General features: G+C 43.6%; 3 protein-coding genes across 8 annotated transcripts; 2 read left to right on the forward strand and 1 right to left on the reverse strand.

The window, feature by feature from the left end:
• The first annotated feature begins 5,715 nt into the window (after positions 1 to 5,715).
• Positions 5,716 to 29,482, forward strand: LOC129710718 (leukocyte elastase inhibitor-like). 2 transcript variants are annotated; one of them, XM_055657909.1, is made up of 8 exons: positions 5,716 to 5,779; positions 14,690 to 14,757; positions 15,550 to 15,728; positions 19,004 to 19,141; positions 22,363 to 22,480; positions 24,927 to 25,069; positions 26,740 to 26,895; positions 27,866 to 29,482. In XM_055657909.1, the coding sequence occupies exons 2-8, from the start codon at positions 14,709 to 14,711 to the stop codon at positions 28,271 to 28,273; spliced, it is 1,191 nt and encodes a 396-aa protein (XP_055513884.1). In that variant the 5' UTR covers positions 5,716 to 5,779; positions 14,690 to 14,708; the 3' UTR covers positions 28,274 to 29,482. The 2 variants fall into 2 exon arrangements, with proteins under 2 accessions (XP_055513884.1, XP_055513891.1); XM_055657916.1 differs by lacking the exon at positions 5,716 to 5,779 and adding an exon at positions 5,825 to 5,894.
• A 7,914-nt stretch (positions 29,483 to 37,396) lies between these two features.
• On the reverse strand, positions 37,397 to 70,652 carry LOC129710733 (leukocyte elastase inhibitor-like). Of its 5 annotated transcripts, none has more exons than XM_055657956.1 (7): positions 70,513 to 70,652; positions 47,510 to 47,688; positions 45,192 to 45,329; positions 43,222 to 43,339; positions 41,927 to 42,069; positions 39,807 to 39,971; positions 37,397 to 38,569 (listed from the first exon to the last, which is right to left on the reverse strand). In XM_055657956.1, the coding sequence occupies exons 2-7, from the start codon at positions 47,675 to 47,677 to the stop codon at positions 38,165 to 38,167; spliced, it is 1,137 nt and encodes a 378-aa protein (XP_055513931.1). In that variant the 5' UTR covers positions 47,678 to 47,688; positions 70,513 to 70,652; the 3' UTR covers positions 37,397 to 38,164. The 5 variants fall into 5 exon arrangements, with proteins under 5 accessions (XP_055513931.1, XP_055513937.1, XP_055513946.1 ...); XM_055657962.1 differs by lacking the exon at positions 70,513 to 70,652 and adding an exon at positions 52,988 to 53,143; XM_055657971.1 differs by lacking the exon at positions 70,513 to 70,652 and adding an exon at positions 52,800 to 52,949.
• Positions 70,430 to 110,796, forward strand: LOC129710755 (MARVEL domain-containing protein 3-like). The gene is made up of 4 exons (XM_055657985.1): positions 70,430 to 70,570; positions 79,482 to 79,701; positions 87,962 to 88,122; positions 108,732 to 110,796. The coding sequence occupies exons 2-4, from the start codon at positions 79,520 to 79,522 to the stop codon at positions 109,412 to 109,414; spliced, it is 1,026 nt and encodes a 341-aa protein (XP_055513960.1). The 5' UTR covers positions 70,430 to 70,570; positions 79,482 to 79,519; the 3' UTR covers positions 109,415 to 110,796.
• The last annotated feature ends 16,268 nt before the right edge of the window (positions 110,797 to 127,064 follow it).

The raw sequence follows: 127,064 nt of genomic DNA on the forward strand, positions 1-127,064 counted from the left end.
AAACATCACCCATTCCTTCTTTCCAGAGATGCAACCTGTTTCGCTGAGTTGCTCCAGCATTTTGTGTCTTCCTTTTAATGGTTTTTGTTTCTCAATAACCCTGGCGAGATTGCATCTTTAAAAGATGTTGCTCATGTATAAATCAGCATAGAGCCCATGACTACAGGCCTGTCGCACTGACCTCTGTAATCATGAAAACCCTTGAAAGACTTGTGCTGGTCCACCTGAACAATATCACTGCTGGACCTATAGTTGCCAACTGTCCATTATTAGCCGGGACATCCCGTACATTGGGCTCAATTCGTTTATCCCATATGGGACAGCCCTTGTCCCATATTTGAATGCTGCTACTCCAGTCGAGGGGACTGTCATGGTGCAGCCCAAGGAGTGCAGCAGCAGCACCTCGCCCGTGGCCCCGTCGGACGGCAGCCCGGCCAGCTTTCCGACCTTCGGCCCATCGCTTACCGCCGACACCATCACACTTCCTTCTTATGGCCGATCATCGGTTCATGCGTTGGATGTGGTGCCGGACTTTGCACACGATGTCGTGCGCGAAGTCCGGCGTCCTCAGCTGGCCTGCTGGCTGGGCCTTGTGTGCAGTCCAGCACCCGGGCCAACTCATCATTCACCCAGCCACGGCCGAGTCAGTCAACGAATTGCCGTCGAGAATTTGATCCTTATTTTGACCTTTTATCCCTTATTTGTGCAACCCTAGCTGGACCCCCTGCAGTTTGCATACCGGGCCAATAGATCAGTGGATGACGCAGTCAACCGAGGCCTGCACTTCGTCCTCCAGCACCTAGACCGCCAAGGGACCTATGCAAGGATTTTGGTGGTGGATTTTAGCTCTGCATTCAACACCATTGTGCCGGAGCTACTACACTCCAAACGTTCCCAGTTGACTGTGCCTGAACCTGTGTCAGTGGATCATCAACTTCCTGACAGACAGGAAGTAGCATGTGAGGCTGGGAAAGCACATCTTGAACCTGCTGACCCTCAGCATAGGAGCACCGCAAGGTTGCGTACTCTCCCCTCTCCTTTACTCTCTCTACACCAACGACTGCACCTCCACAGACACCTCTGTCAAGCTTCTCAAGTAACAACCTGGATCTGATATGATATGCCATTTATTGCCACTATACATGTACAGTGAAACTGAAAGCTGCTCGTACTCAGTGCATACATACAATTTAGCACAAAAAACAAGAAACAGAAAAAACAAAAAACAGAAGGGAGATGGGGGGGGGGGGGGGGTGGAATAGGTGCACAAATTCTGTGGCGCTACATACATATATACATATATACAGATGGAAGTCCGTGTTGGGCGGTGTAGTCAGTGCATGTGTGAATTTGAATTTATAGTAGTTATAATTCTCGGAAAGCAACTATTCCTGAGTCTGTTTGTCCTGGATTTGATGCACCTATAGCGCCTTCCAGAGGGCAGCAGGTCGAACAGTCCAAACGCAGGATGGGAGCTGTCTTTGATGATCTTCTTTGCCCTGCTAAGGCAGCGGGAGGTGTAGATGTCCATCAGGGAGGGGAGAGGGCAGCCAATGATCCTCTGCGCTGTCCTGGTTACCCTCTGAAGCCTCTCCCTGTCTGCCATGGTGCAGCTGCCATACCATGCTGTAATGCAGTATGTCAGCAGGCTCTCGATGGACGAGCGGTAGAAGGTCAGCAGCAGGTTAGAGTCCAGGTTGTGCTTCCTGAGGACCCTCAGGAAGTGCAGCCGCTGCTGAGCATTCTTGATGACCGCTGTCGTGTTGTCCGTCCAGGAGATGTCAGCAGCGATATGGACGCCGAGAAACCGGAAGGTGTTGACCCTCTCGACACACTCGCCGTTGATGTGTAGGGGGGCTAAGTCGGTGCTGTGCCTCCTGAAGTCGACAATGAGCTCTTTTGTTTTCCTGGTGTTCAGAGCCAGATTGTTTTCTGAGCACCAGGTTGTCAACTTCAGGACTTCCTCTCTGTAGGCTGCCTCGTCTCCCTTTGAAATAAGTCCGACCACAGTAGTGTCGTCAGCAAATTTGACGATGCGGTTGTTGTTGTGGGCCGGACTACAGTCGTAGGTGTAGAGACAGTATAAGAGGGGGCTTAGCACACAGCCCTGTGGGGAACCGGTACTCAACCTGCGCGTGGAGGAGAGGTGGGGGCCGAGTCTCACAGTCTGGGGCCGTTTGGTGAGGAAATCCTTTATCCAGGCACATGTGACAGTGGGGAGGCCGAGAGTGACCAGATCAATCTCAATGCTCTTAAGACGGTGGCATTGATTGTAGACTTTACGAGAGTTCCCCCTCCCCTCCCCCCACCCCCCACTCACCATCAACAACACAGTCATATCTGTGGAGTAATTTAAGTTCCTTGGAACCATCATCTCCAGGGGCCTAAAATGGGAGGCCACCATCGACTACAAGTCAAAAAGGCACAACAGAGGATGTACTTCCAGCGGCAGCTGAGAAAACATAATCTACCACTGGCAATGATGGTCCAGTTTTATATTGCCATTATTCCCCATCATGGTCTGGTTTGGCTCAGCCACCAAGTATGATATCCAGAGGCTGCAGCGAATCGTCCGATCAGCTGAGAAGGTTGTTGGCTGCCACCTTCCCCCCATTGACGAACTGTACACTGCAAGGGCCAGGAAGCGAGTGGGGCAAGATCATCTCTGACCCCTCTCACCCTGGCCACAATCTCTTTGAGGCACTTCCTTCTGAGAGGTGACTGGACTGTCAAAGCCGCCACAGCCAGACATAAAAACTGATGTTCTCCACGACCAGGAGCTGTACTCAAAAACCAAAAATCTGTAGCCTCCTTTAGCTCTGGTATTTTATTTTATTCTTCACATGTTTAAGTTATAATGTTTTATTTTTAATTGTCTATTGTATATCGTGTTGTTCTCCTTGCGAGACAATAGACAATAGGTGCAGGAGTAGGCCATTCGGCCCTTCGAACCAGCACCGCCATTCAATGTGATCATGGCTGATCATCCCCAATCAGTACCCCGTTCCTGCCTTTTCCCCATATCCCCTGACTCTGCTAACTTTAAGAGCCCTATCTTGAAAGTATCCAGAGAGCCGGCCTCCCCCCCCCCTCTGAGGCAGAGAATTCCACAGACTCACAACACTCTGTGAGAAAAAGTGTTTCCTCGTCTCCGTTCTAAATGGCTTACCCCTTATTCTTAAACTGTGGCCACTGGTTCTGGACTCCCCCAACATCGGGAACATGTTTCCTCCCCTAGAGTGTCCAAACCCTTAATAATCTTATGTGTTTCAATAAGATGCCCTCTCATCCTTCTAAACTCCAGAGTATACAAGCCCAGCTACTCCATTCTCTCAGCGTATGACAATCCCACCATCCCTGGAATTAGCCTTGTAATGAGCAAAGCACCAAGGCAAATTCCTTGTATGTATACATACTTGGCTAATAAAATGTATTCAATTCAATTTAATCAGTTCAATGCCATTCATATGGATAACTAACATTGACATTTTTGTTAGCTTGGATGCATCAACAGGAACATGTCCAAGCTGGCCTCATTTATGTAGACATACAGCATGCATCCGGGAGGCGCTACAGGTCTCTCCTGTACTGGAACAGCAGGTTCAGGAACAGCTTCTTCCCTGCGGCTGTCACACTACTTAACTCTGAACCTGGGTGATTGCCAGTCAACCCTCCGGACACTCCTTCCCCCAGAAAAATTGCACTACTACAACTGTTGTACATATATATATATTACTGCTCATTATTCTATGTTTGCTCTTCTGGGTGAGATGCTAACCATTTAGTTCTCTCTGTACTGTACACTGCACAATGACAATAAAGATTGAATCTGAATCTGAATCTGAATGGAAACTGGCCCTTTGGCCAAACATGATTATGTCAACCAAGATGCCCTGTCTAAACTAGTCTCATTTGCCGTGTTTGGCCCTTATCCCTCTAACTTTTCTCCTATTCATATATCTGTCCAAGTGTCTTTTAAATGTTGTTGTTGTACCTGTCTCAACTACTCTCGCCACTGTGTTTAAGTAACTCAGCAGGTCAGGCGGAATCTCTGGAGAACATGATTAAGAGACACCGGGTTGTGTTCCCTTGTCAGTCTGAAGGTGGGGAGATGTCAAAACAACTGGTAGGGAGGTGGGGTCATAAGGTCATAAGTGATAGGAGCATAATTAGGCCATTCGGCCCATCAAGTCTGCCATTCAATCATGGCTGATCTATCTTTCCCTCCCAACCCCATTCTCCTGCCTTCTCCCCATAACTCCTGACACCTGTACAAATCAAGACATTATCTATACAAAGCCATACAAATATCCACAGACTTGGTCATCACAGCCTTCAGTGGTAAAGAATTCCACAGTTACCACCCGCTAACTAAAGAAATTCCTCCTCAGCTCCTTCCTAAAGGAGCATCCTTTCATTTTGAGACTATGCCCTCTTGTTCTAGACTCTCCCACTAGTGGAAACATCCTCTCCACATCCACTCTATCCAAGCCTTTCACTATACAGTAAGTTTCAATGAGGCCCCCTCCCCCCTCATACTTCTGATCTCCGAGTACAGGCCCAGTGCCGTCAAACGGGCATGACAAAACCTAGCGAGTGGTAGGTGGAGGAAGGAACTGTGGATTCTGGTTTAAACTAAATATAGACGCAAAATGCTGGAGTAACTGAGCGGGACAGGCAGCAACACTGGATAGAAGGAATTTGTGACATTTCGGATCGAGATATTTCTTCTGAAGAAGGGTCTCGACTCGAAATGTCAACCATTCCTTCCATCCAGGGATGTTGCTGTCCCGCTCAGTTACTCCAGCATTTTGTGTCTATCTTGAGTGATAGGTGGATGTGGGTGACGGTGGGTTTTGATGTTCAGATGAAAGGCCAGAGGTGGAAATAGAAAAGGTCTGTGAAAAGGTTACAAGTGGTGTGAATTATCAGAAGAATGCAAATATGTAAGTGGGTGGGAGAGGGGAGGGCTGAGGGACAGGGAGGGTCTGCCAAATCCTGCTGTATATCCCAGTTGCTGCACAGATTAACACTCTTCCCATTCCCATATTGATCTTTCTGTCATAGGCCTTCTTTGTTACCAGAGTGTGGCCACATGTAACCTGCACCCACCTACCCACCCCCGTGGCTTTTCACCCACTTCCATCCAGGGAACCCACCAGGCCTTCCAAGAGATCTGGAAAGGCACCTTTTCAAACCTCGTCTCCTGCACGCTGTGTTCCTGGTGCACCCCCTTTACATTGGCGAGACCAAGCGTAGTCAAGGCATGAGAGGCCTAGATAACATGCATGCTCATTCTTTTCCCCAGGGCAGTGGATTCTACAACTAGAGGGCATTGGCTTAAGATGAGAACAGAAGGATCCTACGGGCAGGTTTTCCACACAGAGGGTAGTCCATATCTGGAATGAGCTCCCAGAAAATGCTATGGAAGCAGATTACAATTGTGTCTTTAAAGGATATTTGGATATTTGCGTTTAAAAGGCTATGTGCCAAACGTAGGCAAATGGGTCTAGCCCAGTATGCCAACTTGATCTGTATAGACAAGATGTGCTGAATGGTCTATTTCCGCGCTGTGTATGTCCATGCTCGCCCACAGTCTGGTTTGAACAAACAAGTGCTGAATTCACTTTTTTTTTCACGTTACATGTCCTCAGAGATACTGTGTTTCGTTCAGCATTCCCCCAGGTTATCAGGTGGTACAACAGTGGTCAGATGACTTTTTCCTATAAAGGGGAGTGGACAGTTGCAGGCTGCATCTGATGCTTTCTGCCGCTTGAGGGTGAGTAGCCTTGTTTCGCTTGAAGTTCCGCCGTTATTTCTTCGCCGCTGTGCCCATTGCAACTGCAGCAGCGTCTGCTGAGCGAGGAGTCCCGGGACGTGGTTTCGACACTTTAGTAGGAATATTCCGTACTTTTACAGAGGGGTCGATGAGTGTTGAGATACGAGCTGTTTGTTCCAGACGTTTTAGCATCATGTTGGTCCGTTCAATCTCCAGACCATCTGAATCAAGTTTCTTTAATGTTTTATCTAATATTCTCGCCACGTAACCGGACGGCCTGATGTAAACTATTAATATATGTCTGTGCATTTCGAACATTTGAGAAATGTATTCACAGCCCAAAGCAAATGAGCACGAGTTTATTGGCAGTAGTCCACAGAGCTCAGACACTTGGACTGACTTCTCTTTCTCTCTGCGAGCAAATAATTCCTGATCTTCGTTTTTCTTGTTGCTCTTGTTTTATCTGCACTTTCTCTGGAGCGGTAAAATAATCTGCTCTTTGATTATTTTCTATTTTGCTCTACCTGATGTAATCATGTATGTTGTGATCTGCCTGGGTAGTTCTTTCTTACACATTTCGTCCGCCCCACAGCAAAATCTCCTCCAATAATTCAATGCCGACACCAGTACACAGGGAGAAACAAAGAACTACAGATACTAATAATCCAAAGTTAGACACGTATTGCCAAATCATCACTTATCCCCTTTTCTCCAGAGTTGCTGCCTGACCCACAGAGTTACTCGGGAGAGTTTGTGTCTATCCCCAGTATACAGGTCCCTGCTGGGCGTGGTTCATTATGGGTCACTGTCAGTTCTTGTTCGGTTGGTTCAGGGACACTTTCTGGAGATTAGAGCAGCGAAATGTAGACTGGGATTCCACTGCACAACTTAATGGCTCACATCAGTGGACTCGGGAGGAGATTTTTTATTTGGATGAAGCGTTGAGGCCCTGTCTTCAGTCTGGATGAAAGAAATCCCACAGTTGTGCTTCAAAATATAAAAACTGCAAAATTATTCCCAGATTCCGGGCAAATCTTTATCATGTGATCAGATTATTTTAGTCATGGTTTTACTTTAAGAGCGGAAACAGGCCCTTGGGGCCACTGAGACCGCGCCGATCAGCGATCCCCACACACACACACACACACACACACACCAGGAAGTATTTCACATTCATACCAAGTGTAACAATGGGTACACTTAAAAAGGATTTCGTTTTCTTTAAACCACTCTGATATATTCTGTAAAATACTATAAATGTAAGCTTTTTATAAATGGTTTTATGAAATTCTTGACTTTGTGTTAGAGTAAATGTGCCAAGTAGAATTTTAAATTCTAGTTTATACTAGACTAAGTTGGACCCATTTGGCCCCAGCTTCACACTGGAGGGCTGGCCCCCCAATGTAATATTCCACCTCTCCACCAATTCCAATATATATATACACACACACACACACACACACACTCATTCAGGAACAGCGTCTTCCTGACAGCGATCAGGCTATTAAACATAGCAAATAAGCTCTGACCTACAAAAGACTATTATTTGTACTATTTGTTATTTATTGAACACACTCACACACACACACCCTCCACCTCACAGAGACACAGACACACGCACCATCCACACTGAGACGCACCATCCATGCAGACTGACTCGCACGCAGGCAGACTCGCACGCAGGCGCAATTGCTCTCACTTGCTCTCGCACTCACTCTCTCAGTCATGAAATGAGCGGGACTTTTAAACTAAACACACTCTGATTTAATAAATAAAACATTGCCATTTCAAATACAGGCAGGGCAGCAGGCCAAACAACTCGTTTCATTTTCATCAAGGGCTAACAAATAATTTTATTCAAGTACATTGCACACTCACAGCTGAGTTGAGTTGATCCACAGCAGAATGAGAGTCGTGGCCTCTCCTGCGTGATTTTGCAGCGGAGGAGGACTCTGAGTAAGATGGCCAAAAATCACAGCCGAACGTGGTAGCGTTATTTTCTAAAATCAAACAACAACGCAAACAGAAAGTGGTCAAGATGAGACTTTTAATTATATAGATGTAGAAAAATTGACCAGAAGTGAGATTATTTATGCCCATCAGTCTGAAGAAGAGTATCGACCTGAAACGTCACCCATTCCTTCTCTCCAGAGATTCTGCCTGTCCTGCTGAGTTACACCAGCTTTTTGTGTCTATCTTTACATAATGAATCTGTGGAACATTGAAGATGGACACCAAAAGCTGGACTAACTCAGTGGTTCAGGCAGCATCTCTGGAGAAAAGGAATAGGTGATGTTTTTGGTCGAGATCCTTATTCAGACTGCAGAAGGATCTGAAGGGTCTTGACCAAAATGTCACCCATTCTTTTTCTCCAGAGATGCTCCCTGACCCACTGAGTTACTCCAACTTTTTGTGGCATCTTTAGTGTAAACCAGCGTCTGCAGTTCCTTTCTACATTGGAGCTAGCTGCCAGGTACATGGACAGGAAAGGTTTAGAGGGATATGGGTCAAGCCTGGGCAGGTAAGACTAGTGTAGATGGGGCATTTTGGTTGGCATGGGCAGGTTGGGCCAAATATCCTGTTCCCATACTGTATGATCCTGAGAGGTTGACATCAAATCCTGAATGACTTCAGAGTTCAAGATTAACTGACAGGACTAACAGTTACACAAGAAAAAAAACAAGCAGATATGAGAGCAGGGAGCCTTTTTAATTGGGGAGGACAGTGGATGTTGTATGCATGGATTTTAAAAGTCTTTTGATAAAGTCCCTCGTGGTAGGCTGATTAAGATGCACAGGATTCACAGTGACTTGCTTATATGAATTTATTTATGGGAGTGGTTGTAGTGGAAGTTGTGGTGGAAGGAAGATATTCTGTGACCAGTAAAATTCTGCGGGATTTGTGCTGGGACCTCTGCTGTTTGTGATGTATATAAATGACTTGGTCATAAATGTAAATGGGTTTTGGTGAGCAAGTTTGCTGATGACACCAAAATTAGAGGAGTTGCAGACCGTGAGGAAGGCTGTCAGTAGATATAGTGGGATACAGTGCATTCAGAAAGTATTCAGATCCCTTCACTTTTCCACATTTTGTTATGTTATAGCCTTATTTTGAAATTGATTAAGTTCACTTTTTTTAACTCATCAATCTACACACAATACCCCAGAACGAAGAAGTGAAAACAGGTGCTTAGCTTAGAAATTTTTGCAAATTAAAAATAAATAACTGAAATATCACATTTACATAAGTATTCAGACCCTTTGCTGTGACACTCAAAATTGAGCATAGGTTCATCCTGTTTCCATTGATTATCCTTGAGATGTTTCTACAACTTGATTGCAGTCCACCAGTGGTAAATTAAATTGATTGGACATGAATTTGGAAAGGCACACACCTGTCTATATAAGGTCCCACATTTGACAGTGCATGTCAGAGCATAAACCAAGCTATGAAGATGAGGGAATTGGCCGTAGACCTCCGAGACTGAATTGTGTCGCGACACAGATCTGGGGAAGAGTATAAAACAATTTCTGCAGCATTGCAGGTCCTGAAGGGCACAGCGGCATCTGTCATTCTTAAATGGAAGGACTTTGGAACCACCAGGACTCTTTATAGAGCTGGCCGTCTGGCCCAACTGAGCAATCGGGGAGAAGGGTCTTGGTCAGGGAGGTGACCAAGAACCCGATGGTCACACTGACAGAGATCCAGAGTTCATCTGTGGGGATTGGAGAACCTTCCAGAAGGACAGCTGTATCTGCAGCACTACACGAATCAGGCCTTTATGGTAGAGTGGCCAGACTGAAGCCATTCCTCAGTAAAAGGTACATGACAGCCTGCTTGGAGTTTGCCAAAAGGCATGATAAACCAAGATTTAATTCTTTGGCCTGAATGCCCAGAGTCACGAGTGGTTCAGATTCAGATTCAGATTCAGATTCAAGTTTAATTGTCATTGTCGGTGTACAGTACAGAGACAACGAAATGCATTTAGCATCTCCCTTGAAGAGCGACATAGCAAACGATTTGAATTAAAAAAAAATAATAAGTGTCCGGGGGGGGGGGGGTGATTGTCAGTCACCGAGGTACGTTGTTTAGTAGAGTGACAGCCGCCGGAAAGAAGCTGTTCCTCGACCTGCTGGTTCGGCAACGGAGAGACCTGTAGCGCCTCCCGGATGGTAGGAGGGTAAACAGTCCATGGTTGGGGTGAGAGCAGTCCTTGGCGATGCTGAGCGCCCTCCGCAGACAGCGCTTGCTTTGGACAGACTCAATGGAGGGGAGCGTGGAACCGGTGATGCGTTGGGCAATTTTCACCACCCTCTGCAATGCCTTCCGGTCGGAGACAGAGCAGTTGCCATACCATACTGTGATGCAGTTGGTAAGGATGCTCTCGATGGTGCAGCGGTAGAAGTTCACCAGGATCTGAGGAGACAGATGGACCTTCTTCAGTCTCCTCAGGAAGAAGAGACGCTGATGAGCCTTCTTGATCAGAGTAGAGGTATTGTGGGTCCAAGAGAGGTCATCCGAGATGTTGACTCCCAGGAACCTGAAGCTAGAAACACGTTCCACCTCCGTCCCGTTAAAGTGGATGGGGGTGTGCGTGCCGCCTCTGGACTTCCTGAAGTCTACAATGAGCTCCTTGGTCTTCTTGGAGTTAAGGGCCAGGTTGTTGTCAGCGCACCATGCTGCTAAGTGCTGGACCTCCTCCCTGTAGGCCAGCTCATCGTTGTTGCTGATGAGGCCAATCACCGTTGTATCATCTGCATACTTGATGATGGTGTTAGTACCATGTACAGGTGTGCAGTCATAGGTGAAGAGGGAGTAGAGGAGGGGGCTCAGCACACAGCCCTGAGGAACGCCGGTGTTCAGGGTGAGGGTTGAAGAGGTGTGCTTGTCTAACCTCACAGACTGGGGTCTGTTGGTTAGAAAGTCCAGTATCCAGTTGCAGAGGGAGGGGTCGATGCCCAGGTTACCGAGTTTGGTGATCAGTTTTGATGGAATAATGGTGTTTGAATGCTGAGCTGTAATCGATGAACAGCATTCTTACATAAGTGTCTCTGTTGTCAAGGTGGGAGAGGGCGGAGTGAAGTGCCGTTGAGATGGCATCCTCCGTACTCCTGTTCTTGCGGTAGGCAAACTGATAGGGATCCAGTGTGGGGGGTAGGCAGCTTTTGAGGTGTGCCAGGACCAGCCTCTCGAAGCACTTGGTGATGATGGGGGTAAGTGCAACTGGGCGGAAGTCGTTGAGGCTTGCCGCAGTGGAGTGTTTTGGCACTGGCACGATGGAGGTGGCTTTAAGGCAAGTGGGGACAACTGCTTGGGCAAGTGACAGGTTGAAGATGTCAGTCCAGACGTCTGTCAGCTGCGCAGCACAGGCACTGAGCACGCGCCCGGGGATGCCGTCAGGGCCAGCAGCCTTACGTGCATTAGTCCTACTCAGTGCCACGTACACGTCGTAGGGGGTGAGTGTGAGGGGTTGGTGATCGGCAGGTAGCACAGCCTTGATGGCTGTCTCTAGATTGTCCCTGTCGAAGCGGCCATAGAAGTGATTAAGCTCCTCAAGGAAGGAGGCGTCGCTGGATGTGGGGGTGATGTTGGAGGGTCTGTAGTCCGTGATGGCCTGGATGCCTTGCCACATGCGTCGGGGGTCGGAGTTGTTGTTGAAGTGCTCCTCAATCCTGAGCTTATGGCAGTGCTTGGCCTTCCTGATGCCCCTCTTCAGGTTAGCCCTGGATGAACTGTAGGCTCGAGCATCGCCTGACCTGAAAGCGGTGTCCCGTGCTTTCAGCAGTAGCCTGACCTCGCTGTTCATCCATGGCTTCTGATTCGGGTATATGGTCACCTGTTTGAGGGAGGTGACACTATTGATGGTGGAGTTTATAAAGTCCAGAACAGAGGATGTATAGGAATCAATGTCCGTGTGAGAGTCAAGGGTGGCCTGGGCTGCAAACGCCTTCCAGTCAGTGTTTCCAAAACACTGCTGAAGTGTGAAGTCCGCTTCCTCTGACCAGACTTTAACTGTCCTTACAGTTGGTTTAACCCGTCTGATGAGTGGGTAGTACTTAGGTAGCAGGAACAATGAGACGTGATCAGACTGACCAAGGTGGGGGAGGGGGATGGCTTTGTAAGCGTCAGCCATATTGGTGTAGACTTTGTCCAGTGTCTTGTCTACTCTAGTGGGGAAGGATACATGTTGGTGGAATTTGGGCAGTACAGTCTTCAGGTTGGAGTGATTGAAGTCACCCGCAACAATGAAGGCTGCCTCGGGGTTGTGCGTCTGTTGTTTGCTAATGGCAGTATGCAGCTCTTTCATTGCAAGCTTGGCATTAGCATCAGGAGGGATGTTGAGTGGTGGAAACCAGGCACCACTCAACAGCTGGACAATACCATACCTGAGTGAGACAGGCCCATAAGAAATTGAAGCATAGCAGTTGTGGTATTTTAGATCATATACACATTACCAAAGAGGAGGTATGGCGATTTTGAAGATCATGAAGGTAGATAAATCACAACGGCCTGACCATGTGTATGCTCAGGACTTTGTGGGAAGCTAGAGAGATTATTGCGGAGGCCCTTTCAGAAATATCTGCATCGCCTTCAGAAGTTTGGAAGCCTGGAGGGTGGATAATGTTACACTGTTGTTTAAGATGGATAGCGAAGATAAACCAGGACACTACGGGCTACTGAGCCTGAAGTCAGTGGTGGAAACGTTATTGGTGGGGATTCTTGGGGACAGGATCTACCAGGATTTTGATAAGCATGGGCTGATTAGTGATGGTCAGCATAGTTATGTGGAGGCCATGAAGTGATGAGGGCAGAGCAGTGGACATTGTATACATTTTAGCAAAGATTTCCACAAAGTCTTGCATGGTAGTTAATTTGTATCGTTAGACAAGTGAGTTTATTGTCATGTGTCCCTGATAGGATCATGAAATTCTTGCTTTGCTTCAGCACACAGAACATAGTAGGCATTTACTACAAAACAGATCAGAGTGTCCATATACCATAATATAAATATATACACACATGAATAAATAAACTGATGAAGTACAAATAACAGATAGTGGGTTATTAATAATCAGAGTTTTGGCCGAGCCAGGTTTAATAGCCTGATGGCTGTGGGGAGTCGAAGTCAAATTTATTCGTCACATGCACCAACGAAGGCACAGTGAAATGAATTTGCCATGCAGTGATACACTTAACTAAAGAACACACAATAAAGTTCAACACAAACATTCACTGCACCGTTCCTCACTGTGGTGGAAGGCAATAAAGTTACAGCCAGTCCCCCTCCCCTGTTCATCCATGGTCGGGGCCATAAGCCCTCCGTAGTCACCACTATGGTTGGCCGAATGTACAGGCACCTCTCGTCGAGATGATCAAAACTCCGACGTCGGGACAGTCGAACACACTCCGCGGCTTGGAGCGCCCGAATCGGCCACTTTCCTACTGGAGGCAGCGGCTTCAGGATGTTATAGGCCGCAGGCCATCGGTCGGAGCTCTTCTCCGGCGATCCCCGGTAAGAGATCCTGGACTCCGGATGATAAGTCCACGCAATGCCCGTGGGCTAGAAGCACTGCAGACCACGTTCCCATGATGCCAAAGTCACCAGGCAAGCGATCCGTGCACTTCTTTCTGGTGATCCCCGACAAGGGTTCACTCCGCTCCGCGATGGAAAAGTCCACACTGCGCCCGTTGCTGAAGCTCTAGGCCCAACTCTGGGAAAGGCCCCACCAATCCAAGCTGTTATGCCCGTGAGGGAGGCGGAGAGGCGACATGAAAAAAGTAGCCTCTCCGTTGAGGAAGTGACTGAAGAACGGTTTCCTTTCCTTCCCCCCCCCCCCCCCCCCCGCCCCCCTCAAGATAGAGGACTCTAAAAGTAGAGGGTACAGGCTCAAGTTGAGAGAGAGATTTAAGAAGGACCTTAGGGTCACCATTTTTGCTTGAAGCAAAAGGTATCTGGAATGCGCAGCCACAGAGCTTCCAAGTAGTACGTATTTTTTGCATTTTGTACAGAAATGCAATAAGAATACGGATGTACGGATTTGCTTTGTAAATTACGGATTTTTTTAAAATCGGCCTGACTTCCTGTTTCATCTTGCTGCTCAAAAAATACAAGGATATAACAAGTTATACTGTAACTAAAAATTATAGCAGATTAAATCTATTAATATTTTAAATTTCAAGATCTGGATGGTTATTTTTGTCTGCTTTGATCTGCCTGTTCCGCTACAGGTTTAAAGCGCTGCAGTTTAACACGTGGGAATTTAAACGAACAGCGCTGTGGGTTCTCAAAATAGCGCTACCAGCTGGAGCGCTATTGCCTTTACACATAGCGTTATGGATCACAGACTGTTCGGGGAGGGAGAGGGAGTGAGAGGCAGGGAGGGAATAAGAGAGGAAGGGAGGGAAAGAGAGGAGGGAGAGAGGCTGTGGGAGGGAGAGGGAGGCTTCCAAAATGGCTTCTACATCATCATCATCTGGTGCTAAAAGCAGGAAGCAGCCGTTCAAACAGAAGTATACAAAGAGATGACAATGAGTGCACTGTCAAGTAAGGTGCGTAGAAGACGTGTCAATTTGTAGCAAAGTTGTGCATTCTTGTACTCTTACATGGGTATGACCACACATTAAAAAAACACAGTAAAAATACTGAATTTCTCAGCAAAATACTGATTTTCAGGTACTAGAATACTGAAATGCTCTGACAAAACTTGGCAGCTCTGCTGCCAGGTGAATACAATTACAACTTTTAGATACATTTTGACAGATAAAAACATTTGGTAAGAAGAGTTTGCTAGTTTTGGGGCCAAATGCAGGAAATGGGATAAGGCGGGCCCGAGGGCCTGTTTCCATGCTGTATAACTGTAGTCTACTGGGATTCTACTTCTCCAATACTATTTTGCTGTTCTTTCCCAGGGTCAACCAACCATCCACCATGGCAACTAAGCAGTCTCAACAATCTGGAACGGACCAATTGGCTGACAGTAAGTGCCAGGAAGCAATATCTATCCAAAGTTTATCTATTTAAAACATTTTTTTATGAACACTGTAGGTACACTCATTGGACCATATTAGTGGACTTGCTGCTAGTGAGAAACGGGTCCTTGTAGATTGGGCTGGGAGAATGTTTCAGTCCCCACTGATCACACTGTGCCACTGTAACACACAAGTTAAGCAGGCAGGACACGTACTCAGTAGATATGAGCCTTGCTGGAAGGATGTTTCACATTCATGCCTCTGTGGCCCACAGCTGCTCCCCAAATGCACCTACTTTCACTATTGCCATCACCACCATGAGCTCCCCAGTTACCCAGTGTCAAGGTCAATGACTTTTCCTCAGAGCTGCTTTGTCTGGACAAACCACATGGAAGGGTGAGCTGTGCAGTGGAGTCATCAAGCTTGATGTTGCACAAAGATTAATGGGAGTTTGAGCTCAACATGAGGCACTGTGTATATCTACTTGGCCAGGAGGCCACTGGGAGAAGAGTTGACCAGGCCCTCTGACACTGTTGCTTCAGGGAAATGTCTGTCAGAGACAATCATTGTCCTGCAGACATTCAGTGCAGAGCCAGTATTGGATCTTAGTAAGGAACGTATTGGATCTCAGGATTGTTCCTGATTGCAGAATAATTGATACCACCGTTTCCTTGCCACTGTCAAAGATTCAAACACAGTTTCTGATAAACTAGGTATGGAACGTCAAAAAGTGTTTTCCTGAAGAGGTGAACAGGTGAGCAAACTCCATGCATAATGAGTTTTTTCCTCTTCTATTCTAGATCTAATCCGTTTGGATCCTTTGGTTACTGCAAATATACAGTTTGCTCTTGATCTGTTCAAGCACTTGGATGAACAGAACAGTGATGGCAACATCTTTGTGTCTCCCTTTAGTATATCAATGGCACTGGCCTTGGTATATCTGGGTGCGAAAGAGAAGACAGCCACTCAGATGGCTCAGGTAGGTGTGGCCTTATGTTAGCTTCAGAAGGTGTGTCCTGTTTTTGAACAAACTGGAGTATGTTTGGTCATGTAAAGCTTTAGGGTGGGGACAATCGACGTGGTTTGGTTTGTTGGATTGGAGCTGGAATAGTTTGTTATTTGCATGTTTGCATTCCTCACAATAATCAGTCATGCCACTTTAACCACATGTGGCTATTGACATGAATAAGCCTTCTATTGACACTGCAACGATATTTTATTAAGCAATGTAAAATGCAGTCTTTAGAGTCTGTAGCCCCGAGCTCCATTTCCACCATTGACACTATTGCCTATGTGGTATTGTCTTTATGGAGTTATATTTTCCATGATGCAAGGTTTCTTAGGAATGTATCTATTGCTTTAAAGTAGAACTGAGTGCATACAGATTTAATGAAATAAAATAGAGAAAATGCTGGAAACATTCAGCATATCTATGGAAATGTATGGCTGCATCTATGGAAATGTTTCAGATTGAAGATCCTTTTTCAGACTTGGAAATTGAGAAATGGTTTGAAATAGCAGAGATTCTGGCAGGAATGTGTCAGCACAACGGAATTCTCTCTGACAGGGATGGGCCAAAGTTATCAATGGGATAAACTGTAGATGGTGACCTCATCTGCAGCTTATTCCCATGGCAATTGTGGCATCAGAATACACATTATCCACAATTCTTATTATCCTCATTATTCACAAGACCAGATAAAAGCACAGGGAAATAGAAGTGGGAGGAGGCCAATAGGCCCTTCAGGCCTATCCCACCATTCAATGTAATCATGGCTATTCTACACTGCCCCAAACTCCTCTTTTGGCCAGTTCCAATAACCCTCAAATTACACCACTGTTGTAAATGACATTGGTGAAGCCACAGTTCAGTTTTAGTTACCGTATTCCTCGACAATGAAGATGCTATTTTTTACCCTAAAATAAGGCCCGAAAATGTATCTGCGTCTTGGAGTCCGAAGGTTAGATTGTTAGCGAAGAAAGATAGACTTGCCTATCCCTCAGTACAGCGTCTGTAAAAGGACATCACCGCGGGGCGGTAGAGTTCCTTCCACAGCGTGTGGGGAGTCTGGCCCGAATCAGCACAGTTAGGCTGCCGGGGGTAAAGTTGCAGGAAGGGCAGGAACGTTGAGGAGAAAGGGGGCTGGGATCATGCCAGCAACTCACTCAGTAGCTCAGGTGGCTGCGAGCGGCCGCCAGGACCGGACAGTGTAACTGCAGATAGACTCTGGGCGCGCAGGTGACCTGGGGACTGCAGCTAGACCCAGGGCTCGCAGCCGACCTGGGCACTACAGCCTGTCCTGGGGCAGGTGACCTGCGAACTACAGCTAGACCCAGGGCTCGCAGGCGACCTGGGCACTACAGCTGGTTCCAGGGACAGGAGGGATCTGGGAACTGCAGCCTGTCCCGAGGCACGCAGGTGACCTGGAAATTACAGAACACTAATTGGAAAAATACGTGCCCCTATGCAATAAATGTTGCCAATCCCTGGACTAAACCAAAGCCTTGATCCTGTCCTGCCAGCCTTTTCTCAAAACTTAGCAACTCAAAATGGGATGGGGTCTTTGACGCAGGTGCGTCTTCATTGCCGGGAAAAACAGTACCCTGTTAGAGGAAAGATTTAATTAAACTGGAAAGAGTGCAGAGAAGATTTACGAGGATATTGCCAGGGCATGAGGGGCTGAGCTATGTGGAGAGGTTTAGTCGGCCAAGACTTAGCTCATTGGAGTACTGGAGGTGTGTAAAATCATGAACGGAATAGATAGGGTGAATGCACAGCCTTTAACCCAGGATAGGAGAAGCAAAAACAAAGGACGTATGTTTAAAGTGAGAGAAGTAAGAGGGGCAACTTTTTTTAATTAGTAAATTAAATCAACTGCCAGAGGAGGTAGTTAAGGCAGGTACTACAACAGGATTTAAAATACACTTGTGCAGATTTATGGATAAGAAAGGTTTACTAGTGGGCCAAATGTTGTGGCAAATTGCACCAGCTTAGAAGGAGCACCTTGGTTGGCAGGGACGAATTGGGCCGTAGGGCCTGTTTTAATGTGGAATAACTATATGGCTCTAAAGTCTGGTGGACCATCTCTATCTATCTATCTATCTATCTATGTCTGTGGCTGCCACCTGCCGTCCGGCTGCCTTTCTGCCTTTTGATTAGTTCCATCGTGTGATGTCACAATGCCCAATGCTCGCAGATGTCCAATCACAATGCCCAATGCTCACAGATGTCCAATCTGAATGAATCCATTTACATGGACGGCTGCCGGCCGCATTTCTTTCTTTGATTTCCTGCAACTCCGAAACCAGACGCAGAATCGCCGACATCTTTTCCATTTCGGTAGAGATTTCACTTTTCTTTCTAAGTATCCGCTCCTCATTACATTTCGTCGTGTTTAAGTACACGTTTTTAATCAATTCCTTCTCATCTCTCTCCCCCCTCAATATTTCAAAAATAAACTGGCTTCTCACCCATAGAAGCAGCACCAGCCCCGGCCCCTGGTGAACGTTCCATTGTGTGATGTCACAATGCCCAATGCTCAAAGACATTCTTGCCATAGAGGGAGTACAGAGAAGGTTCACCAGACTGATTCCTGGGATGTCAGGACTTTCATATGAAGAAAGAAGATAGACTCGGCTTGTATTCGCTAGATTTTAGAAGATTGAGGGGGGATCTTATAGAAACTTACAAAATTCTTAAAGGGTTGGACAGGCTAGATGCAGGAAGATTGTTCCAGATGTTGTGGAAGTCCAGAACAAGGGGTCACAGTTTAAGGATAAGGGGGAAATCCTTTAGGACCGAGATGAGAAAAACATTTTTCACACAGAGAGTGGTGAATCTCTGGAATTCTGTGCCACAGAAGGTAGTACCCCTACCCCACTCTACTTTCCCTCCCACATCTCTCCAGTTTCCTCCTCCTCCTCTCCCCTCCCTCCCTCCCCCCTTCTCACCCTCCCCTCTCCCAACCCCGTCTCCCTCTCCCCCACTTCCCCCACCTGTGTGTTTCGGGGTGGTTAGTGTGAGTGTAATGCCGCAGCTCCCCCCCCCCCCCCCCCCCCCCGCTGGTTGGGGAAACAAACCCAACGGGTCTGCACCTGGTCTAGTATTCTCATAAAACTAATGAAAAAGTAATAATAGTGAATTTGCAGTTTTTAACGATAAATTGACTATGTTCAATTCTGAAAAGCACAGTATAGAACTGGAATACTAAATACACTTCACTTCTTTTGATGAATGTTAACATTTTCTCTTAGATGCTTGGTTTTGATGAAGTCAAAGACGTCCACTCGGAATTTCACAAACTGCAAACTGAATTAATCAACCCGAAAGCAAAGTATTCCTTGAAGTTAGCCAATCGCCTCTACGGGGAGAAGACCTACGAGTTCCTTCCAGTTAGGTTTGGGTTTGGAGGCTAAACTGCTCAATGTGTGTTTGTTAATCTGGTCAAAAACATTGGTGTTAACACAAGCTCGATCCTCTTGAGTTTTGGAAGGAATGTTCCTGCTTGGTTCAATGTGGAGGTGTCTTGAGAATGGTGTTTGATACTAATTGGAATATCTACCCCTAAACAGTCTCTAATTGTTTAATAGCCTATTGCATCTAAGAATATAGTCCTTGTAATAAGATTTTATCAGTTTTATCCTTATTTTCAACATAGATGAAGGTCATTCAGCCCATTAGATTCATCCCAGCACCCAGCATCGTGGTCATTCCCATTTCCTTCATATCTTTGTTTACTTCTGCAATTTATTATTTTTTGATAATTTTTTGCACTCGATTCTTTTTTACACTCGACTACATCAAAGAATCACTTACAGTAGCCAAATAACCTAGCAACGGTGTGTGTGTGGGAGGGGGGAGGAGTGTGTGGTATTGGGGGTGTCGTAGGGGAGAGAGGAAGGGCGGTGAGTGGGAGGGAGCTGGTAGGAGCAGTTAGCAGCGGAGGAGAATGGTGAGTAAAAGGGGCTGTACTCTTTCAATTTTTTTCCTATGGTGACCTTTTTTTTCGACTACCCTCGATTAACTCGCGTGCAATTTTTAAAAGGCCAGCAACCTAGCTGGGGTCTCGAGTACGTGGGGACTACTCTCGAGCATGAAGAAGAGTTACAAAGACCTCCTTGGACCTCAAATCGGCCATGCTGCGAGTATGAGTCGAGGGCAAACCCGCCAGAACTTGTGGATTAGGTCGCCGCAGTGGGACAGCCCCTTAACGTGGCGAAAAATCATAGCTATATAGGGTAGCGTTTTTGCAAAAATGTATTTACAACGTAGGCCCGAAGTGGTCAAGATGAGAGTTTTAGTCCAAAGACTGCTTGATTTGTAAAGGTTTGATCTTAGATCATATTTTACTGATAATTGGATAGATCCACAAATCATGAATGGACCTATTTTGACATTTCTGAAAATAAGCCATAATGTTTTAAATTGGAATTTTAAGGAAGTTACCAAAACATCTGGATGAGTTATTAAATGCCATTGATGATATCCATAGATCTCAAATACAATAACCACCTTTGCGTACCTTGGAATTTTTGTGGAAACAATCAAATCACTTTGGTGGCAAAAACAGGAAAGTAGACTATTATCTGAATGGTGGCCGATTAAGAAAAGGGGAGATGCAACGACACCTGGGTGTCATGGTACACCAGTCATTGAAAGTAGGCATGCAGGTACAGCGGGCAGTGAAGAAAGCGAATGGTATGTTAGCATTCGTAGCAAAAGGATTTGAGTATAGGAGCAGGGAGGTTTTACTGCAGTTGTACAGGGTCTTGGTGAGACCACACCTGGAGTATTTTGTACAGTTTTGGTCTCCTAATCTGAGGAAAGACATTCTTGCCATAGAGGGAGTACAGAGAAGGTTCACCAGACTGATTCCTGGGTTGTCAGGACTTTCATATGAAGAAAGACTGGATAGACTCGGCTTGTACTCACTAGAATTTAGAAGATTGAGGGGGGATCTTATAGAAACTTACAAAATTCTTAAGGGTTTGGACAGGCTAGATGCAGGAAGATTGTTCCCGATGTTGGGGAAGTCTAGAACAAGGGGTCACAGTTTAAGGATAAGGGGGAAATCTTTCAGGACCGAGATGAGAAAAACTTTTATCACACGGTGGTGAATCTCTGGAATTCTCTGCCACAGAAGGTAGTTGAGGCCAGTTCATTGGCTATATTTAAGAGGGAGTTAGATGTGGCCCCTGTGGCTAAAGGTATCAGGGGGTATGGAGCGAAGGCAGGTACAGGATACTGAGTGGATGATCAGCCATGACCATATTGAATGGCAGTGCAGGCTCGAAGGGTTGAATGGCCTACTCCTGCACCTATTTTCTATGTTTATAATCATGTATCCCTACTGGAGAGGGAGATAGATGCAGTGTCTCAGAGTTCAGCATGGATTTCATGTTGGAAGCAGAGTAAAGCGTGCAACAAGGACAGCAAGCTTATTAGGTGGACTTCCTGAGATGGGATCTGCTCAACTAAATGGGATGGACTTTTTGTGTGTTCTAGAGAAAATTAGTTTGATGTCATGCTGACTGTTATTGTTTTATCCCCGAGGGGAAAGATCATCTGCAAAGGGAACGTCCAATAAAACTGCAATTCAAGTGACTTTCCTTTACTTCCTGAGGAGGTTCAAGCTCACCTGTCCCCCCAGATCCTGACCAACTTTTACCGCTGTACCATCGAAAGCATCCTGACCACCTGCTTCACGGTATGGTACAGCAGTTGCACTGTAGCGGACAGGTAGTCACTACAACGAGTGGTGAAAACCGCTCAGTACATCATCGGTGCCCCGCTCCCTGCCATGGATGCCCTCCACCGCAAACGATGTCTGAGACGGGCCGGGAAGATCATCAAAGACCCCTCCCACCCCAACCATGGACTGTTTGCCCTTCTCCCATCAGGGAGGCGGTACAGGAGCCTCAGGTCTCGTACTAGTAGGATGAGGAACAGCTTCCACAACAACACTATCACATTGCTGAACTCGGAGTCCCGCCGATAGATTTCTCCAGTCTCTCCGTCCACATTGTTTGCTTATTCTGTATTTTTATTTCTATATTGCACTATTACTACGGACTGACGCTAAACTGCATTTCGTTGTACCCATACTTGTATCTGTGCAATGACATTGAAGTTGAATTGAATTGAAGTTTTAACTTGCTTGCAATTGACTTTCTATGAGAAGGAGGAATGGGTACTAGAATTCATTAATGTTGCCTGGCAAACTCATACTAAACCTAAATAAGGTCTATTTATTTCAGAATTATCCCCAGACGACACACCCAGAATATTTTAATAGATTTTCTATCAGCAAATGAGCTGAATGCAATGCAACTGTTAAGTAAATTTCAAGAATCAAGGATAGTGAGGAAATCAAAAAATTTAAGCAAAGAATTTTAATTCAGGAACTGGAGGTTATTTAAACATGATTATTTTGTAGTAATTCAATCTCCTCCCACCGCTGGACATTATGTCAAATGAGTGGTTATCAAATTATCCTCGTCTTGTCTTGGAGTAACATCATGAATAACGTAGCCATTTTTTAAACCAATCTGATTATTTTAATCTCTTCCCACAGATTAAAAAAAAAAAAAATCTGTTTTCTGTAATCCTTCAGGATTTTCTTGCCGCTTCTCTGGAATATTATCAAGCAGGGCTGGGAGCTGTTAACTTTCTTAAAGCAGCAGAGACGGCTCGACAAGAGATCAACAGTTGGACTGAAGAACAGACTGCAGGTGAGTAGTGCAGAACAATTCTTTCCAGGGTTCACACAGAAAACTTTCAGCTCTACGTATTCAACTTTCTGAATGAGGGACATTTCCCAAAAGTGATAGGCACGCCAAGAGCATTAAGTGTGATACTGATTAGTCATTCGTCCATTCTGAAGTATCCTTGACTTGTAGAGTCATAGAGCTCTAGAGCATAGAAACAAACTCTTCAGGCCACTGTGTCCATGATGTTTACGTTGGCATACTGGGCTGGTCCTATTTGCCCGCATTTGGTCGATATCCCTCTAAATCCTTCCAACCCATGTAACTGACCGGATGTCATTTAAAAGTTGTAATTGTATTCATTTCTGTAGATTCCTTGGCAAATCATTCCAGATATGGACTACCCTCGGAGTGAAAACAATGTCCCTGAGATCTCTCATGCATCTCTCCTACCTTAAGCCTATGCTCTCTAGTTTTTAAATCCTCTACCCTGGTGAAAACTACTGTGAGTATTCACTTTATCTGGTACCGGAATAAGGTCACTGCTCGGCCTTCTTTATATGCTGAGCCTATCCAAACATTTCCCTATAATTTAAGTCAGCAAGCGCTCCAAGAAATAAAGTCCTAGCCTGCTCAACCTTTCCCTTTAGCTCAGGCCCAGCCCTGGCAACTGTAAATCTTCTCGCCACTCTTTCCATCTTGACAATATCTTTCCTATAACATGATGCCCAAAACTGAGTCTCAATGTGGCTTCACTGATGTCTTGCACAACTGATGTGACCTCACAACTTCTACACTCAGTTTGTTGCCATGCGGTGAGAACGGAGAGGTTGAGAAGGAGTTTCTTCCAAGAGGCAAATCGGACTGTAAACGCCTATCTCACCAGGGACTAACTCTACAGAATGTTTTTCCTTCCATTATTTATTATGTAAAAGAATATGTGTTTTATGATTGTGTTTATAATTTGTTTTGTTGTTTGTCTTTTGCACAAAAGTCCGCGAGCATTGCCACTTTCATTTCACTGCACATCTCGTATGTGTATGTGACAAATAAACTTGACTTGACTTGTGTCCTGTTTCGTGTCTAGTATTGTATTGACAATATAGGTGCACAACCTTTTATCCGAAAGCCTTGGGACCAGACACTTGTCGGATTTCGGACATTTTCGGATTTCAGAATGGAAGATTTTTAGCGTAGATTAGGTAGGTAGCGCGGGCGGCTTGAAAAGTCTGGAGCAGCTGCCTCCTCCCCGGAGACCGGGAGAATCATTGCATAAATGTTAGTCAGTTAGTTTGGAGGGATTTTATGTGGTGGTGGTGGTGTAGGGGTGAAGGGGGAAACTTTAATTCTTAGTCCCCTACCTACCTGGTCGGCGACTCCCAACCTCGCAGAGCTGGGGGCTCCGTCCGGCCGCGGGCGGCGCCGGTTGTAGCTCCGACCCCGGCAACTCTACCCCTGGCTGCGAGGCGCTCCAAATCCAGCGCGGCCCGCGGCCGGACGCCCCAGCTCCGCGAATGTCGGGAGTCGGTGGCGTCGCAGCGCTGGGATACCAGCGGGGAGCGGGCAATGCCTTACCGGGTCGCCGTGCGGCAAGCTCCAGAGCGCTGTGGCCGCCTTCTTCCAACATTCGCGGAGCGTCGCTGGATTTGGAGCCGCGGAGTTGGGGGCTCCTCCGTCCGGCCGCGGGCGGCGCCGGTTGGAGCTCCAACCCCGGCAACTCTACCCCTGGCTGCGCGGCTCCAAATCCAGCGACGCTCCGCGATGTTGTGTGTCGGCGGCCACAGCGCTCCGGAGCTTGCCGCACGGCGACCCGGTAAGGCATTGCCCGCTCCCCGCTGGTTTCCCAGCGCTGCGACGCTGCCGACTCCCGACATTTGCGGAGCTGGGGCGTCCGGCCGGCCGCGGGCCGCGCTGGATTTGTGGCGCCTCGCAGCCAGGGGTAGAGCTGCCGGGGTCGAGCTACACCCGGCGCCGCCCGGCCCCACCGGCCACAGCGCTGCGGAGCTTACTGCACAGCGACCCGGTAAGGCATTGACCGCTCCCCGCCTCTCCGACCAGGTAGGGGACTAAGAATTAAAGTTTACCCCTTCACCCCCCTTCACATAAAAGCCCTCCAAACTAACTGACTAACATTTAAGCAATGATTTACAGATGTTTAAGCGTCTCCCGTTCTCCAGGGAGGAGGCAGCCGCTACAGTAGTACAGACCTGGGTTGACCATGGGTCGTTTTGGGTCAGGTTTGGCGCCAAACGCGAGCTTTGGTGCGCAGACGACATCTGGAAAAAATGGCCGGTTTTCGGAGCTTTTCGGTTTCTGGAACACCGGATAAAAGGTTGTGCACCTGTATATAGATTTCTTGTGTATCTGTTAAACCTCTGACTCGTGATTTTGTTGTGGCTGTTGCCATTCATTGGCTATTTCATTTTTTATTGAATCCATGGTCTATATGTGAGCATGCCTTTTTTTTCAGGACAAATCCAAAATTTATTGGAGAAAGATACTGTTGGCTCTGACACAAGTCTTGTCCTTGTGAATGCCATTTATTTTAAGGCGAAATGGGAACATACATTTAAGAAAGAAAATTCGTTCACTGGACAATTCAAGCTAAAGAAGGTAAAGAAGGCGGCGTTAAAAATATCAAAAATTATGTATAATAATAATATCAATAGCTTGATTCACAATTTCATCAAGACAGACTTGAAAGTGCAACAGAATGGCACTCTCCTTACAAATACATGGTATAAATTCCTGCCTTTTGGAATTATTCCTACTCTGTGTGGAAAAATATTGCCCCCTCGGGTTCCTATTAAATCTTTCCCCTCTCATCTTAAACCCATGTCCTCTGGTTCTTGATTCCCTTACTCTGGATAAACGACTGTGCATTTATCCGATCTCTTCCCCTCATCCTTCTGCACTTCAAAGGAATAAAGTCTTACCTTGCTCATTTTTGTACTAAACTGAACACAATACTCCAAATACGGCCTCACCAACTTGTACAACTGTTCAACATTAAGAAGTGTAAATTATGAAATATTTGATCTCTCTGGTCTTTTCTCTCAATTCAAGTGAATGGGGTTGTTATACTAAATGTGACAACTAGGATTTTTGGACAGATGCAGGACTAGGCCATTCGGCCCTTCTAGACATCAGTGCCATTCAATATGATCGTGGCTGATCATCGAAAATCAGTACCTTTGAAAAGTATTTTCTCGAAAACCAGATGCAAATACATTGAGATTTTTACATATTTTGGTAGCGAATCGACTCCTCTCTAAATTTGATTAATCATTTCCCCAGATTTTTAATAAAGTTGTTCACAAAACGGACTGTTTTTAAAAAAATGAAACTGCTGCGGACGTCACAATGCCCTTGCTCGCGGCATTGCCCCTCCCCCGCTCTCCATTAAAGCAGATGCACTGAACGCGCAGGCGCACTTTTCACCACCCTTTTCCCGCCCCACTCAGTCATTTTTTCACCTCCTGCTGTGCTGCGGACCAAAGATCCAGAGCGAGTAATGGCCGCCAGGGCCACCTTCTCATCGCGTGCCCCTCGCGACAATAACGGCTTCTGCCGCACGGCCCTCCTCCACTTTCTCCCCCCCCTCAAGATTGTTGGGCAGGTTTCCCAGATTCCTGCTCTCACTGTATTTAGCATAGAGTCGGCAGGTCAAACATAGAAACATAGAAAATAGGTGCAGGAGTAGACCGTTCGGCCCTTCGAGCCTGCACCGCCATTCAATATGATCATGGCTGATCATCCGACTCAGTATCCTGTATCTGCCTTCTCTCCATACCCCCTGATCCCTTTAGCCACAAGGGCCACATCTAACTCCCTCTTAAATATAGCCAATGAACTGGCCTCAACTACTTTCCGTGAGGAATCTGTTGCATCCAGGTTCAGGAACAGCTGCTTTCCCACAGCCATCGGGCTATTAAACTCGCCAACAAACAGACTCTGATCTACAGCCTATTACATTTTATCTGCTTATTTATTTGTATATTGAACTGACTGTTCTGTATTTTTGCTCACAATACTCTTGTGCTGCAGCAAGCAAGAATTTCATTGGCCTATCTGTGACGCGTGACAATAGACTTTCTTGACTCTTGACATGACTTTTGAAACGTAGATCATCAGCAATTCTGCAACTCCCGTTCATATGTTCACACGTGCAGAAGGCCCACTGGTTCCTGATATGTGTGTGGGGAAAATGTGTTCTATATTACTTGTTTACCTGGCTGCTGGTGCTCCACAAATGTCCTAATAGTGTGTAACTTTATTTGTAGAGTATAACCAAAGATTTGGAAATAATGCAGCGAACTGGATTTTTACTTTACTTTCACAATCGTGAATTTGCGTTCAAGATCATTGAACTCCCATATGTTCAGGATGAACTCAGTATGGTCATCTTACTGCCAGATGACGACAATGGACTTGAAACTGTAAGTGGGATGTTATAACGTTTCAGGGTAAATGTTTTTTTAAAAAAAATTAATTCAACATTCTTCCAAAAATAAATTCATAGAATCACGCAAGTTCGGTATTCTGAAAAACGCAAGGAATCATGGGATTTGTCAAAGGTCGAACGCTATAAATAAATATCAATTGTCTTTTTTCAATGGGAGACCCGGGGGGTGGGCGTGGGCGTGGGCGAAGGGGGACCGGGGGTAGAGGAGACCGGGGGCAGCTGCACGCTTCATCCGCAGCCAGGATCGAACCAGTGTTCCCGGCACCACAAGCGTTGCTGAACCGCCACTGGCCCATCCCCAGTTCCAACCCCCACTCTAGTGTCCCATCCCCACCTGGAGGGGGGGGGGACGTCCAGACCGACGGGACACCAGCCCCCAGGCCCGCCGCCAGCGCGTAGAAGCCCCAACCCCAGCTCACCTCCGCCTCTCCCTCCGGGGCAACCGACAACCCCGTCCGACAACACCAGCGGCTCCAGGCCCACAGCCAGTTCGGAAAACGCACAGACCCACAGCCAGTGCCAACTCCAACACCATGTGAGTCTTGGTCAACCTATTTTCCTTCTTAAATCAGGTTGCCTTGTCATTGCTATCTTAGGTGCACGTTCTGGTGACATTCTGAGTACCTGTCATGCAAATGTCATCATGTGTACCTCTATGTCCTGGCTGATATATAGACAAGCAAATTATCCATATACGTCAGGGAACTAATTGGACGTAAACTGCAGCATTCAGTTTATTAATGTCTATTAATTTTTAGATATTTTTGCTTTTTCTGTTGCTTTGTGGTGGTATTTTAAGTTAAATATATCATAAAGTATCAGGTAATTTATAACAGATACATAGAATACCTGATTCTGTATCATTTGATGTTGCCTTGATTTACATTTTCTGAAGAAAGTTTGGTGGCTAAATTATTTAATGTTTTGCTTTTTCTTATGTTTAGCTTCAGAAGAGTTTCACTCTTAATCGTCTGAGAAATTGGACCAACCCAAAGAACATGTCCATGACATCTGTTCGAGTCACTCTCCCCAAATTCAAGCTGGAAGAGAAATATGATCTTTCATCAATCCTCCCCAACTTGGGGATGGTGGATGCTTTCGATAGGAAGAAAGCCAACTTCTCTGGAATGAGTGAGGGAAAAGATCTGTCAGTGTCAAAAGTCATTCATCAGTCCTTTGTTGCAGTTGATGAGGAAGGCACTGAAGCAGCTGCTGCAACAGCAGCCGTCATAGTACTGCAATGTCTAATTATTTCCCGTGAAGAATTTAAGGCTGATCATCCATTCCTGTTTTTCATCCGCCACGCAAAGACACAGAGCATTTTATTTTATGGAAGGCTAACCTCTCCTTAAATGCAGTGCCTTGTCAGTCAATTACTTTCATAGTAATTTTGTCAATGTCTACAATTGTAAGTTTGAGAGTATGGTCATTGGAACTTTTTAATAATCTAAATCATTGCCAAGGAATTTGCTTGGAAATTAAAATGTTCATGGTGGTTGAGAGGTGGGGTAGAATTTAGTCAAATTTACGTATTGAGTTTTATCATATTAACAATTATTATAATTTTATCATTGAGCTCTTAACTGGTGAGGGAATGTAAATTATATTACATAGTCATTTTGTAAAATGAGGGGCCTATTGTAAAGAGAGGAGCTTGTCTCATGCTAAAAATGTGTAATCCATTAGTCTAGGCATGAAAGTTACACATTTGTTATCACCAACGTGCGATAGAAGTGGACAATGGGCTGAAGAACTTTGGACACCATCCCACCTCATTTATCAGTACTCTTGCCAAAACATCTTAATTTGTCCACTTGGAGACACAGACCTCTCCACTACCCCCATTAAATAATTTTGTTGTCTTGGTGAAATTTTCATTTGTGAATCTGAAGGATTTTGTCTCAGAATTTAAACTGGTAAATAACTTGTTGATTTCAATCTGATTTTTTAAAAAACATTAAAAAAAACAAAACAGTTTAGATCCATATACCTCATCGTGGTAATCTTAAGTGGTCTAAGTTGATATTTAGTTCTTTTATCTATCTGGCCGGCTTTTGGGACACTTTGTTTCCAAGTTAAAATAAAATCATTAAAGCATGTGAAGTGTGGTAACAAATAAATAAATTCTTGGAATGGGCATTGGGAGTAGTGGATTTAGCTGAGGAGACAACTTTAATGCTAAAGCTTTTGATAAATAATAATAATATAATAATAAGTTTATTTATATAGCACATTTATAGTCAATTTTCATTGACCCCAAAGTGCTTTACATAATTTAAAAATCAGTTCCATACAAAGCATAAAGATGGGTTAACAAAATAATAAAATGCATAAACAGGACACAACATGTAACATAAACATCCACCACAGCATTCATCACTGTGGTGGAAGGCAAAAAAAAAAGTTTGGCCGTCCTCCTCCATTCCTACAATGACCTTGATACTGAAGTAATTGTTCTCAAGTTTGTCATAATTGCCTTTCCAACAATTGTCAAAACAATGCTTTCAGCCGCCTTTATGGCGTGTTTGCTGCAAAAATAAAAGTTCTGAGCAATTTGTTTATTCACTGTGGATGTTGTAAACTTCTTTCAAACCAGGTGAGTGCATTGGTTGCTTTTTCAACCAAAAGGCTCTCCTATCACAATCGAGAGAGGACATAAAACCACAAACTTAAGACAACAAAAACTTTTGATGAGGAACTTGGATATGTTAGAGCTACTTTACAATACCAGTAGAATGCCTTTACAATGTTTTGTGGAAGAGTAGGAGAGATGAGACGCCAATGAACATTACATTGGAACAAGAATGTGACTGGGAGATTGGATACCTATATGATTCAGCTTTTCTAGAGATCTTCAGCAGAAGTGGAGTGACTTTGAAAATAGGGAAAGTGCATGTAAAATTGGAATTCAAACCAAGGGCCAAGGAAACAAGAGATCAGGTGCAGAGAAAGGTCAATATGGTTGTGGAAGCTAAACCTACAGGGGAACACGTGCAAACTGCTTCCAAATTTCATCAAAGTTCCATTGATGACATGGAGATAATTTTTTTGAAGCAGAGAACCAAGTACCAATGCTTTTAATGCTAATGCTAGTACTAACTCTAATGCTAGTACTAACACCATCTAGAATTAATTTATTTTAGGCAGCTGTTAATGGTGGGATCAAATTAGCATTTTGACCACATCTTGGACAGGTGGAGGCAGGATTGATTTCAGAGCTGTATATGTATTACTGTAAATTATCTATAGCATGCCCATGTAACACAAAGCCACACAACAAGAATTTATCATCTTTATTGCATTCATATTTGATTGACTAAAAGTTCCACATCTGAATTAATTTTACAAATTGCTCCATCCCCTTTTTTTGACTCTCCTGTGCCCTTTATTCCATCTGTCCATCTCCACTCATGACTTCCTTCCTTTACTTGAAACTTCTTAAACCAAAAATAATCTGATATATAACAGCCATTTATTAATGGTAAATGCAGATTTTCTGAAGCCTTCACAACATTATCACTTGTCTGTCTTCTTGGAAATTCAGCATTTGGCACAACAAAAGCTTTTCACTTTACCTTGTACAAGCATTATGGACTCTCGGCTTGTACTTTTAAAATGTACTTGCTTGGTACATTTCTGTCTGATTAATTTCCCCTCAAGGTTTAAAAACACACACCAAATGTCCTTAACATGTAGCAACCTCTGCTGTGATGGTGCAGATTGATGCTATTAGTTTGCGAGGGACGATGAGTTGCTTTAGGTAAATGCAATGTAGAGGACGAGGATGACAGCCAGATCACTTCGGACCTCTCTATTTTGTCCATGTTTGAGGATTCCTTTCTCTTCCCTACTGTGAGTATTAAATCTGCCAGATTTTGAACCTGTGGTCATTCTGGAGAAAGCTCATTTGCAAACCTAACCTTTCACTGCAGGCTCACAAAGCTCCAAAAACCATCTTCCTTCCCCCGCTGTGTGCTACCTGGACTCGCATCCACTTCCACCCTTCACCCCTCCCCATCCAACTGTATTTGAGTAGAGGAGCAGGGAGGTTCTACTGCAGTTGTACAGGGTCTCGGTGAGACCACACCTGGAGTATAGTGTACAGTTTTGGTCTCCAAATCTGAGGAAAGACATTCTTGCCATAGAGGGAGTACAGGAGGTTTACCAGACTGATTCCTGGGATGTCCGGACTTTCATATGAAGAAAGACTGGATAGGCTCAGCTTGTACTCGCTAGAATTTAGAAGATTGAGGGGGGATCTTATAGAAAATTACAAAATTCTTAAGGGGTTGGACAGGCTAGATGCAGGAAGACTGTTCCCGATGTTGGGGAAGTCCAGGACAAGGGGTCACAGTTTAAGGATAAAGGGGAAATCCTTTAGGACCGAGATGAGAAAAATATTTTTCACACAGAGAGTGGTGAATCTCTGGAACTCTCTGCCACAGAAGGTAGTTGAGGCCAGTTCATTGGCTATATTTAAGAAGGAGTTAGATGTGGCCCTTGTGGCTAAAGGGATCAGGGGGTATGGAGAAAAGGCAGATACAGGATACTGAGTTGGATGATCAGCCATGTCATATTGAATGGCGGTGCAGGCTCGAAGGACTGAATGGCCTACTCCTGCACCTATTTTCCATGTATTCCTTCAAGCCTCACATTTTGCACCACCTTTATCCTTTTCTCATACTTTTGTCTCCATCTGTCCTTTATCCAACCATCTGCCTATCAAGCTCACCTCTCCCTCACCTGTATCCACTATCACTCATCATGATTTGTTCTGCTCTCCTCTCTTCGAGCTTTCTCTCCTCCACCTCCACCCCCGCCACAAACAGGCAATCCATTCGCTGTAAGGCAGCAACTCTACTGCTGTGCCACCGTGGCGGCCTTATAGCTTCAGAGACTCGGGTTCGATCCCGAGTACGGAGTTTTCGTTCTCCCCATGACTTCGTGGGTTCCAAAGCTTCCACATCCTGTAATGGGGCGACCGGAACTGCACGTTAAATATTCCAAATATGGCCTTCAGAGAGCCGACAGAGCTGCATCATGACTTTCCTGGCTCTTACATAGAAACAGTGAAAATAGGTGCAGGAGGAGGCCATTCGGCCCTTCAAGCCAGCACCACCATTCATTGTGATCATGGCTGATCGTCCCCTATCAATGCCTCACTTACACTCAATGCCCCAAGCAATGAATACAAGTATACCATAAAACATCCTTACCATCCTCTCAACTTGTGCTACCACATTTAATGAACTTGAACTGCAAGATCTGCACCTCCCCTCACATTCATTTTCCCAGTTTGCTATACCTCACACTTGCTTGGATCCATTGCACATTTACTCCATCTTCCATTTCTCAGCCCAACATCTGCATTAATGTCCTTAATCAAATTAGTAACACATGACCTGCCATATACCATGCAATGCTAGATATATCCAATTAGCTCAATGGCTTAATTAACCTCAAATAATTATCTCCAATAGTTTTCCTACCACTGACATGATGCTGGCCATCCTATAATTTACTGGATCCACTCTACTTCCCTTCTTAATCAAAGGAGCAACACAGGCCAATCTCCAGTTCTCTGGGACATTGCCTCTGGCTAAAGAAACAAGGATCCTCATCAAGAGCCACCAAATCTCCTTTCTTGCCTCCCTCAATAACCTGGGATAGATCACATCAGGACATGGGGACATCCACCTTAATATTCTTCAAGAGGCTCAGCGCCACCTCCTTTTTGATCTCAAACTGCCTCAGTGTATTTTTATTCTTAACTTCAATCTTGCTGTCCTTCAAGATCTTCACCTTGGTAAATATAGATGCAAAGCACCTCACCTACATCCTCCGCCTCCAAGCATATATACTGTCCATTATATTTGAGCGTTCCTACCTTCTTCCTGCGACCCTCTTGCTTTTAACAGATTGTATAAAAAGCCTTAGGATTTTCCTTATCCTAACTCGCCAATGACATTTCATGAGTTCTTCCCTCCTCGCTTTATATTCCTCATAAGCCCTGCCTGATTTAGTTTAGTTTAGTTTAATGTAGAGATACAGCGTGGAAACAGGCCCTTCGGCCCATGCCGACCAGCGATCTCCACATATTAACACTATCCTACACATACTAGGGACAATTTTTTTACATTTACCAAGCCATTTAACCTACAAACCTGTACGTCTTTGGAGCGTGGGATGAAACCAAAGATCTCGGAGAAAACCCATAGACAGCACCCATAGTCAGGATCGAACCCTGATCTCCGGGTTCGCTGTAAGGCAGCAACTCTACTGCTGCGCCACCATGCCGCATGAAACATCCACATTGGAACATGCTGATACCACCTTCTTAAACCTGACATGTTTCCTCTTTTCCTGACCAAGTTTAAAACCTGTTCCTTGTGATCCTTACCCTTATCCTTCCTCCTCACTGGAACATGCTGATCCTGCACCTTAATCAGCTGGCCTTTAAACAATTCATGGGATCGGAGCAGAATTAGGCCATTCGGCCCACCATTAAATCATGGCTGATCTATCTCTCCGCCTCAACCCTATTCTCCCGCCATCTACTCATAACCCCTGACCATCCATACTAATCAAGAATCTATCTCCGCCTTAAAACTATCTATTGATTCGGTCTCCAAAGCGTTCTGTGGCAACGAATGCTACAGTTTCAATGCCCTCTGACTAAAGAAATTCCTCCTCATCTCCTTCTTAAAGGAATGTCCTTTTATTCTGAGACTATGACCTCTGGTCATAGACTCTCCCACTAGTGGAAACTTCCTCTCCACATCCACTCTCTTCAATCCTTTGACTATTCGGTAAGTTTCAATGGAGTCTCCCCTCATCCTTCTAAACTCCAGCAAGTAGAGGCCCAGTGCGGTCAAACGCTCATCATATGTTAACTCACTCATTCGAGAGATAATTCCTTTAAACCTCCACTGGACACTCTCCAATGCGAGCACATCCTTCCTCAGATATGTGGCTCAAAATACTCCAAATGCAGTCTAACCAGTAGCCTTATAAAGCCTCAGCATTACATCCCTGTTTTTGTATTCTAGTCCTCAGCTCTATCCACTAGGTCTCTACATCTTCTAATCCAATATCACTCTTTGTTAAGGACCGAATTTCACTCCTTACCAACAGAACTAACCCACGGTCCCACCCCCTCTGTCCACTTGTCTGTCTTTCTGATAGGGCGTGTAACCTTCAATATTCAGCTACCAGCTCCAATCCTCTTGCAGCTACGTCTCTGTAATACCCACAGCATTGAACCTACCAATTTCTAACTGTGCTACAAGCTCATTCACTTTGTTTCTTATACTACATGTATTCAAATATAACTTCTTTAATTTGGCATTCCTCTCACATCGGTTCTGATGTTACCCAACTTATCCCTATCCCACAGCACTATGGGATTGCGGTCATGAAAAGTAACAGAACTTTTGAAGACAAATTCACGAGGGCATTTTGGATTGGAAATTAGATGCCGGCTACATCACAGATAAATAAACAAAAATGCATTGCAAATTTGGGGCCGAGGCATTTAAATAGTTCAAGCACGAGTAAAACAATTATGAATATACCAGTGATTGAACTGAATGATGAAACAGACCTGAAAGGTTCAATGACTGACTGACCTTCCTGTCATGGTCCGAGTTACCTTATTCTATAACTTTCCAGAGAGGTTGGTGCCAGTTGGGAGGTTGTGAATGTATTGCAGGAAGGAGGAGCAAATAATTCGAAAGACTCAGTCAAGTGTACGTTTTACTGTTTACGTTATTGCTCCTTGCAGATTTTCATTGATAACTGTGCATAAAATAAACCCCGTAAATCTATTTGTATCGGAAGATATTTTTCTATTTAGCAACATGTTATTAGACAGAATAAATGGAGGCCGAAAGAGGTAGGTTTAAACTGAAATACTCCTTCATGGTTTACTTTAAAAAAAATTTCAAGCCGTTGTTCCAGTTGGGCGGGAAGTTGCCAGCAATTCTCTCGCTAAGTGCTACCCAAGGTTGGGTGGGAGGGAAGTGTGGTGGTAAAGGATGTGTCTGGGCAGTGGTCCAAATTGAATATGATTCAGCCCAATATTTGCTTTCCCAACCATTTCGCAGTTTACCCGAGCTCATATAGTATATTGACCTAATGAACCCTTTGGCAAGGTGTGCCTTGATTCAGAGGTCTTTGTTTAATGAAAACCATCAACAAAACTGCTTCACTACACTGGTTAATGGAATCAAATTTATACTTAAGGCATGTAAAATATAACAGCTTGACACTTCAGAGAAAAACATAAATTAATCAATGTAGACAGCACTCGATTTATGAAGCTTCATTTATTTGGTTGCTGTACCTTGTCATATCAAAGTCACTCTAATGATCTGAATAGTATATTTTTCTTGTAGTTTGAAACACTGGAGGAATTAAATGAAGCAAATCACCATTTCATCCTTGACATATTCAGAGAACTGACTGAAAGAAATCAAGTGGATAATGTATTTTTTCTCCATTTTCACTGCAATGGCCATGGTTTATCTTGGTGGAAACAAATAACTGCCTTCCAAATTACAAACGTACACGGGATCACCATCTGATGTGGATGCAAACCTGTTTTATTGGGCAGCCGTGCTGGACTGGGCTCTATTTCCGGCACAGAGCGCAGTGCGATAAAGGGTGGGCGGGGGGAGGGGGGGGTGGTATTTCTGGGTTCATCAGGGCTCGGCTCGGTACTAGTGCTGCTGCTTTGCACGTTGTATATTTATGATTTGGACGAGGGGATTGACGGCTTTGTGGCCAAGTTTAGAATAGAATGCCTTTTATTGTCATTCAAACAGACAAGGTTTAAACAAAATTTCATTCTTGCATTCATGACATTACAAAAAAAACGACGACACACACTTAACACCAACATCCAACACAGTGAATCTCCAACACTTCCTCACTGTGATGGAAGGCAAAAGTCTTATCTCTTCCCGCAGTCCAGCAGTCCAACTGCAGCGTCAAGGTGACTGAGGCTCATGATGTTAAAGCCCACGGCGGGCGATTGTAAGTCCCGCGGCCGTTTAAGTCGTGCGGGGCGATGTTAGGCCTCGCTGCGAGTCATTTAAACCCCGCTATTCCGGCGGGAACGGTAGTTCAAAAAAACGGTCTCCCACCAGGACCTGCAATGTTTCTGTCCACCGTGCCTGCGGCCGGAGCCTCCAAAGCTCGCCACCACACAGCTCTCCCCGCTCTCCGAAGTCTGCCACCTCTGCGATGGCGAGTCCGCAGGCTCCGTGACTGATGTTAGACCCAAAGACACTGGAGACCCAACAGGGAAAAAGTCGGGTCCCCGAACAGGGAAGAGATCAAACGGTTTCCCCCATCCCACCCCCGCCCGTACACAGCTAAAAAATAAATAAAAATTAAACATACATCTAACGGGACAAAAATTAAAAATAACGACAGACGGACTGCAGTCAAGCCGCTGCTGTTAGGCGCCGCCACACTCCAGACTTTGCGGATGATACAAAATTAGGTGGAGGGGCAGGTGGTGCAGCAAAATCTGGGACCTGCAGAAGGACTTGGATGGGTTGGGAGAGCAGACAGAGAAGTGGCAGATGGAATATACCGTAGCAAAGTGCAGATTCATGGACTTTGTTTGTAGGAATAAAGGCAGAGATTATTTTCTTAATGGGGAGAAAATCCAGAAATGAGAGGTGCAAAGGGCCCTTCGAGTGCTGGTGCTGGATTTCCAAAAGGTTAATCTGCAAGTCAAATCATTAGTAAAGAAAACAAATGCCATGCCAGCATTTATTTTGAGAGGTTTTTCCAATACAAAAAAAGTGATGTAATGCAGAAGCTCTAGAAAGTGCTGGTCAGGCCACATTTGGAATATTAAGAGCAATTTTGGACACCATACCCGAGGAAAGATGTGCTGGCTCTGGAGAGTGTCCAGAGGAGGTTTACAAGAATGATCCCAGGAATGAGTAGGTTAACATATGATGAGCATTTGTCAGCACTGAACTCGCTGAAGTTTTGAAGAATGAGAAGGGAACCACATTGAAATGGACAGAATAGTGAAAGGCTTGGATAGAGTGGATGTGGAGAGGATGTTTCCACTAGTGGGAGAATCTAGGACCAGAGGTCATAGTCTCAGAATTAAAGGACGTTCTTTTAGGAAGACGATGAGGTGGAATTTCTTTCCAATCAGAGGGTGGTGAATCTGTGGAATTCTTTGCCACAGAAAGATATGGAGGCCATCAGTGGATATATTTAAGGCAGAGATAGATAGATTCTTGATTAGTAAGGTGTCAGAGGTGAACCATGTGTGCCAGATATACAGTAACATGAAAATCCATGATCCATGGCTGTAACTAATGTTCTATTATTATTTCTGTCCAAGATCATATGGAGGTACGCATTAAATGTTAATTTCAAACAATGTAAAGAAAAAATTGAATCAAAAAAATTGTAACATTCCCATTCATGTTCACAATTATTCATGGAGCTCAATGTAAGCATTTTTATTTTAGTAGATAAAACATTAAACACATTATTATGCTTTATCTCAGTCTTGAATATGAAAACATATATTTTGAGTATTCATTTTAAGCCTTTCCATATTCCTTGCAATAAATTCTCAATTAATACATTCCACTGCATGTCAAATTATTTCTTATGTAGCATGGTGAACCTGGAACATTAACCCAGATAAGCAACGTTAACTCAGAACACCAACATAAATTGAACTGTAAACAGACCAAGGAGCTGTGGTGCCATGGGGCCAAGGTGGCCAAAGGAAATAATTCTGGACAAAGTTAGGAAGTTATACAAGCTGTTCAAAATTTGATGTGTGTTTTTCAGTAATTGTGCAATGCAACATTTCACTGCCCTGCAGATAATATTTATTAATGTTGCATGTTGAATTAGGCGGTGGGGGAGGTGGAGTATTAAGCCAGATAGTGCACCTCATTTAACAAGAATGTGAGTAATGACAAGGCATATTTTTGAAGCATTTGATAACTATCCAAATTCACTCAGCATCCCATAACAATTAGAAGCAAATTTCAAGCTGAAGTTTTTCCACTTAATCTCTGGCCATCATAAAAATTTATCATAGCAGAATTCCTCAGTTTGCTAAAATGTTATTTGCTCCTCCTTGAAGACTACTTATGTTGACATCAGGCAACCAATCTGATTGGCAATGTAGAGTGGGTCAAGAGGAAAAGAAAGATATGGGTTGAAATGCTGCAGCCAAATAGCACTGTGTTTTAAGGAGAGGAGAACCTTCCAAAGAATAATATGTTGCGCGTTTTGTTGTGCCGGATGAAGAACAGGAATGGATGATCAGCCACAAACCTGTTACTTATCATTGCACATCGCATCATCATAATTCCAGCTGTTGCAGCAGCTGCTTCTGTGCCTTCCTCATTGACTTCCACAAAGGATTTATGGACAACTTTTGACAAAAATAAATCGTTTCTACTAGTCATTCCTGAGAAGTTGGCTTGCATGCTGCTAAACGCATCCACCATCCCCATTCGGGAGAGGAGCAATTCAAGATCATATTTCTCTTCCAGCTTGAATTTTGGCAACACAATTTCAACCTCCTCCTGCTTCATCGTGTCTGGGTTGGTCCAATCCATCAGATGATCAAAAGTGATATGGTTCTGAAGCTTAAAACACAAAGTACATTTTTTTTTTAAATTCTAGATGAAATTTAGTTTAGATAAACCATATAAACCTGCCCTTCATCTCACCAGTCCATGCTGACAATTGAGGCAAGGATGGGATCAAGCTAGCAAGTGGTAGATGGATACAGCTGAGGAGGGTTGTTAGGTAGATGGAGGTGGTGATAAAGGTTAGAAATGAAATAGAAATAAAAGGGTGTCAGATGAGAAAGGAAATGGAGGGAGGGAATGCGACACAGGAAGGGAAAGGAGACTCAGTAAAACAGGAGATCGATACATGTATTGAGATTAATAGCTTTTTGGTTGCGTGCTCTCCAGTCAGCAGAAAGACTATGCATGATTACTATCAAGTCATCCAGTGTACAGATACAGGCTAAAGGGGAATAACGTTTAGTGCAAGATGAAGCCCAGTAAAGTCTGATAAAAGATAGTCCAAGTGTTTCCAATGAGGTAGATGGGAGCTCAGGACCGCTCTCTAGTTGGTGATAAAATTGCCGGATAACAGCTGGGAAAAATTCTCTGCGGATCTGGAGGTATGTATTTTTGCACTTCTCTACATCTTGCCTGATGGGAGAGGGGAGAAAAGGGAATAACCAGGGTGGGACTAGACCTTGATTATGATGGTGGTCTTACCGAGGCAGCACGAAGAGTAGACGCGTCAATGGAAGGGAGGTTGGTTTGTGTGATGATCTGGGCCATGTCTATAACTCTCTTAAATTTCTTGCAGTTTTAGATGGAGCTTTTCCCAAACCATGCTGCGATCCATCCAAATTCTACAGACCATTTCTGAAAGTTGGTGAGGGGAGTTCTAAGGAAGTAGAGGCTTTGGTGCACTTTGTTTGCCTTCGCTTTGATGGACAGGCCCTTCGGCTCACCAGTCCATGCCTGGTCTGCTTTGTATTGTTACAAGTAAAACTTTGATTTTATTAAACGGCAAAGCTATCTTGAGGCATTAAATAGCCTTGTCTAATATTGTGTGTTTACAATTTATATATGCAAATATACCTGTCACATTATCACAACAACATTAATTGCTAATCAGGGTTTTAAAATCACAAACATATTTAGGCTTAATCACGTCATTTCTATAAACTAGCATGACCAAGTCTCATTTGTCAATTACTCTGGGTTTTTTCCCTCCTGCGTGACAGGAAGGTGGAATCCAATTTTTGTTTCTTTGAAAAATAATTCAAATTGTTTCATATCAAATCTTCCCACTTACTTTATCGAGCTGACTGAAATCCTCATTTATATCCGGTAACAGGATGACCATACTGAGCTCACTGCCCACATAGGGGAGCTCGAGGACCTGGGTTGAAAGTTCCTGGATATAATTGAATGGAAATTTGCTTTTCTGCTGCATCATTTGAACAGGTTTTGTGTCATGCTGCAAGCAAAAACAAAAGAAAAATGAGCAGTTGTAGACTCATTTAACCCAGGAAAAGGGGAAATAATTTTAATAGATGAATGAGAAATGCAAAATAGAGTTTTATTCAACAATTCCTGACATTTTATTTTGCGAACTCAAGGACATTATTACTCTTTTACATCATTGAATTCACTATCTTTTTCCTTCCAGGAATGACAATCTTGAAGTTCACATGGTTGACCCAAACTCAATTCCAGTCAAAATGGACCTCTTGCTCCAACTTTTCTCACATTATTTCAACCCATCAGATAAATTCCTTTGTTCCATCCAATGTTCTCCTCCACTGTCTCAGCTACCAAGATCACACTCTTTTCTCTTTCTCAGTTCTGACAGATGTTTTATGCCCAAAACATGAACCATTTCTTTCCACAAATGCTGACTGGCCTGCTGAGATTTTCCAGTATTTTCCTGCAGATTTCCAGTATCTGCATTTTTTACATTTTATTTATAAATACAGGCTAGCTCCCCGAAAACCTGTAAATGTAATGTAATCAGTCACTGCATCCATAAAGTAACCAGTCGACAACTCCCTGGCTTCATTCTATATTTTTAAAGAAGACATGCACACAAAACTTGTTGGAAAGTAGTGTTTTTCTTCAAAACTTAGAGGGCCTTGGGTAGGAGACTTTGTTGGCACTTTCAGTGACGATAATTTCTTCCATTACATTTTGGAAACCCACTATTCAATATTACTTTTTGTCAGGTAGCACAGTGGTAGAGCTGCTGCTTTACATCACCAGGGACCCAGGTTCAATTCTGACTAAAGGTGCTGTCTGTCTGAGCAGAGTTTCTATGTTCTTTCTGTGACCATGTTAGTTATCTCTGGGTGCACCGGGATCCTCCTACATTTCAAAGACGTAGAGGTTTATAGGCTAAGTGGCTTCTGTAAATTACCCCTAGTGCATCACGTAGAATGAGTGTGTGGGTGATCATTGATCGGGTTGGACTTGGTAGGCTGAAGCATTTCACGCTGTGTCTCTTAACTAAACTAACCTTCAGGCTGTGCCATAAGCACTTACTGAGACAAAATAATTATTTGTTGTCAGTTATTTACCTTCTAAGTTTACCTTCCATGTTAAACTGGATTATTTTCCCCTCGATCTTTCCTCAATAAATATACTGAACCAACACACCATTCTTGCTTCAAGAAGTGTATCCGTCACCCCAGGGGATTTACTCTGGTCCATAACCTGTCACTCTCTTGGAGTTCCATGTGTTCCCCAGAGCAAATAATTTACAATAGGCATAGTACAAGTATATCAACAGTAGCAAGCAGAAGCAGTTTGGCACGCTTTCATGGTCCTCCAATCATATCATGACAGTATGTGTCTAAAGGCAAAGGTCAGGTTCCTCAAGACAATTGATCTCACAAGCGCATGATCTCATTATCACCAATGATCAGGTTAAATGACTCAAACAACTGACTCGCACGTTATCACCAATGATCATTTTCCTCAATACGAGTGACTAACCGTCATCACAGCTGCAACAGAACCAAGCATTTTTCCACTCAACACTATAAGTTTCCACTAACTTACACAGCAAAAACCAAACTCTTCACCCACATTACTCGAGACGCATCTCAAATCCAAAATGATAAAAATACATTTCTTGAGCTACTTTCCTATCTGTTCAGTAGCAAGAGAAAACATTTGTTGATGATTAAGAATGATGTCAGCAAAATCATGTGAAATGAGCCATTCAAATTTGTAACCCATTATCTTACTTAAGTAAACAGGAACCTGATAACCAGTTATGGTGGGCAATATATCCAACTTTTTATTGTACTAAAAAGCAAGAATTTATTCTGGACATTTCACAACATCCTGTTAGATTTCACCACTTTGTTGATCAACTATCACATGGAGTTCAATATTCATCAACATTTTTTATTTTTCTCACTCGCACATTACCTGGTTTATTCGGAATTGGCCCCCTTCTGTATTTTCACTCTCAAATTTCTTGTTCCAGTTTCCCTTAAAATATATGGCATTTACAAGAACAAGTTTTGTCATTCCATCAACAGTTCCTTCAGCTAGTAAATTCTTGATCTTGCCTAAGGAGTGGTTGCAGTGGGGTGGGGGAAGAGGGATGATAGCATGCACGTTATTAATAGGTAATCAAAACAAACAACATAGCAAAGTCACCAAACCAAAGAAAGACCAAGCACATTATTGCAGAGTGTAAAGGTTTATGACTTGCAGGTAATGATGACTCTCCCACATGTGACTTCTCTAATCAGGAAGATCAAGGAGAGTAGGTACATGGAAACGTGTGTGTTTGCAGATTCCAGTTAACACTCCAGCCCAACATGGAAATACATAGAACAGGACAGCATTGGAACAGGCCCTGAACTGACATTCCAGAGAAAACAATGCAGGTTTCTCCATCCTCTCCTTAAAGCCAATATAATCTAGACAGCATTCTGGTAAACCACTTCTGCACCCTCTCCAAAGCATCCACATCCCTCCTGTAGCGGGACGATCGGAACTGAACACAATACTCCAAATGTGGCCTAACCAAATGCCTATAAAGCTACACTATGACAGTGGCACAGTGCCAGAGCTGCTGCTTACAGTGCTAGAAAGTCGGGTTTGATCCCGACTACAAGTGCTGTCTGTACAAAGTTTGTATGTCCACCCTATGGCCGCATGGGTTTTCTCCGGGTGCTCTCTTTTCCTCTCACATCCCAAAGCTGTGCAGGTTTGTCGGTTAAATGGCTTCCGTAAATTGCCCTCAGTGTGTAGGATACAACCAACCTTGGCAAGTCTGTTTCCTCGCTGTATGCCTAAACTAAGCTCCACTGGTCACAGATCTACAGCTAGAATAACTACCTTCCACCACAACCCTCTCTTCTGTGAGTAAGCCAGTTCTGAAATCAAACAGCCAAGCCTCTGTGGATTCCATGTAGCAATCTTCTGGATCAGGCTGCCATGAAGAACTTTATCAAATATCAAACACACAAGTGTTCCTTCACTATCACTGGGCCACTGAATTCAGATATGGAGCTCGATGGAAGTATACCTTCAGCCCAGAACAATTATAATAGTTCAAGATAGTTTGATCATCACCTGCACAGGGATGATGCATACTGCCCTCATGCCATGAATGAAAAATTATCTGTACAGTCTTGGGAAACATTGCTTACTCTATTATTATAGACAGCAGAGGACATGTATTGTCACATGTATTCTCCAGCATCACTTGCCTGCAGTTTGCTCTTCTGTCCAGTTGTTGATTTCTGGTCTGACTTTTTCTGATGCATTAGCAAAGTCAACTGAAACCAGCTGTGCCTGATAGTATTTCAGTGTGGCAGCAAGAAAATCCTAAAAGATAACAGATCAAAATAACCCTCACTTTTCCAATTTGTACCATTTAATTGTTAATCTATACTATTACTAAAACTCTCATCGTGACCTCTTCCGGTTTGCTTTTTTTTTTTAATTATAAAAAAAAAATTAAATTTGTTCAAAAACGGTACTCTTTATCAATAGGATTTTTTTCGCCACCTTACTCATCGTTCTCCTCTACTCCAACCTACCAAGCTTTGTTCCGATCGGTGGAATTTTACAGAAGTTATGAAGGTTTAAAAAAACATGAGATCAGCAGATTGGTCTTCTCGCCTGTCAGTCACCATGAAGGTAACGCCCCTTCTGGCACCTGCTGGAAAATAAAGCCCCGGAGGCGGGGCTGAGTCCACAAGAAATCCTGATTGAGTCCGCAAGAGTGGGGTCGGGAAGGCCGGCTGTGTGCGGGGTCGGGAAGTCCGGCTGTGTGCGGGGTCGGGAAAGCCGGCTGTGTGCGGGGTCGGGAAAGCCGGCTGTGTGTGGGGTCGGGTGCTGTGTGGTGCCACGACCGGTTGCTGCTGAGTGGAGTCGCTCCACCCCCCCCCCCCCCCCCCACCACACACCCCTCCTCCCCCCACACCCCTCCCCCTTTCCCTGGGTAGAGTGGGGAGTATGTTTCCACTAGTGGGAGTGTCAAGAACCAGAGGGAATAGCCTTCGAATAAGAGGAATGAGAAGAGGAGGAATATTTTTCGTCAGAGGGTGGTGATCTGTGGTGAATTCTTTGCCACAAACAGCTGTAGAGGCCAGGTGTTTTGGCGTATTTAACAAGATAACTGATTGATTAGGATGTAAAGGGTTATGGGAAGAAGACAGGCAAATGGAGTTGAGGGAAAGATAGATCAGCAAAGTTGATCTATCTTTGATTGAATAGCAAAGTTGACTTGATGGGCTGAATAGCCTAATTCTGCTCCTATAACATGAACATGAAATTTATGAATTAAGACACGTACCTGAATGCTAATGAAAGCCCGGCCTCGCATTCCAGTGCTTCATATGTAGAAAATGATAGCACTGACATTTGCAGCGAGAAAATAAACACATCAAATAACTTGTTTTCAGAGTAGAACAATTATAATAGTTCAAGATAGTTAGATCATCACCTGCACAGGGATGATACATGTTGCCCTCATGCCATGAATGAATAATTCTCTAAATAGTCTTGGGAAACATTATTATCTGATTATTATAGGCAGCAGAGGGCTTAGATTACTACAGAGTAGAATAAGGCCATTTTGCTCATCACGTCTACTCCACCATTCAATCATGGCTGATCTATCTCTCCCTCCTAACCTCATTCTCCTGCCTTCTCCCCATAACCTCCGACACCTGTACTAATCAAGACTATTTGTCTCTGCCTTAAAAATATCCACTAACCTGGCCTCCACAGCCTTCTGTGGCAAAGAATTCCACAGATTTGCCACCCTCCGACTAAAGAAATCTCTGCTCATTTCCTTCCTAAAAGAATGTCCATTCAATCTGTGGCTTTGACCTCTTGTCCTAGACTCTCCCACTGTGCATGTAAAGTATTTATAGTACATAATATTTTGAACTAAACAAAAACACATTCAATTAATCATTTAAACACTGCAGTTATTTCAATTGTTTTAAATAAATTCTGAACAATGATTGGAAATATTCATACATACTACAAATAAGTGAAGCATCACCCAAGACCAAGCTTTCTTACAAAAAAGTATCATCTTACTAATTGTATTTATCCAGTACAGACCTTCACAAACTAAACTCCACATTAAATATTCCTGCATCAATATATCAAAAACAAATTAGGCAATTTAGCCTCCAATACTCTAAGCAGAAGAAAATCTTACTGCAAGGAAGTTGTAGGTCTGCTCCCCATAGAGGCGATTGGCGAGCTTCAACACATGCTCTGCCTTAGGGTTGATTAATTCCGTTTGAAGTTTCTGATATTCAGCATGGATGTCTTTGACTCCATCAAAACCAAGCACCTAAGAAATGAAGTTAACATACATTAATAAAGAAAAATTCAGTTTAGTTTAGTAAATACAGCATGAAATTAGGACCTTTGGCCCATCAAGGTCATGCCGATCATTGATTACCCATTTACACTAGCTCTATGTTATCCCACTTTTGTATCCACTCCTTACACAGTAGGGCAATGGACAAAAGCCAATGAACCTACAAACAAACAAACCAACATGTGTTTGGGATATAGTTGCCCAACCAGATGCAACTACATTTAAAGTAGCTCTTTCTTCCCAATATCCCTTTCTGGCTTAAGCACTCCCTTCACCACCTCCAGTTTAAATTCCATTTGGAATATTTTGGAGGACCAAGAAACCAAGAACACCAATGCAGTCACAGGGATAATATGCAAAGTCCACACAGATGGCACCTGAAGCCTGGGTCAAACCTGGTCTCTGGCACTGTTAGGCAGCAGCTCTACCAGCTATGCCACTATGCTGCTCAGTTCTGAATGAAGCAAACAAAACTAGCATTCTAGGGACTTGTATAAAGATAGTAACCAAATTCCCATTGGTCCATTTCCCATTCAATCTACAAGAGAACATCCGGTCGTCAAGTCAGAGGGCAACAAACTCGTGAATGTTATTAATAAGCGGCTGACCAAAGCTATTCAAAATTATGACAGCATAAGAAAATAGTGTTATTCATCTTGGGGTTAAATGGGATAAGATACAAGCAAAACAATAATCCTTACAGTGAATTGTGCTGCAAATAGGTTCCTTGCACCAATATTGTGGCTGAGAAATTCCTCTGTTCTCTCAAACCCACCTGCTGTTACTTTGCTATCAGTACACTGGATATAACAGTGTGCATTTTTAGAACCATTTTCAGTTTTAATGGAAGATCATCGACCCATTTGCTCTCAGCAGGAAGCTGCCCAAACAACTGAGCATTTCCATTTTTAAAAAAGTTTCAGAACTTTTATTTCCTTATTTCCACCACAAATTCACATCCCAAGCGACAGAGAACAAACAATTTTTCACTTTAACTATAAACAAAAGACACCAGAGTTCCCCCTCTCCCAAAAAAATGTCATTTTAGAGAAGGAATGTGTTATTTTTATCTTGTCTAGACCAGTCTGTCTCCACATTCAGAACATCTCTCAACTGATACAACCAAGTTATCACCAGCATTTCGCAAAGTATTGTGGGGGTTATTAAGTCTCAGCAAAGTACTTGCATGTGTGGAAATTCTCCAACAGCAAGAATATCAGAATTAGAGTGTTAGAGTCACAGAGAAACACACCCTTCAGCCCAACTTGTCCATGCTGACCAAGATGTGCCATCTACAATAGTCCCACCTACTCACATCTCTCTAAATCTTTCCTATCCATCTTTATTTTATTTTTTTAAACTGTGTATATGTGGGGGGCGGGAAACTTTTAAATCTCTTCCCTGTACGGGGGACCCGACCCTTTCTCTGTCGCAGTCTCCGTTGTCGTTGGGGCCTAGCACCGTGGAGCGGCCTCCAACCGGAACGACCTGGGGGCTCCCGTCACGGAGCCTGTGGACGTACCATCGTGGAGCTGACTGGCTTCGGAGTGTGGAGAGCTGTGGTGGCGCGTGGATGTGACCCGGCTCCGGAGCTTCGGAGGCTCCAGCCGTAGGCCCGGTGGACGGTAACATCGGGAGCTCGCGGGTCTCTGGTGGGAGACCACTTTTCAGAGTTCCGCAAAGGCAACTTCTCCCGCCCAAATTGCAGGGTTGAAAACCACCCGGAGCAGAGCCTTATATCACCCGGAGCGGCTTTAACGGCCAGGGGACTTGCCAGCGCCTGCCAGGGGTTCCAACATCAAGACCCAGAGCGGGGCCTTACATAGCCTGGCGCGGCCTTAACAGCCGCGGGTCTTACCATCGCCTGCCGGCTTGACAAGTTACTCCAGGACTTTTTACCTTTTGATGCATTAACCAGCATCTGCAGTTGTTTGTTTCTACTACTTACACAATGATAATCATAAACTCATTTACAGCAAGCAATCGGTAAAAACTGATAGCATTCCAGACCCAAACTGTCACCTATACATGTTCTCCAGAGATGTTGCCTGACCCGCTGAGTTACTCAGACACTTTCATGTTTTTTTCAGATTTAAATAAACTTGGTTAATAAAACAAGACACTCATTCTAAATTTCAAGCCATACCCACCTTGGCAATCTGAGTTGCTGTATTTCCTTTAGCACCAAGATACACCATGGCCAGAGCAGCTGATATACTAAAGGGGGATACAAAGATATTGCCCACTTTGTCATCTTTATCCAACTCTTTGAAGAGATCAACAGCAAACTTGACATTTGCAGCAGTCAGAAGATTCATTGTTAATGTCTCTGGAAGAGGAAGGTGGGAAAATAAAGTTTAATTTATTAACTTTACTAATGATAAACTAGATACAAGATGATACAAGATGCAAGATACTTTTATTTGGCACATATACCAATCGGTACAGTGAAATGTGTGGTCACCACACAGCCATACAAATAATAAACACATAACACGATAGTCTCAACACAGACATCCCCACACAGTGGGATCAAAGTTTCCCACTGTGAGGGAAGGCTCCAAAATTCAGTCAACCTCCTCTGTTGTCCTCCCATGGTCGGACTGCCTTTTGTGGCAGCTAAGATCTCTGTGGAAGTGAATATTTTAAAAGAGGCAAATGTGTGTAAAAATATTATCTGCTGCCATAAAAAGCAGTAAACTAGAACTGCCTTTTATGGCAGCAGCTAATATTGTCTCACAAATCTTTACCTCTTTTTAAATATTTACTTCCACAGAGATTCTTTTCACTTACAGTGGTAACTATATTCAGATTTTGCTAGTTAACAGCCCCTTTTGACTTTGTTCTGGGTCTTTTCTGTGTTGAAACAGCTACCACAGAATCGTACACAACCAGAGAACAGATGGAAGTCTTGTTCTTCTAAAACCTGACACATTAATATCTTTGTTGAGGAGTTCAACATAATACTCCCACAGAAAACCACGCAGTATCAGCCAAGATTTTTGTGCAGACACGTTTAGAGGGATGCAGAATCTGAAACAGTGTTGCCGCAAAAAAAAATGATTTATCACAGAATTACAGCAAATGTCTTACTCATTATTATAGAGTTCTCCAAAAATATGTTTGTGCTTTTTAGAAACACTGACTAGTTTAGATCAGATGATACATCAAGTAGATACGGGCTTAACTGGGACATCCAAATCATCAGAAAATTAAGTAGCAACTCAGTTGAAAAATGGAAGTTGGCACAACTGTGGCAAGTTCAAATCATCTTTCAATTAAAGAATGTAATGGTCAGCATTCATCTCCAATATGCTGACCAATACTACCTCACTATAAAAAGCAACAATGGCTTTCTAAATCCCTTGTGAATAAAAAATGAATAGCAAATAATAAGACTATTCATGCATTATGTGTACAATGACTACCCCACCCATTAATCAAATATTCTGGCAAATTGCTCACAGTTCCCATTGCTTTTGCATTTCTGAATGGGGAAACTAACTTAATCAGGCTTAAAATTTTATATCTTTTAGATTTGTATTTAAATCGTTTTATTTGAATTTCACAGCAATTTGCATACATACAATGATAACAGACAGTGACAGTCAAGGCATAATTGTGCAACAGTATGTAAGCGACCCTCAAAGCCTTTACCCTTACCCACCTTCAACCCACCCGAATCAGGTCGGAACCAAAAGGGGACAAACAACACTCACATACGTACACATCCACACAAATATGGTAAGATAAATGAAACAAAAAGTACTATATTAAAAAAAAGGGGTCACTAATAACAGTAAATAAGTAAGTAATTAAATAAATAAATGTGGGGAGGGGAGGGGGTTAAGGGGAGAACAGCTGCAGTAGAGCAGAACAATGGTGGAGAACACTCAGTGCTCGTCCGAGTCCGGGGACAAGTTGAGAGAGTTAACAAGTTCCAAGAAAGGGTTCCATGTATCTAGGAATGTCTTGGTAGAGCCTTTGAGAGAGAACCTAAGTTTTTCAAGCTTTAAATTGTAAAGCACCTCCTTAATCCAGCGGGCGTGTGTCGGGGGACGGGTGAGCCTCCAGTTAAGCAAGATCAGTCTCCGGGCTAACAAGGTTGTAAAAGCTAGAACCCGTTTCACCGCAACAGAGAGGTTGGTGTTGGGAGGGGTACCGAAAATGGCTGACAGTGGGTTTGGAGGAATAGTCTGGCCGTAGGCTCTGCTTATCAAGTCGAAAGCACTCCTCCAAAAGGCTGCTAGCTTAGGGCAAGACCAAAACATATGGCTATGGTTGGCAGGGGATTGATTACATCTGTTGCAGGTGTCCCTAACAGCGGGGTAAATTCTAGATAATCTTGCATTTGTGTAGTGGACTTTGTGAAGGACTTTGCATTGGATTAGGCCATGACGGGCACATATGGAGGAAGAATGGATCAAATCCAAGGCAGAGTCCCATTGCTGGTCTGTTAGTTTCGTATTCAGCTCACCCTCCCACGCAGCTTTTAATGAGGTATGAGGTTTCAATATAACCGACCCTAACAAGTTATACAAAACAGAGATGCATTTCTTCCGGTTGGGATCTAGAGCTAAGATGGTATCGGTCAGGGTTTCAGGGGGGCGATTTGGGAAATGGGGGAATGTCTTCTTCACAAAATCCCTAATCTGGAAAAAACGAAAAAAGGAGGACAATCGGAAGCGTATAGTTCAGCGTAGAATTTAGCAAATGCTTCATTAATTCTAAGAGGATCAGTATGAATCTCCCCTAAACTGGATCTAATGGCTGGAATTAGCCCTGAAGTCGCCTCAATTCTTGCCTGATGGGCCAGGAGCTTCCCAGCTTTATCCCCAGATTCAAAAAAGTGTTGCCTAGATTTAAGCAGTCATAGCTTGGCTTTATTAGTAGACGTGAGGTCAAAGTCTGTTTGTAACCCAAGGCGTTCTCTATAAAGGTTAGGGTCTGGGTCAGATGCATATTTGCATCAATGTCCTTTATTTTTTGTAACAGGTCTGCCGTTTGGGATGTCTCGGTTCTTTTCAGGTTGGAGACAAAAGAGATAAGTTGGCCCCCAATATAGACTTTTGAAGCTTCCCAGCGTATACCTCTTTCTATGTCCGGCGAGTCATTCAGCTCAAAATATAAGGTGATTTGGGAGTGCAAGAATTGCATGTAGTGAGCCTCTGCTAATAATGAGGAATTGAACCTCCACTGTTTAAAGGGGTTAGTTCGTTTACGAAAGTGGAGATCGAGGGATGTTGCAGCGTGATCTGATATTACGATACTATGATAGTCACTGGATTTGATTTTGGAGAGCAGTCTGTTATCTAAGAGAACAAAGTCTATACGGGCACAGGTACGGTGCACGTGGGAAAAAAATGAAAATAATTTAGTCGTGGGGAATGTAAATCTCCATGGGTCTGTGAACCCAAGTTGTTTGGCAAAAGCATGCAGAGTCCTACCTGATTTAGTTAAAGTAGAGGCTTTGAGATTTGAAGCCAGCTTATTAACGTAAAAAAAAAATATGAAAGTTGTAAGATGGCACTGGGACGTGGCAACTTCTTGCACATTGTCCCAAAGGAGGTTCTACTATTATCCATTCATCTGGTCACTCTTTTACTCGAGTTGAATTATATTCATGTATGATATGATCTCTTTTCTATTTATGTTTTATTCGGATTTTGGAGAAGGGGGAAGACAGAGATTCATATTTCCTTAAATATACACGTACAAAGGATTTTGCAGATAACGGAAGTGATCACCGAATCTCCAACACACCGCAACTGGGTGCTAATTATGAAGGTAAAAAAAAATCAATGTTTGGTTTTGGTCATCCAGTTAGAGGAAAGCTGCTATTAACTGGAAAGAGTGCAGAGAAGATTTATAAAGCTGTCATTAGGAAGATGACCTGAGCTGTAAGGAGAGGTTGGGCAGGCTAAACTATATTTATTGGAGCACAGGAGATTGAGGTATGATGTTACAGAGGTGTATAAAATCATGAGCGGAATTGATAGGGGAGATTTCCCCACGGGAAATCAAGAACTGTTAATGGGAGAGAAGAAAGATTTAATAGGAATTAAGAGTTTCACACACATGGAACAAGCTGCTGGGGAAATATAGGCAGATACAAGCTGCTTTGGGGGACAAATAGTTGAGGGCATGGGATACAATAACAACATTTGAGACATTTCCTTTAGTTGCTGCTTCGCCCGCAGTTTCTCTCCAGCATTTTTGTCTACCTTCGATTTTCCAGATCCCATCTGGGACGCAACGCAAACATACTAGTTTAGGTGTAGCAAACGGTCCAGAAGCAAGGTTTCGGCCGTTAAACGTTGCCTATTTCCTTTGCTCCATAGTTGCTGCTTCACCCGCTGAGTTCCTAAAAACTTCGATTAGTTGTAGGCCCAAAACATACAGCGCCTAAGAATCGGAACTATTAACAGTTTAGGTTGGGACATCAGTTTTCTTCTGGAGAATTAGTTTAGAAAAAGATGGCCAGAACTCCCTTGCCCCACCACAAAATCAAACACCAGCAACGCGTAAAATTGAAAATGAGATGGGTAATAAAACGCCACACTTTTAAATATTAACGACGAAAGGGAGCCCATGACATTCAGACAGTAAAGAGAGCCCCGGACATTCAGACAGTAAAGAGAGCCCCGGACATTGCTACAGTAAAGAGACCGGCCCCGGACATTCAGACAGTTACCAAACACTTACATTAGAATAACGCGTATTTTACTTGTTTAAAGGCACCATCAGCCAGATAAATCCCAAGATGTTAATTTAACGGAATTATTTTAATTGAAGCATGTGAAATACATTTAACGGATAAAACTGATACTTGTGGGTAAATTATACACAATCTCCCTGCGATCGGAGACTTCGTTCTGAAGCAATTGTAATACTTTCACACTTAAAGCTAACATGGCGATGAAAAGCGAGAACTAATTAGTAAAATTCTCAGCAGCAACCAACACCTTACGCGAGCGAGGGTGTTGGTTATTTAGACCCACCCGAATACCAGCGCACCGACCGCTCCCCGCAGCCCTCCGGCTCTCCGCGCTTGCAATCCGCTGCTGCAGTTACAAGGAAGCAGGCAGCGAAGCAGCAGAGGAGCCGCAGGCAGATCGCAAACATACTCACTGTGACAGCAGAGTAAGCAGCGCATAACCAGCCTCTCGCCTTTATTGAGCCCAATCACCTGACCGGGCCCGTTACGGGCACCGCCTCATTTGGTTCGCGTCTGGGATCAAAGATCCTCTAGTCTTTGTCTGGGATTGTCACGTCAGTGAGGGAGCGGTGAGGTGGGGACAGATCGAAATTAGATTGCAAAGCAAAATGTCGTGCTCCCGGTGAGAAACAAGTTCTGAGTTGAGTTCTACAGCGTGGAAACAGGCCATTCGGCACAACTTGCCCACACCCCCCAACATGACCCATCTAAACTCGTCTCACCTGCCTGCGTTTAGTCCATATCCCTGTAAACCTGACCTGTCTAAATGTTTCTTAAACGTTGCGACAGTATCTAAACTTCTGGACCGACTTCCTGTTCCATGCTTAATATTAAATTCGCACGGAATAGGGGGAAATATTGTAAATCGAAATTTACTTGAAGCGCCAATCTATTTATCTTTGCCACCGACCTGTAGTTATAATTTAAACCAAGGTTCATGCATTCATATCCTTTTGTTTTAAGAAGGTTACGAGTTTTGACTTCTATGAAAATGTTAATTTGTTGTTGCAAGGGGACATATGTCGTCGGCTACTCAGTCTAACACAGTACACCGAGATTAACCTTCCGAAAGGGAATTCCCACCATTCCGCTATTACCGCGGAAGTAAATACTATTGCATCTGTTATTGTGTTCCGTCGCTTGACTCCGCATTCAGAGTCACATGGAGACCGGAGACTAGATGAAGAAGTTTATTCTACACCAACACATACGAAGAGGAAAACTCCCCTGAGGTTTGTGGTTCCTCGACTTCCTCATTCACAGACCACAGACTGTTCGAATTGGAGAAAATGTGTCAGTCTCGAAAATAATCAGCAAGGAGCCCTTCAAGGCCAAAGATCTTAGAGCGGAGCAAGATAGGCTACTCCTGCGAAATACAATGGGCTGACGTGTAGTACGCTACGGAGGGGGTCCTGGGCATTTTTCCCCGCCCATTTTAGTAACCGGAGCCTACCTGACCCGACCCGACTCGCAGTGTAATCAATGTTACGGGGCAACAGTTTTTGTGTGTGATTATAGGGTTAGATTCATAATTCTGTCAGTTCATACTTCTTGTCAAAAATAAAATTTGACTGGTAATTGTCTTTTTTTATGTTTTTTTTAAATCATTTCTTTTTAAATGGCTCACAAGCAGTGTTTGAGTTGAACTATAAATTCAAATTCACACATGCACTGACTACACCGCCCAACACGGACTTCCATCTGTATATATGTATATATGTATGTAGCGCCGCAGAATTTGTGCACCTATTCCCCCCCCCCCTTCTGTTTTTTGTTTTTTCTGTTTCTTGTTTTTTGTGCGAAATTGTATGTATGCACTGAGTACGAGCAGCTTTCAGTTTCACTGTACATGTATAGTGACAATAAATGGCATATCTATCTATCTATATCTATCTAAAAAGTTTCAGAAGTGATAAATTTGGCTGTAAATCTTTCTTCAGGTGCGTTTTCATTTTGTATGTAAAAACCCTCTTGAGAATCATGGGCGATTTAAAAAATTTACAGCCAGATTTATCACTTCTGAAACTTTTTAGATGCCAAAGGAATCAATAAAACCCCTAAATAATGCCTTAGTTGATAAAATGCAGTGAGCAAACGGTCAATGTCCGCTAAGCACTCTGGCTGTTGTTGTCCCTTCAGCTCTCACTTCTATCTACCGTAATTTCTCCTCACTTTTGGAATTCTGAGGTAGGCTAAATGTCTTTCACGCGTATCCCGATTTCCATAATTATTTACAGCGCAAAAATTGACAATTTTAGCGTGTTTTAACCGGCCCGCTACGCTGGAAACAATGGTAAGTGCCTCCCTGCAGTTCATCGCGTGTACTCCACTTGGAGTAGCGTAGCAACAGTACGAGTCATGGGTCGGGACCCGACTGCCGTGAAACCTCCCTATACTCATGACTGCGTAGCCGGTCATAGTGCGAACTCCATCATCTCAAGTTTGCTGAGGACACCACTGTTGTGGGACCTGGATGTACCAGATTTCAGGCTCCTGTACCTTCTACCTGATGGCAGCAGAGAGATGAGTGTGTGTGGCCAGGATGGTGTGTGTCCTTGATGATGCTGGCAGCCTTTTTGAGGCAGCGACTGTGATAGATCACCTCGATGGTAGGGAAGTCGATGATAACTGGGCAGTGGTCACAACTGTCTGCATTCTTTTCCGCTCCTGGACGCCCAAGTTGCCGAAACAAGCCGTGATGCAACCAGTCAGCATGCTCTCTACTGTGAACCTGGAGAAGTTCAAGAGAGTCCTCTTTGACAGACCGACTCTCCGTAATCTTCTCAGGAAGTAGAGGCGCTGTTGTGCTTTCCTTATAATTGCATCAGTGTGCTGGGACCAGGAAAGATCTTCGGAAATATGCACGCCCAGGAATTTGAAGTACTTGATCCTTTCCACCATCGTCCAGTTGATATAAACGGAATTGTGGGTCCCTATCTTACCCCTTTCAAAGTCCACAATCAGTTCCTTGGTTTTGATGGTGTTGAGGGCCAGGTTATTGTGCTGGCACCATTTGGTCAGTCGGCCGATCTCACTTTTATACTCTGACTCGTCACCATCAGTGATTTGTCCAACAAGAGTGGTGTCGTCGGCGAACTTAGAAACATTGAAAATAGGTGCAGGCCATTCGGCCCTTTGAGCACACAGGTTTTTAGAACACAACCGGGTATGCCATCAGGTCCAGGCACTTTCCGAGGGTTCATGCCTCTGAACTTTGTTGTGGTGGAGAAGCTTGTGTGGTCCTGAGATCCTGACAGCAATGCTGTCTGGAGTTATGCTCCTGGTAGGGCTACCCATGGCAGTAAGGTTGAGGGAAAGAACTCTGACAAAGAGCAATCCAACCAAGACCTCAACAGTGGAACAGGCAGAGGATAATGGATGACGTTGGTCGAGTGTCACGACGGCTGGGAAGACGGGTGAAGGCAACAGCAGAAAAGGGTCTCCGGTAGTCTTGGACTTCATGCCACTGGATCCTGACCCAGATCTGTTAAGCACCGTGTGGTGGCTGTCTCCCCATGTTAAACAAAGTCACACACGTGTCCTCCAACCATGGAGACACCCATGGTCAGCCATGACCAAGGGGGGCCTAAGAAAATACAGTGTTAGAATGCATCATCAAGTCACGGCAAATCAAGGGTTTTTATTTGTCATATCCACCAAGACCATGACAATGCCATTCTTACATGCAGCAGCTCTACAGGCACATAGACAGTACAGCACTGGAAGGAGCACTTTAGGTCACAATGTTAGTGCTGAACTTGATGCCTAAAAAAATTAAAATCTGATATGTCTACACGTGATTCATATCCCTGCACTTATCCAAATTCCTCATGAGCGCCACTCTTGTGTCTGTCTCAGTAGCGTGTTATAGATACTCGTCACTCTCTTAAAAAAAAAAAAAACTTGCCTTGCAGATCTCCTTTGAATTTTGGCCCTCTTACCTTAAAGTGGCCGTTAGTTTTTGACATTTCCATCCTGGGGAAAAGGCTTAATTATGCTTCTATCACTTATCAACATGAAGATTAGAGGGAATTGTAAAGGAAATGTGCGGGGCAAGTTGTTTTTACATGGACTGGTGGATGCCTGGGCGATGGTGGTGGAAGTACCCATGATAGTGGCATGAAAGAGGATTTTCCATAGGCATATGAAAATGCAGGGATTGGAGGGATCTAGATCTGCAGACAGAAGGTATTAGTTTATAATGGCATCATGTTTGACATGGATGCCGTGGGCCAAAGGACATTGTGTTCCTGTGGCTATATTGTTCTATGTTCTATGTAAACAAAATATATTAACATTTCAAAAAGGAGAAACCTGCACAGTGTGCGACAACTTTGTAAGAGTACAGTTTCCCTGCACCTCTCAGTGATCATTTATTGCCAAATACAAAAAAGATAAAAATAACTAACACATATAAATTACCTCAGAAGGCCGAGTCACCTGATGTATTCAAGAGAGTTAGATAGATCTCTTAGGGCTAGCGAAATTAAGGGACATGGGGAAGAAGGCAGGAACGGGATACTGATTGTGGATGATCAACCATGATCACATTGAATGGCGGTGCTGGCTCGAAGGGCTGAATGGCCTACTCCTGCACCTACTATCTATGTGTCTACAGTATGTATAAATTACATTTTTTTAAAAACACCACTGTTCCTATCCTTTCCTCATCTTCCTCTGAATCTCAGTCATCATCCATGAAGCTCTGATTTTGTTCTTACTCTGCCCTTCATAGGTATGTGCCTCAAATGTACCTGAACCACTCTTCCTTAAACGGAAGCCATTGTTCTGTTATAATTTTGCCAGACTGCTTCAAGTTCTAGCAAACCTGAGCTGGATCCAATATTATCCCATTGTAATTGGTTCTCTTCCAACTGATTATGTTTACTTTGGATTCCTCCATGTACTTTTCTCAGCTAATCCAAACCATACATTGTTATTTATACAGAAACAAGGAACTGTAGATGCTGGTTTACAAAAAAAGACATAGTGCTGGAGTAACTCAGCAGGTCAGCAACATCTCTGGAGAACATGGATAGGTAATGTTTAAGAAAAAACTGCAGATGCTGGAAAAATCGAAGGTAGACAAAAAGCTGGAGAAGCTCAGCTGGTGAGGCGGCATCTATGGAGTGAAGGAATGGGTGACGTTTCGGGTCCTTTCTTCGGACGGATGGTAATGTTTCAGATAGGGTCCCTTTTTCAGACTCACTAACCCGCTGAGTTACTCAGGCGTTATCTATGCCTAATGTTCATCAGTCTTATTTACCACATTCTGTGCATTCATTTAGTAACATTTCATTTCCATTTTCATTGACCCAAAAATCTTTACATTGACCTAATTTAATGTGAAGTCTATGCCGAACATGATGCAAGACCACTCTTATTAGCCTGCATATCATTCATATTCCTCCATTCCCTGTATATTGAGTTATATCCATAAGGCTCTTAAATTTCACTTTCATATCTGCCTACACCGCCATTCCAGGCACTCACAACCCTCCATGAAAAAAGTTGCCTTACACATCTCCTTTAAACTTTGCCCCTCTCCCATTAAAGCTAAGCCCAATATTATTTGATTTTTCCATCCTGAGATAAAGGTTCTGACTGTACCCTATCTATGCCTCTCATCATTGTATATACTTCTTTTAGGTCTCCCCTTAGCCTTTGGCATCCCAGAGAAAACAATCCAAGTCTGCCCAACCTCCCCTGTAGCAAATAGCCCCTAATCCAGGCATCATTCTGGTAAACTTTTTCTGCACTCTTTCCAAAGCCTCCACATCCTTCCTGTTATGGGACGGCCAAAGCTGCAGGCAATATTCCAAATATAGCATAACCAAAGTCCTATAGTGCTCCATCATGACTTCCTGACTCTTATACTCAATGCTCTGACCAATGAAGGCAAGTATAGCATATGTCTTCTTTACCAATTTACCAATAAATTTACCAATTTATCTATTTGCGTTGCCACTCTCAGATCCCAAGGTTACAATCTTGGATCCCAAGGTCCCTCTGGACATCAAAGCTGTTAAGGATCTTGTGTTAATTGTATATTTTCACCTTATATTCAACCTCTCAAAGTGCAATATCTCATACTTGCTCAGATTGAACTCCATCTGCCATTTTTCCATCCATTTCTGTAGCTAAACACCCACTGTATACTTTTACAGCCTTCCACTCACGGCCCACATTTCAAGAAATCTTAGTGTCATCTGAAAACTTACTAATCAACCGGTCTGCTTCTTTGACTGTCTTTTATATCTAGCACAAACAACAAACGTCGAGCACAAATCTCTGCAGAACTCCACTGGTCACAGATCTCCAACCTGAATAACGCCTTCCACCATAACCTTTGCCTTCTATCAATATACCAGTTATGAATCCATACGGCCATAATCTTTGTTAATCCTGAGCATCATCATCTTCTGGATCACCCTACCATGGGGGACTTTATCAAATGCCTTAATAAAATCCATGTAGCCAACATCTACCACCCTTCCCCTATCTATCACTTTTGTCACCTCCTTAAAAAATCTGAAGAAGGTAGAAACATCGAAAATAGGTGCAGGAGTAGGCCCTTCGAGTCCGCACCGCCATTCAATATGATCATGCTGATCATCCAACTCAGTTTCCTGTACCTGCCTTCTCTCCATACCCCCCCGATACCTTTAGCCACAAGGGCCACATCTAACTCCCTCTTAAATATAGCCAAGGAACTGGCCTCAACTACCTTCTGTGGCAGAGAATTCCAGAGATTCACCACTCTCTATGTGAAAAATGTTTTTCTCATCTCGGTCCTAAAAGATTTTCCCCTTATCGTTAAACTGTAAAGGTCACGTATGAGACCAGAGAAATGATTGTCTATCCCACTAATTAATGAATCCCCTATCACTACTGCTCTATCATATTTCTTTCTTGCCTCCTATGCAGATAACCACTTCAACAATGCTTTATTGACACATGTGCGAAGTACAAACACACAGTCAGATTATTTTCTTACAAGCAAATTCAAAAACCCTTGTGACTTTAGCTGCATTCCCAAGAAAAACAATCTCCCATCTGTTGTCTATAGGGAAGACCTGTGTGGAGACATTTTTTATTTTCAAAAATAAAAGTTGCTTGTCATATGAGAGACAAACTGGGCAGGGACTGAAGACAGCGTGAGAATTCTGTCATCAGCGTGAGAGAGGCGGCGTGACTCACTGTTGCAGCGGCTCCTACAGCCTGTCTGTCTTTTTTTTTATTTTTTGTCTAGTTAAATGTAGTTGTTTGTGTTTTTTAATAGTGTTTTTAACTGTGTATATGTGGGGGGCGGGGGGGGGGAAGGGAAACTTTGTAAAAATCTCTTCCCTGTATGGGAGACCCGACCTTTTCCCTGTCGGGTCTCCATTGTCGTTGGGGCCTAGCACCGTGAAGCAGCCTCCAGCCTGAACGACCTGGGGACTCCAGCCGCAGAGCCTGCGGAGCTGCGGACTTACCATAGTGGGGCTGGCCGGCATCGGAGTGTGGGGAGCGGTGGTGACTCGCTGCTGCAGCCCGACCACGTAGCTCAGAGGCTCCAGCTGCAGCTCCGGTGGACTGTCGGGGGTATCGGGAGCTCACGGGTCCGGGTGGAGAGACCGCTTTCCGGAGCTCCCGCAACGCAACTTCTCCAGCCCGTGTCATGGGGTTGGAACGACCAGGAGCGGGGCCGTACATGGCCCGGCGCGGCTTCATGGCCGTGGGACATTCCAGCGCCCGCCGGGGGCTCTAACTTTGTGACATTTAGACCGGGAGCTGGGCCGTACATCGCCCGGCGCAGCCTAAAATGGCCGTGGAGCTCAACATCGCCCGCCTGGGGCTTCGACATCGGGAGAGAAATGGAGAACGGGGAGAGAAAAGATTTTGCCTTCCATCACAGTGAGTTCTCTGTGATGGATGTTTTTGTAAATTGAATTGTGTGAATGTCTGTAGGAAATCGTCTTTGTTTGTATGGCTGTGGAAACGGAGTTTCGTTTGAGCCTCACTGAGGTTCAAATGACATGTAATAAATATTGATTGAGAGCATGAGAATTGGCTGAAATGTGTGACTCTCACGCACAAAGCGTAAGGGTTGGTAGCCCTATCTAAGGCCAGGATGTGACAACACACACACAGGGAGACACATACACAAAGGAAGACACACACACCCTTCCCCCTCCCTCCCTCACTCATCCCCGTCCCTCCTTCCTCCCCCCATCCCTCCCTCTCTTTCCTCCCCCCTCTCTTTCCTCACCCTCCCTCTCCCCCCCTTCGTCACGCTTCCTTTCTCCCCTTTCTCTTTCCCACCCTTCATCCTCTTTCTACATTCCCTCCCTCTGTCTCTCTTTGCCTCCATCTCTCCCTTTTTTTCTCTCTTTCTCTCTCCCCGGATGGCTAACGGTGTGGCGTGGTACCCCCCCACGGTGTGGCGTGGATTGGCGGCAGTGACGCCGCCGTGCGAGTTGAAGGGTAGGAGGGAGGGAGCAAGGCTGCAGCGGCAGCTGGTAGCGCAGCGCTCGAGGCCGGCACCTAGAGGCGCTGACACCCGCTGCCCGGCCAAGAGAGAAGAGACGCGACTTCACTCACAGCCGTCAATCGACGCGCTTCCCCAGACCTTACAGATCGCTGTCATGTGGAGCAAAGAGACAAACTGTGCAGGGATTGAAGACAGCGTGAGAATTCTGTCATCAGGGTGAGGGCGTGAGAATTGGTTGAAATGCGTGACTCTCACGCTCAAAGCGTGAGAGTTGGCAACCCTGATGTGATATAAATGCTAACATTGAATTTTCCTTCCTTACTACCGATTCGACTTGTAAATTAACTTTTTGGGAGTTCTGCACCAGCACTCCCAAGTCCCTTTGTATCACCGATTTCTGGATTCTCTCACCATTTAGAAAATAATCTACTCCTTTATTCTTCTTACCAAAATGCATGGTTCCACACTTTGCTATACTGAATTTCATCTGCCACTTCTCTGCCAATTCTCCTAACATGTGCAAGTTCTTCTGCAGAGTCCTTGCTTCCTCTACACTGCCTTCCCCTCCACCTCATCAGCAGTCACTCAAAACGAGTACAACTGTCCTCTCCATAGGGTCGTCTATTTGTGGGTCTGCAGATGTCCGTAGAGCCCGAACCGTGATCCACACACCTTGGTGCAACGTGGGCAGTGGAGCCTCATGTGGATAAAATATCATTTATTTATTTGCATCTGTACTCCACAATTTGAGATTTGTAATAGAAAAAAAAACATGTGGTTAAAGTGCACACTGTCAAATTTTAAGAAAAAGGCCATTTTTATACATTTTGATTTCACCATGTAGAAATTACAGCAGTGTTTATACATAGTCCCCCTCATTTCAGGGAAACATAATATTTGGGACTCAGCAATGTCATGTAAATGAAAGTAGTCATGTTTAGGATTATTTTGTATATTCTTTGCACGCAATGACTGCTTGAAGTCTGCGATTCATGGACATCACCAGTTGCTGGGTGTCTTCTCTGGTGATGCTCTGCCAGGCCTCTATTGCAGCCATCTTTAACTTATGCTTGTTTTGGGGGCTAGTCCCCTTCAGTTTTCTCGTCATCATATAAAAGGCATGCTCAATTGGGTTCTGTTCCGGTAATTGGCTTGGCCACTCAAAAATTGACTATTTTTTAGCTTTGAAAAGCTCCTTTGTTGCTGCAGCAGAATGTTTGGGATCATTGTCTTGCTGTAGAATGAACCGCTGGCCAATGCGTTTTGAGGCATTTGTTTAACTTGAGCAGATAGGATGTGTCTATACACTTCAGAATTCATTATGCTACTACCATCAGCAGTTGTATCATCAATGAATACAAGTGAGCCAGTACCTACAACAGCCATACATGCCCAGGCCATAACACCCCCACCACCGTGTTTCACAGATGAGATGGTATGCTTTGAATCTTCGGCAGTTCCTTCTCTCCTCCATACTTTTCTCTTGCCATCACTCTGATATAAGTTAATCTACATCTCATCTGTCCCCAAGACCTTTTTCCAGAACTGTGGTTGCTCTTTTAAGTACTTCTTGGCAAACTGTAACCCGGCCATCCTATTTTTACAGCTAACCAGTGATTTGCATCTTGCAGTGTAGCCTCTGTATTTCTGTTCATGAAGTCTTCTGCGGACAGTGGTCATTGACAAATCCACACCCGACTCCTGATCTGTCGGACAGGTGTTTGGGGGATTTTTCTTTATTATAGAGAGAATTATTCTGCCATCAGCTGTAGAGGTCTTCCTTGGCCTGCCAGTCCCTTTGTGATTAGTAAGCTCACCAGTGCTCTCTTTCTTCTTAATTATGTTCCAAACAGTTGATTTTGGTAAGCCTAAGGTTAGGCTGATATATTTAACAGTTTTATTCTCGTTTCTCAGTCTCATAATGGCTTCTTTGACTTTCACTGGCACAACTTTGATCCTCATATGGATCCTTCTTCTTTCGTGTGACGTGCACAGCCTAAAGTTGTTGGACAACTTGTTATTTTTGATCTTCCGTTTGTGCACGTCAAGTTCATTGCATTAGTTGAAACAGGGCGGACCACATGAAGGTTGCAATCTTCCACCCCCTCATGTGGATAAACAGCAATAAAAGTTTCCAAATGGGATGGAAAGACTGGAGGAAAGACTAGGTACTGAGAGCTCTCTTATACCTGCATTAAGGAGACAATTAAACACACCTGAGCAATTACAAACGCCTGTGAAGCCATGTATCCCAAACAATATGGTGCCCTGAAATAGGGGGTCTATGTATAAACACTGCTTTGGCGGTCTGAAGAATTACAACTTGGGTTTCCAACAGATCTTTATTCAAAAGTTCGATTTCCAGTATATGTTCTTTAGACACAGCTGCGCACAACGGTGGTCACAACGCTGAACTAACACGCGCAAGCAAAAACCGCGCGAAACAAGCGTCACATGACTACGGCTTCCGAACGCCGGGTTCGATACCTGCGTGCGCCAGCAGGCACCGCTACACTGCTCTAATTCCAACGTCGTGAAACCAAAATGTATAAAAATGGCCTTTATTAAAATCTGGCAATGTGCACTTTAACCACATTTGATTTTTTCTATTACAAATCTCCAATTGTGGAGTACAGAGGCAAATAAGTAAATAGTGGGTCTGTGTCTCAAACATTATGGAGGGCACTGTATGTTCTTGTCCTTTATGATAGATTTAGCAAACCGTTCAATACAGCGCAGACAAGACGGGAAAGAGAGAAACCCTCCCTGCCTGACTGCAGATTTGATGGGAAAGCTATTTTTTTGCAAACCATTGATTTGGTCTGCACTACAGATATCTGCGTAGAGCAGTAGGATCCAGTTCCTAATTCCCTCCCCAAACTCCATCATTTCCGTGTGTCGTAGGTCCTCTCATGCTCCAAGCTGACCAGGGAGTTATGCCCGAGCTGCACAACTGGGATAGTTAATTGGCCTCTGTAAATTACCCCCAAGGCGTAAGATAAAACTAGTGTACAGGTGATTGCTGGTCATCGTAGACTCGATGAGCCAAAGTGTCTGTTTCTATGCTGTAACTCTAAACTCATTCCCCCAATGAATGACATCCGGGCCTGACAGAGATAGGGCTCCAAGGCATCGGTTGATTACAAGTGATTGGCTCAGTGCTGATAAGAAAATGTTTGTACATTGGATGAAGATATTGTAAGATGTTGTACTTGGTCTCTAATTATGTGCAATTGGGGACAAAGTACATACGTGCAAGTTGCAAAAGTTGTTTTAAGATAGACACAAAATGCAATGAAATGACTAGCGAGTTGAATTAAAGAAATTGCCAAAACAAGAGAGTAACAAGGGAGTAGGTAGGAATGTCAAAGGCTCAATGGCAAAGGAGAGTATTTATGTTTGGAGTTAGTGGAAGTAGGCAAGATACTAAACGAGCACTTTGCATTTGTAATCAAAGAGAAGGACAGTGGGGTCAGTGTGGGAAATATTAATAAGCTAGGACATTTTAAGATCAAGGAGGAGGTAATGCTGGAGCTCTTATACACAGAACAGTTCAGCACAAGAACAGGCCCTTTGGTCCACAATGTCTGTGCCGAACATAATTCCAAGACCATCTCTTATTTACCTGCACATTATCAATCTGCCTCCATTCCCTGCATATCCATATCCCTATCCAAAAGTATCTTAAATTCTACCTATTGCATCAGCCTCAACCACCACCCTCAGCAGCACATGCCAGGCACTTGCAACCACCTGTGTAAAAAAGTTTCCCCGCACATCATCTTTAAACTTTGCCCCTCTCACCTTAAAGTTATGCCCTCATAATTTGATTTTTTCATCACATTAATCCTTGAAGAGCATTAACACACATCAATCCCTGAGGGCCTGGTGAGATCTATCCCAGAATCAAGAGAGGAGATTGGAGATGAGGGCCGTGATGAAGATTGTTCCAGAGGACTGAAGAGTTACCAACGTTGTTTGTTTGTTTGTTTGTTTAAGAAGGAAAGTATATATAATTTGTCGTGTTATACGAGAATTTTGCCCGAACAGTCTGTGACACATTGCGCTATGTTTAAAGCCCATAGCGCAGTGGCCAGTAGTACTACATATAAACCTTTATGCGCCAAACTGGCAGCGCTGGGTCATAGAGTCATAAAGTCACAGTGATACATTGTGGAAACAGGCCCTTTGGCCCAACTTGCTCACACTGGCCAACAAATGTCCCAGCTACAGTAGTCCCACTTGCCTGCGCTTGATCCATATCCAAACCTATCCTATCCATGTACCTGTCCAACTGTTTCTTAAATGATGAGATAGTCCCAGCCTCAACTACCTCCTCTAGCAGTTTGTTCCATACACTCACAACACTTTGTGTGAAAAAGTTACCTCTCGGATTCCTATTAAATCTTTTACCTATGTCGTCTGGTCCTTGATTCCCCTACTCTGAGCTGGAGACTCTGTGCATCTACCCGATCTATTCCTCTCATGATTTTTTACACCTCTTTAAGATCACCTCTCATCCTCTTGTGCTCCATGGAACATAGACCCAGCCTACACAACCTCTCCTTATAGCTCACACCCTCTGGTCCTGGCAACATCCTCGTAAATCTTTTCTGAACCCTTTCAAGCTTGACAATATCTTTCCTATAACATAGTGCCCAGAACTGAACACAATATTCTAAATGTGGTTTCACCAACATCTTATACAACTGCTCCATGACCTCCCAACTTCTATACCCAATACTCTGACTGATGAAGGCCAAAGTGCAAAAAGCCTTTTTGATCACCTTATCTACCTGCGACTCAACCTTCAATGAACCATGCACCTGCACTCCTTGATCCTCTGCTCTACAACACTACTCAGAGGCCTACCATTTACTGTGTAGGTCCTGCCCTTGTTTGATATCCCAAAAAGGTACACCTCACACTTCTCTGCATTAAATTCCATCAACCTTTCCTCTGCCCACCTGGCCAATCAATCCAGATCCTGCTGCAATCTTACACAATCATCTTCACTATCTGCAAAACCACTAACTTTCGTATCATTGGCAAACTTTCTAATCTTGCCCTGCATGTTCTTATCCAAATCATTGATGTAGATGACAAGCAGTAATGGGCCCAGAACTGAACCTTGAGGCACACCACTAGTCACAGGTTACCAGTCCGATAAGCAGCCTTCCACCATCACCCTCCGCTTCCTTCCATGGAGCCAATTTGCTATCCATTCAGCTATGTCTCCTTGGATCCCATGCAATCTAATCTTCCAGAGCAGCCTACCATGCGGCACCTTGTTGAACGCCTTACTGAAGTCCATGTACACAACATCTACAGTTCTGCCCTAATCAACCTTTTTGGTCACGTCTTCAAAAAAATCAAGCAGATTTGTGAGACACTACCTCCCACATAGAAAACCATGCTGACTATACCTAATCAGCCCTTGCCCATCCAAATGCCTGTATAACCTATCCCTCAGAATACTCTAGTAACTTCCCACTACAAATGTTAAGCTCACCGGTTTATAGTTCCCAGCATTTTCCCTACAGCCCTTCTTGAAAAGAGGCAGAACATTTGCCACTCTCCAGTCTTCTGGCACCTCTCCTGTGTTTAAGGACGACAGATAAATTTCAACCAGGGTCAATTTCCTCTCTAGTTTCCTGCAATGTCCACAGATATATGTGATCAGGCCCTGGAGATTTTCTACCTTAATACATGACAGTACCTTCAGTACTTCTTTGATGGTAACACCGACTGATCTCAAGACACTTCCATTGACTGCCCCAAGTTCCTCCGTCCTATTGTCTTTCTCCTCGGTAAATACAGAGGAGAAATACTCATTGAGGACCTTGCCCATCTCCTGTGGCTCCACAAAGAGGTGGATCCCACTCTCTCTCTAGTTAGCCTTTTTCCCCCTTGTGTATTCATAAAATCTTTTAGGATTGGCCTTAATGCTTCCAGCCAGACCCATCTCCTGGGCACTTTTTGCCATTCTGATCTTATATTTCAGTTTACTTCTTAGTTCCCGAAACTCATCCAGGATCCCTGCTGCCTATACCTGTCCCATGCATCCTTCTTGTTTTTCACCAAAGCCTCAATTTTCGTCATCAGACAAGTTCCCTATGTTTGCCTGCCTTGTTTGTTCACTCTAATACATGTCCTGTGCTTTCGTCAGCCCACTTTTAAAAACATACCACTTGGCCGATGTTCCTTTCCACTCACATAACCAGCTCCTGTTAACTTGAGCAAGACCCTTTCTCATACCCTCAAAGTCGGCCTTACCCCAGTTGAGCATTTTAACACGTGGACCCTCTCCGTCCCTATCCATAACTATCTTAAACCAAATTGAACTGTGGTCACTGGTCCCAAAAGTTTCTCCACGCACATTTCATTAACTTACCCTTCCCAATTTCCAAAAACTAGATCCAGCATTGCTCTCTCACGTGAGGGGACCTCTACATACTGCTTAAGAAAACTTTCAAAGCAATGTTTTTACTCTTTTGTTTCCTGCATAATAACTCAGCTCCTGCCGAAACTTCGGCAAATCATCTGTACATCTTGGCTTCTATACTTTTACTTTTTTAAATTTGTTACTTAGCTTTTTAAACTGCTGCTCGTCATGCTGCGCGCTCCGCAGGGCTCCTTGAATTTCACGAACATGGCAGCGGTCGTTAGCGGCACGCGGGTGCAGGTGAGGGTGCGGGGCAGTGCGGTGGGAAGAAACATAGAAAATAGGTGCAGGAGTAGGCCATTCGGCCCTTCGAGCCTGCACCGCCATTCAATATGATCATGGAAGGTGGCCATGGCGGCCATTACTCCCTCTGGGAGAGGCCGTCTATGGAGACCTGCGATTACTCCGTCGATCGCGGGGACTCGGGGAATCGTAGCACCTTTTCCTCGCTGGTGAGGCTTCCCCTCGCGGAAGTCACGATCGGCCGTCCCTCCGCTGCTTTTGAAGCTTGCTCTTGACAAACAAGATACAAGATACATTTAATTGTCATTTGGACCCTTGAGGTCCAAACGAAATGCCGTTTCTGCAGCCATACATTACAAACACATAGACCCAAGACACAACATAATTTACATAAACATCCATCACATCGCTGTGATGGAAGGCCTAATAAACTTATCTCTCCACTGCACTCTCCCCCCCCCGATGTCAGAGTCAAAGTCAAAGCCCCCGGCTGGCAATGGCGATTGTCCCGTGGCCATTAAAGCCACGCCGGGTGGTGCGAGGTCGCACACCGGGTCTTGCTGTTAGAGCCTCCGGCGTGCGCTCGCAGAGTCCCGCGGCCATTCCAAGCCGCGCGGGGCAGTGGTGTAGGCCCCGCTCCAGGAGCTCTTCGACCCCGCAACCGGGCGGGGGAAGTCGCCGTTGCGAGAGCCCTGAAAAGCGGTCTCCCTCCAGGGACCCGCGGGCTCCCGGTGCCGCCGTCCACAGACCTGCCGTTGGAGCCTCCGACTCTCCAGTAGCAGCAGCAGCAGCGCTCCTCCACCGCTCCCCCCGCTCCGGACTCAGCCAGCCCCGCGACGGCGACGGTGAGTCGTAGCACCAGAGTCCCCGGTCTCTTCCTGTTTGAGGCCGCTCCTCGTGGAGAACGACAACGGAAAACCCGACGAGAAAAGGGTCGGGTCTCTAGTGCAGAGAGAGATTTTAAAAAAGTTTCCCCCCCCCCCCTCCCACCCCACCCCCCCACCCCCCAACAAAAAAATAACAAAAACTACATTTAAACACAGACAGAAAATAATAAAACGCGGACAGACTGCAGAGGCCGCTGCTGACCAGGGTCGCGCCGCCCACCGGATGCCTTGATCTTCTTGATCTTCTGGTCTTCTTCTTGCTCTTTGACTTAGACTGTGACCTGCTTTCTTTTTCTCTGTCCTTTGACCAAGCATTGGACTGGTTGACCGTTCTCAGATCGCTCTGAGCTTTCTTCTTCTTTTTCATCTTTTTTGGTCTGCAGTCACTCATTCTTCTTCTTCTTGCATGGAGAGTGGTCCCAGTGGCTTGAGTTTCTCCATCCCACCTCTGACACCATGTAATATCTGCTGTAAGACCCTGTTTTGACTAGCACAATTTACATTACATCTCCCCCTTCAACTTTATTTACATTACACCTTGTTCCCCATAATAAATTTACCCTTTTCAGTCTTCAAGGGTCCAACTTTGGTCGACTAATTTTTTTCCCCCTCTTCACATACCTCGAGGCTTTTACTATCCTCCTTTGTATTCCTGGCTAGCTTACCTTCATACCTCATCTTTTCTCCCCGAATTGCCTTTTTAGTTATCTTCTGGTGCTCTTTAAAAGTTACCCAATCCTCTGACTTCCCACTCATCTTTGTTTTGGTTTGTTGTACTTCCTTCTCTTTTATTTTTATACTGTCCCTAACAGAACAAGGGCAGTAGAAACAGGTTGGAAGTGTGAGATGTAATTACTGTAATCCTTAACTAAAGAAGAATGTTGGAAATCTTCAGTAAGCAATCTTAAGCAACACATGTGGAGAGAAAAGTTGAGCTAATATTCCAGGCAGATGACCTTTCATCCGAACCCCCAATCTTGACAGAAACTGGTAATTTGATGGACATTCCTGAAAGCTGTTCTGAGCTATGGTTGAAGATTAATTCAACCCACGCTTCATCAAACCTGCCTTAATCAAAGTAAAGTCCTCACATTTTATATAAATACATTGGTGAAAAAATACTGTAAATATTTGCAAAGATATGACAATAGGGTGATTTCACCAAAGGTCAAATGAGCGTAGATCCCCCCCTCACGTGACCGAAAATTCTGACTGGAGGACATCTCTCAGTTTGGTACATGTAAGTGAATGGGGAAACACGCACTTTCCCACCCGTTAAAAACATGGAAAACGGCCGATTTTTGAGCTGAAATTTTCTGTGCTAGTCGGGGTGACCCTGAAGCACAGCGACCTAAATTTTCAGGCAAAACAAAAGATAGAAAGTGAGGTAATTACAAGAGGGAACTGAAGGTAGAAAGCCGCGGAAATGAACAGCTGACAATTGCCGTGGTGATTTTAAGATCCAAAATATCGGGAATTATCGCATTTGCTCGCTGAATTTCATCAAAACTAAGGCATTATTAACTTACTTTTGATGAAATTCAGCGAGCAAACGCGATAATTCCCGATATTTTGGATCTTAAAATCACCACGGCAATTGTCAGCTGTTCATTTCCGCGGCTTTCTACCTTCAGTTCCCTCTTGTAATTACCTCACTTTCTATCTTTTGTTTTGCCTGAAAATTTAGGTCGCTGTGCTTCAGGGTCACCCCGACTAGCACAGAATATTTCAGCTCAAACATCGGGCGTTTTCCATGTTTTTAACGGGTGGGAAAGTGCGTGTTTCCCCATTCACTAACATGTACCGAACTGAGAGATGTCCTCCAGTCAGAATTTTCGGTCACGTGAGGGGGGGATCTACGCTCATTTGACCTTTGGTGAAATCACCCTATTAATCAAGATATAAATGTTATTTTTACTATTTCAACAAATAATACACAATAAATGTGTTTAAAGTTAGATAACCTATTGTGATTAAATCATACAAACGCCAATAACATCAAATTGCTAACTTCAAAAGCTTCCTTTTGTGGAAAGCAAATATCAAACATACATCTGATCCCAAATTAATTAGGTCAGCTTTCCTCCTGCCTTGGTGTGTTAGAAAGGTTCCCACCTGAAACGTAAACTTTCCATTACCTCCCCAAATGCTGCAGACCCGCTGTGTTACTCCAGCACTTTGTGTTGTGTGCAAGAACCCTCACCCATATCAGCAAACCTCCCCTTCAGCCCGTAATGCTGCAGTCATTCCTCAATGTTTTCCTGAAAGGTCTTTTCGTTTGTTTTTATTACGATGGGACGCGTAGGAGAACTCCTTGGCTCGGACCCAAAGTTCAATAACCTGATGAACCGGTTGTCTCGCCCGCCCGCCCTCTCTCGCTCACTCACCTTGCACTGTTGTTGGTTTCGATCCTTGACTAAGTCTCCACCGCCGAGTAGAGTTTGGGTAAATATTTCTCTTCTTTTCCTTCTATTGTTTAATTTGGAAATTTCAATGGTGGTTGGTGGGGCGCTGGATTACCAACTCACTCCACGTCCGAAAAGCCCCGACTTTCGTCCCTACACGCCCGGGTTCCCGCCGAAGCGGAGCGCCGGGCCGGGCCCCCTGTACTCTGATCGACCCTCCTCGCCCTCACCTGAGCGGCGCCCCACACAGTCCAACCGGCCTCACCGCCAATCCAGCCCCGAAGGTTCATTCAGGTTTAACCTGCCTCTCCTTATTCGCGATCTTCCTATTGACTGAACTACATTTGGCCGCAAATATCAAAAGTCGGAATTACAATGTATCCTCGGTGTTGTTACAACGTGTCTTAATTATCCACTAATAGTAGCGTTGTTTCGGGCCTTGACCAATGAGCACAGAACTCGGGCGCAGCAATCTGGACGCTTATTGTTTCTATAAAGTATAATTTAGAATTTAATGTTTTAAAATGGTATCTTCGCAAAATCATTTAGTTTTGGTATTGAATGTCCTCATATTTCGAATAGTTTTGCAAAAAGAGTTCCAGTTGTAAACTGTAATAGGAAACTGTAATAGTCTCGATGTGAATTATACTGGAGGTAGAAACCAGATTGTCTGAAGAAGGGTTTCGGCCCGAAACGTCGCCTATTTCCTTCGCTCCATAGATGCTGCTGCACCCGCTGAGTTTCTCCAGCAATTTTGTGTACCTTTGTGCAGTAAACCAGTTTGCCCATGGTCAACGTGTCACCTGTAGAATAATCATGTCCTATTTCTGGTCCCCTGACCATTTATCATTTCTCCTTTTTGAAAATCCACACTATTTCTGCCCTGTCTGCAATTATAACGATCGTGCTTTAAAAAAAACATCTTGCCAAATCATTAAATCTGTATTTCCCATTCCTGAATCACCTGCTGATGGAAACGGCTTCCCTCTACCCTCTCTAAACCAGTCATGATTTTGTACACTTTTATCAAATATATGAAGCATTATCAAGTCTCTTCTCAACCTTGGTACATATTTCCAGCAACCAATGTCTGAAGAAGGGTTTCGGCCTGAAACGTTGCCTATTTCCTTCGCTCCATAGATGCTGCTGCACCCGCTGAGTTTCTCCAGCATTTTTGTGTACAACCAATACAAATATACAGGTTGTTGTGAAGTCGAAGAGAGTACTGTTTGTGACATTTTAGTAGCACTCATCCTTTCTATTCTACACTTTCCACAGATTGTTTTTGTATTAAGCATAGTAGTACTGTCTTAGAAAGATATGATATGAACATTTTCAATGTAACTTTTTTTTTAATGAATGATCCTTGAAGGGAATAGTTGAGCTTTAATAATAATAATACATTTTATTTATGGGCGCCATTCAAGAGTCTCAAGGACACCTTACAAAGATTTAGCAGGTAGAGGAAAAACATGTAAGGGGAATTAAATAAATAGTAGAGACATGACTAGTACACAAAGTAAAGACAGAATTCAATTCAAAACACAATATGAGGCAATTAATACACAGATGAAAAGGGAGGGGGACGTGGGGCTAAGGATAGGCAGAGGTGAAGAGATGGGTCTTGAGGTGGGACTGGAAGATGGTGAGGGACACGGAATTGTGGATCAGTTGGGTGAGGAGTTCCAGAGCCTGGGAGCTGCCCTGGAGAAGGCTCTGTCCCCAAAACTGCGGAGGTTGGACTTGTGGATGGAGAGGAGACCAGCTGATGTGGATCTGAGGAACCGTGAGGGTTGGTAGGTGGAGAGGAGGTCAGTGAGATATGGGGGGGCCAGATGGTGGAGGGCTTTGTAGGTGAGGATCAGGATTTTGTAGGTGATACGGTGGGAGATGGGAAGCCAGTGAAGTTGTTTGAGGACTGGAGTGATATGATGCCAGGATTTGGTGTGGGTGATGAGTCGGGCGGCTGCGTTCTGGACCAGTTGGAGTCGGTTGATGTAGGTGGAACTGATGCCAAGGAGAAGTGAGTTGCAATAGTCCAGTCGGGAGGAGATGAAGGCATGGATGAGTCAGCAGCGGGAGGTGCGAGAGAGGGTCTGAGTTTGGCGATGTTACGGAGATGAAAGAAGGAGGTTTTAATGACATGGCGGATGTGAGGCTCAAGGGAGAGGGTGGAATCAAAGATCACGCCAAGGTTGCGGACCTGGGGAGATGGGGAGACAGTGGTGCTGTCGATGGTGAGAGTGGGGTTATTGATTTTGCTGAGTGTGGCTTTGGAGCCTATGAGGAGGAATTCTGTCTTATCGCTGTTGAGTTTGAGGAAGTTAAGTTGCATCCAGGTTTTTATAGCTGACAAACAGGAGTACTGCAAATATCCACAAATTCCTTTCAATACAATACAATACAATACAATATTTATTGTCATTTGGGCCTCAGTGAGGCTCAAATGAAATTCCGTTTCCACAGAGACAATTCCGTTTCCACAAAGACAATTTCCTACAGACATACACACAATTTAATTCACACAAACATCCATCACAGTGAACCCACTGTGATGGAAGGCAAAGTCTTTTCTCTCCCCTGTTCTCCATTTATCTCCATCTTCATTTAACTTCAGTTAGGATTAATCTTTTAATGCGTTCGGATTAGAGTTGCGGAGTCACGCAATGCAGAGGAAGGCCCTTCGGGCCACTGTGTCTGCAGCATTTACACTTATCCCACAATAATCTCAATTCTCCTGCCAAATTTCCATCAACCGCTGTCCCCATCACATCTTTGTTTTCTTGCCTCTCACCTACTCTATGGGCAATTTACTGTAGCCAACTATGAAATCAAATGTAGGGCTGCAGGTACATCGTTTCTTGAAAGGGGAGTCACAGTTAGATAGGGTGGTCTAGAAGGCTTTCGGCACATTGGCCTTCATCAATCAAAGCATTGAACCTAGAGGTTAGGAGGTTAAGTTACAGTTGCAGAAGATGTTGGTGAGGCCACATTTAGAATATTGTGTTGAGTTTTGATCACCATGTTATAGGAAAATGTTCTTAGGCTGGAAAGGGTGGAGAGAAAATTTACAAGGATGTTGCCAGGACACAAGGGCCTAAACTACAGGGAGAGGTTGAGCAGTGTAGGACTTTATTTCTTGGAGCGCAGGAGGACGAGGGGTAATTTATAGATGTATAGTGCTGTGAACACTATTTGCAAAGGTAGACAAAAGTGCTGGAGAAACTCAGCGGGTGCAGCAGCATCTATGGAGCGAAGGAAATAGGCAACATTTCGGGCCGAAACCCTTCTTCAGACCAAAGATATTAGAGGAGCAAGATAGACCACTCCTACGAAATCCAATGGACTGACGTGTAGTACGCAACCGAACGTCACTTCCGCCATTTTAGGAATAAGACCCCGATCCCTGTTATGCCTCCCGCAGTTTAATCCACGTCAGTCCATTGGATTTTGCAGTTTATCTTTGTCTATTTTAGCCTTCTATGATAGACAATTATGTTGTGGGGGAACGGTATGTGTGTGTTTCTGTGTGTGAGAGGCGAGATAGAGATAATATATTTCAAAGTTCCTCATGGATCAGAAGCAACTTTGATTTAAAGCAACTCATGATGTACATGAGCCATTCTCATGATGTACATAAGCCATAAAGGCAATTATATTTGCCTTTTTTTTTTGCCTATAAGATATAAGGAACATAAGCCATAAGCCAATATATTTGCCTATATTTATATATTATAAACACGTATATATATTATATGTATGATACACACATATATACACATGTGATATTGATGTATATAATTATATAACACGCATACATATTTCTCTAGTTTCTTATATATATATATTTTTTATATATATAAATATAAACACATATTCATTATATATATCACATATATACGCATCACACATATATATATATATATATATATATATATATATATATATGATGATGCATATATATGTGTGATATATATGTATATAAATATATAACACACACATATGTATATTTCTCTAGTTTCTTGTGATCTCTAATTTTGTTGAACTTTTTTTCTTTCATTCAACCTCTCTCTCTGAAATCCTAATATTGTGAATAAAATATAAATGAACACATGCCAAGATATTTTTTCATTCTATATTAGCGTAAAAAAATATACATACCTACTTGATGCAGAAGTACGAGACATGAATACTGCGCATTGCTACCATAATTTAGTTTTTAATTTAACATATATTTGAGGAAAATCTAACATATATTTGAGGGAAATGAGTTACTGTATTTCTCGGCAATGAAGACGCACCACCATTTGTGTTGCTAAATTTTGAAAAAAGGATGGCGGGACAGGATCGGGGGTTTGGTTTAGTCCAGGGGTCCGCAGCCTTTTTTGCATAGGCGCCAGTACTCTCCGGGGCTAGCTGCAGTTCCTAGGTCACCTGCGAGTCCTGGGTCTAGCTGCGGTTCGCTGCCCTGTCCCAGCGGGCTCACAGCCACCCAAGCTACTGAGTTTTTAAATGTGAATATCTCATAACTAAACATTTATGGGTTAGCAGTATATTGCATCAATCCACTCAATTTTATAATAATTCTACATCAAAATTTATAAAAAAGCATAACACTTTTTATTTCTGTCATTTATGGTAAGATTTACATAATTTATTGTTTTATGTGTTTTTGATACAAATACATCGATAGATGCTCCTGAACACATCATCAGTGATGTAACCTACGGTCATTGAGTGTTTCGGGTCTTTCAACATCAGACACCCTCACCCAGGCGACCCAGCCGTGGTTGATCAGACCACGACTTGTGTTCAGGTGGCATTCACTCCTCCCCATGGACCTCCTCTCCTGATCCAGAGCCATCTCGAGGCCTTCTCCGCTGCCTCTGTGGTGTTCTTGATGGCTCTTCTCCTCGCCACTCTGTTGATGCCCAGTGCACTCAAGGCTTTGTAGAGCGATTGCCCTGCAAAACCTCTGCAACCAACCTCGATGGGCATACACCTTGCCTTCCAGCCCTGCTTGCGGCAGTCTATGACCAGCTCTTCATACTTGGCCATCTTCCTCTCGTGGGCCTCCTCCAGACGGTCCTCCCACGGCACTGTCAGTTCCAACAAGACGATGTTTTTGGTCGCCTCTGAGACCAGGAGGATATCTGGCCTCAGGGTGGTCGTGGCAATGTGCCGTGGGAACTTCAGCTGTTTCACCAGGTCTACGGAAAGCTGCCAGTCCTGCGCAGTCGCCAGGATTCCTGAAGGATTCCTGGCTGCTGTGGTTCTTGGCAGCTGCACTCCGGCCTTCACGAAGGTGATCATCTGGGTGGTGGGGCGTGCTCGTCTGCAGCTGCTGATTCCCATGCTGATGGCTTCTGTAATGGGTTTAAGAACCTGATCGTGACGCCATGTGTACCAGCCCTGCCCAAGAGCCTTTGGGCAGCAGCTCAGGATGTGTTCCAGCGTGCCCTTGCCTGAGCATTGCGGGCAATCTGGAGATTCCGCTTTACCCCAGATAAAGAGGTTCGATGGGCTGGGCAGGACATCATACGCTGCCTTTATGTGTGAGATATACAGGGTGTTCAGAACAAAGATGGCAGTTCTTTGACAAGTACTCCGTAGTTCGGTGTCGGAGATCTTGTCAACGAGTATTCTGGACCCACTGTCGACATCTGAAATTACAGTAAAATATATAGAATTAACATAAGAACAAATCTGATTATAACTACATAACTGCAGAATGGATGATATGTCACTTAAATGCAATTGTTTTCAGCGGTGGGGAAAGACATGTATATTGAAGATGCATTTTTCCTCTAATAGGTCAATTTATCTTAAATGTAGAAGAGCTTCCAATACCATGCATGCCTTACAACACGAACAAAACCAAAAATGTGCAGCAGTGTAAAAATTGATACCTTTATTATTGTTTAAGAAGGAACTGCAGATGCTGGAATATCGAAGGTAGACAAAAATGTTTGAGAAATTCTCCAGCATATTTGTCTATCTTTATTATTGTGGTAAGTCTAGATCTATAAAAGAAGACTTTCTAATAACTTGCTCATGTACCAAAAAATGTCTTATACATTGTCGGGATCATAAGAATAGAATTGTATATGTTACAGTCATTATACATTGGGAAGGAAATTAAGGCTTTAATGTGTGCTCCTCGTGGCATGTCATTGTTCCCTATAACTCCATTTATCCTGTATTTTAAACACCATTTCAAACCGGCTTAAACACAAGCCGATTTGGGATCTCCGCGGCTTGGAGGTCCTGAATCGGCCGCCTCCTATTAGAGACCGGGGCTTCATGATGTTATAGGCCGCGGGCCGGCGGTTGGAGCTCTTCTCCGGCGAGGAATCCCAGACTCAGCGAGGGAAAGTGCATGCTGACCCCACGACTAGAAGCTCCGCTGACCGCGGCTTCAGAGTGTTATAGTCCGCGGGCCAGCGATCAGAGGAATTCTTCTGGCGACCCCCGGCTCCGCGATCTGAGCTGGAGGAAGAGATCGGGCAGGCCACACGACAGAAAGTTATAATTGTTTTCTTACCTTTCGTCTTTAGTAAGGAACCTGAAGACAGACTGCTATATAGTGCTCGAATCGCTTACATTGGCTATTCGAACACTATAGCAGAACGGCTCGCTGCGCGTGTAGATGTGGACGCCATGACAGAAGCCCATTCAAAAAACCTCTCATATATTTGATACCCAAAATGGAAGAGGAGGAGCCAGAGGGCTGAGGGAGAGCTGAGAAGGGGAGGAGACAGCAAGGGCTACCGGAAATTGGAGAAGCCAATGTTCATGCCGCTGGGGTGTAAACGGCCCAAGCGGAATATGAGGTGCTGCTCCTACAATTTCTGGTGGTGCTCACTCTGACTATGGAGGAGGCCCAGGACAGAAAGGTTGGATTCGGAATGGGAGGGGGAGTTGAAGTGCTGAGACACCGGGAGATCAGATTGGTTATTGCGAACCGAGCGGAGGTGTTCGGCGAAACGATCGCCAAGCCTATGTTTGGTCTCACCGATGTAGATCAGCTGACATCTAGAGCAGCGGATGCAATAGATGAGGTTGGAGGAGATGCAGGTGAACCTCTGTCGCACCTGGAACGACTGCTTAGGTCCTTGAATGGAGTCGAGGGGGGAGGTAAAGCGACAAGTGTAGCATGTCTTGCGGTTGCAAGGGAAAGTGCCCGGGGAGGGGGTGGTACGGGAGGGAAGGGAAGAATTGACCAGGGAGTTATGGAGGGAGCGGTCTTTGCGGAAAGCAGACAGGGGGGGGAGATGGGAAGATGTGGCGAGTGGTGGGGTCACGTTGGAGGTGACGAAAATGACGGAGGACTATTTGTTGTATGTGACGGCTAGTGGGGTGAAAGGTGAGGACTATGGGGACTCTGCCCATGTTACGAGTGGGGGGGATGGGGAGAGAGAGCAGTGTTACAGGGGAGTGGCTTCCGGTGGGCGGCGCGACTGACGTCGCAGCGGCCTCTGCAGTCCGTCTGTCTTTTTGTTATTTTTTGTCCCGTTTTAATGTAGTTTTTATTTTTTTTGATGGTGTATGTGTGTGTGTGTGTGTGTGGGGGGGGGGACTTTAAAAATTTTTCCCCTGCACGGAGAACCCGACCTTTCCCTGTCGGGTCTCCGTTGTCGTTGGGGCTGCACCGAGGAGCGGCCTCCAGCAGGAACGTCCTGGGGCTCCAGTCACGGAGCTGTGGACCTACTCACCATCACGGAGCTGGCCGAGTCCGGAGCGGGAGGAGCAGTGGTGGCGCGCTGCTGCGACCCGACCCTCGGAGATTCGGAGGCTCCAACCGCAGGTCTGGCAGACAGGAACACCGGGAGCCCGCGGGTCCCTGCTGGGAGACCCCTTTTCGGGGCTTCCGCAACGGCGACTTCTCCCGCCCGAGTAGCGGGTCGAGGATGACCTGGAGCGGGGCCTTACATCATCGCCCGGCGTGGCTTCAACGGCTGCGGGACTTTGCCAGCGCCCACCCGGGGCTCCAACAACAAGACCCGGAGCGCGGCCTTGCATCACCCGGCGCGGCGTTAATGGCCGCGGGACAATTGTTATCGCCCGCCGGGGGCTCGGGCTCTGGCTCTGAATTTGACTCTGACATCGGGGGGAGAGGGAAGTGCAGGGGAGAGATACGTTTTTTTGCCTTCCATCACAGCGAGGTGGAGATGCGCTGTGATGCATGGCTGTGTAAATTGTGTTGTGTCTTGGGTCTTTTTTTTTTCTTGTATGTATGACTGCAGAAACAACATTTCACTTGAGCCTCTATGAGGTTCAAGTGACAAATAAATTGTATTGTGTGTATAAATTGTATTGTGAGTGAAGAGACCCTAGTGAGAACCTCATCTATAGTAGGGGAGGGGAACCCTCATGGGAAGAATGAGGACATTTCCGATGCCCTGGTGTGGAACACCTCATCCTGGGAACAGATGCGGCGTAGACGGAGGAATTGGGAATAGGGGATGGAGTCCTTACAGGAAGCAGGGTGGGAAGAAGTGTAGTCTAGATAGCCATGGGAGTCAGTGGGTTTATAGTGGATGTCGGGCAGAAGTCTATCACCTGCGATGGAGATAGTGAGGTCAAGAAATGGTATGGAAGTGTCAGAAATGGTTCAGGTGTATTTGAGTGCCGGATGGAAGTTAGTGGCGAAGTTGATGAAGTCAGTGAGTTGTGTGTGGGTGCAGGAGGTGGCACCAATGCAATCGTCGATGAAGCGGATGTAGAGGTCGGGGATGGGGCCCTGGTACGTCTCGAACAAGGATTGTTCGACGTACCCTACAAAGAGGCAGGCATAGCTAGGGCCCATGCCAAAATGCTCTTACACTAATATGTTGGCGTACCAGAAATATTTTATTATAGTCATTCTATACTGAATACTAAAACACTTCAGATCATATATTGAAGTAGGGATCTCACACAGTTCCTGACATTTATATTTTCAAATACAGATCCGATTTGTAGAGCTGAAAACAAATGAAGCTGCAAAATGTCTAGTAAAGCTCCAAGACATTCTGATGGAAGCCGGTCTACTAATAGACCACATCGAGAACGAAGACCGAGAGACCGCCCAAGTAATGAAAGTAACCATTCTGGTAGGCGTCGCATGGAAGACCGCAGAGACCATAACACAAGCCAACCTTCAAGAGAACCATACCCTCCTAGTGAAAGGTTCCATTATTTTTTATCATGCAATACAATTGTTGTTGTAATAAGCAAATAAATTAAATTAAACATTAAACAAATAAATTAAACTGTGTGAGAATTCACAGCCATTTTTTAGATCAGCTGAAGTAAATAAAATTAGTTTGGTTCAGATTCCATGCAATTGTGCTTTTATATAAACTAAATAGATCTGTAAATGTATTTCTTTCTTGCCCTTGACATGCAGATTGTATTTTTTTATTGAATAAATAAGTAGAATTTGATAATGTTCTGCATGGGAGGCTGCACTGGAAGGTTAGATCGTATGGGATCCAGGAATAGCTAGCTGACTGGATGGAGAATTGATTTAATGGAAGAAAGCAGAGGGTGATGGCAGAAGGTTGTTTATCGGACTAGAGGTCCCTGACTAGTGGTATAACTCGGGGATCGGTGCTGGGTCCTTTGCTATTTGTGATTTATATCAATTTGTATGAGAATGTATAAGACATGATTAGTAAGTTTGCAGATGGCATTGTAGTTATCGAAGACTGTTACCAAAAATTGTAGGAGGATCTTGATCTGGTGAGCTGAGGGATGGTTAATGGAGCTTAATGCAGATGTGCAGTGTTGAATTTTGGGAAGTTAAACCAGGGCAGGACCTTGACAGAGGCCTGGAGAGTGCTGTAGAGCAGAAGGATCTAGGAATTCCTTGAAAGTGGCATCTAGTAGATAGGATGGTCGAGAAGAATTTTGGCACTTTGGCCTTAATCAGTCAAGATACTGAGTAGAGAAGTTAGGAGGTTATGTTATTGTTGTAGAGGACATTGGTGAGGCCTCAATTGGAGCACTATGTTCAGTTTTGGTCACCCTGTTGATAGGAAAGATGTTAAGCTGGAAAGGTTGCCGAGAAAATTTTGGAGGATGTTGCCAGGAATTGAGGGCCTCAGCTATAGGGAGATGTTTAGCAGGCTAGGAATTTATTCATTGGAATGCAGGAGGTTGAGGGGTGAGCTATAGAAATGTACAAGATCATGAGGGGAATAGAGCCATACAGAGTGGAAAAGGGCCCTTTGGCCCAACCTGCCCCGGCCGACCAACATGCCCCATATTCACTAGTCCGACCTGCCTATGTTTGGCCCATATACTTTAAACCTATCTTAAACATGTACCTGTCCGAATGTTTTTTAAACGTTGTGATAAGATAGTGTAAATACACTGAGCCTTTTACCCAGAGTAGGGGAATCGAGAACCATACGTCAAATGTTAGAGGGGAAAGATTTAATAGTAACCTGAGGGGCAATCTTTTCACACAAGGGGTTATAGGGATATGGAAAGAGCTGCCATAGGAGGTAGCTGAGGCAAGTACTATCACATTTTAAATACAATTGGTCAGGTACATGGATAGGGAATGTTTAGAAGGATGCAGGCAGGTGTGACTATGTAGAAGGGGCATCTTGGTCGGCATGAGCAGGTTAGGCCGAAGGGCCTGTTTCTGTACTTTAATATAATCTAGAAATATAAACTTGCATGCTGTGGTGAAAGTCTGCAGGTTGTGAAAATCTGCTACAGTGATTGAGAACATCTCTGAATTTCGTGAATTGTGGGAGATCAACTGTAGCATGAAATACACTTATAGTATGAATGACATCATTTAATTTTACTTCGGAGTCACGTGAGTGACTACGTGAAGAACCCACCCAGCGCGCAGGCGCGGCATTACGTCAGCAGTGCAACAGCGGCAGCAGCTGGAGCCAGGCTCTCCAGCTGCAGCATAAAGACAAGACCTCAGGTAAGTGCCTTTTTTGTTACAGAGTCGCTCTAGAGAGAATCATGGCCTCTCGCAAGCGACCAGCCAGGAGGACTGCCTGCCCAACTCCACCCGAGGACGGGTCCATAGCGGGACGGCAGCCTCTCGCAGCGGAGGAGCCTTTTCAACGCTCCCGCTCACCCGACACCGAGCCGCCCCCAGTGCTGCAGATTTCAACGCCCCGCACAGGGAGGAAGGCGACACATAAAACCGACCGGCCGGTGTCCTCCGATGAATCGGAGGAACGGGAACACTCTCCCCCACCGAAAAGGGGAGACGCTCGGATCAGCTGCATGAGGCAGCTCCTAGAGCGAATGATAAACGAGGAGATGCGGCATCTCCCAGGAGGACGGGCTTTGGCCTCCTCCTCTCCACACCCTTCTGTACCCTCTATGTTCGAGGGCAGTAAGGGAGGCCAGGACTGGGCTGGCCTATCCCAAGGGCAGGCGGAGGATACCGTCAGCATGCCGGGCGTGCCGGAAGAAGAGCTACTGGGTGTAGTGGGCCGATATGCGGCGCCCCCAACAACTGGGATGGTGTTGCTACCCACAATGGCGGCCACCATAAACAGGCTGTCCAACAACCCGCTGCAGGACAAGGCTGTCCAGCAGGCCCTTGACAATTACATAGCGCCAGAAAATTGCGAGGCGCTGAGGGTCAAGACGGTCAATGGGCAGATCTGGAACCAGCTGGGGCAGCAAATAAGGGCTCAGGAGGTCAAAATGCAGCGAGTCCTGAAGCTCCACTCAGCAGCCGTCACCGCCTTTGCTCGGTCCGTTGGGGATGAAGACCTGACCATACCCCAGCAGGATGCCCTCGCACTGATGTGCAGCACCACCTATGAGCTAAATAACCCTACGGCGGGACAACATCAGGCCTGCCCTCAACCCAACATATGCCGGCCTCTGTAAAGCTCCAGCGCCAGAACGACAGGCGCTGCTATTTGGTGCGGATCTGGCCAAAAGGCTGAAGGAGTTGGAAGAGGCGGCAAAACCAGTAGGCCTCATGAGGGCAGGGCCAGGACCGAGCAGGGTGAAGACACCCAGTTGGCCGCACGCCTCGGCAGCCACCAGCAGGTACCGAGCTGGTGAAAGCCTGGTGACCGCCTCCCACTACCCCCAGAGCTCTTTTTTAGAGCGGGGCCCAGGGCGGAGCCGTGGGAAGATGCGCCGCCCCACCGCAGCACCAACACGGCAACCTTGGGCCAGACCCACCGAAAACGACCCCACAAGTGAACATGGAGGTAGGTGGGTCTGGTTCCTGTCAACATACACAGACAAAGGGTGTAGTATTAACAGGGGGACGTTTGAGGTTCTTCAAGCATGTTTGGTGCTCCCTTACTAACAATAAGTTTATACTCAACAGTATTAGTGGATACAAAATTGAGTTCAAACCAGGCGTAGAACCGCCAGTTCAGCACATGCCCCAAAGGGTGTTCCTTCCCTCGGCAGTTGAGAAGGTAGAAGGACAAGCTGAACTTGATCGGCTCGTGGCTAAAGGCATCATAGAAATGACCACACACGAGCCGCAAGAATTTGTATCAAATATTTTTCTCAAAACCAAAAAAGATGGTGGATGTCGCATTATTATTGATCTGACGTCACTTAATCAGTCTGTTGAGTATCAACATTTCAAAATGGAGACATTTGTCACTGCCAGACAACTGATCTCCAAGGGATACTACATGGCAAGCATAGATATCAAAGATGCTTACTATTTGGTACCCATTCATAAAGATTACTTTAAATATCTGAAATTTATCTGGAGGTGCCAGCTATGGCAGTACCGAGCTTTGCCCAATGGTTTAACGACAGCTCCCAGACTATTTACGAAAATTCTTAAAGTGGCCATGAAGAAATTGAGAGAACTAAAACATTTAGTTGTGGCCTATCTGGACGATGTTCTCATATTAGGAAGAACACGGGATCAAGCTGTCGCAGGAGTGTTAGCCACTAAACAACTCCTTGAAACTTTGGGTTTTATCCTTCACCCAGATAAATCAATATTGGAGCCTACTACTAACATGGATTACCTAGGCTTCACTATTGACACGATTCACATGACTGTCACTCTGCCCAGAGACAAAACTGTTTCACTCATTGAAGCTTGTAGCCATTTAATTGCTACACCGCAACCTAGAATACGGCATGTAGCCAGAGTTATTGGCTCTATAGTAGCAGCATTTCCGGCTGCCCAACATGGGCCCTTGCATTATCAAAATCTACAAAGAGCAAGGACTCATGCATTACGCCTTCATAGGGGGCATTATGATCGCAAAATGGATTTACCCGCTGAAGCCAAATCAGAACTTCAGTGGTGGGTTGACAATATTTGGCACAGTCACAGTCCTATCGCCGTAACCAATCCTAACATAACCATTGCAACGGATGCCAGTGCTTTAGGCTGGGGAGCTACTAACTCCATAGACAGCACAGGTGGCAGATGGACTAACTCAGAGGCATCGCTACTACAATCACTGGGCATTAACTTTTTTGGAAATGCTCGCAGCCTTTTATGGGCTAAAAGCATATGCATCTGATATGCGGCACGTGCATGTTAGAATCATGATCGACAACACTACGGCAGTATCTTATATCCAGCACATGGGTGGCATTAAATCAGTATCATGCGACAAATTAACTGCTATAATCTGGCAATGGTGTGTCGAGAGACATATTTGGCTATCAGCTGCCTATTTACCAGGCAAGCTAAATTTAGTGGCGGACACCAGGTCACGAAAATTCAACGACAACATCGAATGGATGTTGGACCCAAAATTATTTGCTAAAATTGTCAAGCAATATGGTACGCCAGATATAGATTTGTTTGCGTCTAGGTTAAATCACCAACTACCCATGTATGTGGCTTGGGAACCAGACCCAGAGGCAGCAGCGGTAGATGCCTTCACGCTGGATTGGGGAAATTTCTTTTTCTATGCTTTCCCTCCCTTCTGCCTCATCAGTCGGGTACTCCAGAAAATTCAGGCAGACTCAGCCTCTGGCATTCTGGTCGTGCCCGACTGGCCTACCCAACCATGGTTCCCAATGTTCCACGACATGGTGGTAGAGACACCAATGGTCCTTCAACACCACCCCCAATTATTGACTCACCCGGTAACTGGCATTAGCCATCCATGCCACCAAAAATTGAAACTCCTGGTTTCCAGATTTTGAACAGGCCTTACCGGGGATTGGGGTTATCAGACAGAACAATCACCACCATGTCGGCATCCCTGCGAGTTTCCACCAAGAAACAGTACCTGACCTTCATCAGGAAATGGGAACAGTACTGTCTGGACGCAGGGACATCCTACAAGACGGCTTCGATCTCGGATGTGCTGGAGTTCCTGGCCCACCTGCACCATGATCTCAAGATGAGCTACAGTGCCATCAATACGGCTCGGAGCGCACTGTCCGCATACCTCATGCCGATAGAACAGCATAGTGTGGGATCCCACCCTCTGGTCATCAGACTCCTTAAGGGGATCTTTAATACCAAACCCCCTACACCTAGATACACTCACATGTGGGATGTGAGTGTAGTTCTGACACACCTTCGAGGTTGGCCTCCGGTGGGATCCCTGAGCCTGGAACAGTCCACTTATAAGACCCTCATGCTCATGGCGCTTGTCTCAGCTCAAAGGGTTCAGTCGCTCCATCAGCTAAATCTGACTACATGGTGACCACCCCAGATACCATTACTTTCACCATGCCGGGGTTGGTAAAACAAAGTAGACCAGGTACATCAAATTCCCCGTTGATCTTCCGGGCTTACCCTCCAGAACCTAGGCTGTGTGTGGTGACCCACCTTCATCATTATCTAGACACAACCCAAACGCTTAGAGGGAGAGAGAAAGCCTTATGGGTTAGCCACAGAAAGCCTTTTGGACGGGTTACCAGCCAGACATTATCCAGATGGTTGAAACAGGTCCTCAGCATGGCAGGGATTAACACAAATGTTTTTAAATCCCATTCAACCAGGGCAGCGTCCACCTCAGCGGCGGATAGGATGCAGGTTCCCCTAGACCACATCCTCAGAGCAGCGGGATGGTCAAGGGAATCGACATTCCAACGATTTTACAGAAAACCGCTGATGGAACAGGACGTCTTTGCGGATACCATTTTAGAAACCGCAAAGTTATGATTTAAAGCCCATGGGAGCTACTTTTTGTTATAGTTAATAAACATTTCTTTTATAACTAAACAAACTTGTTGGTCTTTAGCCACCACTTCCTCCCTTGATGATCTTTCGGCAGTGAGTGATATAACTGTTACACGGTTTGAAATCACAGACCTTTGAAGTCTTCACGTAGTCACTCACGTGACTCCGAAGTAAAATAGTAAGATTAAACGAGTACTTACCAGTACGAAGTTTGATCTGTATTTTATGAGGAGTTACGATGAGGGATTACGTGCCCTCCGCTCCCACCCTCATTATATAGATCAAATTCGGACTAATGTCTCGTTGGTCTTTACTATCTTTACTTCAACTAGTGTCTATCTGTGATTCCACACCGCTGCTTGGAAGTATGCCGCGCCTGCGCGCTGGGTGGGTTCTTCACGTAATCCCTCATCGTAACTCCTCATAAAATACAGATCAAACTTCGTACTGGTAAGTACTCGTTTAATCTTACTATTAATTTATTGAATACATTTTATTAGCCAAGTATGTATACATACAACAAATTTGCCTTGGTGCTTTGCTCGCAAGTAACAACATGATATACTGTAGACAATTAAAAATAAAACATTATAATTTAAACAAGTGAAGAATGAAATAAAATACAAAAGGAGGCTACAGATTTTTGTCTGCTGAGTAGAGCTACTGCTCGTGGAAAAAAAGCTGTCTTTATGTCTGGCTGTGGCGGCTTTTACAGTTAGGAGTCGCCTTCCAGAGGGAAGTGCTTCAAAGAGGGGATTTTTAAGTCGGCTATTCTTGCCTGTAAGCCAGAAGGTTCAGTTTCAGTATTAGTTCCACCACAGTTGATGTTTAAGTGTAGAATTGATGAAGTATTACGTTGTCAGCAGTGTTCTTTATATGAAAAGGTTTTAAATCCAGGACTACCTATTCAACTGGATTGTTCATTTATCTTGTCTATGGAGTAGGTGCTTCCAAAGGCAGTGATTAATGATTTCCCGACCCCCAACCCCTTGAAATGATACAAAGTGTAGCTAGAGTAGCTCAGCCGACTGAAACAGTTTGAGGAATGTCCCAATGTCGCCTATCCGTATTCTCCAGACATTCTGACCTTCTGACTTACTTCAGCACTTTGGGTCCTTTTGGTGGATGAAGAAGGGCTCGCTGGTGCGCTTTGTGTCGGAAGTGCCGTTGGAAGTTGGGGCTCTAAATGGCCATGGAGACGGTGCTAGTGGTGATGGGCCGGCAGGTCATTCCATTCACTTTCAGTTCACATTTTATATACGTTTCTGGCACTCATGGTGACATGGGAGAGGTGTCATTAGTAGGCCAGGGATGTATTGTAGTTTCATTATCACAAGATCTGTTGGGCCAGAAAAATGGATAATCCAGAAAAGCTCTGGAACTGAGACTGCTGGAAAATTAGTGTTCAACCTGCAGTATGAAAATAGCTACTTCCTCCCCATTTGGGTTGCCAACTTTCTCACTCCCAAATATGGGACAAAAGGTTAAAATAAGAGACAAATTCCCGATGGCAATTCGTTGACCAACTTGGCCGTGGCTGGGTGAATGATGAGTTGGCCCAGGTGCTGGACTGCACACAAAGACCAGCTGGTGGCCCAGCTGAGGAGTTTTGGCTTGGGTGCCGGACTTTGCACGCGACCTCGCACACAAAGTCCGGCACCCCATCCAACTCATGAACCGATAATCGGCCATGAGAAGGAGGGGTGGTGATGTTGGCGGTAAGCGAATGTCCGAAGGTCGGACAGCTGGTCGGGCTGTCGACCGATGGGGCCACGCGCGAGGCACTGCTGCTGCACTCCATGGGTTGCACTACGTCGGGGCGGGTGAGGCGGGGCCGGATGCGGTGCTCTGACCCGACAGTCCCCTCGACCCGAGCAGTAGCAGTCAAATATCGGACAAGGGTGGTCCCGTATGGGACAAACCAATTTAGCCCAATATACGGGATGTCCCAGCTAATACAGACCAGTCGGCAACCCTTACCCCATCTGACATTTTGGAAATAAATAATCAAAATTAAAAAAGGATTGGAACATTGTCACAAGAGATTTTTATTCGTTTTTGTTCAATTATTATTAAAAATTAAACTACCGGATCTGTGCAGTTGCTCTTAACTACTGAGACATATTATAAAAAGCAGTTATTGGAATTTGAGTGGTTTAGCTAAAATATAGGGCTATGCACGTCCAAAACAATTAAGTTAATTTGTGAAAGGGCTTTTATAAACTAATGGTGGGATGGATATTAAAGACTTTTATGGTTTTAACATTTGATTTGCAATAGATTCAATTTATAAATGAGAAATAATTTCTGTTTCAATAGACATGCACATGATCCACCAGAAGAATCTTACGCCAGACAACCCACTACAAGAGGTACACCATCTTCTTCAGCACCTCCCGTTTACAGCTCTGTATCACAAGCCAACACTCCACCCAAAGAATCCTTTGGAACAAAGTGTTCATATTTGTGCTCCAGACGAGGTATGTACAATATTACTTGCATTACGTACCTTTTTATAAAAGTTTTTTCCGGAATCACTTATTTTAGTTCAAATAGTAAATGGTAGTATGAGACACATGATGCACATTTATGATTTATGACCAAACAAATACACAAAGTGCTCGAGTAATTCAGCGTATTAGGCAGCATCTTGTGGATAGGTGATCTTTCGGGCTGGGACACTTCAGACTGATTGTGGTGGGCAGGGAACTGGGGGAAGAAAGCTAGAAAGGAGAACGGCAGGACAAATGTAATAACAAAGAACTGCAGATGCAGGTTTATACCATAGATAGACACAAAATGCTGGAGTCACTCAGCGGGTCAGGCAGCATCTCTGGAGAAAATAGATAGATTACGTTTTGGGTCGGAACCCTTCTTCAGGCTGATTGCAGGGAGAAGTGGGCAAAAACCTGGGAGAGATGAGAGGGCAGCGCAAATCACAGTTGGCAACAGATGACCTCAGGCGAGTGGGTTCCCTGATAGGCAGATTGGATTGAGGTAGAATGGAATAAAATGGAAGAAAAGCTCTACATCATGGCAGGCCCTTAATTCATTGAGGTGGAGGCACAGAGATGCATAGGTGAGGCTTCTGTTGAGAACTGACCGTTCTGTATTGGAAAGGAGATGGTGAAATCATGACGGGGATGAAGGCTGGGGGGGTGGGGCATTTGGGTGGAGGGAGGATTTGGGCGAGATATTGTCAGGTGGCTGGAGGTACCGTGAGGAGGGGGTGTGAAGAGTGGTGTTCAGGTGGGGGTGGGGGGGGGAGTAGTAGAAGCAGCGTGGTTTATAGAAGGGGAAGGGCAGCAGGAATAGTGGTGCCAGTACTGAGCGGCAGGACAAAACATAGCAAGCATTATTCATAGAAGATAGAAGGTCGTGGTGGAAGGAAGATATTCTGGCTGGAATTTTGTGACCACTGGCGTTCTGCGGGGATCTGTGCTGGGACCTCTACTGTTTATGATATAGATAAATAACTTGGACACGAATGTAGATGGGATGGTGAGTAAGTTTGCTGATGACACCAAAATTGGAGAAGTTGCAGACAGTGAGGAAGGCTATAAGAAGGTACAGCAGGATATAGATCAGCTGCAGTAATGGGCAGATAAATGGCAGATTGAGTTTAACCTGAGCAAGTGTGAGTTGTTGCACTTTGGGAGGTTAAATGTAAGCAGAGAGCATACAGTTAATGGTAAGAGCCTTAATAACTTTGAAGTGCAGAAGGATATTGGAGTCCAGGTTCATAGCTCACTAAAGGCAGCAGCACAAGGGGATAGGATGGAAATTACGATGTGTGGTATGCTTGGCTGCATGGCTAGGGACATTGAATATAAGAGTCAATAAGTCATGATGCAGCTCTATAGGACTTGGTGAGGCCGCATTTGGAGTTTTGTGTGCAGTTATTACAGGAAAGATGTGTAAGCTGTGGAGAGGGTGCAGCAGAGGTGGTTTATCAGAATGCTGCTTGGATTAGAGGGTTTCAGCTACAGGGAGGATAGACTTGAATTCTTACCTCTGAAATGTCAGAGGGAGGACAACGCAAATTGGAGGGACAGCACCTCATTTTTTTGCTTGGGCAGTTTACAACTAAGTGGTATGAATATTTATTAATCTAACTTCAAATAACCCTTGCTTCGCTCTCTCTCCCCGTCCCTCCCCATCCTAGTTTAATGACTAGTTCTTCTGTCCTCCTGATTAAATATTACATAGAAACATAGAAACAGAGTTACTATTACTGATTGTATGACCCGTTGTCACCTTCCCCTCATCAACAATGAACCATTCTACATTTCCTTACCATCATCTGCATTGATCTGTCGTTTTCACACCTTATCATTCCATATCTCTGGACTCCCTCTCCCCTGACTCTCAGTCTGAAGAAGGGTCTCAATCCGAAAAGTCACCGATTCCTTCTCTCCGGAGATGCTACGTATCCCATTTAATTTGACATCATGTTCGGAACAGATATCGTGGGCCGAAGCACCTGTTCCTTTGCTGGCCTTTCTGTATTGCATGTTCTGCGACCAGCATGTTCCAGTAAGGAGGAGATAAAAGGGTGGAAAGGTCATGGGTCCTTAGATGATCAAAGAAGTCGTCAATTTGGTCAAAAAGAAAAGGGAAGCATATGTTTGCTTTTTAAGGAATATAAAGCAAGCAGGAAAGATCTCAAGCAGGCAACTGGAAGGAAAGGGGTCAGAAAATACCATTGGTGAGTCAGATTAAAGATGATCTCATTGTTTTTAAAATAAAAAAATGTTAAAAAAATACAGCAAACATGGAGAAGGTAGGATCAAGGATAAAAGAGGAAATTGTGCTTGGAGGATCTAGGTAAGATACAAAATAAGTACTTTGCATCTTTATTCTCCAGAGAGTAGGACATGGCAGACAATGACATCAATGTGGGGAATACTAATATGTTCAGGTAGTTTGACATCAAGCTGGTTTTGGGGCTCTTGAAGAGCATTAATGTGGATGTCACCAGCTTCTTCCCATCAACCATCAGGATCATAAGCCACGTCACAAAATCTTAACCACAACCTTAGCTCAGCAAAGCTCTACTGTGGACTTTGTTTTGGTTTCAGACATTGTGGTATTGCACTATTATTAATTTTTTAGAATTACTGATAATATATTGTATTATTGATCATTTTATATATATTGTTCTGTATTGTTCTGTTAATAATACAGCTGTTATGCTTGAAAAAGTAAGAATTTTAATGTTCCATCCCCAGTGCATATGACAATTAAACTTTCTTGACTGACTCTTGAGCTTATTACAGTTGGAGGGAATGCTGTACAGGAGGTTACAGTTGTAAGCTCTCTGAGCAGTTCTTTCCTTTGAAGAGTGAAAGACGCATTCAAGATACAATGTTCCAAAAGGTTGTATGTGTTGAAGAGTTAGCAATTAGTATGGCATGAAGAAAAATCACAAAAAGGATCGCCAAACTTCTTCAAGATCAATTCCAGCCATAGTCAGCACCTTAAACATTTACTTTTACAAATTTAGAACTGAAAGAATGCAAGGAAAGGATTGCAGAGGAATTCAGCACTTGCAATATGGCCTCCAATTAATTCCACTCTTGCCTAATTTGAATGTCATCTGGCATGTGTGGTTGAAAGTACTTATTGCTCCAGAAGTAATACTTGCTCGTCTTGAAGAACAACAACATTTGGAAATATCCCAACGTGAAGAGAGAAAAAACTATTAATAAGTCAAGTCAAAAGAGTTTTATTGTCATGTGTCCCAGGTAGGCCAATGAAATTCTTACTTACAGCACAACAGAATATGTAAACATAATACAGAACGGGAGATAAAAGTTCAGTGTGTCTGTAGACCATTGACCATATATACACAATAAATAAACAGATAAAGTGCAATAGTAATAATAGACTGTTATTGTTCAGATCAGAGCTTATTTGATGTCGTGTTTAATAGCCTGTTGGCTGTGGAGAAGAAGCTGGTCTTGAACCTGGATGTTACAGATTTCAGGCTCCTGTACCTTCTTCCCCATGGCAACGGAGAGATGTGTGTGTGACCAGAATGGTGTGGTTCTTTGATAATGTTGGCAGACTTTTTGAGTCAGTCTGAAGAAGGGTCTCGACCCGAAACAACACCATTCCTTCTCTCCAGAGATGCTGCCTGTCCCGCTGAGTTACTCCAACATTTTGTGTCTACCTTCAATTGGTTAAATCAGATGGACCTATTGACTTTCACCTCCAGGCCAGAATGCCAAAGCCATCCCTGGCTCGCACTGCCTCCCTGGGGTGGATGATTGCAACCTTCACATTGTCCGCCCTGTTTCTACGAATGCCATCAACCCGGCGTGCACAATCAAATAAGATTCCTGAATGCTTCCTGGCCGGGCTGTCAAAGCCTCCCTGGCCCACACAGCATCCTCAGGTGCTTCCAGGCCACACTTGGCGCTGAACCTTACGTGGGCCAAGACTCGGCTGATATTCGCCCCTCCTCCAGCTGTCGGCAGGCCAGGGCCATCAACTCATCTAGATTCCAGGCCCAGATCCAGACTGAGTCTTAAGAAGGGTCTCGACTCAAAACGGCACCTATCCATGTTCTTAAGAGATGTTGCCCGACCTGCTGAGTTACTCCAGCACTTTGTGTATTAATCAGCATCTGCGGTTCCTTGTTTATATTATATAATGAAAGAACTGCAAATGCTGGTTTAAATTGAAGGTAGACGCAAAATGCTGGAGTAACTCAGCGAGACAAGCAGCATCTCGAGAGAAGGAATGGGTGACGTTTCGGGTTGAGACCCTTCTTCAGACTCGACCTGAAACGTCACCCATTCCATCTCTCAAGATGCTGCCTGTCCCGCTGAGTCACTTCTGCAATGATAATCCCTTACTAAGTTATAGCAGATAATCTGCAATAACCAACACCATTTACTGTACTTCAGAACTATCGGATGTGAAAATATGTTAATTAACCTGTTGCTGGAAAACTTACTGATGCTAAAATCTTATTGAATTTTAGTAAGAAGTTAAACCAGAATTCTTACAACACAACTTCCTAAAATAAAATTATTTTCCAGTGAATTACAAAGGATTTGCTTTTCCCCTGATTGTAATTTGTACATTCTGGCAGGAAATTATGCTGATCATTAAGACTTTCAGATTCAAGAATATGTTCAAGTTCAAGTGAGTTTATTGTCATGTGTCCCTGTACAGGACAATGAAATTCTTGCTTTGCTTAAGCACACAGAAAATAGTAGGCATTTACTACAAAACAGATAAATGTGCCCATATACCATGATATAAATATATACACACATGAATAAATAAACTGGTAAAGTGCAAATAACATAAAGTGGTTATTAATAATCAGAGTTTTGTCCGAGCCAGGTTTAATAGCCTGATGGCTGTGGGGAAGTAGCTATTCCTGAACCTGGTTGTTGCAGTCTTCAGGCTCCTGTACCTTCTACCTGAAGGTGGCAGGGAGATGAGTGTGTGGCCAGGATGGTGTGGGTCTTTGATGATACTGCCAGCCTTTTTGAGGCAGCGACTGCGATAAATCCCCTCGATGGAAGGAAGGTCAGAGCCGATGATGGACTGGGCAGTGTTTACTACTTTTTGTAGTCTTTTCCTCTCCAGGGCGCTCAAATTGCCGAACCAAGCCACGATGCAACCGGTCAGTATGCTCTCGACTGTGCACCTGTAGAAGTTAGAGAGAGTCTTCCTTGACAAACCAACTCTCCATAATCTTCTCAGGAAGTAGAGGCGCTGATGAGCTTTCTTGATAATTGCGTTAGTGTTCTCGGACCAGGAAAGATCTTCAGAGATGTGCACGCAAGGGAATTTGAAGTTCTTGACCCTTTCAACCATCGACCCGTTGATATAAATGGGGCTGTGGCTCCCCCTCCTACTCCTTCCAAAGTCCACAATCTGTTCCTTGGTTTTGCTCGTGTTGAGGGCCAGGTTATTGCGCTGGCACCATATGGACAGTTGCTCGATCTCTCTCCTATATTCTGACTCATCCCCATCAGTGATACACCCCACAATAGTGGTGTCGTCAGCGAACTTGATGATGGAGGCATCAATTATTATTTTCCAGTGAATTACAAAGGATTTGCTTTTACCCTGATTGTAATTTGTACATTCTGGCAGGAAATTATGATGATTAATATAATGATTTGTTAATTACAAACAAATAATATAAATAAGCAGCAGGCAAGGAACGAAAAAAAGAATATAATATTATTTTCTTCATATTGCACTGTAACTTAATTTACTTATTTCAACAAATGCTTTGAATGAACTATTGAAACCGAACTGGTTTGGCAGCTCATTTTCAGATAAGACCAACCATAAAACAAAATACAGGACAGTGCGAGAACAGGCCTGCCAGCCCACACCGTCTGTGCCGAATATGATGCCAAGTTATATTAATCGCCTCTGCCTGCATGTGATCCTGATCCCTCCATTCCCTGCATATCCTTGTGCCTATCCAAAAGCAACATTTATATAATACCAATGCTTACAATCCAATTGCATGGCGTGCAATTGTATTATGTAGGTGTTGGTATTATGTAAATTTTGACTCCAACGTTACGAGACTTGATTGATGAACTAGAATTGTATAGCTGTACATTCTGCAGCCATAAATATTAGATGTGCTTGGACTGGTAACTTGGCAAGTGGCATGTTTTGATTCAGTTTACATTCTGCTCCATCAATATATATTTGCTTGGGCGTGTAATTTTCCTGGGCAAACTGAAATTTATTTGAACACTTAGGTGATCTGCAGAGCCGCTCAGAGCAATAAAAGGACATATTTTCAATACATTTTGCTTTTGTTAAGAGGACTATGGGAAATAGACAATAGGTGCAGGAGTAGGCCATTCAGCCCTTCGAGTCAGCTGATCATCCCCAATCAGTACCCCGTTCCTGCCGTCTCCCCATACCCCCTGTCTTTTAGAGCCCTATCCAGCTCTCTCTTGAAAGAATCCAGAGAACCTGCCTCCACCGCCCTCTGAGGCAGAGAATTCCACAGACTCACAACTCTCTGTGCAAAAAAGTGTTTCCTCGTCTCCGTTCTAAATGGCTTACTCCTTATTCTTAAATTGTGGCCCCGGGTTCTGGACCCCCCCAGCATTGGGAACATGTTTCCTGCCTCTAGCGTGTCCAAACCCTTAATAATCTTATATGTTTCAATAAGATATCCTCTCATCCTTCTAAACTCCAGAGTATACAAGCCCAGCCGCTCCATTCTCTCAACATATGACAGTCCCACCATCCTTTAACCTTGTAAACCTACGCTGTACTCCCTCAATAGCAAGAATGTCTTTCCTCAAATTAGGGGACCAAATGTTGTCTCACTAGGGCCGTATATAACTGCAGAAGGAACTCTTTGCTCCTATACTCAACTATTGTTATAAAGGCCAACATGCCATTCGCTTTCTTCACTGCCTGCTGTACCTGCATGTTTACTTTCATCGACTGATGAACAAGGACCCCCAGATCCCCTTTTCCCAACTTGATACCATTTAGATTGCCTTCCTGTTTTTGCTACCAAAGTGGATAACCTCACATTTATCCACATTAAATTGCATCTGCCATGCATCTGCCCACTCACCCAACCTGTCCAAATCACCCTGCATTCTCATAGCATCTTTCTCACAGTTCACACTGCCACCCAGCTTTGTGTCATCTGCAAATTTGCTAATGTTACTTTGAATCCCTTCATCTAAATCATTGATGTATATTGTAAATAGCTGCGGTCCCAGCACCGAGCCTTGCAATACCGCACTAGTCACTGCCTGCCATTCTGAAAGGGACCTGTTAATCCCTACACTTTGTTTCCTGTCGGCCAACCAAGTTTCTACCCCTAATACCATGTGCCCTAATTTTGCCCACTAATCTCCTATGTGGGACCTTATCAAATGCTTTCTGAAAGTCCAGGTACACTACATCCACTGGCTCTCCCTTGTCCATTTGCCAAGTTACATCCTCAAAAATTTCTAGAAGGTTAGTCAAGCATGATTTCCCCTTCGTAAATCCATGCTGACTTGGACCGATCCTGTTACTGCTATCCAAATGTGCCGCTTTCATCTTTTATAATTGACTCCAGCATCTTCCCCACCACCGATGTCAGGCTAACTGGTCTATAATTCCTGTTTTCTTTCTCTCGACTTTCTTAAAAAGTCGGATAACAAATGCCCAGATCCCCTGATACTTATCAAAACAGCGTGTAAGTTTGTGTTGAGATATGAGGACCCCAATATCTCCCAAGGCAGAAATAGAGGGGATTAATATGCTTCTTCCATCAGTTCCACCAAGAATTTTTCAATGTATGCTGAGTTTAGGATGGAGTTTCGACAGGTTTACAGGGATATGGGCCAAACGCCGGCAGGTGGGACAAGTGTTGATGGGAAATGTTGGCCAGTGTGGGCAAGTTAGGCTGAAGGGCCTATTTCCACACTGTATAACTCTATGAAGAACAAAATATCACACAAAAGTGGTACATGGTTACAGTGCAGCAAGACCTGGGTGTTGCAACGAGACCTGGGTGTCATGGTACACCAGTCATTGAAAGTAGGCATGTAGGTGCAGCAGGCAGTGAAGAAAGCAAATGTTATGTTAGCATTCATAGCAAAAGGATTTGAGTATAGGAACAGGGAGGTTCTACTGCAGTTGTACAGGGTCTTGGTGAGACCACACCTGGAGTATTGCGTACTGTTTTGGTCTCCTAATCTGAGGAAAGACATTATTGCCATAGAGGGAGTACAGAGAAGGTTCACCAGACTGATTCCTGGGATGGCAGGACTTTCATATGAAGAAAGACTGGATAGACTCGGCTTGTACTCGCTAGAATTTAGAAGATTGAGGGGGGATCTTATAGAAGCGTATAAAATTCTTAAGGGGTTGGACAGGCTAGATGCAGGAAGATTATTCCCGATGTTGGGGAAGTCCAGAACTAGGGGTCACAGTTTAAGGATAAGAGGGAAGTCTTTTAGGACCGAGATGAGAAAATCAGTTTTTACAGTGGTGAATCTGTGGAATTCTCTGCCACAGAAGGTAGTTGAGGCCAGTTCATTGGCTATATTTAAGAGGGAGTTAGATGTGGCCCTTGTGGTTAAAGGGATCAGGGGGTATGGAGAGAAGGCAGATACAGGATACTGAGTTGGATGATCAGCCATGATCATATTGAATGGCGGTGCAGGCTCGAAGGGCCGAATGGCCTACTCCTGCACCTATTTTCTATGTTTCTATGTAAGAACAAACCCTTCAACCAACCATGTCTGTGCCAAACATGATGCCAAGACCATCACTTCTCTACTGCACATAACCCATATCTCGCCATTCCCTGCATATCAATATGGCTATCTCTTCTTAATAAACAGACACCACACAAACTGTTTGGTAGACCAGTTCAAAACTTTACTTAACATCGGCCGATGGAAGGGAGCGAGTATTCCAGCTAAGTGACCAATGTAGATACTCAACTGTCCTCGGTCCTCTTCTCTGAACAACAGAATTACATTGCCTTAAATAGGGTTTTTTGTCCCCTTAGCACATTCCACAGACATTAATCATGTCAGAGGTACAGGAAAAGGTTTCCACAGATTGCATCACATCAAAGGCCTTTTGTTTACATGGTACAAGATATACTAAAAACATTGGTCATTTGCTTTATGGCATCTCACTTCAAAGATGTGACCAACTATGTCTCTCTTCCTCTATCACCTCCTCCCCCATAAACATTGGTCATTTGCTTTATGGCATCTCACTTCAAAGATTTGACTAGCTATGTCTCTCTTCCTTGTTGTCACTTCCTCACTTGGGAGACAATGTTATGGTATTTATTATCCCACACACTGCAACCTGAGACAAGCCTAATTTGACACTAAATATAAACTGTAAGCTAGCCCTGAAACCTATTTTAATTTTTTCTTATTTTTGTAACTTTATTCGGCTTCATCAATCCAATAGTCTTTTAAATGCCACTAACACAGCTGCTTCAACCGCCAACCCTTAGCCTCGCCTTCCAAGCACTCACCTTTCTCTATGTAAAAATAAACTTGCTCCGCACGTCTCCTTTAACCTTTGCCCCTCTCACTATAAAGCCATGCCCTCTAGTATTTGATTTTTCCATGCTGGGAAAAGATTCTGACTGTCTACCCTATCTATGCTGCTCATAATTTTACACACATCTACCAGGTCTCCCCGCAGCCTCCAGTGTTCTAGAGAAAACAATCCAAGTCTGTCCTACCTCTCACTATAAATGATACTGCCTAATCCAGGCATCAAAAATGGTTATCCTCCTCTGCACCCTTTCTAAAGCCTTCACATCCTTCCTGTAGATGACCACATAATACACCACCTAACCATTGTTCTATAAAGCTATATCATGACTTCCTGACTCTTACACTGCTCCAACCTAACAAAGCAAGCATCCTACATGCCCTCTTTACTACTGTGTTTCCGCTTTTGGGGAGTTATGGACTAGGACTCCAAGATCCCTCTGTACAACAATACTGTTAAGGGTCGTGCCATTAATTGAAGATTTTCCCCTTAAAATTGACCTCTCAAAATGCAACATCTCAAACTTGCTGGGATTAAACTCCATCTGCCATTTTACGCCCAATTCAATAGCCGATCTATATCTCGCTGTACACTGTGACTGCCTTCCTCACAGCCTGCAACCCCGGCAATCTTGGTGTCATCTGCAAACTTACTATCCAACCCATCTACGTTTACGTCCAAACATTCTGTGTAGTATGTTGCTGTGCTTCCCGAACTCTGATGTGGACTAATTTCATAGCTTTTGCTAACTGCTATATTGGGAAAAAGACTAAAGTCTATCAGAGGAAAAAAAATATGTCCTTGGTTGCATGCACTAAATGCACAGTAGCTGCACATTGTTCAAAAATGTTGTTTTAAATTTTTGTTTTGTTCCTTTAAAGCTGCTAGTATATATTACACAATTAACACAGTGTTACACAATTAACACAGTCAACAATTAATTTCTACCTAAATAGCTTTATTAATTCTGATGCTGCAACTAAAATATTTGTAATAGCATGGAATGTGTTAGATGGTGTACATCAATGATACTAGTGTGGTGCACATTGCAATCCAAATTCTTAATGGCATGTGCTTTCATTGCTCAACATGGTCATGTAGGCTGCCTTCACAATGAGGCTTTCCAAAACATAAATCTTCAAACTGTTTTATAACCACAAGATGAATAATATACCTAAAAAAGACCATAAGGCAAACAATAATCAAGTGTCAAGACTCTTTAATTGTCATCATGGGCCTCCAGAGAAACAATATAATTCATACTTCTGAAACTAATTTCTTACCAAATCATCTATATTGCACCGGCATTTAAAATGAGAAAAAATAAACTGATTACCAGTCTGAAGAAGGGTCTCGACCTGAAACGTTACCAATTCCCTAGGGGGCGCCGTCCTGTGTGGTATGGCTGCCCAGCCTGCAGCTGTCTGTTTTTCATCTATTTTCTTATTTTTAGTTAGTTGAGTGTTTTTGTTTTTAGGAGCTCTAGCCTTTTTATGTGGGAGGTGGGGGGGGGGGGGGGGGGGGGGGGGGGGGGGGGGGGGGGGGGGGGGGGGGGGAAGGGGGAAACTGCTTTCTAGGGTCTCCTACCTAGTCGGAGAGGCATGGAGCTCCACAACTGGCAATCTCGGCGAGAGATCCCAGGCTCTGCGATGTTTAAGTTCAGCGCCGCCGCCTGCAGCTGGCCGCTCCACAGACCCACAGCTCCGCAATGTTTTTCTGAGAGGCAGCTTTTCTCCGGGCTGCAGTTTCGACCTGTCCTCGCGGCCTACCAGCGGGCCTGGAGCGGCGTTTCCTGTCGGGTACCGCCCAGTACCTCGGCTTCGGCGGCGGCACAGCGCTAGAACGCTATCGCGGAGCAGAGCGGGCGATGCCTTGCCCGGGTCGCCGCGCTGGAGCTCCGGTGAGCTGAAGACCGCCGAGAAAAACATCGCGGAGCTGCGGGTCTGTGGAGCGGCCTGCTGCGGGCGGCAGCACTGAACTTAACACCGGGAGCCTGGGATCTCTCGCCGAGATCGCCAGTTGTGGAGCTCCATCCGGTGCGGCCTTGTTGGCTTCGGAAGCCGCGGCCTCCAGTACGGAAGCGGCTGTTCCAGGTGTCCCATGCCGCTGAGGATTCTCCCGACGCTGGAGCTACATCACCCATGGAGAATGGCCTGGAACATCGGGCCTCCGTAGAGGCGACTGCGGAGGCCTCAATAGGCCCGACTATGGCTGAACTGGAGATGGGGACTGGACATTGTGCCTTCCCCCACAGTGGGAACCATTGTGGGGAATGTTTTTATGTTTATTGTTAAACCTCTTTAATGTTATGTCTAATCTTTATCTGTGTGCTGCCTGGCAAGACAAATTTCACTACACCATTTGGTGTACGTGACAATAAATGTCCTTTGTCCTTTGTCCTTTAATTCCTTCCATCCAAAGATGCTGCCTGACCCGCTGATTTACTCTAGCATTTTGTGTCTACGCAGAGTGGATTATGTATCACTTGAGTAATACAACATGGTAATTTATTTTACTTTAACCATTTATCTGCGTCACCTTCTAAATTCTTCTCATAGAATATAAAAATTAGAATAAACAATTAGGAGTCCTTCCAATGTGTGTTATAGGTCCTTTTTAAGTCCCTTCAATTTGTAAATCTGCAAAACAAAAATGATCTTGATGATTATAATGATTTAGATTTAAAGATTCTTCATAATTCCCTGTTGAAAATAGCATGCAGTGTTCTGAACTTATGTATTCTGAACTTCTTTAACCTACTCTATATTTGTTTCATTCATTTGGACTGCAGCCTTGTTCCAATCCCCTGAAATATAAATAGACTAAAGCACCTGTCCCACTTGGGCTATTTTGGGCGACTGTCATAGTCATAGCTGGTCGCTGAAAAACCAGCGACTGGACCCCCCTTCGACATAAAATTTGAAATAGAATCATTTTACTTTAACAACAAAACAAAAATGAGTCAGCACTGGCGACAACCTATGTTAACCGGGTGACAACTATGACAGCACTTATGTCATGAGAAGTCAAGCTTCGCTCATTGGCATCAAACCCACTGGCACTGATTGCCTCCGAACATTTTTCAACGTTCAAAATCCAGCGGCGACCAGAAAGATACTACGACTATTTGGGCGACAGAGGAGACTACTCACGACCTTACCGGCGACACATCCCGGGGACCATGTGACGACAGCCTAGTTGCCTAGAGGGGGAGAGGAGGGGGGGGGGGGAGGGGAGGGGGGGGAGAGAGAGAGAAAGAGCGAGGGATAGGGAGAGAGAGAGAGAGAGTGCCTTTTTACTTCAACCCAAACAACCATTTGCAGGCAGTGCTTTTTTACTTCATCAAACTAACTATATTTTCATTTTCAAACCAAATTAAGGGTACTCACAGTGCTGTAGACATTTGTTCAGTGTCATTCACAGCTCAGAGTGACAGAGACTAATTGACAGAGCTCCAGCTTGCAGAGACTAATTGAGGCACACCACTTCCTGGTTTTATAGTCCCTTCCCCTGCCTCCAGTGGGGGCAGCAGAGAGAATGGGGAGTTTTGTAAAAACATTAATATCTCTGTCATTTTTCATCGGCGGGAAAAATCCTCGGCACACATATGGCGGAGGGGGGCTCTGAGCAAGGTGGCCAAAAATGACGGCCATAGGTGGCGGCGTTATCTCGCGGAAATCGCAGCACAGATGGCCAAAACCGGTCAAGAACAGACTTTTAATAATATAGATATGTAACCATATATGGCTGTGAATTTCTCTAACCACCCCCCCTCCTTTATGTCCCCCACACCTTTGCTACTCCCCCTCCTCTTGACTCCCACCTATTTCTCTTCACTCCCCCCCCCCCCTCCACCACTCCTGCTACCTTCCCGACTATGGCCTCATAATGACAACATATTTGGTTCATGAATTACACTATATTAAACAGTTATGAAAATACTTAGCATTTATTAGCATTTGCATTACTATTCTTCATCTGTTCTTCAATCCTGTCTTTCTATTTTTCTATTTTCAACTCGAAAAAGTGTTTTACTATCTGTTCTCTAGTGATGCTGCCTGACCTACTGAGTTACTCCAGTACGTGTGTCCTTTTCTGGATTCATATCGTTTTTGAAAGTACCTGCTTATTAATCATATCTGAGTACTTCCATCATTCTTGGATTTCAAGCAGCTGCCATTCTGTTCTGATGGCTCCCAGTCCTGAACTGAATTGTATCACCAAAATAAAAGACAGAAACAGAAAAATAAACCAGTCTCTCTGACTAAACTATTTCTCACTAAACTTAATTAAACATCAATGCTATAATTTACACTTAAAGGTTTGATTTTGTCTGGTTTATTATTTTGTCGCTTGCTCTGAGATATAACGAAAAACCTTGCTGTGCCACTATCCCTGGCAAGTCGTACAACATAACCAACATAGATTGTGCAGAACAACAAGAAAGGTAAAAAAATTACAGAATGGTGTTGCAGCAAAGGGGAAAGTGCAGATAAAAATAGTGCAAAGATCACAGCGAGGTAGGTTGGGGGCTTGGGAACACATTCTTAACTCATGAGAGTTTTGTTCAAGAGCCTGTAGGAAAAACTGTAATCAAATAATAGATTTTATTAATAGAATATAAGAAATACAAATTACCAACCAAAACAAAAATGCATTTTGTGCTGAGTGGTATATGGTAGAATTAGATATTCAATTAAAAGTTAGCAAAACAGAAAATGCTGAAAAAGGAACAAAAATTCTGTATTTATGGACACAAACGGGTTCTCTTTTCACAGAAGCTAAGTGTTTCCACTGTTTTCTGTTTTCATTCCAGATTTTCTTATTTAGTCATGAAAAAAATGCTAATATTTTAATGCATAAGTACTTCCATAACTGTTTAATATAGTGTAGTTATTGAACCAAATCTGTTATGGCCTCATTGTTCCTCTATTGCTCTGTTCTGGTGAGGGGTTATGCATTTCCCATTAACAGCTTCCTCAATCTGGTTGTTGCAGGATTGTTGCAGATGTTTGAAATCATTCTCAACCTGGTGGTACTGATCTGTGCTGCAGCAACCCAGAGTGCTTCTGCAGGCTTCGCTAGTATTGGAGGCTTCGGGAGTGCCTATTATTACAACATGGGTTATTCCAACAGTGGATTTCTAAATCACGAAGTACAGCAGATATAACAGCAGCACAACTAGATGTAGTGTACAATGCAATGAAGTCGACCACTGTGTACTGTGCAGTAGGGATTAGTGTTCTGCTGCTTGCTTTCTCCATGGCTTTTCTTATTGGTGGATGTATATTGCAATTCAACAGGTCCTCGGTGCTGCAAAGCGAATACCCATCGTTTGTGATTATGGAATGTACAGCAAAGGCCCTTGAGACAGTGGTTTACATCATAGGAGTGGCATTGTATCTTCACTTCATTCATAAAATTAATGCCTCAGATATGTGCAAACAGAGAGAATCACTCTACAATCGCCATGGCTACAGCTCGGTGAAATGTGCCATATTAGGTACAGAAGTTGCTGTTTCCATCTTTGCCGTGATGTTAACAATTGTTTACATTGCTGGTTTGGTTTTTGGAGTTTTAGCTTATCGAAAGCTACAAGCTGCACAATCGGAACATACAAAGTCTCCTGAGACCTCTGCTATGTGGAGACATGTGACAACTTCAGAGACACAGCCAATGAAATCTGACATTCTATAAATATAAACTATAAAAATAAGCTGACATTTTTATAATACAAATAACAATGTTTAAAGCCTAAGCTTAGGCCTCAGGATTCTGGATCTTTAATGCTAGTTTAAAATAAATTCACAGGCAATTCTATTTCTTTATAAATTTATCAGGTATGTTTTATTGCATGCTGAAGTTCATTTTACACCACAAAGTGGTAAAGTTTCTAAAGATTGCTAGACTTTTTATGTAGACACCAGAATGTTTTGTTGATCCAAACACGTAATAAGGAAATGAGTACATTAAGTTTTCCCTCACTTTCCTTAATCCCTACTGAACCTAGTAGAAGTTGTGCTCTTGAAAGAGGATGTAACAAATGAAACAAACTAACTTCGGAAGTTATTAAGCTATGCTCAAATTTTAAGCGTGGTAAAAGCTGTTGTTACTTTTAGGCTAGTGATATTTTGATTTCTGAGGGAGCTACGTTATGAAGTTAGATATGACCAACCAGTATATTGTGTCAATTGGTCAGTGTATTTGCAATAAATTTTGAGGCCTGGAGATATGGTGTGTGAAAAGACCTTTTGTATATATCAATTTTATTATCATTCACCTAACGAAGGGACATAATTAACTAACTACCTGCATTTGTATTGGCTCTTTTCTAGTTAATATTTTGTAATATTTTCTGATATTTTTGTGGTACATATATGTGAAGGAAATATTTTGGAAAATATTTCTCCAATAGATTTCTATTAACATACTGTTTACATTTTTCTTACATTATTCATTATTTACTTTTGTCTTATTTGTATAAGTAACTCCATTTTATGTGGGAAGTTAGTACCAATCTCGAGATTCTGGTTTGATTGGTAGAATGATAGAAAATGCAATGAGATGAAGAGAAAGGGAGAGCAGTATTTTAAACCATCTTTATGCCGCTGGTCTGAAATTTTCTTCTTGATAGTTTTATGAAGCTGATCGTTGCTAAAGTACATTCCCAGCAGGTTACTTTCCAGAAATGTCACTCTTTGTGTGTACTCCTTTGTGCTGTATGTAGGTGTACCATTTGAGGAGAATATAGATCAGCTGGTAAAAACTGTGAATGTTTTCATCTCTTCACTTTGTTAAGATCTTCCATTCTACCTAGCAAAGGAGAAAAGTGGTTTTAAAATGACAAGAATAATTGTCATTGACAGTACTGGCAAAAATCTGGTGCAGGCTTAATGTTAAGACTTATTTTAGTTTATTATTGTTTATTTAGTTTATTATTGTGGTTACTACAATGTTACATTAATGTTTTGAATCTCACTCACCATTTGTTTGTATTTGTATGTTTGTATTGTTAAGTTGACTACTACATACTGAAAGGGTTTGGAACCTCTCATTGATTTCATTTCTTAGAATGAATCTTAACTATTTTTTATAATGCTGGTATAAGATGCTTAAAATTGAAAACGCAAAAAGAACATTATAGTCCAAGGTCATTTCACGTGGAATTGGAAGATGAAGTAGCAGAATGCCACAAAAGAGTACCTGCAAATTAGGAGTTTGATAAGAAAAAGGTGGATCACGACATTCCAAAATTATCGGCAAAGGGAAGCTTGGTATTTGTTATTGGCATAAATGATTTGAACATGGGAATTATGCACAATTTCACTCTGACGTTGAATTATATAGTAACACCGACCGAGAACTGACAGAATATTGGGAGGCACGAATCAAAATTGGTGAATGGATGTGCAATTCCCAAATGAAAAGTTAAAGGTGAAGTTGACATTTTGGCAGGAAGAATGAAGGCTTGGGCTTCTCAAAAAATCTTATTCTAAATTAGTTTGAGATATGAGGAATCCGAGTCATTGTGCCAGATGTAACTAACTCCAGTTTACTTAAAACACTTAAGGTGCCTTCTGAAGCTAAAATGTTGCATCTTCAGATTGTGTAATAATAAGATTAAGGTACAGTACACTTTTGAAGGAAATTTATTTACGTTGGATTTTTCATATGCGACAACAAGTCCAAAGTGTTTTGTAACCATGAAATGTGATGTGTTCAAAAATGTTTTTCCTTCATTAATGCTATATTTTGGGTATGAATGGAGAACTTAAGACTCACTGGTTGAATTGAACATAATTATTAATTAATAATAATTGGATTTTTAATGTATTTTATTAAATTATATTTAAGAAAATAAATAGTTTTTTCATCATAAATGAATTCATTGTTACATTTATTATGTAAGGTATTATGAGGCACCAAAATTTAAAAAGACCTTGCAAAACTAAAATTAAGAAATCTTTGTAAGAAAAACAGAAAATACTGGAAATACACAATACATCAGACAGAGTAAAAGTATCCCGCAAATTTTGTTTTGTTTCAAATTCCCAATATCTGTAGTTTTAGTTTTGATTCTCACTTAAAATGATGTTACGTTAGATTTTAAATAATTCGTTCTTCAGCACATAGATCATAGATCAGTGCAGCACAGGAAACTTCAACCCACAATGTCTGTGCCGAACATCATGCCGTCAAACTCCATATATCTCTATTCCCTGCAGATCCATGTGTATACTCAAAATCCTCTTAAATGCTACCATCATATTTGCCTCCACCACCACCTTTGCCAGCACAATCCAAGCATTCACCATTCTCTGAATACAAAAAACCTTGCCCCACACATCTAACTTGCCCCTTTCGCCTACGCCCACTAGTATTGATATTTCCATCCTGGGAAAACAGTTCTATCTATGCTCTTCACAATTTTATATACTTCTATCTGGTCTCCCCTCAGCTTCTGACATTCCAGTGTAAACAATCCAAGTCTGTCCAACTTTCCATGTAGTTAATACCCTTTAATTCAGGCATCATTCTGGAAAACCTCTTCAGCACCCTCTCCATCTTCCTGTAGTGGGGTGACCAGAACTGCCCCTCAGAATCAAATTAAATCTTTCCCATCTCACATTATAGCCTGCCCTGTAGTTCTGGATTTCCCTACACTTAGAAAGAAAAATTGACATTCACTCTACCTATTCCCCTCATGATTTTATATGCATCTTTAGATCACCCCTCAGCCACCTGCGCTCCAAGGAGTAAAGTCCAAGCATGCTCAATCTCTTCCTATGGCTGAGGCAGCCCTGTCCTGGCATTATCCTCGTAAATCCTCCTTGCACCCTTTCCATCTTAATGCCATCGTTCCCATAGCAGGCTGACCAAAACTAAACATAAGGTTCCAAGCAGTCTCACAAAGGTCTTGTACAACTGTAACATAATGGCCCAATTTCTACACTCAGTTCCCCGGCTGATGATGACCAGCATACAAAAACATTTTTACACCACACTATCTATCTGCAAAGCCACTTACAGGAAACTGTAATTCTACTCTGAAATCTCTGCTCAATAACACTCCGCAGGTACCTACCATTTACTGTGAAGGTCCTGCCTTGTTTTGACATCCCAAAATGCAACATCTCACAATTTTCTGAATTAAACTATTAGCCAATTCATGGCCCACCTGACTTGCTGATCAAAATTACATGTTATTTCGGGACAACTAACCTTGCTGTCTACAATACCACTTATTTTAGTGTCATCTGTAAACTTTCTGAATATGCCTTATACTTTTCAGATAAAAATGATAAACAGCAATGATCCCTGAGGCTCACCATCAGTCACAGACCTCCAGTCTGAAAATAAAACCTCCCACCACCACCCTTTGCTTCCTGTGATGAAGCCAATTCTGTATCGATTTGGGTCTAAAGAAAGGTCTCGTCTGAATTGTCACCCATTCTTTCTATTCAGAAATGCTGCCTGTCCTGCTGAGTTATTCCAGCATTTCGTGTCTATCTTTGGTGTAAACCAGCATCTGCAGTTCCTTCCTACACATCTGTATCTACATAGCTAGCTTTCCCTGGATCCCATGCGATTTAACCTTCCTACCATGTGGAAACTTATCAAAATCCTTGCTGAAGTCCATATCAACCAAGTCTATCGGCCTCTCTTCATTAACCGTCTTAGTTATTTCTTCAAAAAACTCAAATCTAATTCAAATCAAATCAAATTAATTCATGAGACATGATCTCCCAAGCACAAAACCATGAGATTATCCCTAATCAACCCGTCTTTCCAAATGCATGCACATATTATCCCTCAGTATCCTCTCAGGGAGTCATGCAGAAATGGAATGGGGCGATGAAGTGGTGCACTAATAGAGGTGCTGCCTTACAGTTCCTTAGAGCCGGGTTCGATCCTATCTGTGGGTGTTGTCTGTCCAGAGTACTGACATGTACTGCTCCAGGAAGTTAAGCAGGTTTGGCTCTGTTTAGTTATTACTCCCGAGTTCTTGAGTTGGGGCCTACCGAGCACCAGGATGACTAATCAGTCATTCTAGTTTTTCTCTCCCTGGGTGGCCTCTAGCTAGGGCATGATTAATTTATTCACTCTTTCATCAGGAAAAAAAAAATAAATAACAATTTTACTGAGGAATTATTCATGATCTGGAATATATTGCCTAAAAGGGATGAGGAAGCATATTTGTTTATTATTATCCAAAACAACTAAATAGTTATTTGAAGTAAAAAATAACCTACATGGGTAAGGTGGAAGAATTAGACTGACACAAAATAGTCATTGTTGTGTTTAGTTAGTTTAGAGATACAGCGTGGAAACAGGCCCTTCAACCCACTGAGTCCACGCCAACCATCAATCGAACTAGTCAATGTTATCACACTTTTGTATCCTACAAAGGGCAATTTAAAGGAACCAATTAACCTATAAACCTGCATGTCTTTGGAATATCGGAGAAAACCGTAGCACCCAGAGAAAAGCAACACTCTCAACTACCGCAAATCTGAAAACTTGATTGAAAAAGAAACAACTAATTTCATTAAGAACAAGTCATGATGTGTCACTGTCTTGCTTGGTTTCTAACTCTAAACTGTGAGATATGTGATATAAAATAAAGGGGTCTGTCAGAGTGGAGATACTTGGGTAATTATTCTGTTCAGTTAATGTTAATGACCACACTGATTAGTTTAGAGATACAGCATGGAAATTCAGTCCACCAATTTCACGTCGACCAGCGATAACTCGGACACTTGTTCTAGTCCTATACACTTGGGATAATTTAAAGCCAATTAACCTGCATGTCTTTGGAATGTGGGACGAAATCAGAGCACAGGGAGAACGTGCCATGGGCAGGATCACCCTTACGTAGTCAGGATCAAACCCGGTCTCTGGCATTTTATGACTAAGCACAAAGAAGCCATTCTGTGCGATCATTTTTTTAAGTAACTAACCAAGAGAGAGCAAGGCTAATGTTTCATCTTTGCAGTCTGAAGTTATTTTATGATTGTGAGGTTTCAAAATATTTATATTTTGTTTGCAGGTGTCTTGCAGTTTTCTGAAATCGTAACCAACTTCATGGTCTTGGTCTGTGTGGCAGCATCGCAAGCAGCAATTTCTGGATACACGTCCAGGGGAGGCCTTGGGATAGGCGCTTTCAACATTGATTCAGCATATAGCCCTTTCCAAGGCACGGAGCTGAAGGAGATCCGGGAATATGATATGCAGTTCACTCAGATGAGAGCTCCTTGCGTGTATGGAGGGGTGACATTCAGCATTGTCCTTGGTTCTCTCACAATTTTTTTTCTGGTGGGTGGTGCAAAACCTCTTCACCGTATTTCTCCAAAAATTCTGATAGCTGAATTTGTGTTCAACATTCTTGCATGCATAGGGTATATAGTGGGTGTTGCACTTTACTTGCATCTCATAATTAAGGTAAATAGCACCGAAGTTTGCAGATTAAGACACCGTTTGTATGCAGGCCGGGGTTACAATTTTATGAATTGTGATGTTCAAGGCGGAGATGCCGCTGTGGCATTATTTGGCATAATCTCTGCCGGCATGTATTGTGGAAGTGCAGTTCTGAGTTTCCTGACGCTGAGAACTGTGAAGAAAATTATATATGTAAACAATGCAGTTCAACATAGTTTGGAGGAAGATGAATATAAAAAGCGTATAAATCATCAGGAGGTGAAGACTGATGTTGACCTGACAACATTTGTGTGAAGTAGCTGCGTCATGCTAACTATATCTTAATTCCCAAAATCAAAATACTGCAGATTCTAAAATCTGACATAATACCAGAAAATGTTAGAAATACTCTGTTAATATCCATTGCCTCATCAAAATTAGATGATAGACAATTGAGACTTTCATATTATGAAGGTCTCAAGTTTAATCTCCTGTCACTGCTGAATTCGCTAGACACTAAAACAGATACTAAACCTGGCTACTATTTCCAGGGCCGGAAGAGGAGAAATTCACTTTGGATAGTTATCCAGGAATCTCTGTAGTGTGTGCATATGGTTTCCAAACAGGAATATAGTCAGTTGGTTATTTTAAAATTCATCAGATTGCAAAAATAATGACCAACTTGAGAGCAACCAGGACAGAATCTGTGAACTATCAAGATGAAATAATAATTTTATATTTTTCCATTCAACAAAACTAAAAAAGGTTTTTTAAAATGTAATGGTGAACGTTCATAACCTTGATATTTTTAACTCATTTCCTTTTTAAATTTATAACACTAGGAGATACCTAGGTATATGGTCAGTTAATATATTGATTAAGAAATTGAATTAATAGAAGGGTCTCGACCCGAAACGTCGCCCATTCCTTCTCTCCAGAGACGCTGCCTCACCTGCTGAGCTACTCCAGCATTGTGTGTCTACCTGGGTAAAAAATCTTTGTTGCTGGTGCTTTCCAGGTGCTTTAGGCCACTTTTTGTATGCCTTTCAAATATTTAATTCCATTAAAGACGGGCAACATATAATTACAATAGGCAATTTATAATTTAGCAGCAAGGGCTAGTGAGCAAAGACCAACTTCTGCAGCACTAAACATTCATATGCCATAGTGGTTATGATGTTCTTCTTAATGAGTGAGTGAATCTAAAATGTCACTTATCAGGTTATTGTGAAAGCCATCTGTCAATCATTGTGTGTGTCAAATTATATATTTTAAAGTCTATTGTTCGTTCTCTATAAAATACAGATTTAATAAAACCTTTTGGATTTGAGCCAATGTTTAAGCTGCTGCATTTCCACTCTGTTTTAAACACTTCTTATTTCACTGTGTTGCTATCTTAATATGCTATAGTACATACAAGCTGGATGAACAAAATCAGCTTTAAAATTACTTCAAATCAAATTATTTCAGCACTGCAGTGGAAAATTTACTGAAAGCAGTGCACTTGCCATGGAGTGTACATACGATAAAGTTACTGATGCTATGTGTAGAAAATAGTTTGCATGAATTGTAAATAACTTTGCACCTAATAAAAACACGCAGTAACTATTTTACATGTGGTTTTGTTAAGGTATTAGAAACCTAGTACCTATTTTGTAAGGCTACATTGAAATTTGTATTTTAAATAAACTTCTTTTCAAAAACACGTGTTTTGTGACAATTTAGATTAAAATATATTTCTATTAATTTTACTAAATAAATTATGATATTTATTGTGTAGGAAGGAACTGCAGATGCTAGTTTATACCAAAGATAGACACAGGATGTTGGAGTAACTCAGCGGGACAGGCAGCATCTCTGGAGAGAAGGAATGGGTGACGATTCAGGCGAGACCTTTCTTCGGGTTGAGACCATTCGTCAGGTCGGAAGAAGAGTCTTGACCCGAAACGTCACCAATTCCTTCTCTCCAGAGATGCTGCCTGTCCCGCTGAGTTATTACAGCATTTTGAAACTATCTTTTATGATATATATTGTTGACCATTAATACATGGCTATTTGTAGTAGACAACTGTGGCATTTCTGAGATTTCAACAGTTTGTACACATCAGAAAAACTTTGTTGACCATAAAGCACATTGAGATCTCTTGAAAGTTATGAAAGGTGGTGGACATCTGACTTTAGCTAAAAAAAATATTGGTTCCCCATTTGTTCAATTCCATGTTGGAACATCTAATTACCACATAGCAGATGAATGTTCTTGCCTGATGCCTATCCCGATGAGGTCATCTATCACATTTTGCCAACCACAAACATAACTTTATTATCACACCTCTACACCTTCTGCCCGATGGGAGAGAGGAGATTCAAGGCCTTAACCTGCTGCCACGTGAGGGTTGCAACACAGTAGGTTCAGAAATTTTAGAAATGATGTTGCGTGCAGTTCTGGTTGCCCCATTACAGGCAAAATGATGCAATGAAGGTTTACAGGAATGCTGTCTGGATTAGGGGGTTTCAGCAATAGAGAGGCTGGATAGACTTGGATTGTTTCCTCTGGAATGTTGGAGGTTGAGGGGAGGCAACAGAATATATAAAATTAAGAGCGGCATAGATCGGGTAGACCTAATTTAGAAACTTTTCCCATGGAGGAAATCTTCAACACTAGAGGGCATAGCTATAAGGTAAGTGGGGAAAGGTTTGGTGGAGGTGTGCGTGGAAGTTTTTAAAGAGAATGGTGTGGGCCTGGAAAGCATTGCCAGGGGAAGTGGAGGAGGCACATGTGATAGTGACGTTTAAGAGGCTTTTAGAGAGGCAGGTTGGTGGTGCAGGGAATAGAGGGATGCGGATCATGTACAGGAAAATGAGAAAAATGTAACTAGGCATTATGTTCGACTAAAATATTGAGGTCCGAAGGGCCCATTCCTGTGCTGTACTGTTCTATGTTCTAAGTATTGGTATTCTGTGCACTGAGACACAGTACATGCTATCCAATCAAATCATACCATACATGAATACAATCAAGTCATACACAAGTACAACAGGTAGTGCAAAGAGAATAAATAGTGCCATAGCTACAGAGTAAGTGAAAATAGAAAGGTCGCAAATAGATAGGTTGGGAAAGAAGCTGTTCCTCAATCTGGTGGAAGGTGCTTTCAATCTTTCGGAGAATATATACCGGGAGGGCGGGAGCATTTGAGACACAAAGTACTTTGTCAGACTTCTTCTGGTGGCAAAAAGGTTTGAGGGGAAAGCAGACTATTATCTAAATGGCGGCCGATTGGGAAAGACCTAATTGCAGCGAGACCTGGGTGTCATGGTACACCAGTCATTGAAGGTAGGCATGCAGGTGCAGCAGGCAGTGAAGAAAGCCAATGGTATTTTAGCATTCATAGCAAAAGGATTTGAGTATAGGAGCAGGGAGGTTCTACTGTGCAGTTGTACAGGGTCTTGGTGAGACCACACCTGGAGTAATGCGTACAGTTTTGGTCTCCAAATCTGAGGAAGGACATTATTGCCATAGAGGGAGTGCAGAAACGGTTCACCAGACTGATTCCTGGGATGTCAGGACTGTCTTATGAAGAAAGACTGGATAGACTTGGTTTATACTCTCTAGAATTTAACTAGAAGATTGAGAGGGGATCTTATAGAAACTTACAAAATTCTTAAGGGGTTGGCCCATTCCTGTGCAGGAAGATTGTCCCGATGTTGGGGAAGTCCAGGACAAGGAGACACAGCTTACAGGATAAGGGGGAAATCCTTTAAAACCGAGATGAGAAGAACTTTTTTCACACAGATAGTGGTGAATCTCTGGAACTCTCTGCCACAGAGGGTAGTTGAGGCCAGTTCATTGGCTATATTTAAGAGGGAGTTAGATGTGGCCCTTGTGGCTAAGGGGATCAGGAGGTATGGAGAGAAGGCAGGTACGGGATACTGAGTTGGATGATCAGCCATGATCATATTGAATGGCGGTGCAGGCTCGAAGGGCCGAATGGCCTACTCCTGCACCTTATTTCTATGTTTCTATGTTTCTTCAGACTATTTGAGGTCATATTTATGTTTTAATTATCAAATTGGTCATGTTTAGCTTTGGGGAGAAGGTGGGGGTATTTCTGACAAATTTGAGTTAAACTGAATTTGTTCAATTAAGTTTACGGGGGTGGGATGGAAGTCGTGGAACTGGATCGTGAAATTAACGGAAAATTGATCAACGTTTTAAAGTTAATTTAGAAGAAGTAAGCTTTCTTGGCGTTAGAAAAGTGAAAGTACTAAGGTTGAAATTGCTGTCTCTTCTGAACATTTGTCAATGATACAACTTGTTTTGTAAAGATGTAGCTCGCTTTGGTAGTGCTCCAACAGCTATCCTCGCCTGCTTTTGTCCTTGTCCTGGCGAAGAAAGACCACACCTTGCTCTGTGGTGAAGAACGACCGCAGTAGCGGTTGCGCTGAGACGGAGCTGAAGGGAGGAGGCGCACAGCAAGCGGGGAGAACGCAGGGGGAAACCCATTGCAGCATGGATTTGGAGCAGGGTGAGATTGCATGCCCAAATAAATGGTAAGAGTTACATGGAGGAAAAGAGAAGATATGTGCCGTAAAAATGGGCGAAGAAGAGCGGGGACCGAATGCTCGAATATTTGCGGCAAATTAACATTTTAATGTTTCATGTTGGGGATGTTTAAGATGCTGGGAACGAGTCAGTGATGGCACTGGGTTAGAATCGTATTCATGGGTGACATGTTGCAAACCGCTATGCCGAATTGTAACTTATTGGCGTTTGGAGAAAACGTGACGAAGGTAAGTCTTCTCGTCGGTGTTTATGGGGCAGCATGTAAACTGTGTATCAAAAAATGTATTACAGACAATATGTTTAAGAAAGAACTGCAGATGCTGGGGAAATCGAAGGTAGACAAAATGCTGGAGAAACTCAGCCGGCGAGGCAGCAGCTATGGAGCGAAGGAATAGGCGACGTTTCGCTCCATAGATGCTGCCTCACCCGCTGAGTTTCTCCAGCATTATTGTCTACCTTGCAAACAATAGTGGTCCGCTGTAGAGGTATGAGATATTCGGTAGTGAAACGTTTGCGATTCATCGAATATGTTTTCCAGGGGAGGGGTGGATTAGAAGATGTGTGGGAATTTGAAAGTTTGGTACTAACTTGTGTAGACCCAGTGTAGATCAGCCAACAAGGGGGCGAGAGTAAAGTGAGGCTTGGTGTTTGCATGAACACTGTGATTCATTATACTCGTTACCAGCCTTTCTTCTTAATTGGGAATGCGATTGAGACTTTTTTTGTTGGTTAAAACAAAAAGTAAAACTGACCTCTCAAAAATGGGGGGAAATATATACACATTGCTGATAAAATATGGTAAAGGACAGAAAGGACCATCTCACTCTGCTGTACACTAGCCCTTCAATGCACTAGATCTATTATGCCGTTTTAAATATGCTTGTACAGGTGTGGAAACATATTAAATAAATGGCTGTAACAGCTGGGGAAAAAAATATCCAGACCAAATGTTTTGGTGCTTTTTTTTGGGGGGGGGGGCTCTGCAGTCTTTCCACTCCCGCTGCTGATGCTGGGTAGAGATGTAAGCAGTTTCCCAAATGCTTAAGATTTTACAGGACATGGGTTTTCCAACTTTCCATGGAAGACTATTTTCCTTCTAATATAATATTTTCCAGCAGCTTATAGCAGGTCGGGATTCTGTTTTGTTTAAGATATCCACAAAATGCTGGAGTAACTCAGCGGGACACGCAGCATCTCTGGAGAGAAGGAATGGGTGACGTTTTGGGTCGAGACCCTTCAGACTGATGTCAGGGGAGTGGGTGGGGCAGAGACAGAATGTAGTCGGAGACAGTAAGACTGGTGGGAGAAGGGGGAGGGGATGGAGAGAGAGGGAAAGCAAGGGCTATTTGCAGTTAGTGAAGTCAATGTTCATACCGCAGGGGTGTAAACTACCCAAGAGAAATATGAGGGGTTGTTCCTCCAATTTGTGATGGGCCTCACTCTAACAATGGAGGAGGCCCAGGACAGAAAGGTCAGATTGGGAATGGGAGAGGGAGTTGAAGTGCTGAGCAACCGGGAGATCAGGTTGGTTAAGCGGACTGAGTGGAGGTGTTCAGTGAAACGATCACCGAGCCTGCGCTTGGTCTCAACGTTGTACAGAAGTTGACACTTGGAACAGTGGATACAGTAGAAGAGGTTGGAGAAGGTGCAAGTGAACCTCTGCCGCACCTGAAAATAATGTTGGGGTCCTTGGATGGAGTTGAGGGGGGAGGTAAAGGGTCAGGTGTTGCATCTCCTGCAGTTGCAGGGGAAAGTACCTGGGGAGGGGGATGGTTTGGGTGGGTAGGGACGAGTTGACCAGGGAGTTGCGGAGGGAATGGTCTCTGCGGAAAGCAGAAAGGGGTGGAGATGGGAAGATGTGGCCTGTAATGGGATCCCATTGGAGGTGGCGAAAGTGTTGGCGGATTATATGCTGTATGCGATGGCTGATGGGGTAGAAGGTGAGGACAAGGGGAACTCTGTCCTTGTTATGAATGGGGAGTGGGGGAGTAAGAGCGGAGCAGAGACCCTAGTGAGAGCCTCATCTATAATGGGGGAGACCCTAGTTTCCTAAAGAATGAGGACATCTCCGATGATCTAGTATGTAAAACCTCATCCTGGGCACAGATGCGGCGTAGACGGAGGAATTGTGAGTAGGGGGGAGTCTTTACAGGATGCAGGGTGGGAAGAAGTGTAGTGTAGAAAGCTATGGAAGTCAGTGGGTTTGTAGTAGATGTCAGTCAACAGTCTGTCTCCTGTGATGGAGACGGTGACATCCAGAAATGGCAAGGAGATGTCGGAGATAGTACAAGTGATTTTGAATGTAGGATAGAAAATTAATCATGAAGTTGATGAAGTGATTGAGTTGTGCATGGGTGCAGAAGGCAGCACCGATGCAGTCATCAATGTAGTAGAGGTAGAGTTCGGGGATAGGACCAGTGTACGCCTGGAATAGTGATTGTGCAACTTATCCTACAAAGAGGCAGGTACAGCTGGGGCTCATGCGAGTGCCCATACACCTTGGATTTGGGGGAAGTCAGAGGAGTCAAAGGAGAAGTTGTTGAGGGTAAGGAGCAGCTCTGCGAGGTGGGGGAGAGTATTGGTCGAATAAAATTGTCTGGTTCTGCGGTCGAGGAAGAAACGGAGGGCTTTAAGACCTTCATAGTGAGGCGTGGGGGTGTAGAGTGACTGGACATCCATGGTAAAGATGAGGGAGTGGGGGCCTGGAAAACAGTTTCAATAGATAATATGTGCAGGAGTAAGCTAATTGGCCCTTCAATCCAGCACCGCCATTCAATGTGATCATGGCTGACCATTCCCAATCAGTACCCCGTTCCTGCCTTCTCCCCATATCCCCTGGCTCCGCTATCTTTAAGAACTTTATCTAGCTCTCTCTTGAAAGTATCCAGGAAACTGGCCTCCACCGCCCTCTGAGGCAGAGAATTCTACAGACTCACAACTCTTTCGTCGGAGAGAGGAGGAAAACTTCTTCAAAGTAGACATACCTTGAGGAGATTTTCGCAGTCAGTGGACAAAATGTGCAGTTGACAGTCATTGCTTTAGCATTTCCGTTGCCATGTGACTAGGTAAACAATTTGTCCTTCTCACCCCACCACACCCACAAAACCACACAACACCCAGTAGGAAGTGGTGTGGAATGACCAGGACAGCGGAGAGGTGGGACAGTTGGGTCAGAGTCACAGGTTCGAAGAGGAACTTTAATCAAGCTTGTTCAGGGGAGGGATCAGTGATCAACATAAGAGAAGAAATTGGAGTTGTCAGCATTCAGAAGATTAGGATTTAAGAACTGGGAAGTCAAGGGGAAGCGGTTCAGATTTGATGGGAGGTGTCTTGTCAATACAAGGACTTAGTTAAATTGGTCAGGATGATCAGTGGCTTCCTATTGTTGAAGTGGAAGATCTTCTTACCCAACCAAGGCTGCAAATCTGACTACCAGGATGTGGTGCACCAGACATTTGTTTAGGTGTACAGATAACTTACCTTGATCTTTCCATTACTTGTGGATGCCTTGCCTTAACACTTCCACAAACAATGGAAGAGTCAATTTAAGACTTATGAGCACCTGAAGTGTGTCATTAGTGATATTGCAGAGGGAATGTGTGGAAGGGAATTGGGAAGATCAGGAAACAATTAACCTGGAGCTGAAGAAATGCTGTTGCAGGAGAATTCCTGGCTTTGGCAGCTTGGGTAACTCGGGAGGGCACTAATAGTTCAACAGATTAGATGATTTGGGGAATGAATGACAATTGCAGACATGATTGTGATTGAGTGAAATGTCAAGGAGAATTTGGAGGGGTAGAACACTGCTTGGTTGCTGTTTTAATTTGGTGGCAATGCCATTATGTTGAAGAGCTTCACATGTGGAATTGGGGATAACATGGGCATGGATTCAGCACGTGAGAACACAATGAAGATTGTTGGAGATGGAACAGGATCAACATGGGGTTTTATTTTAAGGGGAAGGATGATGACGGCTGTTTTGAAAGGATGTGGCAAAGTAATTGCGGGGATAAAGACATTTGCAATGGTTGGCAAGCATTGGGCCTGAAAAGAAAGTTGAGAAACCGTTTAGAGGGAATTGGGTCTCAGGGAAGATGAAAAAAGACCAATTAAAGCAAGGTTCAAGAATAACCTGTTATCTTTGAACTCCAAATTAATCATGGTAGTAAAGCAGATTTGATCATGTACGGTTAAGTCAGTTTTCTTTGAGTCTATTGGAGAAAATGGGGACCAAGTTGAATGGTCGTGGTGGGAAGAACAAGCGTTTTATTCTGAATTAATACATCATAGACAAAGGTTGGAGAACCATTAAATGGGTCAGTTGTTGGATAAGTATGGTTCATTAAATTGTTGCTTGGAATAATACAAAAAATGCTAACAATTTGCAATGTTTTAAAAATTTACAGTACATCCGATTCCATCCAAGATTTCCAAAACATGCAAAGTGAAATGAAGGCAGAATTCAGTAATGCAAGAACTGGGAAAGCAGTTAAGGATAGTGCATCTGAAGTGATGATTACTTCAAAATCTTTGCCAAGCCACAAACCTATTTTAGTAGGTGTCGACCAAAAAGAGAAACGTCAAAAGAAAAGCAATGAGCTGAGTTCCAGTGTAGGACCACCACTATCCTCTGTTGTACATCATGCCAAAGCAGTGCCAGGCTCTGATCAAGCCAAGGTCCACACGTTGATGACCCAAAACTCTACAGGATACAAAAAAGTTACATTTCAACCTTCTGTATTAGAAAAATCTAAACCGACAATGAGAAGTTTATCTTCAATTACTATACCCATGCGGTTGGATGCTCTTGCCTATTTACTAAACCATGCTGTTCTAAATCCTTATAACATGATGCCTCAGGTTCCATGCTTTACTAACCAGTGCAATATAGCTACATATGGAAATGTTAATACCTGCCCTAATAGCCATATCCCTCTGACCTGCTGCCCTTGTCAAAGGAGAACACCTTGTGTAGGTGAATGTTCTTCAACACCAACATTCGTGAGCCAGCAACATAATTCTACAAATGTAATTTATCCCAACCATATGGGATATCAACTCGATCCTGTACACTCAGTGCAAAATCAGAACAACCATTACACTTATCAGGCAGTTGGCAATAAAGGCACAGCACTTAATTCAGATAATAGATGGGAAAAGGCGAGATGCTCTCCCTCCTCAACAACTACAACAAAATGGGAAGATACTCCCAGACCAAATCAAACCTTTGATGAAACATCTTATTCTGAAAGGCACAATAGTAGTTTTAATCAAGCAAGAGGTTCATCCACGAGAAATTATTTCAGAAGCACCCCAGTTCAAGGCAGCTCTGGGAATTGGAGAAGTTGTCAGACTGAAGATCAAGAAGACTGTAATCTGGACAGGTCAACAGACAAGTTTACAGATGATTTGGGAACCAATTATAGAGGGGGAGGTACAGGGGATTGTTATAGAGGGAGTGGCTTTGGTCGCAAAAGATCATTTGGGTCAGACTTCAGAAACAGGAAGAGCAAAGGAGAAAATCCATGGTTCTCAGATCAGAAATTGATTTCTGTTCCTAAACAGGTGTGCCAACGAAATGCCGAAAGCAGCAGGTATCAAAGAGCAGGGCCGTCTGGCTCTATGTCACAAGGTGAGGTTGATTACATGGGAGAGAAAAGCAGGCACAAATTGACTGAATCAACAGTAGAAGGGAAGACCTCAATCTTTACGAGAAAACAAATGATACCAGTTGAAGATTGGGATGCAGAGTATGACACAAAGCAGTCAAAATCAAGTTTCCATGAAGAAAAATCACCTGCACTTCAAGAAACTAAATACCAGCAGAATAGACCAACACATGAAGATTGGGAGACTGATTATTCTGAGGGAAAAGCTACAAAGCAAGAGAACCCATCACAACCTGAACTGTCTGAGGAAAAAATGATAAGTAATGGAAAGGAGAGCAATGGTGAGGTTGATAATTCGTCTTCCCTCGTATGTGTTCAGAGTACCACATCTGAAGTCAGTAACATATTTAACATCATGGAGAAAGATGCCGCTATTGTGGGCAAATTTGGAGTAACAGCACACACAACAGAACTAGGACCTTAAAACATTCGTCATCATGCTGATTCACTGAATCAACTACCATCTGCAGAGCCTTTTGTGAAATCTAACTGATGCAACGAAAACTTAAGAAACATATAAGAAAGATTTAGGGGGCAGCACAGTGGTAGACTTACTGCCTTGCAGCGCCAGAGGCCCGGGTTCGATCCTTACTAGGAGTGCTGTCTGTATAGAGTTTGGACGTTCTCCCCGTAGGGTATTCTCCTCGTGCGCCAGTTTCCTCACACATTCCAAAGACATGCAGGATAGTAGGTTAATTGGCTTCTGTTAATTGCCCCTCGTGTGTAGAATAGAACAAGTGCATGAGTGCTCGCTGGTTGGTGTGGACCCATTGTGTTCAATGCCTTGTTTCCATGCTATATCTCTTAAACTAAAAAAACAAAGAGCATGAGGGAGAGAATCTAGTAATGCCATATGTTAGTGGCACTGTACCTTTGATCATGCTCTGAGAGAAATATGAATCTGGTTATTTTTAAGGTAGTGGACTCTGATGTCAACAGTATTTGAAATGTGGTTGAATTATGTCTTTATCATTTTTAATAAAGATCTAGCAGGATCAGTCTGATAATATTCTTTGTATAAAAAGCTGCAGTGATATGCGGGGGGAGAAATCTGATATTTGCAAAATTTTAATGGTCTTTATTTGACAAAATGTGTTAAGAAATTGCAATTTTTAGCTGTAATGTTGAAGTGTAGTTGACTTTTCATTTTCTTGGCATTTTGGGACAGGCATTGAATAAATGTACCACAAACACGGGGGATGTTCTCTCAACTGCTCCTGCTTTATGGCTCAACTGTGGTGAAGTGTGTTGCAGCAATCCCACTCCCTCATCAATGTTCTCCACTGTACTGTTGGCAAAATGACCACAAAGGAAAGGGAATCATTGTTTTGATGCTCACAATCAGAGCATGTGATGGTGCCTGACTGTGTGTTGGCTATATGACAAATTTCCATCCAAACATTGCATTCTTGTAAAATTATTCCCCCGTCACAAGCTTTAGAGTAGCAGAACCGTTCAGTTTTGCTAAGGTTTTTCCTTTTGAGAGTATTAAAGAAATACATCTTTATAAGTTTTCCTTTGCAATGCCTCACTAATTATTTTAACCACACAAACAATGTTGAGGTACTGACAAAGGGAATGTCACTTTTAACATTGAAATCTGCATTGTTCACACAACATGAAAGCAGTTCTGTGCTGAGATGGGTGAGCACATTCCAATGGATCAAAGAGATGGATTTGCATTTGCAGACATTTCTGTGTGATTTTCAGCTTTTCTTTTTGTTTGAGGTTAAATTTTATGGAAATTATTAGCATCTGTATAATGAAGACATAATCAGGGAGATGCTTGTAAGCAAGAAAATTGTCTAATGTTTAAAAATAATAGCCAAATAACTGGGGCATTTCAGTGTTAAGTAGTTGCACAATTCCTTTTACAGTTTTTGTAAGCTTTTAAAGTTTGTTTTAAAGTACAATTTTTATACTTGCTGTATGTGCTATAGTTTAAACAAAAGGGTGCTACAATCATTATGATAATCAACAAATCTGAGTACAGGGGTACTAATGAAAATATAACTGTTTAGCTCTTGATTTTCTTATCCCAGTTTGGGGTTAGATAATTCTCCTCATCCTCGCTGAAGCTATTCAGGTAGTTTAAGAAACACAACTCAAAAGGGTATCATAGAATTGAGGCATTTGCCAAAAAGTATGTTAGACTTCATAAGGCTTATGTTTTGGAGTTGGTAAACCTAATTTGATGTTTTAAATTATTTTTATTACTTGTACAAAATAAGGAATATTTTCCATGTAAATTGTAATGGAAAAAAAACCTTGCTTATTTCAAATATGGTCAAATATAATAGTATCTGTTTGAACTCCCTCATTAAATAAAGGTTCTTTATTCTCCATCGCTAAATTGGAGATAGTACAGTACAAGGATCGAGGTAGGTTAATATAAAATATTTTATTGCCTAAAGGGTCATATTATTTACTCACAGTTTAAGTATATTGAGATTAGTATATTCCTTTAAACTATTAGGTGAATTTTTGTTCTTGCATTTTAAACACCAGCTCTTACACTAGTGGTAATTTCATTTTTTGAATAACATTAATCAACAAAACAATTACCATTCTTGACAAAAACTAGCCTCTGGATATATCCAGGTGATGACAAATTGTTGGTGATGGCCATAAGCACCATATCTAAAGTGTATATCGTTCACAATTATCGTTCCAAATTTTTCCGTTTTACCCCTGGGTGTGAATTTGGAAATTTTGGGTAACAGTTATGTTTTATTTTCCAGTCATCCTAGCCAACAGATGTTGGATATTTTGAATTATTTATAACCATCTACAATAGTATTTATCAGCTCCAGTTCAAGTAGGAATAAAGGTTTATTCTTCTAAAATGTATGTATGGGGAGCTACAGTGCCCTCTATAATGTTTGGGACAAAGCCCCATAATTTATTTATTTGCTTCTGTACCCCACAATTTGAGATTTGCCATAGAAAAAATCACAGGTGATTAAAGTGCACATTGTCAGATTTTAATAAAAGCTATTTTTATACATTTTGGTTTCACCATGTAGAAATTACAGCAGTGTTTATGCATAGTCCCCCCATTTCAGAGCATCATAATGTTTGGAACACAACAATGTCATGTAAATTCAAGTAGTCATGTTTAGTATTTTGTTGCATATCCTTTGCACGCAATGACTGTTGAAGTCTGTGATTCATGGACATCACCAGTTGCTGTGTGTCTTCTCTGGTGATGCTCTGCCAGGCCTCTATTGCAGCCATCTTTAGCTTATGCTTGTTTTGGGGGCTAGTCCCCTTCAGTTTTCTCTTCAGCATATAAAAGGCATGCTCAATTGGGTTCAGATCGGGTGATTGACTTGGGCACTCAAGAATTGAACATTTTTTAGCTTTGAAAAACCTTTGTTGCTGTAGCAGTATGTTTGGGATCATTGTCTAGCTGTAGAATGAACCGCTGGCCAATGACTTTTGAGGCATTTGTTTGAACTTGAGCAGATGTGTCCATACACTTCAGAATTCATTGTGCTACCACCATCAGCAGTTGTTTCATCAATGAACATAAGTGAACCAGTAGCTTCAGCAGCCATACATGCCCATGCCATAACACCCCCACCACTGCGTTTCACAGATGAGGTGGTATGCTTTGGATCTTGGGCAGTTCCTTCTCTCCATACGTTGTTCTTGCCATCACTCTGTTACTCTTCATCTCATCTGTCCACAAGACATTTTTCCAGAACTGTAGTTGCTCTTTTAAATATGTTTTGGCAAACTGTAACCTGGCCATCCTATTTTTGCAGCTAACCAGTGGTTTGCATCTTGCAGTGTAGCCTCTGTATTTATGTTCATGAAGTCTTCTGCAGACAGTGGTTATTGACAAATCCGCACCTGAAGAGTGTGTCTGACAGATGTTTGGGGATTTTTGTATATTATGGAGACAATTTTTCTGTCATCAGCTGTGGAGGTCTTCCTTGGCCTGCCAGTCCCTTTGCGATTAGTAAGCTCACCAGGGATCTCTTTCTTCTTAATGATGTTCTAAACAGTTGATTTTGGTAAACCTGATGCCCCTGTCCCACTTGGGAAACCTGAACGGAAACCTCTGGAGACTTTGTGCCCCACCCAAGGTTGCCGTGAAGTTCCTGGAGGTTTTTGTCAGTCCCCCTACCTGCTTCCACTACCTGCAACCTCCGGCAACCGCCTGCAACCTTCGGGAACCGAACGGAAACCTTGGGTGGGGCGCAAAGTCTCCAGATGTTTCCGTTCAGGTTTCCTAAGTGAGACTGGGGCATAAGGTTTGGCTGATTTCTCTAACAGTTTTATTCTTGTTTCTCAGTCTCATAATGGCTTATTTGCCTTTCATTGGCACAACTTTGGATGTCATGTTGCTAAACAGCAATAAAAGTTTCCAATGGTGATGGAAAGACAGGAGGAAAGACTATGTGCTGAGAGCTCTCTTATACCTGCATGAAGGGCAATTAAACACAGCGGAACAATTACAAACACATGTGAAGCCATGTGTCCCAAACATTATGGTGTCTTGAAGTGGGGGGGACTATGTATAAACACAGCTGTAGTTTCTACATGGTGAAACCAAAATGTATAAAAATACCCTTTAATAAAATCTGACAATGTGCACTTTAACTACATGTGATTTATTTCTATTACAAATCTCAAATTGTGGAGTACAGGGGCAAATAAATAAATGATGGGTCTGTCCCAAACATTATGGAGGGCACTGTATTCAACATCTTTCCTGCAGGGTTCCTAACCTCTGCTGTATATGCAATTTATAGACTACATTTTACATGATCTCCATACCATTTTCTCCTGAGTGTTTTATTGTCATATGTCCTGAAACAGAATAATGTCATTCTTACTTGCTGCAGCACATCAGATATGTAAACACAGTGAACATAGTACTCTGTAAACCTTTCTTCTGGCTCAAAAATGACGAAAATTGTCAGAAATTGAGAATATCTTATTTCATTTCATGAGATGAAACCAAAATACAGTATGACTAAACTTGTTAATTTTTCTGGTGTATTTGGAAGGGAAACTCATTAATGTGTAGTTTTTGGCAGAAAAAGGCTTTTTTTCTTTGTTGTTGCAGTTATCTCCCATTTCTTCTACTGGGTGAAGATTCTTAAAACAAAGCAAAAGAAAAACACTTATTACATTTTACCATATAATTCAGATTACTCCTATTTCACTCTCTTTGTATTGTTTTAAAACTTTCCAGGACTAAAACCACTGTTCTTAAGCAGTGAATGTAATGATCAAGATTTACAGATCATGTCATTCAGTTAATAATTTGGAGGTAGATGCCCAGCCAAATGACCTTTGAGTATTAATCTTGCAGAATAAATTGGTTGGGTTGTGTTATAAATATTCCGGTTCTTTAATTGTGCATCCTGCGGGATCAATAAGTCTCTTTATGCTTCATAAATATTTATTTGGTTATTAATGTTATATCCATCATGACCTATATTTGTATACAGAAGGTTACAAATTTGAAGGAAAGCTTTTTTTATTTCAATGCAATACTAAATTACAAACATTGATAAAAGGCTGTTATTGCAGTGTTTCATTTAGTACAGCTGTTGAAAAGGCATTGTTACGATTTGTTTTTATGAGTAACAATAAAAGTTTGAAAATTATTACCCAAAAGATTGCGTTATTTTTTACTAACTATTCTTTTGTGTACATTGCACAGTTACAATTCATGCCCACCCAAATGGGCCCTTCAACCCACAATGTCGGTGCTGAACATGACACCTAGCTGAACTGCTCATCTGCTGCAATGATACATATCCCTCTATTCCCTGCACTTCCATGTGCCTATCTAAAAGCCTCTTAGACGCCACTATCGAATCTGCCTAACAAATTCTGCCTCATCTACTTCCCTTGTGTGGAGTTAGCCCCAATCAATATTGAGGAAGTTAAGGTCACCCACCACAACAACCCTGTGGTTCTTATGATCTCTCTCTTTCAAATCACCGGGACAAACAATCAACTGATATCTACTAAACCCACTGACTTGCAGTTATCTGGACTAGACCTGATCCTACCCTGCTTTTTGCAAAGACGCCGTCCCCAACTCTCAATATCTCCATCTCCGCAGCATTTGCTCCCAAGATGAGGCTTGCTTTAGTAAATGTGTTTTTCCCCAAGCAGTCATAGATGGATCCCTCACACGCACCTCCTTTATGCGACATAGTTCCTCTCTCTCTCTCTCTCTCTCCCTCTCACTCCCCCTCCCCATGAGAAGGAACAAGGACAGAGTTCCTCTGGTCCACACTTTTCACCCACCAGCTTGGGCCATCCAACATATAAAATTCTCCAACATTTTAACGGGATCCCACCACCAGTCATATCTTCCCATTCCCACCCCTATCTGCTTTCCGCAGAGAAAACTCCCTCTGTAACTCCTTGGTTCACACATCCCAAACCACCCACTCCCAGGTACTGCAGGAGATGTAACACCTGTCCCTATACCTCCTCCCTCACATCCATCCAGGAACGCAGCTGCCCTTCCAGGTAAGACAGAGGTTAAATGCACTCCCCCTAAATTTATCTACTGCATTTGGTTCTCCTGATGTGGCCTCCTGTACAGCAGCAAGACCAAGCATAGACTAACCAACTGGCCATGTGCTTGTTTAGCCAAGGCCTGGGGGATCTCTGAAATAGTGGGGAACATGAGATGTTGTTTGGAGAGTGGAGGAAGAAGAGCAATGAAAGCAGGAAAAGAGAAGATAGGAAATGGTCGTAAAGCAGGCTGCGAAGTATATGAGGTGGGACAGTTGGAAAGGTATTGGAGGCGAGGATGTCATAAGAATGGAGAAAAATTAAAAAGAATGCAAACTAGACAAAGGGGAGGTAGGTATGGGAGTAAAGGATCAGATAGGGAGAGATTAAAGAGGGATAGATAGTTTGGAGAAAGGGAGGATAGAGAGGAAAATAGAGCGATAGAAAGGGTGAGAGGGAGGTGCGGAGAAGATGGAAAGGACAATTTTACATTTTATATCAGTTCTGTCTTGATTATACTTTTAGGTCTCAAATCCATAGGTTTCAATCTTGGAGCCAAATGGTGCAGAGAGAAGCAATGTGTACTTTCAGTGTGAGTGGGCTTCAGGTCCTCATTGACTCATTCACTGAGATATACAGGAGAATGGATCTTTACATCTGTCAAGCAAAGGTTTTTACAACTGTCAAGCAAAGGTCACCACACTTCCACCGTGAGCGTCCACAATTAGTCTCTGTAAAACACAAACAGTCTTTATTTTGGCAGACATCTTTCAACAAAGGCAGACATTGATATTGAGGTTCATCATTGTCCTCGGTGCACCACATTGATGATGAAACCCTGAAACCAGACGCAAACCTAACTTGTGCTCTAGAAGGCAGCAGTGATCCCTTTTCCACTGTGTTCAAGAAGGAACTGCAGATGCTGGAAAATCGAAGGTACACAAAAATGCTGGAGAAACTCAGCGGGTGCAGCAGCATCTATGGAGCGAAGGAAATAGGTGACGTTTCGGGCCGAAACCCTTCTTGACCTGAAACGGTGAGAGAATGGAGCAGCTGGGCTTGTACACTCTGGAGTTTAGAAGGATGAGGGGCAATCTCATTGAAATATATAAGATTGTTAAGGGTTTGGACACGCTAGAGGCAGGAAACATGTTCCCGATGTTGGGTGTCCAGAACTAGGGGCCACAGTTTAAGGATAAGGAGTAAGCCATTTAGAACGGAGATGAGGAAACACTTTTTC

Source organism: Leucoraja erinacea, chromosome 2 (genome assembly GCF_028641065.1).
Source record: "Leucoraja erinacea ecotype New England chromosome 2, Leri_hhj_1, whole genome shotgun sequence".
In the NCBI taxonomy this organism is placed as follows: Eukaryota; Metazoa; Chordata; class Chondrichthyes; order Rajiformes; family Rajidae; genus Leucoraja; species Leucoraja erinaceus.

Bases quoted from the DNA above. Each gene is read 5' to 3' on its own strand.
- LOC129710718 (XM_055657909.1), top strand. From the start codon at position 14,709: ATGGCAACTAAGCAGTCTCAACAATCTGGAACGGACCAATTGGCTGAC. The intron at 14,758-15,549 runs GTAAGTGCCAGG...CTTCTATTCTAG, and splicing joins AACGGACCAATTGGCTGACA to ATCTAATCCGTTTGGATCCT. The intron at 26,896-27,865 runs GTAAGTGGGATG...TCTTATGTTTAG, and splicing joins ACGACAATGGACTTGAAACT to CTTCAGAAGAGTTTCACTCT.
- LOC129710733 (XM_055657937.1), bottom strand. From the start codon at position 52,484: ATGTTTGCGATCTGCCTGCGGCTCCTCTGCTGCTTCGCTGCCTGCTTC. The intron at 43,340-45,191 runs GTAAGATTTTCT...GTTATCTTTTAG, and splicing joins AGACCTACAACTTCCTTGCA to GATTTTCTTGCTGCCACACT. The intron at 42,070-43,221 runs GCAAGTGATGCT...ACCACTCCTTAG, and splicing joins GACAGAAGAGCAAACTGCAG to GCAAGATCAAGAATTTACTA.
- LOC129710755 (XM_055657985.1), top strand. From the start codon at position 79,520: ATGTCTAGTAAAGCTCCAAGACATTCTGATGGAAGCCGGTCTACTAAT. The intron at 79,702-87,961 runs GTTCCATTATTT...CTGTTTCAATAG, and splicing joins CCATACCCTCCTAGTGAAAG to ACATGCACATGATCCACCAG. The intron at 88,123-108,731 runs GTATGTACAATA...TTTTGTTTGCAG, and splicing joins ATATTTGTGCTCCAGACGAG to GTGTCTTGCAGTTTTCTGAA.